Source organism: Hemitrygon akajei, chromosome 23 (assembly GCF_048418815.1).
Source record: "Hemitrygon akajei chromosome 23, sHemAka1.3, whole genome shotgun sequence".
Classification (NCBI taxonomy): Eukaryota; Metazoa; Chordata; class Chondrichthyes; order Myliobatiformes; family Dasyatidae; genus Hemitrygon; species Hemitrygon akajei.
The window spans coordinates 33177266-33321444 of record NC_133146.1 but is presented as its reverse complement, the minus strand read 5'-3'; the positions used below and the strand labels follow the sequence as shown (position 1 = coordinate 33321444).

The window sequence follows — 144179 nt, the reverse complement described above, 5'->3', positions numbered from 1 at the left end:
TTTGGCCAGAAGAAGGCAGTGTTGGGTCATGATGTGTGTCTCCAGCAGCAAGCTCAGTCACCAACCGATGTGTTACAGCATTTCTTTCAGCTCAACCTCATACTTTACTTAAAGGGGAAGTCATCTATATTTTTAAGCTTCCCCTATTAATAAGGGAAGTAACAAGATATATACATAAGCTAACTGAATTTGATTAACTTTTAATTAAGTCAGCTTTTTAAATATTACTATTAATACATTTGGGTTGGATCTCTTTCCCACCTGGCTGCTCGGCTGACAGAAGCAATGAATGCCACCTTTCAGGTGTGCCAATAGACTGAGTGCTAGTAATAGACAACAATTACTTAAAAGCAACAGTATTTCTTCTGCAGGAAGAACTCAGAGGGTCGAGCAGCTTCTTGAGAGGGGAAAAGAATTGTTGGTGTTTCAAGTCACAGCCCAGAGAGGAGGGGCTAGTACCTTGTAAAGACATATAACCATTGATTTTTTTCTGCCCTGTGGACGACGGGTGTTTCGATGTTGAATGTGACCAGGTCTGAATCACAGACATTTGGCGGTCCATGGAAACATAGGAATGTTGTGGGAGAGCTGAACATATTAACTGTGAAGCAGAGTCAAGAGGCCTTGGTGTCCCCATCACTACTGTTTGTGAAGACTATTGTCTCTCTCTGGTCTGGTTTTGTCCTTCCACTCCTCTGTGATTTGTCATGATGCCTCCTGTTATCTCTGTCCCTCTGTCGTCAGATTTCTGAACGGTCCAAGAACACTACCTCACTAACAACACACACAAAATGCTGGTGGAACGCAGCAGGCCAGACAGCATCTATAGTAAGATGTACAGACTGAAAGAAAAGATGGTAAGAGATTTGAAAATGGTTACTATCTTTTCTTTCAATTAGTCCTGACGAAGGGTTTCGGCCCGAAACATCGACTGTACTTCTTCCTATAGATGCTGCCTGACCTGCTGCGTTCCACCAGCATTTTGTGTGTGTTGCTTGAATTTCCAGCATCTGAGGATTTAGATTAGATTGTCATTTAGTAATGCATGCATTAAGAAATGATACAATGTTCCTCCAGTATGATATCACAAAAACACAAGACAGACCAAGACTAACTGACAAAAACCACATAATTATAACATATAGTTACAACAGTGCAAAGCAATGCTGTAATTTGATAAGGGTAGACCATGGACACAGCAAAAGAAAGTCTCAAAGTCCCCGATAGCCCATAATCTCACATAGATGGTAGAAGGAAGAAAAACTCTTCCTGCCATGAACCTCCAGCACCGCAAAGCTTCCCGATGCAGCCTCTGGAAGCATCCGACCGACCACAGCCAACTCAGAGTCTGTCCGAAAAACTTCGAGCCTCCGACCGGCCCTCCGACACCGAGCACCGAGCACCATCTCTGCCGAGCATTTCAACCCCAGCCCCGGCCGCCAAGCAACAGGCAAAGCCAAGGATTCGGGGCCTTCCTCTCCGGAGATTTTTCGATCGCACAGTAGCAGCGGCAGCAAAACAGTCTTGTCAGAAGTTTCACCAGATGTTCCTCCGTGCTTCTCACGTCCGTCCCCATCAAATCAGGATTGTGCACGGCCCTTTCTTACAGATAACAGATACTCATTCCTGGAGTGGCCGTGCGCGCCGCCATTTTCTCTCATAGATTTCCTCGTGTTTGCGTTTTTAAACTACCTCACTAATCCTCTTTTCCACTATTTATTTATTTTCTTTTTTATTGTAACTTTAGTATTTTATGCCTTCCACTGTCCTGCAGCCAAGAAACAAATTCCATATCGGTCAGTGATAATAAACCTGATTCTGTTGTTTTCTCCTACAGGAGCTGGTTGTAGTGTTATGGAGTAACAGCAACAGAATTATGTTGAAAATCCAGTGCAGAAGGGTAACAAGCCGTGGGTTCACCAGTTGCAGCTGGCTAGGAGAGGAGATGCTGAGATGGTGTGATTGAGCCCCTGCAGGGCATGTTGGCATCTGTATTTCAGTCTGGGCCTGGCCCATCTCATTAGTGCTGCCCTCCTGTGTTTGCTCAGTGGAACAACAAGCTGGATCATCTCTTCGGCAGACATGCTCTCGGGGACTTGGAATTTTTTTTGTTCTTTGTGACTATATGTTTTTCTGAAATCATAACCGGTTGTTTTATTTGTACCATATGCTATCTGCAGTGTGCTGTTGGGAATGTGTTTTGCACCTTGGCCCCGGAAGTACGCGGTCTTTAGGCTGTCTATGGTTAACACTGTACAGACTGTCTATGGTTAACACAGTACAGACTGTCTATGGTTAACACAGTACAGACTGTCTATGGTTAACACAGTACACAGACTGTCTATGGTTAACACTGTACAGACTGTCTATGGTTAACACAGTACAGACTGTCTATGGTTAACTCTGTAAACAGACTGTCTATGGTTAACACAGTACATAGACTGTCTATGGTTAACACAGTACATAGACTGTCTATGGTTAACATTGTACACAGACTGTCTATGGTTAACACAGTACATAGACTGTCTATGGTTAACACAGTACATAGACTGTCTATGGTTAACTCTGTAAACAGACTGTCTATGGTTAACACAGTACAGACTGTCTATGGTTAACACAGTACACAGACTGTCTATGGTTAACTCTGTACACAGACTGTCTATGGTTAACACAGTACATAGACTGTCTATGGTTAACACAGTACATAGACTGTCTATGGTTAACTCTGTACACAGACTGTCTATGGTTAACACAGTACATAGACTGTCTATGGTTAACACAGTACATAGACTGTCTATGGTTAACTCTGTACGCAGACGGTCTATGGTTAACTCAGTACACAGACTGTCTATGGTTAACTCTGTACACAGACTGTCTATGGTTAACACAATACAGACTGTCTATGGTTAACTCTGTACACAGACTGTCTATGCTTAACTCTGTACACAGACTGTCTATGGTTAACACAGTACGGACTGTCTATGGTTAACTGTACGCAGACTGTCAATGGTTAACACAGTACAGACTGTCTCTGGTTAACACAGTACAGACTGTCTCTGGATAACACAATACACAGACTGTCTATGGTTAACACAATACACAGACTGTCTCTGGTTAACACAGTACAGACTGTCTCTGGATAACACAATACACAGACTGTCTCTGGATAACACAATACACAGACTGTCTCTGGTTAACACAGTACAGACTGTCTCTGGTTAACACAGTACAGACTGTCTCTGGTTAACACAATACACAGACTGTCTCTGGTTAACACAGTACAGACTGTCTCTGGTTAACACAGTACAGACTGTCTCTGGATAACACAATACACAGACTGTCTCTGGTTAACACAGTACAGACTGTCTCTGGATAACACAGTACAGACTGTCTCTGGATAACACAATACACAGACTGTCTCTGGTTAACACAGTACAGACTGTCTCTGGATAACACAATACACAGACTGTCTCTGGTTAACACAGTACAGACTGTCTCTGGATAACACAATACACAGACTCTCTGGTTACCACAGTACAGACTGTCTCTGGTTAACACAATACACAGACTCTCTGGTTACCACAGTACAGACTGTCTCTGGTTAACACAATACACAGACTCTCTGGTTACCACTACACAGGCTATTTAACATTAACAAGGTGCAAGGTCGCCACCAGGCTGATGGACTTTGCAAGCGGAGTGTCAGTGTCTCCATTGAGTACAAACCTTATGCAGTGTCTTCCATGCCACTCTCGACCTTGCGGTTGTCCAGTTAGACAAGCGAGATTTCTGACACTCGTACGAAGATACTGCAGTCCAAAGCCAGGGCTCGTTGGAGGCTCTGTTAAGGCCAAGCTCTCCATTCTAAGGTGGAGTGTCTTTCCAAGGTACAGCTGCAGTTCTTGCAAGCTGCTTTTTCTTATTTTGTCCCATCTCCCTTTATAGTCTCAGCCTCTGCTTATTAAAGGTGACCATTCCATTAATCTTAAAAATTAAGCGGATCAGGGTGCAGACCCTCACTATTTGCAGGTTACTTTGGGCCTGTTTCTGTCCCTTTAGCTTTTAGCAGGAAGCTCTCTCTAAGGTTCTACTCTGAGATCTGCTGTCTGCTCCCCTGGCGGTTCCCACCCTCCTGCCGGCCGTGTGACACTGTGAGTGAACTGCGTGGGAGCACCCGTACAGAGCACACAGCAGACAGCTGTTACTGATATAAATATGGGTGATTAATTTGCCTTTGTGTGCAATTTGAAGATTTCCTTTCGGAACATTTGTTTTTTGAAATTGAATTTCATTTTTATATTGTGGCCAGGTGGATGTTCAGTCCCAGAGGGAAGTTATCAGATTTTGGACATTTTAAGGATTAGGGCTGTGGTTAGGGTTAATGGCAGCACAATCAGTAATTTATTCAGGGAGAGCCTTGGCAGCACTCTTGGTTTAATTCTCACTTGCTCTTTCTCCTCCTCCTCATAACCCTGCATCTCAGATGTGCGCTTGCTTCCCAAGCACAGTTTGAGGTCATGGAAAGAGCTTACGAGAGCCCTTTTCTTTCCTTCTCTCGGCTCCTGCTGCCACCCCTCAGCTGCCGGCGTCGATGCCGTCCTCCGCAGCGAGCAGCTCACGCGGTATTCAGTGGAGCACCACGCGCCATGGCGTCTACTTCGCTGGGGACCAGAGCATTGTTTCAGGAAGGCAAAGCTCGGTCCGCAGCCTGCATCCAGTGGCGGGTGTTACACAATGGAGCCATTAGCCTGTAATCAGTGGGCCTGCAGGCCGCCCCTGGGTTCGCTCAGGGGACTGAAATGTAGCTGGCATCGTTGCCCTTTGCATCCTGAGGTACCAGGATGCCGGGGAATGGCCTACGTGATGTGCTGCCTCTGGTGTGGCAGAAGCTCGACACCTTTTCTGAGGCCAGTGTATGTCAGAGTAAACACGCGGCACAGTGTATGTGCAGTCCGTGGGATCTGCAGGGAATACGCTAACCCTACCAGTGTACTGTACTCTGTACAGGCTGGTCTCTGGCAAGAGAGAATGAAGTACATAGAACATGGAAATCAACAGCAAATTACAGGCCTGTGGTGAACTAGATATACCTGTCTGACTGCTCCTGTGGCTCCTCCCACAGACCCCTGTATAAAGGCGACTGTGGTCTGCTGCTCTCCCTCATTTTCCCAGGATGTAGTGTTGTTCTTCCAGTCAATAAAAGCCGATATCTCACTTCCTAAGTCTCAGCGTGAGTTATTGATGGTGCATCAAGGCCCTTGAAGCCTATTCTAGATCTAGACTGCCTCGGATTTCCCTAGCGCATTGCCCTCTATTTGTCTAAGCTCCATGTACCTATCTAAGAGGCTCTTAAAAGACCCCATTGTATCCACTTCCTCCACCACCACTGGCAGTGCATTCAACGCACCCACCACTCTCTGTGTGAAAAACTTACCCCTCGGTACCTATTTCCAAGCACCTTAAAACTACACCCCCTTCGTGTTAGCCATTTCAACCCTGGGAAAAAGCCTCTGACTATCCACACGATCAACGTCCCTCATTATCTTAAACACCTCTATCAGGTCACCTCTCATCCTCCGTCGCTCAGGTATGCTAAGATCTCTTTGAAACATAGAAACATAGAAAATAGGTGCAGGAGTAGGCCATTTGGCCCTTCGAGCCTGCACCGCCATACAGTATGTTCATGGCTGATCATCCAACTCAGAACCCTGTACCTGCTTTCTCTCCATACCCCCCCGATCCCTTTAGCCACAAGGGCCATATCTAACTTCCTCTTAAATATAGCCAATGAACCGGCCTCAACTGTTTCCTGTGGCAGAGAATTCCACAGATTCACCACTCTCTGTGTGAAGAAGTTTTCCCTCATCTCGGTCCTAAAAGGCTTCCCCTTTATCCTTAAACTGTGACCCCTCGTTCTGGAATAGAGGCCCAGTGACTTCCTTCATTCCCCAGTAAACAGGAAAGGGACGTGTTGCATCCATCTGCTGCCCTATGGTGTGGCAAGTAGGTTTTTCATTGCACCTCTACATGTACTTTTGCATGTGCCAATAAAGTTGACTCCAAATCTTGGCCTTCATTTGGCCCAGATGCAGAGGTGTTCATAGATCTCTAGGTCATAGACTTATTCAGCACAGAGACAAGCCTCTTGCCCCATCATCTTTACAATCACCACGGGGCTTAATGCAGCATGCTGGGGTGGATTCCCTTTATGGAGAAGGCCCGTGTGTGATTTTTGTTTAACGTGGGGAGGCTGCCGCACGGTGCTTGACAGATCGGGCTCAGGGTCCAGTGGCACGGAGTACAGGACAGCCAGGGACCCTTCACAGCTGCAGCCTACTTCCACCTTCGCCGCAGTTGTGATGCGTCATCATCTTCCGCCAGCTCCGCCGCTGGAGGCTGGGCTGTATGGAATCTCGCCCTGGATGACCCTACCTGGAGCCAAGGTGCAGGCGGCATCGCTCCTTGGGATCACAGAAACTCAAAAGCCTCCCGACATTGACAAGGCGACGATCATGTGGGGAAAAGGTTCTACCACACGTGACAGAGCGATTACCGGCTCCTGACCGCCTGCCCAGGGTTAATGGAATACGATTGCCGCCACAGCAAACTTCCTGAATAAAGGAAGTCACTGGGACTTTATTCAAGGAGACCGTTAATGCACTTCATTCTCTCTTGGCAGAGACCAGCGTGTAGAGAGTATCGTACTCTGCTAGGGGTTTCAGATCGCCCCACAGAAAAACACTGACTGCACATACACTGCGCTGTGTGCAAACCATACTGGCCTCAGAAATGGTTTCTAGCTTCTGCAAAAGCACATCATGCCATTCCCCAGTGTCCTGTCAATGGCCAAGGCCCCGATCTGTCAAAGGGCGATGATTTCAGTCCCCTGAACAAATTCAGGGGTGGCTGCGGGCCCGCGGGTAGCAGGAGTGCTGGCTTCGTTGTGTAACGAACACAGCGCCCCTGCAGTGGGATCCATAGCACACCTGCTGTGGGGAAATGTGACAGAACACCCACAGGTTTGCTGAAACAATGCTCTGCCGATGCCAGTCAGCAAAGGGCAATCACCCAACTATGTTTAGAAAATATCAGTGCTGGAGCCACACGCTGATGGACGTCGTGATCTGACAGCAGTGTGGCACAGCCGCCTTCCTGGCCGCTGGATCTCGTCCGCCGTGGCTGCCTTCCCATGCTCGGGCGGGCATGCCCCTATCTCGTCGGCGTGCGAGGCCACTGGCTGCCCTCAACTGCCCGTCGAAGCCTGCAAACAGTTACTTGGAGCCACAGGTGAGAGCTGGGCACCAGAGGTGAGTGAGCTGCCCCAGAATGGTCACAACAAGCCCCTTCACTAGAGGTGCTACCCCTCCCTGGACAGCCCAGTCACCCCTACCTGCATGGTAATGGTCTTACTATTAGAGCCTTCACTGGGTATAACCTCTGCGGGGCAGTGTTTGAGGTGAAGAGCTGTGGCAATGGGACAGTTCCACTCTTTCAGCCTCTGAAGTCCGGGTCCAGTGGATGGCAAAAGGCTACCCCCAAGAGCTCTTCCTGGGCCCCTCTTCCACCGTCCTGTCTCTTACTTTGTGCTCCTTGCTCATTTTCTCCACCCTGCTGTACAGTACTCTAAAGGGTGCGATGGATCGTACATCTGCGTCAGCAAACAACTGTTTCGTGGAGAAGCCCTCAAGGCGGCAAAGTATCTTCCAGGACCTGTCACAACAGTGCGCATTTAAGTTTATAACTTGAAACAACTCAAGAGAAAATCAGCCACTTGTGGACTCAAGTCGATAAGTAAGTAACTGATGGTTCCTTGAAATACTGTGGGTGGAGAGCCACTCCTGCCGCTGAGGGCACATTAATCTGTGTGCGATGACTACAGTGTGCTAGCTGGAATGCTGAACTTCGGGGTGGTAATATTGGCAGTCAAACACCAGCTGATGTCATAACCTGCTTCCAGTGGGTGTATCCCGTACACTACACCACTGTGGCATCTGCTGCAATTCACCTCACAGTCTAATGTGTACTCTTCGGGAATGCTTCAGTTTTCTTAGTGTTCGGAAGGAGTAAGTAAATTTAGCACACCCAAAACATGAGTATTAATTCATGTGAATTACAAAATATGGAAAAGCAATACATCTGAATCAGTAGGCCTTTATCCTGTTAAAATTGTCATGAGTGATAAGCTATCGCTGGTCTAAAATAATTAGAACTCATTTAAATCGAAATCTCTCACCTTTGCTCTGAAACTGGGTTTCCCTTCTCCTCAGCAAGTGCTGCTTCTGCTGCAGTAATTCTCAGATTCTGGGTGTAGTCTATACTGAACCAGCAAAACAAAAGGCAAAGCAGGCAACCCCACTGTGAGGTCTAACTGGAAGATTGCCTTATGAGCACGGTGCAGAAAGTGCTATATACCTGTAAAATAAAATTCATGTACTGATTATTACCACCCCACGAACCTCCATCTCCAGCACATCATTCTCTGTAATTTCCACCATCTAGATTGGGATCCTAAGCACATTTTTCCCTCTGCCTCTACTATCTGCTTTCTGTAGGGATGTTCTGACTCCTCTGTCCACTTGTCCCTCTCCACTGAGCTCCCTCCTGGTATGTATTACCCTACAAGTGGGACAAATGTCACACCTACCTCCTCAATCACCACAATCAGGGACCCAAGCAGTTCTTCCAGGTGAAACAATGCTTCATCTGTGAAGTTTGTTGGGATCATATGTTGTGTCTGGTGCTCCCAGTGCAGCCTCCTCCAGATCGGTGAGACCTGACGTAGATTGGGGGAACAGCTTTGTCAAGCATCTTCACTCTGTCCACCGCAGAAGATGAGATTTCCCAGTAGCCACCCACTTCAAGCTGACTTCCCTCTTTATTGATACTGCCTGGCCTGCTGAATTCCTCCACCATTTTGTGAGGGTTGCTGCAGATTTTCAGCATCTACAGAATCACTTGTGTTTAGGACCGATTTTGTTGATCATTTTAGCGGTTTATGGATAAAATAAATAAAAGGAAGAAAAATTATTAAGCCTTGTGTATTATGCACATTGGGCCTCCTTATCACCCATTGGTCTTGTTTCAAGGTTATTACAAGTTTACTTTTTTCACCAAACAGGTTCCTTTTAAATCATTTTTAATTTACAATGCCAAACATCAGAAACTCAATAGTTCCATTTAGAATCAGAGAATGTATACATTATACAACCTGAAATTCTTGCTCTTTGCAGACATCCATGAGCACAGGGAATGAATGACAGTGAAACGTTAGAACCCCAAAGCCCCCTCTCTCCCCTTGATGCAGAAACAGCAGCAAAGTATCAACCGTCCCCCACTTCAGCAAAAAGCAAAACAATCATTTGAACTGAAAAAAATAACCATTTCCATTAGAACTTTGTCAATTAAGTGAAGACATTAATGGTTACAGTTTTAATTTGGAATTTGTTATATTTCCCATGCTCTCCTGTGAAGAAAGCAGACTTTTTTGTGTTTGGAGACTCACTAAAATGCCTGCAATCACACCTGGATGACGATGCAATTCCACAGGTTGTACACCAAAGTAAACTTCTGGCATTTAGTTGCTTCTGAAACTGAACAATTTACACGCACCTTTAACTGAAAAATGCCATGTTATACCAATGTATGTTTCAGCAATCAGTTGTTAAGCCATTGCTTTCATTTAATTTCAGTCTACCACTCCCGACTAATAAGGTTTTAAATTCCAACTCAGAGCTCCACAGAACAGGCACAAAGATCAGTATAAATCATGCCTTCTGACCATTAGTTCACGAGAATACATTTTCCATAATAATCCTCTGACACTCTTAATAACAGCTGCTTCATATAAAAAGTATAAGCAGCTGACTAATTGTTGTCTTTTAACACAAGGAGATATAAACCCTGCCTTTCCAGCCTGGTATCAAATACAGTTTAATGTGGATGGCAAAGTGAATAGGCATTCAAACAGAAAACATCTGCAAGAGTGAAAATACATGGAAGAATTTCATCACAAACAAGAGAAAATCTGCAGATGCTGGAAATCCAAGAAACACACACAACATGCTGGAGGAACTCAGCAGGAAAAGGGTACAGTTGATGTTTTGGGCCTAGACCCTTCGCAGGTCTGGAGAAAAGAAGATGAGGGGTAGAGTTAAAAGGTAGGAGGAGAGGAAGGAGGAACACAAGGCGATAGGTGAAAATGGGAGGGAGAGGGGTGAAGTAAAGAGCTGGGAAGTTGATTTGTGAAAGAGATACAGAGCTGGAGAAGGGGAGTCTGATAGCAGAGGACAGAAGGCCATGGAAGAAAGAAAAGGAGGGAGGAGCACCAGAGGGAGATGAGGTAAGGGGATGGGGAATGATGAACGAGGGAGGGCCAGTAGCAGAAGTTTGAGATATTGATGTTCATGGCATCATCTTGGGGGTAGGGAAAGATGGGCTTGGTGGTGGGATCCTGTTGGAGATGGCAGTAGTTCTGGAGAATTATATGCTGGATGCAGAGGCTGGTAGGGTGGAAGGTGAGGATGAGAGGAAACCTATCCTTGGTGGGGTGGCGGGAGGATGGAGTGAGAGCAGATGTGCGTGAAATGGAAGAGATGCGGTTGAGGGCAGCGTTGACGGTGGATGAAGGGAAGCCCCTTTCACTGAAGTAGGAACTTCCACACTGCCACCAGCCTCATAGTTCCTGCACCCTGCCCCTCCCATTCCTACCTCCTACCCGAGGGTGAACCCTTTCAGGATTCTTTTGAAGACCCTGACCTGGAGTTATATGCTGACTTCAGTTCTTTGCGGGAATGGGACCTGATCTCAGGATTTCACAACTGGGTGTTATTCAACATGCCAAGGATGCGGGCTAAAAGCTTAGCTCACCTCCGGAGGCTTGGGATTCCGTGGCTGTGCAATAGACGGATCGAAGGTCGGTGTCCCAGCAGGAAATCAGTGTGTCGTGGGAGTCAGAAGATCTCTGGCTGCGTGACCAGAGACCTGAGATCTTTGGGCACAGAGCTCGGAAAAAGCGATGCAACGGACTTAAAACATCATCAACCAGTGAGTTGTTTGTTATGTCTCCCCTGTTAGTGTGAAACAGAGGCATCTCTTTCTCCCTTATTAGGGAGGGAGAGAGAAGAGCCTGTGGCATGTTGAACACTGGGTGAATGAGTAGTCTTTGGGGTACTGTGTCTGTGGCTTTTGCTGTTGCTTTGCTGCACACTTGAGTGCTCGGTGGTGGGTGCTGATGCATTGCTTTTTCCTAGTGTGGGGAGGGGAGATTGTTACTTGGCCGCTGATTACACGCAGGAGGGAGGGGAGCTGAGGGGGGGGTCTTTTGGGTTCTAACAGTTAACTGTCATTCATTCACTGTTTTCGTGAATGGCTGTGAAGAAAAAGCATTTCAGGATGTACATTGTATACATTTCTCTGACATTAATCAGAATCAGACTTTAATCGCCAAGCACCTAAGCACATACAAGGAATTTACTTCCGGCAGATGTTGTCTCTCTGCTCATGACAATAATAATGATAAATATAAATGAAAATATAGATTATACATACAGGTAGTGCAATCCAAGTAATAGTTAGCCGACAGTTAACCGGCAGTTAACTGTTCAGCAAAGTGACCGCAGTAGGGAAAAAACTTCTCCAGTGCCTATTAGTCTTAGTCTGGAGGGATCTGAAGCACCTACCAGACGGAAGCAGATCAAAGAACCTTTGAAACCCTTGAAGATCTATAATCCCACTTGTCCAGGTAAACCCATTGTTTCAGCTTGTCCCTGCCCCTCTGAACTCATATCTGCATACCTTGACTCTGTTTTATCCCCCCAACCCCAGTTCAGTCCCTCCCACCTATATCCGTGATGCTTCACACACTCTGGATCTTTTCAATGATTTCAAGTTCCCTGGCCCCCATCATCTAACTTTCACTATAGATGTCCAGTCCCCATACCCCTCCATCCCCCACCAGGAAGGCCTCAAGGCTCTCCTTTTCTTTCTGGACCCCAGATCCAACCAGTTCCCCTCCACCACCACTCTCCTCCGCCTAGCGGAACTTGTCCTCACTCTAAATAATTTCTCCATTGGCCCCTCCAACTTCCTTCAAACCATAAGACCATAAGATATAGGAGAAGTAGGCCATTCGGCCCATTGAGTTTAATCATGTGCTGATCCAATTCTTCCAGTCATCCCCACTCTCCTGCCTTCTCCCCATACCCTTTGATGCCCTGGCCAATCAAGAACCTATCTATCTCTGCCTTAAATACACCCAATGACTTGGCCTCCACAGCCGCTTGTGGCAACAAATTCCACAGATTTACCACCCTCTGACTAAAGTAATTTCTCTGCACCTCAGTTCTAAAAGGACTTCTATCCTGAAGTTGTGCCCTCTTGTCCTAGAATCCCCTACCATGGGAAATAACTTTGCCATATCTAATCTGTTCAGGCCTGTTAACATTCGGAATGTTTCTATGAGATCCCCCCTCATTCTCCTGAACTCCAGGAAATACAGCCCAAGAGCTGCCAGATGTTCTTCATATGGTAACCCTTTCATTCCTGGAATCATTCTTGTGAATCTTCTCTGAACCCTCTATAATGTCAGTATATGCTTTCTACAATAAGGAGCCCAAAACTGCACGCAATACTTCGTGCAGTCTCACGAGTGCCTTATAGAGCCTCAACATCACATCCCTGCTCTTATATTCGATACCTCTAGAAATCAATGCCGACATTGCATTCGCCTTCTTCATAACAGACTCAAATTGGAGGTTAACCTTTAGTATATCTTGCACAAGGACTCCCAAGTCACTTTGCATCTCTGCATTTTGAATTCTCTCCCCATCTAAATAATAGCCTGCCCATTTATTTCCTCCACCATACACCTCCCATCATTCTATTTCATTTGCCACTTCTTTGCCCATTCCGCTAAACTCTCTAAGTCTCTCTGCAGGCTCTCTGTTTCCTCAACACTACCCACTCCTCCACCTATCAAACAAAAGATGTAGCCATGGGCACGTGCATGGGTTCCAGCTTTGGCTGCCTGTTTGTCGGTTACATTCCAAGCTTATGGGGGTGGCCGTCCCACACTTTTCCTACGCTACATCGAAGACTGCATTGGTGCTGCTTCCTGCACCCATGTGGAAGTCCTCTTTGCCTCCAACTTCCACCCAGCCCTCGAATTTACCTGGTCCATTTCTGACACCTCTCTCCACCTTCTCGATCTCTGTCTCTATCTCTGGTGACAGCTTATCTACTGATATCTATTACAAATCAACAGACTGTCACAACTACCTGAACTATACCACCTTCCATCCTGTTACTTGTAAAAACGCCGTCCCCTTCTCTCAATTCCTCCGTCTCTGCCACATTTGCCCTCAGACGGGGCTTTTCATTCCAGAACAAAGATATCCTCCTTTTTCAAAGAAAGGGCTTCCCTTCCTCCACCTCAATGCTGCCTTCAACTGCATCTCTTCCATTTCATACATGTTTGCTCTCACCCCATCCTCCCACCACCCTACCAGGGATAGGGTTCCTCCTGCCCTCATTTCCCATTCCCATTCCGATATGTCTATCCATGGCCTTCTCCACTGTCATAATGAGGCCACACTCAGGTTGGAGGAACAACAGCTTATATTCCGTCTGGGTAGCCTCCAATCTGATGGCATGAACACCAATTTCTCGAACTTCTGGTAATGCCCACATCCCCCTTCCTTGCCCTTCACCCCTGCCTAGCGCTCCTCCCTCCTTTCCTTTCTTCCATAGCCTTCTGACCTCTCCCAGTCTCCCCCTTCTGTAGCCTTGTATCTCAGTCACCTATCAACTTCCCAGCTCTTTACTTCACCCCTTCCCCTCCCAGTTTCACCCATCACCTTGTGTCTTCCCTCCCCTCCCCCCACCTTTTAACTCTACCCCTCATCTTTTTCTTCTCCAGTCCTGCTAAAGGCTCTCCGCCCAAAATTCGACTGTACCCTTTCCAAACATGCTATCTGGCCTGCTGAGTTCCTTCAGTGTCTTGTGTGTGTTGCCTGGAAGAATTTCATTTTGGTTCACTCAGCTGTTATCCAGTATATTTTCAAGTTAAACATGTTATTCCTTGAGTGCAGCCATAAAGCATATTTATTACACTTGAATTACCAATTTAACCTGTTTAATTTAACAAGCAGCAGCAGGTAGAGTTTCATTATGGTGTTCTGATGACAAATCATCATCAATATTTTAAATGTTTAAACACAGGAATTGGAAGAAATGCAGTGTAGTTTATGAAACATATTGGTAAACACAAATGGGGGTCAGATTTCAGATTCATTTATCACATGTATATGGAAACCTGCAGTGAAATCTGACATTTGCATCAACAGCCAACACACCTAAGGCTGTGCTGGGGGCAGCCTGTCAGTCTCGCCACACACTCATCACTAGGGACATAAGTGCCACTAGGCGATAGTCAGTGAGAGAGGTCACCATGCTCCTGTTCGAAGCAGATGGGTACCACACACACCGCTGGAGTAAGAGGTTGAAGGTGTCCGTGAACACACCAGCTACTTGGTCAGCACAGCTCTTCAGTACTTGGCTAGGTACTCCACCAAGACCAGGTGTTTCCCTTGCAGTCTTTGTCTGTTTATCATCATTTCTATTGTATTTCTTTTGTATTCCCATTAAAGCCTGCAAGAAAATGAATCTCAACATAGTATATGGTAACATATACATACTTCGATAATAAAGTTGCTTTGAACTTTGAACCTTTAACCTCGCTGAATTAGCTGGGAAAAAATATAGTGTAACATCTAAAAAGACTGACTTAAAAGTATTTGTGTTTTAATTCAAACAATATTATCCTTCTTTCTGTCATTTCTAGCACTCCCCAATGCTTTCTAATATTTATACTGTTTTGCTACTAGATGACATCATCTGCATGTGATACCTTTGCTGTAACAAAGTAATTTACAAAGTTGGTCTAAAACAGAGGTTCTGAACCTTTTTTTCATCCCATGGACCAATACCATTACGCAAAGGTTGGGAACCCTTGTTCTAAAAGCTTCTGAGGGCAATGGTGCAAAAAGTTAGTTGTAGTTGCCTGGTTTAATACAGGCCAATTAACATAGCCTCATTGTCTGATGTTTGGCTAATACAGACAAGAAGTTTCATAGTAACTTCACTTTGCAAACCACATCTCTTAGCAGACAGCTCAAGTGTCCTTTTAGCTTCAGATTACAGCTTGCAATTTGCATTAAGAACTGAAGTCTGGTTCTTGCTTACAACAAGAAGATGAGCAGGGAATATTTGTTGGAAGTTTAACTTTGTCACAGACAACTCTGACCCTGCTGCAGTAGAAAGCTGAGATCAGCAATAAGCCTTCTGGGACCTGGAAAGTGAATATCCATCGCACCATGATACTTTCCTCTCTGACAGTAAATGCAAAAAAAGAGAAACTTTGGGATCTTCAGAGTATTATTCCACTAGTAACTTCAATGTATAATTAGAAGTAGAGAATAAAAGAGCCAAATAAGTTGGATATTGCATCTCAAATCCAAACCAGTTTTTAAATCAACAAACTCTAATTATTCTCTAGGGTGCAAAATTGTCATTAAAGTACATTGACATCCTGATAAACACAGTTCAGGCTGTGTGTTTTGTTGTTGTTGTTTGAATACAGCTGTAATTGTACTGAATTTGTAATGTTAGGATAATTGTTACTGAAATTTCTACTTTTCCAGTTCCCTCCAGTGCTTTCAGTAATCTTATTGTCATTAACAGGATCCAGCTCCAGAGATTTGCCATAAACCTTTTTCCATTTCAATTACCTTCACTTTATCTCCCAGGGCTCATTACTGCTGAATGCTATTATTGCTCTCTCTTGAACAGGATACATCAATTTTATGCTTAAAATATCTCTTCCCTGACTGCTCTGTATTGCCCCAATACCATGCTAGTTATCATCATAGATGACTGAAATTGAGCTCCTCTCTAGATTTTGAGTTTGAAATTTTCTGTTAATTATAATCATCAGTAACTTAATCTTGCTGGATCTATGTACTTTTTAGTTTTGAAGAACGATGAGCAATTTCATTGAAATATATTGGCGTAATAGGGTAGATATTAAGAAGTTTCCACTAATGGGAGAGTCCAAGTTGCAAATTAATGGGGTAGCCATTTAAAATGGCTAACTTTTTCTGTCAGAGGACAGTGAATCCGTGGAATTTGTTATCTCAGAGGGCAAAGAAGATTGAGTCACTAGAGATATGTAAATCAGGTTTGAGGGTCTGGTGGCCTACTCCTGCTTCTAATGTCTTACATTCTTATATCAACATCTGTGTAATACACTCCGATTGGCCAGGTTCACTTCCTAGAGGTGATTCCTGACTTGTTAACCTTGGGCAAATCAGGGTCAGTATTTTGCCCTTATGGTGTGCAACCATTGCCACCCCTCAATTGCAGCTCAGACTCCTTTCTTTCCTCCGAAGGAGCTGGGATGATTGGCTGACACAGAATGTAGCTCTTGGCAAATGCAAGCAGTGGCTGCTTCTTTAGAGATCGTCCCAAGGTGCAAATTAAACAGCTCAAGATTAATGGGCCCAGCACAAACAGAATAGCTTTCACTGCAAACTATTGTATTGAGCTGTATTAGAGAGAGACAGAGTCATGGCAAAGAACAGCACAGAAACAGGCCCTTTGGCCCATCTAGTCCATGCCAAACCATTTAAAATGCCTTTTCCCATCGACCTGCACTGGGACCATAACCCTCCATACCCCTACCATCCATGTATCTATCCAAACTTCTCTTAACCACTAACATTTTTTATTGTAGTCTGATGAGCCCATGTGCAGGACTATGCTCTGATAGCGGAATGGGATCCGAGAGCAGCTTCCTTATTGTTATGATAGTGGAACGGGATCTGAGGAGGTTCCTTATTGCTATAATAGCGGAGTGGGATCCACTGCTCTTCCTGTTTTTCCCGTAACCTCCAACATTCCTGTTTTGATAATCAATAAAATATTAAAGTGTCTTTAGTGAAAACACTGCACACTTACAAACCTTGATAACTGTCCCATATCAGCCAAAGTCAAATCCAGAAGATGTTTTCAACACATTAAACCTAGCCTTACTAATAGGTCTTTGGCTGGAAAATCACATTTAATTAATGACTTAATTATCAGGCACAGTCTTGATTTTATGTTTCTAACAGAGATTTGACTAGACCAAAAAAACAGTGCAATAGCTTTTATCGAATCAGCTCCGCCTAATTTCAGTTTTATAAGTGAGACCAGGATAAAAAAAATGATGGGGAGGAATAGCCGTTCTGTTTAATAATTCTTATCAGCATAAGCAGATATCATATGGAACATTTGCATCTTTTGAATATCTTGCTCTTCAGTTGAAATCCTCCCATTGTGCTTTATTTTTAACCATATGCAGGCCACCAAAATACTGTTCTTGATGACTTTGCCGAGCTACGGTCTATTGTTTGCATTGACCTTGACTGAGTAGTCACTGCTGATGATTTTAATATTCACATTGATAACCCCAAAAACCTGATGGTTGAGGGTTAGTAACTGTTCCTGAACCTAGTGACTGGGTCCTGAGGCTCCTGTACCTTTTCTTGAAGGCAGCAGCGAGAATAGAGTATGGCCTGGGTAGTTTGAGTCCTTGATGGTAGATGCTGCTTTCCTGCTGTCATCACCCCATGGAGATGTGCACAGTGATGGAGAGGGCTTTACCTGTGATGGATTGGGCCATATCCACTATTTTTTGTAGGATTTTCCATTTAAGGGCATTGGTGTTTCCATGCCAAGCTGTGATGCAGCCAGTCAATATACTCTCCACCACACATCCATTGAAGTTTGTCAAAGTTTTAGATGCCATGCTGAATCTCCACAAACTCCTAAGGAAGTAGAGGAAGAAGAAAGAAGTTTACTTAAGGTTTAGGAAGCAAAGATCGGACAGGTCTCTAGGGAGTTATAAGGTGGCCAAGAAGGAGCTTTTAAGAGGTACTTAGGAGATGTAGAAGAGGACATGAGAAAGCTTTGGTCAGTAGGATTATCGAAAAATTCAAGATGATTTACACAAGTGTGAAGAACAGGGGGATGACTAAAGTTAAGGTAGGACCGATCAATGTTAAAAGAGGAAATGTGCTTGGAGTGCGAGGAGTTAGGGGAGGTTCTTAATGAATACTTTGCTCAGTGAGATCAACCTTGACTAATGTGAGAACAGTGTAGAACAGGCTAATATATCGGAACATGTTGATATTAAGAAAGAGGATAGATAAATTCCTGGGGCCAGATGAGATACACCTCAGTTTAATATGTGAAGCAAGAAAGAGATTACTCTGTCCTTGGTGATGATCTTTGTGTTCTCACTGGCTGCAGGAGTAGTAGCAGAAGATTGGAGGGTGGCAAATGTTACTGCTTTGTTCAAGAAAGATGACAGGAGTAAAGGAAATATAGACTAGTGAATCTTATGTCAATGGTGGGCAGACTATTGGAGAAGATTCTTAGGGACAGGATTTATGAGCATTTGGAGAAGTATGGTCTGATTAGGGTTTGACAGCATGGAAAGGTCATGCCTGACAAGTTTGATTGAATTCTTTGAAGATGTGGCAGATCACATTGATGAAGGCAGAATGATAGATGTGGGGTGTATAGATTTTAGTAAGGCATTTGACAAGGTTTCCTTTCGTAGGCTCATTCAAATGGTCAGGAGGCGTGGGATCCAAGAATACCTGGCTTTGTGGATTCGGAATTGGCTTGGCGAAACAAGGCAGAGGTTGGAGGCAGATGGAGTGAATTTTGCCTGAAGGTTGGAGGTCAGTGGTGTTCTGCAGGACCAATCTGGGACCCTCCCTTTTTGTGATTTTTATAAATGACTTCAATGAGGAAGTGGAGGGTGGGTTAATAAGTTTGCAGATGACAGAAAGGGTTATGGTGTTGTGGATAGCCTAGATGGTTGTTACAATGAGACATTGATAGAGCTGGGCTGAGAATTGGCATATGAGGTTAATGTGAAAAGGTGTGAAGTGATACACTTTGGAAGGTCAAACCTGAAGGCAAAGTATTGGGTTAATGGCAGGATCCTAAGCAGTAAGGAGAAACAGAGAGCTCTTGGGGTCCATATCTAAACATCCCTCAAAGTTGCCATGCAAGTTGATAGGGTGGTTAAGAAGCTGCATTGGGTGTTGGCCTTCTTTAGTTGGAGAATTGATTTCATAAACAGAATCAGGTTTAATATCAATTGCACATGTCAAGTGGGGTGGTGTTCATGGGTTCAATGTCCGTTTAGGAATCAGATGGCAGAGGGGAAGAAGCTGTTCCTGAATCACTGAGTGTGTGCCTTCAGGCTTCTGTATCTCCTTCTTGATGGTAACAACAAGAAGAGGGCATGTCCTGAGTGATGGAGGTCCTTATGATGGACAGCGCTTTTCTGATACCCTGCTCTTTGAAGATGTCTTGGATACTACGGGGGCTAGTACCCAAGATGGAGCTGATTAATTTTACAACTTTCTGTACCTTCTTTCGATCCTGTGCAGTAGCTCCCTCCCCCCATACCAGACAAAGCTGCAGACTGTCAGAAAGCCCTCCATGGTACATCTGTAGAAGTTTTCCAGTGTCTTAGGTGGCAAACCAAATCTCCTCAAACTCCCAAGGAAATACAGCTGCTGTCTTGCCTTCTCTATGGCTGCATTGACATGATGGGACCAGGTTAGATCCTCAGAGATCTTGACACCCTGGAAATGAAATGGCTCACTCTCTCCACTTCTGATCACTCTATGAGGATTGGTTTGTGATCCCTTGTCCTACACTTTCTGAAGTCCACAATCAGCTCTTTGGTCTTACTGACACTGAGTGCAAGGTTGTTGCTGCTACACCACTCACTCCTGTACACCCTCTCTTCACCATCTGAGATTCTCACTCCTGTACACCCTCTCTTCACCATCTGAGATTCTCACTCCTGTACACCCTCTTCACCATCTGAGATTCTGCCAACAATGGTTGTATCATCAGCAAATTTATAGTTGGCATGTGATCTATGCCTAGCCACACAGTCATAGGTGTAGAGAGAGTAGAGCAGTGGATTAAGCAACACACCTGAGGTGCACCAGTGCCGACCATCAACAAGGAGGTGTTATTAATACCAATTCACACAGATTATGATCTTCTGGTTAGGAAGTTGAGGATTGAACTGCAGAGGGAGATACAAAGGCCCAGGTTTTGTAGCTTATCAATTTGAACTGTAGGAATGATGGTGTTAAATGCTGAGCCGTAGTCAACGAACAGCATCCTGACATAGGTGTTTGTATTCTCCAGAAGATCTAAGGCTGTGTGAAGAGCCATTGAGCTTGTATCTGCTATAGACTTATTGTGGTGATAGGCAAACTGCAATGGGTCCAGTTCCTTGCTGAGGCAGGAGTTGATTCTAGCTGTGACCAATCTCTCAAAGTATTCCATCACCATAGATGTGAGTGCTATTGGATGATAGTTGTTAATACAGCTCACACTATTCTTCTTGGGCACTGGTATAATTGTTGCCCTCTTGAAGCAGGTGGGAACTTCTGACTGTAGCAATAAGAGGATGAAAATGTTTTTGGTTGCACCTGCCAGTTGGTTGGCACAAGCTTTCAGAACTTTACCAGGCACTTCATTGGAGTTCTGGCACCTTACGAGGGTTAACCCTCCTGAAAGACCGCCTGACGTCGGCCTCCGAGCCAGAAATCAAAAGGTCACCAGGAGCAGCAGGGATCTTCACAGCTGTAGTTATATTCTCCCTTTCAAAGCAGGCATAAAACGTCATACACAAAATGCAAGTACTTCTCTGACAATAGATGTGTAACAGCCTAATGTAACATTGTACGGAAATACAAGATAACGCTGATGCAGACATGTTTTACACATTTAACAAGGTGCTTTATTAATGCAACAGAGTTAGTCAGTTTTTCAATGTTCGTCGTCAGCCGGGTCATACTGTCCATGAACTCCCTGTCGGTTGCCTCCGTACGCTCCAGTATTTGTTTTTTTTTAGTTTTAATTTCTCCCACACGAGAGCCAACAGCTGTCCGTCATTTTAAGTTTTTCTAGTCTGTAACTACACAAACGTGCACTTTTACAGTGAGATTCGACACCAAACACGTTGCTTGTTTTCGGTAGATGTGTCCTGCGCACGCGCAGCAGGAGGAGATTCGCTGAAATCTCCGTTTCAGTGTAGATAGAGATATTTTCAAAAACACATAGTGTGGATGTCTATCATTTTTATGTGAAACCGGCGTTTTCAAAATTATCCGGTCTAGTGTGGACCGTCTAGTCTAGCCTGAGAGAAGGCATTGATTGTTTTGCTGGACTACGGAACAGAAAGCACAATAGATCAGGTAGGTTGGGGCCATTATCTTGCTCTTTGTTTTTAGCAAACAGATAATCCTGAGGAATAGATGTCTCTGGGAATTATTTAACTACGGGATGACATTGGAGATGTTTCACCACAGCTAAAAGCTAATAGATTACTAATGATAATTAGATTAATTGAGTGTCATAATTATATTTACAATCTTTTTGTCCCTTCCTCAATACAGTGGGTTTATATGTAACAACACAGTGAAGTCTATTGCCTTTTTTTGCCTGCTGGGTATGTGTATATCCCACGGAGGTGGCCGATTCAACTTTAGCAACAAAACAATGTCTTTCTCTTTTCATCCAAAAGCACGAAGGCCAACCTACAGCACATCTCGTTCCAGCAGAAATCAGATAATTCAGCCAAGGCCAGTGGTTGAACAAGGCCTGTACATTTTATCTATTTACCGGCTAGACTTGTGATATCATTAGAAGACCTTGATGATTGTTTCAACTGTGCCCCACTGCAGATCAGAGGAGTCGTGACTGCAAATCTGAAATAACAAAACAGAAAAGGCTGGAAGCACTCAGCAGGTCAGGCAGCAGCTATGTAAAGGGAAACAAAGTTTATGTTTCTAGTTCAAGTGGCTATAATGCATTAGGAGTTTGAGCAGATTTGGTATGTCACCAAACACGCGGAGAGCATCCTAACTGTCTGCATCACCGTCTGGTATGTGGGGTGGGGGAGGGGGGGGCTCCAGTTCAGTATAGAAGTAAGCTGCAGAGAGTTGTAAACTTAGACAGCTCCATCATGAGCACTAGCTTCCATAGTATCCAGGACATCTTCAAGGAGTGACGCCTCAAAAAGAGGGCATCTATCATTAAGGATCTCCATCACCCAGGTCATGCCTTATTCTCATTGCTACCATCAAGAAGAAGGTACAGAAGCCTGAAGGCACACCCTCAATGATTCAGGATTAGATTCATCCCCTTTGCCATCTGATTTCTGAATCATAACCACTATCTCTCTCTACCCTTTTATTTCTAATTTTTGCACTACTTATTTAATTTAACTAGTTTATATATATTCTTACTGTAATCCACAGCTTTTTTCTACTATTATGTATTGCCTTGTACTGTTGCTGCAAAGACAAAAAATTCCACGACAGTTAAGTGTCAGAATAAAGAAATTTCTACTCTGGTTTACTGGCATTGTTTTAGTTTAAAGTGCAACTTCTCCTGAACCAGGGCATTCCATTTCTTTGAATCAGTGCATTTGGGTTCCTGTTCCTACCCCTTCTGCTTCTTGCTAGTATATTGTCAAAATCCTTCAAGAGTTCAAAATCTCCCTTTATTCCAGGGAGAGTAATCCCAGTTCATCTATATATCTACAGTATATAAATGAGATCCTACTTCCCTGATAATGAGGTTGTGAATGTCCTGATGTAGGGTTTTGACCCGAAATATCAACAATCGCATTGCCTCCACAGATGCTTCCTGACCGGCTGAGTTCCATCAGCAGCTTGCTTTGTGCTCTGAGCTCCTGTACTCCCTTACTAAATTTAGGTGAGCAGAATATGAAGCTGAGCACTGTCCAATATTTTATAAAGATTCAGTACCACCTGTACTCATTAGTTCTATTTATAAAGCCAAGCACCTTGAACCATTAACAGCCTTCTCAACCAATCCCACAACATCAAATGTATAAATCATGAAGTCTCTTTTTTTCCTTTCAATATAATTTATAACATTTAACTCGTATTCCTCTCCTCATTCTTCCCTATGGAATTAATCACATCAATAGTTGTTGCATTGGATGTTCCCTGTCAATTCAGAAGTCTGTCCATGTCCAATAACGTAATGTAACCCATTCACTGTTAACTATCTTTCTGAATTTGGTAACATCTGAAAACTTCTAAATATATCCTGAATACCCAAAACTTGGTCATAATTAAGCATCAGTAAGGGTAGTGGTCCTAATACCAAATCTTATAGCACTACACTGTATGTTTTCCTTCCTAAACAGGGATTTCAAATTGAACCCACCTCCTCAGCCAGATATCATAGAAATTAAATAGTGCAGATGACTCCTTTGGAGTACTTTATGTTCTTTGGAGCTTGCAGGATTGAATTGAAAACTTTTTGTCTATTAACTGGGAAAATGCAGAACCCCACGGCAAGTGACAGTAGGAGTTCATCACGTACACAAAGTGCTGGAAGAACTCAGCATAAGTGAGCGATGAACAATCAACAGTTTGGACCAAGACCTGTCATCAGGATGTCTGTGAGGACAGCGTAAGAGGCTGATATGCTAGAACATATCAACATTAAGTAACAGGATATGCTGGAACGTTTGAAAAACGTTAGGATAAATAAGTTCCCTGAGTCAGATGGTGTATGCTCCAGGTTATTATAGCAAACAAGGAAAGAGATTGCTGCACCTTTGGCAATGACCTCTGCGTCCTCACTGGCCACAGGAATAGTACCAAATGATTGAAGGATAGTAAATGTTATTCCTTTGTTCAAAAAAATGAGTAGGGATAACCCTGGGAATTATAGACCATTGAGACCTACATCAGTGGTGGGCACATTACTATGCAATATTCCTAGAGGCAGGAATTACAAGATGACTAATTAGAGATAGTCAGCATGGCTTTGTATTGGCGCTAGATGGGGTGGTTAGAGTATCTCACAAACTGCTGACCTCCTGGGATTTTCCCATAGTCTCTAGAGTTTACAGAGAATGGTGAGAAGTAGAGCAGTAGATGTAGTGTATATGGATTTCAGCAAGGCATTTGATAAGGTATCCCATGCAAGGCTTATTGAGAAAGTAAGGAGGCATGGGATGCAAGGGGACATTGCTTTGTGGATCCAGAACTGGCTTGCTCATGGGCAAAGAGTAGTTGTAGATGGGTCATATTCTGCATGGAGGTTGGTGACCAGTGGTGTGCCTCAGGAATCTGTTCTGGGACCCCTACTCTTCATGATTTTTATAAGTGATCTGGATGAAGAAGTGGAGGGATGGATTAGTAAGTTTGCTGATGCCACAAAGGTTGGGTGTGTTGTGGATAGTGTGGAGGGCTGTCAGAGGTTACAGCAGGACATTGATAGGATGCAAAACTGGACTGAGAAGTGGCAGATGGAGTTCAACCCAAATAAGTGCGAAGTGGTTCATTTTGGCAGGTCAAGTATGATGACAGAATATAGTATTAGTGGTAAGATGCTTGGCAGTGTGGAGGATCAGAGGGATCTTGGTGTCCGAGTCCACAGGACACTCAAAGCAGCTGTGCAGGTTGACTCTGTGGTTAAGAAAGCACAGTGGTCCATTGGCCTTCATCAATCATGGGATTGAGTTTAAGAGCCGAGAGGTAATGTTGCAGCTATATATGACCCTGGTCAGACCCCACTTGGAGTACTGTGCTCAGTTCTGGTTGCTTCACTACAGGAAGGATGTGGAAACTATAGAAAGGGTGCAGAGGAGATTTACAAGGATGTTTTCTGGATTGGGGAGCATTCCTTATGAGAATAGGTTGAGTGAATGTTGCCTTTTGTTCTTGGAACAACGAAGAATGAGAGGTGACCTGATAGAGGTGTATATGATGATGCGAGGCATTGATCATGTGGATAGTCAGAGGCTTTTTCCCAGGGCTGAAGTGGCTAGCACGAGAGTGCACAGTTTTCAGGTGCTTGGAAGTAGGTACAGAGGAGATATCGGGGGTAAGTTTTTTTTTTAAACGCAGAGAGTGGTGAGTGCGTGGAATGAGCTGCCAGCAACGGTAGTGGAGGTGGAAACGATAGGGTCTTTTAAGAGACTCCTGGACAGGTACATGAAGCTCAGACAAATAGAGGGCTATGGGTAACTCTAGGTAATTTCTTAGGTAAGGACATGTTTGGCACAGCTTTGTGGGCCGAAGGGCCTGTATTGTGCTGTAGGTTTTCTATGTTTCTGTGTTTTTAAAAAAAAACCATCAAGTGAGCGACAGTTCTGTGAGCAAAAATCCCTGGTTAATGAGAGAGGTCAGAGGAGATTGGCCAGAGTGGTTCAAGCTGACAGAAAGGCAACAGTAACTCAAATAATCACGCGTTACAACAGTGGTGTGCAGAAGAGCATCTCTGAATGCACAAAATGTTGACCCTTGAAGTGGATGGGCTACAGCAACAGAGGACCGCCACAGACACTCAGTGACGACTTTATTAGGTATAGGAGGTAATTAAGTGGCCACTAGCTGTACACTTCAGATGGTATTGCTGTGTATTTTCAGTTTTTGTTCTAAATTTCAAATGGAACTTTCTGTCTTATATAAATGAAAGTGAAGTTGCTTTATCTTTGGGCGTGGCAGTGAGGTTTAATTTAAATAAAAATGCAAAACTGGATAATTGTGTTGAATTATTTGCAAACGATTCCAGAGGAACAGAGGCCGGTGGGTGGTCTTTGCTTCAGTGAAACAAAAGAGTCTGATCTCACATTGGCTCGCTAAACAGATTCCGGGAGTTACAAACGATCTGTACTAAGCAACAAGGCAAGTTGCAGACAACACTGATTATTGAATATTTATTCATATGAACAGCGCAAGATTATATTAATATGAAGCTTTAGCAATATGATATACAGAAATTGCATTGAAGGCAGGTATTGGCTAAGGCACAGTGTAAAAGCCAGCTCATTTCTGAAAATAAATATACATTTCTGGTCATTTGTGAGAAAGGCACTAATGAATTCAGTTGATTAAAGCTTAAGCAGTGTTCTCTAGAAGTTAAGTATACTTTAAAATTTTGCATTTTGTTGTAGCCATTAATCATTATGACATAAAATTGAAAAGTCTGTTGCCGGCAAACACATTCAATTCAGCCTTTCCTTCCTTTCTCATCCTCTTTCTTGATTTCTCATCCAGTTGGTCCCTTCCTTTCTCGTGTCATGCTCTCACTTGTCGAAAAGGAACATTTTCATTGTGGACCTGCACAAATCCAATGTCAAAGTTGCCTACAACCCAGCCACAAGAGACCTCAAAAGAAAATGATTTGCAGCATCGAGCTTTCCTTTCCCGAAGTGGGATGTCGCTCGATAGTTAGTTATCACATCTGAGGAGAGTGAGGAGGAATAACTCCCACACATTTGAGCAGAGTGAGGAGGAATGGTGAGTAGGTTTGGCTACCTGAACTGCAAACCTAGTGTGTCAGGGATTCAACAACCAGCTGGTCCTAATGAAAGTACATAAACTCATGCTTAGAAAGTTTCATTTGGCATGGTGTGACTCTGTTCCAAAAGTGAATGCAAATACAATGTTTTGAGGTAAGCTGGAGGGCAAAAATAACATCCCTGCTTACCTCAGAATCACAAGACAGTGCCTTTGCTGAATGTGACAGTTTTATAAGCAGGAAACTTTACAACTGAGAAGTAAATGCATTAGTCACTTGTGAATTAAAATTAGAACTCTCTGGGACTATGTGACTACTTTTTGTCAGTTTCTCTGCTTAAAGCTGCTGGCATTCAGTTGTTTAAATCAAAGTCCCAGACATGTGTGTGCATAATCGCTATGAGACACTGAAGTCAGGATAATGGCAAAATTGCTTCTGGGCTTCTGCTCCAGCTCAGAACTAACAGAGGATTTGTTACTGTACAGTAGGATACAGATTTAGAAGGACAAAGAAAATATTACTTTGCCTGACTCTAATGTATTAAGTTGTCTATAATTTTATGCAATTTTGGTTAACCATTTGACAAAAAATACTAACTTTCACATTTCCTAGTTATTAGGATAAATGTTAATAGCTTTTGAATGTGTTTGAGTATCAAAAAAAATTACAATATAATCAACATTTGATTGGCTGAAGGCAAAGAGTGGGAATAAAGGGGGCTTCTCTGGTTGGCTGCTGGTGTTCCACAAGGGCGTTGTTTGGCCCACTATTTTTCATGTTACATGTTAATGATCTTGATGATGAAATTAATAGCTTCGGGGCCATGTTTATGGATGATGCAAAGATAGGTGGAAGGGCAGGCAGTGTTGAGGAAGCAGGGTGGCTGCAGAACGATTCAGAACAGATTAGGAATGTGCGAAGTGGCAGATGGGACACAGTATAGGGAAGTGTATGGTCATGCAGGGAGTTGTTCAGGTGCAAAAGGACTTGGGAGTCCTCATGTAGAAGTCCCTGAAGATTAACTTTCAGGATAAGTCAGTAGAAAGGCAAATTCAATGTTAGCATTCATTTTGAGAGGACTAGAATATAAAAGCAAGGATGAAATCCTGAGGTTTTATAAGGCATTGATCAGACCATATTTGGAATATAGTGAGCAGCTTTGGGCTTCGTATCTAAGAAAGGATGTGCTGGCATTAGACAGGGTCTAATGGTCCCAGAAATGAAAGGGTTAACACGGGATGAGTGTTTGCCGGCTCTGGTCCTGTACTTGCCAGAACTTAGAAAAATGAGGGAGGAATCTCATTGAAACCTATTGAATATTCAAAAGCCGGGACAGAGAGAATGTGGTGAGGATGTTTCCTATAGTGGTGAAAGTCTAGGACCAGAGGGCACAGCCTAAGAACTGAAAGACATCCCTTAAGAACAGAGACGAGGAGGAATTTCCTTAGCTAGAGGTCTGGGGAATTCATTACTATAGGCATCTGTGGAGGTGAGGTCATTGGGTATATTTAAAACAGAGCTTGATAGGTTTTTTATTAGTAAGTGTATCAAGATTTACAGGTAGAAGGTAGCAGAGTGGGGTTGAAAGGGAAAATAAATCAGCTATGATTGAAAGGTGCAGCAGATTCAATGGACCGAATGGTTTAATTCTGTTCCTATGTCTTATGGTCTAAAATCCATTAGAACTTCTACAGCTGTCTTTTTCAGGTACCAAACGCTGTCAGGAGAGTTCTGAAGTATGGCCTTGTTTTTTCATCATCTCAGTTCCAAAGTCAATATTTAATGAGAATGAGGCTGGGGTTATTAGGAGACAGTTCTTTACAAGAGCACAGCATGAACACTTCTGTAAAAACTGATGACCAGAACAAATTTTCTTTTCCCCGTAACCAGAACAATGATGTATAATTTGCAGATCATTAAATACTGAGCTGCTGGTAGAAAAGACATCGGTTTAAAATTACTTCAAAACATTGCAGCATCTAATTCAAGTGGCAAAGATGAAATTAGTGGGGAATGCTGTAAGTGATGTCAAGCGAGGGTAAAATAATTTATACCTGCCGTAGGTTCTATACAAAATTACAAAGGACTTTATGACATATCTGACGCTTTAAAACAAGATTTCACTAAACATGTCCCGTCTTGAGGGTAATTAGTTTCTTTGCAAAACCACCAACTGGAAACACTTTGAAAACAGTGTTGCCATCAGCACTTTGAAAAGGAACTTTGTATAAAAAGTCCGAAAATGACGTGTAAAATGAAATAAATGGCTACAGCAAAAGACCAGTTTTTTTTTGTTATTTAAACACATTAAAGGAAAGAATAAATAAGCACTTAAAAATCAGAATAAAAAGAACCTATTTTTCCAGCTAGGTCTTCATTCAGCCACTTGGAAATTGACTGTTAATGTATGTAAATCAAATTGAATAAAAATTTTAAACATTGCATGAATTACGAGACTAGAAAGAACACAGCAAGTAAGGAAACAGCTAGCTGTTGTGTGGCATTATTTTGTGTTTGTTCAAAATAAGATATTAATTGTTCTTTTCTTGAGAGGAGTAGTATTCAGTCAGCACCCTCCAAGCCTTAGGAGCCATGAAGCCGTCGGGCGGATTTTTATTTTCACGGGCAAGTTGTCTCATACGGGTGCCTGAGATGAAATCAAAACTGTGCGATCTAAAATAAAGTAAAATATAATTAAAAATAAAATTACTTGACATTCACAATTCTCATCTGACACAAGAGAATAAACCTGGCAATTCAAATCAGGCACTAATGCACAGCTGGTGAATATGCACTGGTTTTGATTCAATCTTCCATTACAATTTCTTTTGGTGTGGCTGCACAAGTTTAATTCCACCTGAGTAAACGTAAACTGTCAGCCAGATATTTCATTAACTATTTACTATTAAAGATTCAATATTCACAAAATTAAATGATCAAAAGAAGAAGGAAGGAGCCCAATTCTATAAAAACACTTTTAGGATTAGTCCAAACAGGAAACTAAGAGGCCATGTTCCCTCTAAATTGTAAGACCAGTGTGTGAAAAAATCTTGTGCTGTGCAATTTTTTGCCCAGTGACAATATATGTGCACTGAATAATTTCTTCAATAAATAACCCAGTTCTAAAATCTGCAGACCAAATCAATGCAAACTCCATCTTGTCAACACTGCCAGAAAAGAAAATGTGATTGTGTACGATCATGAAATATAGTTATCATGCCAACAAGGCAGAGAGTGACAACTGGTTTAAATTCCTTTCTGCACCAATAGTTCTAAGAGTAAACCTAGCAATTATCAGCCTGTCAGTTTGATGCCAGTGGTGGGTAAATTAATGGAAAGTATTCTTAGAGATGGTATATATAAGTATCTGGATAGACAGGGTCTGATTAGGAACAGTCAACATGGATTTGTGCATGGACGATCATGTTTGACAAATCTTATTGAATTTTTTGAAGAGGTTACGAGGAAAGTTGACGAGGGTAAAGCAGTGGATGTTGTCTATATGGACTTCTGTAAGGCCTTTGACAAGGTTCCACACGGAAGGTTAGTTAGGAAGGTTCAATCCTTAAGTATTAATATTGAAGTAGTAAAATGGATTCAACAGTGGCTGGATGGGAGATGCCAGAGAGTAGTGGCAGATAACTGTTTGTCAGGTTGGAGGCAGGTGACTAGTGGTGTGCCTCAGGGATCTGTACTGGGTCCAATGTTGTTTCTCATATACATTAATGATCTGGATGATAATAATTGGATTAGTAAATATGCAGATAATACTAAGGTAGGGGGCGTTGTGGATAACGAAGTAGGTTTTCAAAGCTTGCAGAGAGATTTAGGCCAGTTAGAAGAGTGGGCTGAAAGATCTCAGATGGAGTTTAATGCTGATAAGTGTGAGCATTTTGGTAGGACTAATCAAAAAAGGACATACATGGTAAATGGTAGGGCACTGAGGAATGCAGTAGAACAGAGTGATCTAGGAATAATGGTGCACAGTTCCCTGAAGGTGGAATCTCATGTGGATAGGGTGGTGAAGAAATGAGTACAAGTAGAATTATAAGGACCTTAGAATTAAGAGGGTGGAATAGGACCCCTCAGGGATAGAGGGGCAACGTATACCTGGATCAGGGGTTATGAGTGAGCTCCAAAATGAATCCCTCTCATTGATATTCGCTAGGGTGGAAAATGTGGAGAGTGGAGAGTTAAGGGAGAGTTGATATTCTGGGGCAAACTTTGCATCTTCATTAGTCACGGTGAAGTTCCCGAAGATTGAAGGATAGTAGATGTTGTCCCATTGTTCAAAATGGGCAGTACAGCTAAGCCTAGACATTACAGGTGAATTGTTTTACATCAGTGGTAAGGAAGTTGTTGGAGAAGATTCTGAGGGACAGGATTTTTGTTCACTTGGAAAGATAGAGACTGATTTGGACGAGTCTGTGTGGTTTTGTGCAGGGGAGATCAAGGATCACAAATCTCATTGAGTTTTATCAGGAGGCAACTCAGAAAACTGATGAAAGCAGTTCTGTAGATATGCACTTCCATGGCATCAAATTCCAGTCAGACATAAACGACCAACACAGTGCAGGAACTGTGCTGTGGACAGCCCACAAGTGTCTCTAGGCTTCTGGCACCAGCAGTATATCATGTCCACAACTCACTAACTCTAACCGTACATCTTTGGAAATTTGGACTGGAGCACCCGGAGATAGCCTCTTGGAGACAGTCTCTTTGGTGCTTGGTGACCACACTAGCCATCGAACACTAGAGTCATAGATTCAAAGATCATTACATCACAGAAACAGGCCTTTCAGACCATCTAGATGATGCTGACCCATTTCTCTGTCCCAGCTACTCGCACCTGGATGTTATCATTTACAATAACCTGACACAATCCCATCTCATCACGTTCCTTTCCGCTCATATTCAGTGCCCTCCCTTACCCCCATCCAGAAATGACCAGCGGCTACTCAGCGACACACCAAGGGTAATCTGCAGTGGCCAAATCGCCCATGTTTGGGGTAAGGAACAGAAGTGACACATTTGGAGGAAAACCCTTACGTGTTGACTCCTCACAGACTGCACCAGAGGCCAGATCAGGTTCCTGGAGCTGTCAGGTAGGAACTCCACCATGTTTCCCCCTCTACCCCCCTCCCCGAACTGAGATGTGGCCAACTCTCTTGCATTCTGTGCTCTTCTGCAATGCAGCAGAGAGGCTGTCTCTGTGAAGAGGTTCACGAGAATGATCCGGGAAATAAAAGAGTTAACATGTTTGATGGTTCTGGACTTGTACTCCCTGGAGTTTAAAAGAATAAGTGGGGGGGGGGGGGGGGGAAGCGCGGATCTCATTGAAACTTGAAATCAAATTTGGGATGCATTGAAAATCGTAAAAGGGTCTTCAGCAGTTGCATGACTATCACTGTTTCATCAAGGGCAGGCAAATGGTAGCTGGCTTAGTTTGTGAATGCTATAACTTGGGGCATCCATACAGTGATATGGCTGAAGAATATATCAGAATATGGATGCCCCAAAAATCTGTCCTCAGGCTTGGTATGGGACGCTAGAGAACTAGTTGGCCATGACCTTACGATTAGAAAGCCAGACTTGTACCTCTATTATGTAGTACTAAAGCAGAAGCACTATGGTTCAGCTTATAGCCAGTTCCGGCCTCTGGGTCTGTCTGCACATTCTCCTTGTGATCGCCTGGCTTGTCTCTCAGGGTTGCGATTTCTTCCCTCTTCTCAAAGACATGCGGGATGGTAGGAGTAATTGGCCATTGCAACTATCTCCTTGTGTGGTATAATTTTGGGTGGGGGGAAGGGTGGTATTTATGAGAAAGAGAGGAAAATATAAAAGGAATTGATGTAGGATTAGTAATAGGGATGTTCAGTGCAGACACAGAGGGATGGATTATGCCTTTAGAAAGCTCTCACAGTTCCTCATCTCAGGTTCACAAAGTAGAGTTGATTGCTTGTACTTGTAGTTCCTCACCTCTCTGGGTCATAGAAGTCCATGCATTTCTTATCTTTATCGTACGCAGCAACTCTGAATGGTATGATCTCCACAGAGGTTAGACCGGGTGCCATGCTCAGTACCTTCCCTCCGTGGGTTGGTTCGTACAGGTCCTTCTTGGTAATGGGGTGGGGCATGCCAGCGGGATCGCGGCCCACGATGTAGAAGTTGGCCCCAGCAATCATTCGGGACCTGCAGTGCCACTGAACCTGCAGACAAAGAGTGGTTAACACATATATTTATTCATATGGAGATACAGTGTGGAATAGGCCCTTCTGGCCTTTGAAAGGCATCGCCCCATCAGTGCCCCGACAACCCTGATTTAACCTTATCCTAATCACGGGGCAATTTACAATGACCAATTACCCTACCTGGCACATCTCTGGACTGTGGGAGGAAAGCGGAGCAGTCGGGGAAAAGCCACACATTCCAAAGGGAGGATGGACAAACTCCTTACAGAGGAAGCACTTTGATAGGTCCTGTGCCGATGCCATAGTAAGTGCATCAACGGTTACAGAGAGAAGGTAGGAGAATTGCGTAGAGAGGGAAAAGTAAATCAGCCATGATGGAATGGTGGAGCAGACTTGATGGGCCAAATGGCCTAACTGTGCTCCTATATCCTACTATCTTGTGTTCTAATTCTCACAATGAGCATTACCTTCACTTCAAGCGTCCCATAAATCTAAATCTTCTCATATCCAATATTTTCTTTGGCTACTTCTCAGCCTAATTTCAGTCTGGTGACTCTTCCCAAGCTACGAAGCCGGAAGTCAAACAATTTTATTTTAGTTAACAATCAGTGACCTTCAGAACGGTCAAGTTCACAGCAGTATGATTTTCAGTCTTGTGTGAGGAGATCATTAATCCCGCAGGTAATGTAAATAACAAACACAAAATACTGGAGGAACTCAGCAGCCAGGCAGCATCTATGAAAAAAGAGTACAGTTGACGTTTTGGGCCAGGACTAACTAAGATAAATATTTAGTTTGGTACTGTCTCTGTTTGTCTACCCATTCACTATTCATTCATGGTGACTGGTAGTTTGTCATCTAGTCCATTATCTAACTGATTGTTTAATTTACAGTTTTCCATATCCGGAGAAGATAGTCTGACTGTGTTTATATAGTGTCTTACATGACCTCAGGATATCCAGTGATAATATCTATGTGACAGCAAGGGTCTACATTTCCAGCTATGGGCTCTCTCCAGATCACCTAGATATCACAAGATATTCTGCTTCTGATTCACAGAAATTTATCTTATATGAAGAGCTAAAATTGAATTAATATGTCAATGTAAAATCATTCATATAAGCACATCATTATGATGTGTTACAATTTACACACATGGAAATATCTCACTCCTCTCTATCACCAACCAAAATCCCAGGACATGACAACTGAATACTTACCCCTTATTCTATTTTTTACAGAGGAATTCTTATTCAGATTTTGTCAATGTTTTTGGTTTCTGACAACACATACTCAGAGATTGTTGGAATTTTGGATATGGCGGAGAACGTGTTTCAAGGGGATACAGTCAAGCTGAAAATGCACAACCACAGTACTGTGCAAAAGTCTCAGGCGTGCTCGCGCATACACACGTGTGTGTGTGTAGCTAGGGTGCTTAAGATTTTCACACAGTACTGTAGTAACTTTATGTATTGCAGTGGACTGCTGCCGCAAAAAAACCCTCAACTTTCATGATAGATGTGAGTGATAATAAACCTGATTCTGATATGGGTCTCTATTGTGGACTGAGAGTGGACAGGGGGCTGGGGGAGAGGAATTATGGTTGGGAAAAGGGGAAGAGAGAGGGGCAAAAGTAGGAAGCACCAGAGAGACATTCTGTAATGATCAATAAACCAATTGTTCACAATCAAATGAGCTTGCCTGGTGTCTCAGGGCTGGATGTGTCTGCACCCTCCATCCTCTGCCACCTCTCCCACACCCCTCCCATGACATTCCACCCTCACCATTCCCAATATCCTTTGCTCCAATCAGAGATTGAAGACCTTTGCACAGTAATGTACATGCCACGTGGAATATTCTGTAGAAAACTGTGAGGTTATCCACTTGACACGTATAATGAAGAAACAGAGGATTTGTTAAACAGTGTTGACATTCAAGGAGACGAAGGAGTGTTTATGCATAAGTCAATGAAGTCCAACATGTAGATGAAAAAGCAATTCAGAGGGCAAATGGTGTAAGACTTCATTATGAGAGGGTTTGATTACAGGAATGAGGAAGCCTTATTGGAATTGTATTGGGTCTTGGGGAGACCACATCTGGAATATAGTGTACACTTTCGATCTTTTTAACTGAGAAGGTATGTACTTGCCATAGAAAGAGTGGAGAAAAGATAAACCAGATGGCTGAAGTGCTGCTGGGTTTTCATGTTAGCACATTAGGATTTTATTGGCAATATGTTCCCCATTCTGTTGCTGCCTCTCCCTAACACTCTATTCCGTATTCTGATAGTGCTTTTCCCTTGTACTACTTCAGTGTATTGACCTGATGAAGTGGTCTGTAAGGGTTGCGTGCACAACAAAGTTTTTCACCGTACATATGAAAACAATAAATCAATATACCAAGGTACCAGTTCATTCTTTAGAGTGTATCAGGTTAAGAGGAAATATTATCACAATTTACAAAATTCTTAAATGGTTCTACAGGCTAGGTGCAGGGATGATGACTCATCAAACTGGAAGAGCAAGAACCGGTGACACAGTTTGAGAATAAGAGAGAAGCTGTTTCGAACTGAAGAGGAATCCATTCAGCTGAACCAGTGGAATTCTCTCCTCCAGACTCCGTTGAAGAATCATATATCCATTGGAACCAGCGATGGATTTTGTTTTGGAAAGCAGGGGATAACACTGAGATTCAAAACCTTGTAGAATGATGGGACAGGATCAAAGGGCTGGATGGCCCACTTATGCTCCTATTCTGATTCCTTATAATCTCTTGATCTAAATTCCACTTCCGACATGCATCAATTGCTGGAGCTGCATTCTTGATGAATGATGAAATTTCTTCATAGTCACTGGAGCATTTAAGATAAATCTGTAAGAGAGGGTTCCTAAGCTTGAGTCCACGGACCCTTTGGTTAATGGTATAAATAAGGCTGGGAACCAATGACCTAAGATGTTTAAGACACAGTTAGCATTGCAAGAGATGTTAGAATGAAATATTGGAATGTAGGTGATTTAGATTAAGGGCTGATTCCCAACTCAATTGTCCCAGTCACTGATCTTCTGTGTACTAAATTAGATGGCTAAAGTAAAATGGATTAACAACCTTTCATTTCCTGATTTGCATTCACTTCAATTTACCTTCAGACTAATTAAAAACCCTCCTAAACACCATCTTTTATATTTATATCACCTCCATAAGCGTCTCTTCCAAAACTCTGTTGGGCAGATCCAGGCCTCCCTAAAATCCCATTTACCCCTGACTGGGGTTTCCCTGGGTGCTCCGGTTTCCATTCCCAATGCAAAGACAAGCAGTCGTGCGTTAAATGGCCATTGTAAATTGCCACTAGGTAGATGGTAGCACCTGGGGAGGAAATGTTGGAAACATGGCGAGAACAAAATGGGATTTATGTAACGGGTAGATGGTACAGACCCAGTGGGGCCTAAACGTCTTATTCCATGTTATATGGCCCTATCTCTGTAAACTCCCTTCATAGAAACAGGCCCATTGCCCAATACTCAATTACACAGTCAATTAATTCCATGGTTTTCCAGAAATTAGAAAGACTATTTGAATATTGATGGATAACCGGATTCATCAATAGAGTTACTCAGGCATTTGTACCATCAGAAAGAATGATACTTTGTCTGTCACTTCATTTTCCACATCAATGTTTAGCGGCTGTGCCAGAGGTTGAAACAAAAACTCACAGTGAGAGCCTTCAGCACTCACAGGCATTTAGTCAAGGAGAGAGTTAACCTTCCTGTAGGTGGGCCTTGAGACTGATTTCACTGTAGCCAACAATCATACACAATTCGTCAGCAGACCAGGTGAATGATCTCAACCCGAACTGTCGACTGTCCACTTCCTTCCACAGATGCTGTCTGACCCACTCAGCATGTTGTGTCTTCCTCCAGTTTCCAGTATCAGCAGTCTCTTGTGATTCCACGTTCTAATTTGGCCTCTGTTGACTCAGTGCCAATGTTTTGCCTGAACCTGCTCCTGTGAGGCACCTCAGGAAGTTTTCATAAGTGAAAGCTGGTATAAAAGTCAGCTATGTTTACGTGCTTTGAGCACACTGAGCGATCCAATCAGCCTGTGCTGTTAGATTGACTGCATTCCTTAGTTACCTGATGAATAACAGGCCATTGCAACAAATAGCATCCTCTGATTGGCTGTGAGTGAAGAATGTAGGGTAGGGATCAGCTTTACAGCCTCAGGCAGCTTCTATAATTGCACGGCTTCATGCAGAGAGTGGTAGGATGGCTCAGCTCTCCACTGGTGCAACAAAGTTCACTAAATTTAGAAAGTCTGAAGCTTCAGAATTTGGCATAGCAGCTAATTTTGCTGTGCTCCCTTCAGACTTTGAGTGGTCCTGGTTACTACCACTCTCTGGGGTCCTGGTTCCTGGACTCTCTTCACTTACTGGGCCCCAATTACCACCATCCCAACTCACTGGGGCCCCCAGTTCACACACTGTCTTTAAATTACTTGTGATCCTGTTTCTTTTGATGCCTTTAAATTTACTGGGTTTGCTAAGAATGTGTTACATGCAAAAAAAAAATGTGAATTCAAATATATGTCAGGCTATTATTAATAATAATAATAATATAAATAATCCATAAAATCTGCTAATCCAGCACCAAAATCCTGTGCGTGCCAGGTTTTAACGTGCTTCCTCCTTTCTTTTAACACCTCACTCACCTCTGTTGGCCCAGCATACATCATTGGTGATGGGAAGATGGCAACAATGGTCGACTGCGGGTCCAACACCCCCTCCTCCAGCACTGCTGCGTGTTGCTTCATGCGCCAGCTCAGCGGGACGTCGTCGTCTTTCGTCCAGCCACCAAGCGGGTGCAGGAGCAGGACGGGGCGCTTGTAGCCCTTTTCCAGAAGTCTGCGTTTGGTGTCCTGCATCAATAGGGCATGGCCGTTGTGAACAGGGTTGCGGAGCTGGAACGCAAAGACAGCATCTGCAGTAAGCAAAAGAAAGGTTCATTAATATTTTGTGAAGGAACCATGACCAGCTCTTAATTTTCTCATGGCTAACTCAACACAGTCACTGTATACGTAGCACTCCAAAATAAATTCTTTCTGTTCAAAGCACAGACACAGAAACTTGCATTTGCTTTGCGCCTTTAAATATTCCCCTGCATTTCATTGAAGGCAAGGATTCCCTTGAATTGAAAATCCTGCAAGAAATAGTGGATGCAGCCCAGTCCATCACAAGTAAAGCCTTCCCCAACACTGAACACATCCACACGGAGTGCTGTTGCAGGAAAACAGCATCCATCATCAAGGACCCCCACCATCCAAGCCACGCTCTCTGCTCGCTGCTGTAATCAGGGAGAAAGGACAACAGCCTCAAGACGCACACCACCAGGTTCAGGAAGTTATTGCCCCTCAGCCATCAGGCTCTCGAACCAGAAGGAATAACTTCACTCACTGAACTGTTCCCACAACCTATGAACTCACTTTGAAGGACTCTTCATCTCATGTTCTCGATCATTATTGCTTGCTTATCTATTTATTTATTTATTTTCTTTTGATTTTACACATTTCACTGTCCTTTGTACATTGGTTGTTTGTCCGCCCTCTTACGTGTGGTCTTTCATTGATCCTATTACTGAGTATGTCCGCAAGAAAATGAATTTCAGGGTGGTATATGGTGATATATATGTACTTTGATAATAAATTTACTCTGAACCTAGAACCCTGATATATTTTCAAAGACGTTTCCACCCAGGAACTTGAAACTGAAGTTTCAACATCTCAACATCTCTGAAGATCTATCCTGGGCCCAACGTTTACGAAGAAGGCACATTAGTGGCTATATTTCATTAGATTTGGTACGTCACCAAAGACTCTAGTAAATTTCTACAAATGTACCTGGCGAGCATTCTAACTGGCTGCATCACTGTCTGGTATTGCACAGGATATTAAAGAGCTACAGAGGATTACAAATTCAGCCAGCTCCATCATGGGCACTGCCTCCCCAGCATCAAGGGCATCTTCAAAGGGTGATGCTTCAAAAAGGACAGGTCCCATCATTAAGGACCCTCATCACCCAGGACATGTTTTCTTCTTATTACTACCATCAGGGAAGATGTAGCCTAGCCTGAAACAAATGCTCAATGTATTAGGACACTCCACCATCAGATTTCCAAGCAGACGATGAACCAACCCATGAACACAACCGCACTAATTTTGCTTTCATCTTGCACCACTTATATAATTAAATTTTAACATTCATTTCTTATTGTAATTAATAGTAGTATTTTATGTATTGCACTGTAACGCTGCTACAAACAAATTTCATGAAATACATTCAGTAGCCACTTTATTAAGGATGTACACCTGCTTGTTAATGCAAATATCTAATCAATTAATCAAATGGCAGCAACTCAATGCATTAAAGCATCTGCACAGGTCAAGAGACTGAGTTGTTCAGACCAAACATCAGAACGGGGAAGAAATGTGATCCAAGTGACTTTAACTGTGGAACAATTGTTGGAGTCAGATGAGGTGGTTAGAGAATCTCATTAACTTCTGATCTCATGGGATTTTCACGTGTAACAGTCCCTAGCATTTACAGAGAATGGTGCATAAAACAAAGAAAAACCACTGGAGACGTCCAACCCCCAATGGCAGTGACCCTATGCCAGGTTAAAGAACAGTGAGCCCAGTGACTGGGAACACTTGCAAATGTCAGAGACAATTGTCAGTTTAAGCATCAGTTGTACAGGAGATGGGCGGGGGGGGGGGGGGGGAGCTGGGGAGGAGCATCCGGGCAACATGGGTATCACCTGCAGCTCGCCATTTGACTCAATGTGCTGCTCAGCACCTTGACCATGTACCCAGTACAAGGCACACTCCAGATCTCCAGTGAAGTCCAGTGCAATCAGCAAAGTAGGGTAAAATTCGCCCCTTAGGCATGTGACTAAAATATCTTCAAAGAGATAGAAGAGCCAATCTGTTTGACTGCAAAGTTACATCAAAAGTTTTGATAGACCCTTTTATCCAATTTCACCATATTTTCTTTTGTCTAATTATATTTCTTCACCATTAATTGTTCCTTTAATCTATGGCACTCTCACACAGGTAAGCTGAAGGCTTGAGGCAGATCTCAATGTTGCAAGGAGCTTTGGAACAGAAAATCAACAAATGACACTGTAGTTGCAATTTTACTAATAGTCTGAGAGCAACTTCTCTGTTAAGTTTGAGTGAAGAACATTCACAACCAAGCGTTATTATGAAAACGAGAGAAGAGAATCCATGTGTCTTCTTTAGCTATACAGAGAAAGCAGATAAAGAACAGTCTACAATTTGGTTACCCAAAGAACAGTAAGCACCTTAAGTACACCAGGCTTAACAGAACAAAGGATTCAAGACATGCTGTCTTGCGCCCTAACAAAACTGTTAGGTTATAGGCAGTTGAATAGAATCAAAATGGAGGTGGCAATTTAGCTCAGGGAATTGTATTTGATCCATGACAGAAAAATCCAGAAGTGATCCTTTGATCTGCTCTTCCCCCACAAATTTACAACTTTTCTCTACAAAGGTCTAGTTATCCTTCCTGTGCCAAAGCATTCATTATACGCTTCAACACTTGCATTCAAAAATTAACGTTTATTCATTTAAACTGATGATTTTTTAAATTATTCACTATTATTCCCCACCGTTGATTTTGCCTGACCTGATGAGTTCTTCTAGCATTTTGAGTGTGTTGCTTTGGATTTCCAGCATCTGCAGAATCTCGTGTTCAATATTTTAAAACTTTTTACCGCAATCTGAACAAATAGTTTTAAATATGGTTACACTGAAATCTATAAGGATTCACAACATAGCTTGAATTTCTTTGATAACTAGAGAAATGACTGGAGTCAGTCTATCTATGAGCTGCGGGTTTTAAACCACTGTGGCTGCCATTAAACTCTGTCAGATGTCTGTTTGCCAAACTTGGGCTAACAATGATTAGATGTCGGCTGAGGGACGATGAGTACGATTGTCATTATTGATGGTGAAAGTCAATTGGTAATTCTCCCTGGAAACTTCCCTCACCTGTACCCGATTACACGGGATATGGAATTAGTATAGCGCAGTATATTGTGGTGGCCAAGTTATCGGGTATATTTAAAGCAGAGGTTGATAGGTGCTTGATTAGTAAGGGCATCAAAAGTTATTGGGGCAGGGGAGGCAGGAGAGTAGGGTTGAGAGGGATAATAAGTCAGCCATGATGGAATGGCAGAGCAGATTCTATGGGCCAAATGGCCTACTTCAGATCCTATATCTTCTAATTGCCAGAAAGCACCAGCAGTTAAAATTGAAGAATGCTTCTATGGGATTGCTGTGCTTCGTGAAGCATTAGGCTTTATTCTTTGCTTCCAGTGTATGTGCACCTTTAGAGCACAACAGTAACATCACACATTTGCTCCATGCAAATCAATAAGTCCTAAACAACACACACAGAATGCTGGGGGAGCTCAGCAGGCCAGGCAGCATCTATGGAAATGAATAAATAGTCGACGTTTCGGGCCAAGACCCTTTGTCAGGACTGGGAAGGAAGGGGGAAGGAGTCAGAATAAGGTGGTGGGGAGAGGGTCTGCATTAGGAAGAGAAATGAGCCATCCAGCCCCTTGAACCAGCCCTGGCTTTTGTATGATCAGTTCTTCTGGCTAACGCTTTGATTCTGTACCTGATTATGTTCAGTTGGCACAGTAGCGTAGTGGCTAGCACAGTGCTTTACAGCATCAACTGTAAGATCAGGGTTCGATTCCAGCCACAATCTGTAAAGAGTTTGTATGTTCTCCCCATGACCATGTGGGTTTCCTCCCACAGTCCAAAGTATGGTTAGTGAGTTGAGGGCGTGCTATGTTGGCACCGGAAGTGTGTCGACACAACACAATCCTTGCCGATTCTATTTGATGCAAAATGACACACTTCACTCTATGTTTCGATGTGATAAATAAAGCTAACTTATCTTTCTATCAAAACTACTTAGTAAATGAATGGCATAGAGGTTTACATTAAGAGAGACAGTTGGAATGGTTAAAAAACATTAAAGAATGGACAAATCTAAAGGAGTCAGTAAAGCAGATTATTGTACCAGCGTTCATATCCTTAAACTTCTGCCTGAGTTCCAGCGGAGTTAGCCGATAATGATCCAAACCATCGTTCCACTGAATTCTTTCCAGTACCTGGAGGTCTCCTCCAACCAGCCAATCTCCACTTTCCATCACCATCTGAAACAGTTGTTTCGAAAGAAACATTTAGGGACTTTGTTTTTCAATATCCCATTCCTACCTGCAGAAGCTTACAGTCTCTGTACTTATGTGTGAAACCAGACTCCGGGTGTGATTGCACCCTAGAATTTTATGCATTTAGAATCAGAGTCAAATTTAATATCACCTGCATATATTCTAAAATTTGTTAACTTTATGGCAGCAGTATGATGAAATACATGATAAATAGATATAGAGAAAAAAACTGAGTTACGTGTCTGTTAAATAGTGAAGTTAAAAGAAGAAATGCAAAAGTACCAGAAATAAAAAAGCAGTGAGTTAGTGTTCATGGGTTGAATGTCCATTCAGAATCAGATGGCAGAGGGGAAGAAGCTGTTCTTGAATCGGTGAGCGTCAGGCTTTAGTACCTCCTTCCCAGCAGTAAGAGTGTAAAGAAGGCATGTCTCCTGTGTGGTGGGGGTCCTTAATGATGGACGCTGCCTCCCTAAGGCTCCTTGAAGATGTCTTGGATACTACGGAAGCTGTTACCCATGATAGAGCTGATTAAGTTTACAAGTTAATGCAATTGAGAACAACATTTCCTGCAAAGGTTATCGAGCCCTCCATTTCAGGTATGTCTCTGATAAGAGACTCAAGGAGGAAGTCAGACCTTTCCAATAATAAGATCTTGTAAAAAAAACGGTCTACTGATTTGTATTGGTGTAGGTAGAACAGGATGAGCAACATTCTTAGAGCGTGAACCAACCCCTTTACTCCCCACACCTCCCTGCCATTGACTTCAAGGTCCTTTGTCTTTTTCCATATCTCCAAAAAATTGTAAGCAATTATTCTAAGAAATGAAAATTATTTTCAACCCCTTATTATTTTTCTTTTGATTTTTTGTAACAATGCCCAGAGACGGACCTTTACTCCTTGGACTTCCGGTAGGGGTAGAACTCCTGAAGTGAAATTCAACCACTTTGAGGAGGTCATACCCAGAAAATTACTGAGAAATCATTCAATGGTAAAAACCACCATTTATAAAGCACCACAAAAATGAGGAAGGCTAAACAAGAAGTTAAGCCAATGTTGAGACAGTGGTAAGGAGGCAAATGCAAAGTTAGCATTCATTTTGAGAGGAATAGAATGTAAAAGCAAGGGTATAATGCTGAGGGTTTTTATGGCATTAGCCATACCACACTTGGCGTATTGTGAGCACCTTATCTAAGAAAGGATGTGCTGGCATCAGAGATGGTCTAGAGGAGGTTCATGAGAACGATCCCGGGAATGAAAACGTTAAACTGTGACAAACAAGAGAAAATCTGCAGATGCTGGAAATCCAAGCAACACACACAAAATGCTGGAGGAACTCAGCAGGTCAGGCAGCATCCACAGAAAAGAATATAGTTGATGTTTGGACCGAGACCCTTCAGCAAAGCACTGAAGGGTCTCGGCCCGAAACGTTGATTGTCACTCTTTCCCATAGATGCTGCCTGGCCTTCTGAGATCCTCCGGTATTTTGTGTGTGTTGTTTAGGTTAACTTATGAGTTATGTTTGATGGCTCTGGGCCTGTACTTGCTGGAGTTTAGAAGAAGGATGGGGACCTGACAGAAAGCTATCGAATATTGAAAGGCCTAGACAGAGTGAACATGGAAAGAATGTTTCCTAGAGCGGGGGAGTCTAGGACCAGAGAGCACAGCCTCAGAATATAAGAATGTTGCTTCAAACAAAAGGTGGTGAATCTTTGGAATTCATTGCCACAGATGGTTGTGGAGGTCAAGTCACTGAGTATATTTAAAGTGGAAATTGATAGGTTCTTGCTTAGTGAGGGTGTCAAAGGTTACGAGGAGAAGGCAGAAGAAAGGAGGATAATGTCATGTTTTGGACAACTTGAATTCAAATATCAGTGGAGTTGGAGATGAGTGCGATTATTATGAATATGAGGTCAATGTAAATCTAGGGGTCATTGCCAATATGTAATTATGTACATTCAGAGAGAATGCTAGGTTCATATCACTCCAGTGTGTACAAAGTGGTCAGTATGAATTTGAGGCAATGTGAAATGAAGGACCAATGTGAACCGAGAGGACTCAGTGTGAAGTTCTGGTTCGCGACTCGCTAACCCTTACCAAATTAATCAGGCAGAGACTGGGTGGAAGCGCTTCTACAATGAAGCAGACAGCTACCAGTGTTACGTACTTTAATGTAGGGATGTTTCTCGCAGGTCGTTCCCCACTGCCGGGCACAACGCTCCTCTTTCCTATGCTGATAAAACTCCGGCTTTTGAAGTATGGCCACTCTGCGGCCCGCATAGACAAGGGCAAAGGCTGAACTGCCATCTAGGCGATCCTTGTCTTCTGTGCTAACGGGCAGGACGATTGGAATAGTCAGGTTGATGATTCCACCTGTAGACAGAAAATCCCATTCATTATTCCACAGGATAAACATCGCTTGTTACAATCAACACAACAGAATACGTTATTCAGATAGGAACATTCTGAATAGAGGTAGTAAATTCCATTCTTCAACTTGGTCATCAATTTTATTACATCATGGCTGGTCAATTGTACACTTACGTTTGCTCCTTGTTCCTAAGGTAAGTCTATCAACTCAACCCTAAAAGCTGAAATTTTTCTGTGGTACTAATTTGCAATTGAAGACACTGACAAACTATAAGAATCTTAATCTTTAGTGAAAGCATCCTGACTGGCTGCATCATATGAACTCTAATGCACAGAGGCTGCAGAGCAAGGTGGACTCAGCCATTTCCATATTGGGTACAGCTCTTCCCACCAGCGAAGACATCTACAAATGGTGCTGTTTCAACATCCATCAAAGACCCCACCATCCAGACCAGGAACTCTTCTATTTGCTGCCATCAGGCAGGAGGTACAGGAGCCTGAAGACCCAGGCCTCAAGGTTCAAAAGTAGCTTCTTTCCAGGGTTCTTGACTGACCTGAAATACCTCCCTGGACTCGCACTAATGCTGTTATGTTTATGTTTATATTCCTGACGAAGGGTCTCGGCCCGAAACGTCGACAGTGCTTCTCCCTATAGATGCTGCCTGGCCTGCTGTGTTCTACCAGCACTTTGTGTGTGTTGTTGTTTGAATTTCCAGCATCTGCAGATTTCCTCGTGTTTATGTTTATTTTGTTGTGTAAGGTCGAGTGGATAGTCATGGGACTTTTTCTCAGGACAGAAATGGCTAATGTGAGAGGGCAAAACTTTAAGGTAATTGAAGGAAATACGTGTGTGTGTGAAAGGGGGGGGAATGTTCATTACATAGAGACACAGAGTGTGGCAGGTGCACAGAACACCCTGCTAGGGTTTGTGGTAGAGGCGGATACATTAGGGGTATTTAAGAAACTCTTAGATAGGCACATAACTGATAGAAAAATAGAGGACTATGTAAGAGAGAAGGGTTAGATTGATCTTAGAGTAGGTTAAACATTTATCACCCAACATCATGGCCTGTGCTATATTGTTCCATGTTAATTTAAGTTTATACCATATATATCTGCCATGTTTGTAATGTACTGTGCTGCTGCAAAAAACTAACTTTCATGGCAATTATACTCTGCCAATGGATATACTCATGACAATAAACTTGAACTTGAATTTACTGAACATGAGCTTGATGTTTCTTTAAAAAAGTTTATTTTACATACACTGTGAAAAAGCGGCTTCTACATGTGCCCAGCAAGGGTTCATTAGGAGACAACCATTCGATTCGCCCACTGCCCTTCCCCTGCAACCCCATGGGGAATAATTTGTCTGTCCACTCTATCAAGATTCTTTTACTATGTTAGTGCATTTATCGGCTCGATGCTTATCTATCTGCTTTCCAGGAAATGAGACCTAAGTTTTGTATCCTGTTCTCACAATCTGACCCTCTCAATAGATCTATGAAGTTTGACCCAAAGGAACAGCTACCTCATCAATCATTCTTCACTCACTGAGAATGGAAGTTACGTTTTTGCTTTCTTTCACACTCGTTTTATTGCAAACTTACAGTTCACTCTCAGTTTTGTATCACACATTTTGACATTGATCTGAGCCATGTGGGAAATAAACCACAAGGTCTTCACAGCCTGGGGCCCAAGGGTCTCCTGCTCAAAGATTGTCAGGAAGCACTACCTGGCAAAACACACTATACGTTAACTTAGTTTTAATGCAAGCAAGCAAGGCACTCGTTGAGAGGGAAGTTGGGTCCTTATTTAAATGTACAAGTCTAGATTTGATTGTATCCGTAATCTGTTCCTTGATTTGAAATATCTATTATTCTGGTTGCATTTTAACACAAGTTTGTTTCCATGTACTTCGGGGTAATGCATTCCAGATGGAGACAACTCATCCCTCTTGCAGATGAGGCATATTAAAAGCACATTTGCACAAGCACTGTTCTATATCCAGTTTATCATTCTTTTCCTTATGTTGGAGTTTCTTCTTCCCCACACAACCTTCTATTGTGTCACAGGATGTCTTTATTACAATGAAGGAATACCGTGCTGGCCCAGATTTTACTGTTACTGACACAGGAAAAATAGCTGCTACTCGCTTTACTGACATTTGCTCACAGAATTTCTCAGGTTTCTCAATGCAGAATTCAGCATGCCATCAAAAACTTTGACAAGTTTCCACAGATGCACAGTGGAGAGGATCCGGACTGGTTGAGATGCAGGAGTGAAAAGATCTACAAAAAGTGGTGGATGCAGCCCAGTCCATCACAGGCAAAGCCCTCCCCACCACTGAGCAGATCTATAAGGAGTGCTGCCACAGGAAAGCAGCTTCCATCATCAAGGGCCCCCAACATTCAGGCCATGCTGCCATCGGGTAGGAGGTAGAGGAGCATTAGGTCCTACACCACCAGCTTCAGGAATAGTTATTACCCTTCAACCATCAGGCTCCTGAGCCGGCATGGATAACTTCACTCACCTCAACTCTGAATTGATTCCACAATCTATGGCTCTACAACTCATGTTCTCAGTAATATTTACTTACTTATTTACTTTTTTATTTGCATAGTTTCTCTTCTGGATGTTTGTCAATCTTTTTGTGTTTAGTGTTTCACTGATTCTATTGCTACCATCAGGGAGGTGATAAATCAGCCTGAAGTACTACACTACCAGGTTCAAGAACAGTTACTTCCCTTCAGTAACTGGTTCAGTAGTCATGAACCAACCAATCACTACCACAGAATAGCAACACTATGATCACTTCGCACTAAAACGGACTTGGCTTTATTTTGTTCTAATTGCTTCTTTCTTAGAAAAGATTTGTGCAAGCTGTGTTGTCTTTGTTTTTCTTGAGATTGCCACTTGTTTGTCTTGACATTTGTCTGTGATGCTGCTGCAAGCTAGTTTCTCATTGCACCTGACCTGCAAATACATGCACTTGTGTACAGGACAATAAACTCCTTTCAATTTTGGCTTCAAAATTAATTTTCGGAAGAAAATGGGGTTGAGGGTTAATTTTGATTCGAGTCTCCAACACTCATTTATTTCCGAAGAAGTGATACTCCAAAATTGTGAAGTTTTACTTTCAGGGGAAGTTTTATTTTTAGCTGCGATCATCATTTCTCATGTTGTTAATAATTCTCTTTCAACTGGATGTACTTTTTGTTCCTTCGCTAATGTATTTTGTGAGAAATAAATGGATAAAAACTCCAGGTTCACATCATCACAGGAGTTTTGGAGCAGTCTATCGGTTTTAGAACACTGCACTCGGGGGAGCATTGAAGCTCTAACATCATCCTCTGGATTTCCACGTTTAACTGCACAAGTGGAAATGAGAGATGTTGTCAAATATATCAAAAACATTGCTAGCTTCACTACCATTAAACATCACAATAGTTGGATCATTTACTTAAGTTCATTCAAAGGTGTCAGAGGTACAGATTAATATCTGTGCAGTGTTCAGACACAATATTTGATGCAACTCTGGAATTTTCTAAAAAGTGTTCATTAGATCTCAATTTCATGAAATCTTTTATAGTGTCTTCTCAATATATTGTTAAATTAAATCTGTCCCATGGCACATTGACTGAAACTAAAATCGCATATAAAGCATTCTTCCTTTCAGACTTCTTAAAGATCAGAGCTTTCCCTGTATCAGTAGAGGGACATCCCTTTAGAGTAGAGCTGAGGAGAATTTCTTTAGCTAGAGGCTGAGAATCTGTGAAGTTCATTGCCACAGATGGCTGTGGAGGACAAGCCTTTGGGTACATTTAAAGCAGATGTTGATGGGTTCTTGATTAGTAAGAGCATCAAAGGTTACAGGGAGAAGGCAGAAGCATTGGGGGTGGTGGTTGGGAGGGACAATAATTCAGCCATGATAGAATGGTGGAGTCGACTCAATAATTCTTCTCCCGTGTCTTATGGTCTTATAACTTCACCAATTTCCAGATGGAATCAATATCTGACATCACATTTAAAGGAATAATTTACTCCATTTCCAGACAGCGTAGAAGTCTGAATTTTTACTCTTTGTTGGCAACATTCTGTAGTTTTCTTTAAATCTTTTGGGCCTTTTAAACAAATTTCATGGACACTTAATGTTGAAATGTTGTGTTTTCTTTCTATTTATTTTATTGGCTTTTCAATGGTAATATGTCCAAACAGAATTAGGAGTCATCAAACTCTGTTGATACTCTGTATATTTTCCTTGTACATTTCCAGACAACCATTGGCTGAATGTGCAATGTAGAACTCTATAGGATTCCCATCTTCATCTTTAAAAGCAAATGTCCATATTCATCTGTTCAACCAAGCTTTGTGTTATTTCTCCTCCTGCCTGGTGTTTGAATTAGTTACTTGCCTCTGTTTGTGAATTGTCTTGGTTGCAATGTTAAATAATACAGACACTCCCTGATATTTGTAAGGCTTCCATTCCTGAGACATGTCTGTAAACCAATTTTTCAGTAAGTCAGAAACAATTTCAATGAGGGTCGATTAACAAGAACACTTTCTTATTATTTTCCCCCTGTGTCTTCATTGCTGTTTCCTGAAGGGTGGAGGAAATGCAGGAGAACAAAGACAACCTGGCACCGTACCGTTCAGGCAGAAATGAGGACCCTGAACTACACCTGGAGCACATTGGAGAAGATGGCCAAGGACAGTCAGAGATGGAGAAGCTTCATTTCCGCCCTAAACACCAGCGTCATAATGGGCAGTAAGTAAGTTCCCCATGTCACAACAATTGTCCTGAATCAGAATGTCCCACGTCCAATGGCTAGTTCAATGGCCTGAAAATCTTAATGGACATTTCATTGTTTAATAAAGTACTTTACAAGTGTTAATAGAAGAGATTGCCTTGTCAGTTTCCAAAGTTAATTTCTTAAGTGGCCTCCCACTGTAACCTGCTAACCTGTGTTCTATGACAATGGTGTGCATTTGATTACAGTGGGGAGGTTTATGTATATAATTTTGTTTTGAAGACTGGATGTCTTTTGAATTACTAGCTGCTATACCTGTTCCATAATTTAGGAAGACATTTGCATTTCAATAACTAACTTTCCTATCCTGAGAAATCCTTATGGAAGAATTTGCATGTCTTGGATTTCTGCTGGATCGGTGAACCTGAAGTTGTAATATAGAGATTTCATATTCTGATTCTTAATGAGCAATTTAAAAAAACTGAGTTCAAAATGCTTCAAAATCTGACCAACTGAGACAATTATTAGATTATCACTGAATGCACTATCACGTTCAATTTTGTCTTTCAAGGAAGGGAGTCAAGTTTCCCAAAAGTGACTAACTTATGATGCCAATCCAATACTATGTCGCCAACCTTCTTTAGCCTCTGTTTCTTGGATAGTCCTCAATTGCAAATTAACACTGAAAAACTCTCACAGCCTTTCCAGCCCTGTCACTGCTGGCCATATTCCAATTGAATAAATCAAAACATGCAGTCTCTTGCTTACTTTTGGAAAATAAAATAAATATGTTTCTTCTTGAATAAAGAATTTATGGTAATGCCTTCACTGTTCCTTGAAAAGTAAAAGAAACCAAGGTTTATTTCTGGTTTAAAAGCTGGCAGAAACTAAGCTGCCCACATAAAGAAACCAGTTCACGGTAGAAAACTGTTGGATTTGTACAACGTCTTTCATAGAACATCCCTAAGTGCTTCACCAATAATATACAACTTTTAAAATATAACTGAACTGGCCAGCCAAATTAGCACATTGCAAAAATCCTATGACCAGCAGAAAGACAGTTCATTCATTATGGTCATGTTGTTTGAGAAATAACTTTTGGTCAAGATACTACAGTATGTAAGGCTATTGACACTCAGTTTGAAAAGCAACGTAAGATCTCTACCACCACCAGAAAAGTCTCTACCAGTAACTGACACGCACAAACAGGAGTTCCTGAAGCTCACACTTCCAGACTGGATGGCTCCCTGTCTGGAATAGTATGGGACTGCTGCCTTCAGGCACTCAGTGGATGAATCTGATAGTCACCCACCACAACCCACCTCCACCAGAATCTAACACCTTATCCTGGATCCATCTGGTATGATGTGCAGAACAGCGACTGGATAAGATCTCAGCAGTGTTTCAAAAGGGGTTTCAGGTTTTCTTTTAAAATGGAATAAAGATTACAGAAGCAGAAAGGTTTTATTCCTTTTGAGCATCGCTCGACTGAAGTGTACCGTAATTGTCTAGAATTTGCAGTAAGTGGAGAGTTGCTCAGACTTTCCTCTGTCTATTGCACAAATACAAATTAACCTCATCTGGTTATCCCACCTGGAATTTGTGATTCAAAGCCAACTTGTTCCTGTTTAATGAGGTCCACAACTATTCACTGTGGGATGGCGTAGAATGTGCCTCATCCTCAAATAATTAAAATGACTGTAAGCTGGCTGAGCTTTGCCTTTCGGTTTGAACGATCAAAGCATTCAAAACCATTTGAAGACTATTAAAACCATTAATATAAAATAATATTTAAAACATTTTAAAATATTGAATGCATTTAAAGACATTCTAATTAAGAAACATTAATTATCTACAACATAACATATTTTAATCCCTAGGAACTGATGCTGTCAAGAAAAAATCTCTACACCAGTTGCAACTCCGGCACAAGATGTTCATGTGTGTTTTGTGTGGGACATTTGCTTTTGTTTGGAAATCCTGGAGTCGTATTTACAAAGGGAATTATCAGCAGTCATCGGGGTAAATGCCTATACTATCCTGCACAATTAGGTTAAATTCCATGTTCTATGTTGGATCTGACATTTCTCTGTAAGAGTCTAGATGGACTATAAAACCATAGAACATTACAGCACAGTACAGGCCCTTCAGCCCTCCATGTTGTGCCGACCCATATAATCCTTAAAAAAAAGTACTAAACGCACACTACCCCATAACCCTCTATTTTTCTTTCATCCATGTGCCTGTCCAAGAGGTTCTTAAATACCCCTAATGTTTTAGCCTCCACCACCATCCCCGGCAAGTCATTCCAGGCACTCACAATCCTCTGTGTAAAAAACTTACCCCTGATGTCTCCCCTAAACTTCCCTCCCTTAATTTTGTACATATGCCCTCTGGTGTTTGCTACTGGTGCCCTGGGAAACAGGTACTGACTATCCACCCTATCTATGCCTCTCATAATCTTGTAGACCTCTATCAAGTCCCCTCTCATTGTTCTACACTCCAAAGAGAAAAGTCCCAGCTCTGCTAACCTTGCTTCATATGACTTAATCTCCAAACCAGGCAACATCCTGGTAAATCTCCTCTGCACCCTCTCCATAGCTTCCACATCCTTCCTATAATGAGGTGACCAGAATTGAACACAATACTCTAAGTGCGGTCTCACCAGAGATTATCTGCCATTAGAGCTCCCAGTTTATGTTCCTGACCTTCCCACCTTTCTTCTGTACCATCCAAGGCAATGTTTTCCTCAATTACATTTTTAATCATCTGCTTTTTTAAAAAAAAACCTCAGTCTGTAAACTGCCCCTTCCACGCTCCAGTTCAAAAATTCCTGCCATACATACTGCTTGTATTGCTGTTGGATATACGGGTATTAAGTACCTTCTGTACCTAATGAAGTAGCCACTGAATGTATATTCATGGTCATCTGCTGCTATAGCCCGTCCAATGTGTTGTGTGTTCACAGATGCTCCTCTGCACACCGCTGTTGTAACAGGTTACTGTCACCTTTCTGTCAACTTGAACCAGTCCGCCCATTGACCTCTGACCTCTCTCATTAACAAGGCATTTTTACTCTCAGAACTAATACTCACTGGATGCTTTATGTTTTCTGCAACATTTTCTGTGAACTGTTGAGCATGAAAATCCCAGGTAATCAGCAGTTTTTGAGATACTCAAACCACCCGGTCTGGCGCCAACAATCATTCCACCGTCAACGTCACATTTCTTCCCCATTCTAATGTTGGGTCTGAACAACAACTGAACGTCTTGATCATGTCTGCATGCTTTCATGCATTGAGTAGCTGCCACATGATTGGATGATTAGATATTTGTATTAACATGCAAGTGTACTTCTGAATGAATAGTGGCCACTGATTGTATATGCCAACATTTTATATTTGCACAGAGTTTTATTTGACTGAGCTATTTGTTATCAATATGGGAATGCCAATGAACTTCTCTACTCAGAGGGTGTGAAGTTTGATTCTAAGAACAGTATTTAAGACTAAATAGCACCGAGCATTTGGAGGGAAAATAGATTAACGCACAGGGTGAAAAAAGAATACCGGTAAATGTTTTCACTGTTAAACGTTTGATGAGGGAGAGTGCAGGTAGTTTGTGTGTAGTATAAGTATCAGCAGAGACTTGCTGGGTACAATGGATTGTTCCTACTGGCTACATTGAATAAAAACTGAGTGAGTTCTACAATGGGAGGTGATCCACTCTTATCACTAATGACCCATGTGGTGAAGATGAGGACAACCTTTCATGGGTACCATTCTAGTTTTCTCAGACCACATTCGTATCTACAGGCTTCCCTGTGTTTTCTCTTAGAAGTCAGATGGAGTCTTGGATCAATGCAGTGGTTGTACAAGTTGTCACTCCCACCAAAATATGAATTTAAATAGACCTTGGTTTCCAAAGCTCCACCACCCACGTGAAACCATCATGGGATGCATAGATGAAGCAAGAAAATTGAAAGCAGTGATTAAAGTTATCCTAAAATTGGATTTGAAAAGCTGAAGCTTGAAGGGGTAGCTGAAAGAGGATCAGTACTTAGGAATTTTTAGACAAGGTAACTCTACAATGGTTCAACTAGTAGAAATGCTCTCTCACAATTCCAGTGACCTGGCTTCGATAAACCTCACCTCAGGTGCTTACTGTGTGATGTCTGCATGTCTTCCTTTGACTGTGCGGGTTTGGCACATCCAATCAGTTTTTCCTCCCCAAAGGGATGCAAGTTGATAGGTTAGATGAGCACCTTAAATTGTCCCTGGCATACAGGTGAATGGCAGACCTTGAGGAGAGCTGATAGAAATGTGCGGAAAATAAAATGGGGTAAGTGTAACTGTAATGGTCTGAACAGATTCAGTGGGCTGAAAGGCCTGTTTCTGTGCTAGATCATTTGATAATCTGGTAAAATGGTGATGCACTCGGACACAGCCGCTTCTACGGAGTCAAGCAAAGGTATTATTGCCTTCATAAATGTATTTGTTACAATCTCAAGACCCAGCTGGATATTTGTAGCCGTGCAGGACAGAGGCATTGGAGCTGGTGCCAGAGGTGGTCTGGTGCAGTGTCCATGCTGGCATTGGAAGACAACCGAGATTGTGTTCGGCTGCAGACTGCTTCAGTATTCGTGGTCTCAGGGATTTGCACTAATTTTTGTTGTTGTTGTGTGACTGCATTTTACTGCTGTTTTACATGTGCTGTATGTGCTTTGTGCTATGCATGACTGTTGGTACTGCGTTTAGCACCTTGGCCCGGAAGTAATGCCAGTTCATTTGGCTGTATTCATGTGTGGTTGAATGGCAATTAAACTTGAACTTAAAACTTAATTTATAGGATAAATGGAGCCCATTCAGCCACTAATATCCTTGACTGTAGCAGCAATTCAGTTTAATGGCTGTAATCTAAACCTATTTCTTTTACTTTCTTTGTATCCTTCTAGAGTTTTATTTTCAAATATGTACTCATCTTTGTATCTAGCTATCTATACCTTTTCTTTATACCTTCTAGCTATCCTCTTCCTCCTCCCCCACCTTTTTATTCTGTTGTTATCCTTCCTTTCCAGTCCTGAAGAAGGGTCACAGTCTGAAACATCGATCATTTATTCATTTCTGTAGATGCTGCCTGACCTGCTGAATTCCTCCAGCATTGTGCATGTTACTCATCTTTGTCTGCATATTCTTACAATTGCAAAGAATAATCTGTGTGCAAACAGTCCTTTCAACATTCTACTTCAGTTTGTTTTTAATCATAGTTCTGTTTGCTCATTAACTACTGTAGTTTGCTCTCAATGGTTCTCACAGTTTTTCTTGACATGGGTACGCTCAGATCCAGAAGCAATTCTTCTGTGACTTGTCTGATGCTAAGATTACTGAGTTCACATACAAAAAAAAAATCTTTTTTTCCCAGCAAAAGTTGTGCGGGAAGAGCAAAGCCTGAATTGGGTTGTGAGGCTCCCTTGTCTTATTTCACACACTGAACTCAGCTAGCCAGCCAGAAGCCATTCTCTCTCGGAGTACAAGCTGCATCCACAGCCCAGTTGGAAGCTGCAGTAGCAGTTTCTACTACTGCCCAGACCACATACCTGGTAACTGCCTCATCCTCATCAGGTGACACTCTGCCACTGGCTCTTGTCCCAGACCTTCCCCAAGGAGTGATTAAACACTTAGCACATGACCTCCACAGAGAAGAAGTCATCACCCTGACACAGTGGTGTCAATAAAACAACCTCTCCCTCAATGTCACAAAAACAAAGGAGCTGGTTGTGGACTACAGGAGGAATGGAGACGGGCAAACCCCTATTGACATCAATGGATCTGGGGTTGAGAGGGTGAACAGCTTTAAGTTCCTTGGCATAAACATCACCGAGGATCTCAGGTGGTCTGTACATACCGGCCGTGTGGTGAAAAAAGCACAACAGCGCCTCTTCCACCTCAGCCGGTTGAAGAAGTTTGGTATGGGTCCCAAAAGCCCAAGGACTTTCTACAGGGGCACAATTCAGAGCACCCTTACTGGCTGCATCACTGCCTGGTATGGGAACTGTACTTCCCTCAATCACAGGACTCTGCAGAGAGTGGTGTGGACAGCCCAGCGCATCTGTAGATGTGAACTTCCCACTATTCAGAACATTTACAGAGACAGGTGTGTAAAAAGGGCCCGAAGGATCATTGGAGACCTGAGTCACCTCAACCACAAACTGTTCCAGCTGCTACCATCCAGGAGACAGTACCGCAGCATAAAAGGCAGAACCAACAGGCTCCAGGACAGCTTCTCCCACCAAGCTATCAGACTGATTAATTCACACTGATACAATTGTATTTCTATGTTATATTGACTGTCCTATTGTACATACTATTTATTATAGATTACTATAAATTGCACATTGCACATTTAGAGAGACACAACATAAAGATTTTTACACCCCATGTATGTGAAGGATGTAAGTAATAAAGTCAATTCAATTCAATTGCTGTTATATTTATATATTCTACAGTTCATTTTGGATTTTATTTCATACTTTTGACTTTAAAGTATCTATTTTTCCACTCACTTTTAGCTATCTTTCCATTCTGTTTGGCGTCAGCCATGCTGTGAGTGGCGCTTGTGCAAGAAGGTTGTAGATCAAGGAACGTGAGCAGCAAAGGAGAAACTTGGGCTTACACTGCAGCAGAGTACAGGCTGTGTTTTCCTCTTCAATTATGCTACTTTGAATAACAGAAAGGTGCCAGTACTTACTCTTCATAAACATCTCTACGTCAGATTAACTGGTCATCTTCTCATTACTATGTACGGGATCATGCTAAGTTCAAATTGTTTGATGCATTTACTAGATGGTGTTGCTAACTATTCTTCAAAAGTACATTAATAGCAGTAATGGGATAACACTGTCCTACTGGCAAAATCTAAAAAAAGTGGTGACATACCAGTGTCTCATTTTCTTTTGTTTTTGATCATTATTCCAGTTATGAAAATGGCAAAAGAAGACCGGGCCAGCTTTAAACAGTATGGAGTGCAAGAATGAGACACTTGAACTTGGCAACAGAATTGCAGTGAACTTGTCCTGGTAGCTGGTATCTAAAGGCATGAGATCAACTACAAGTGGTGATGTAATGCATGTCTCGACTATAAAGAGTGGAGAAACATTACACTCCACAATTGTAATGTTAAAGACTACTGCCATCAGTGATAATGCTCGGGAATTTGTGGTCAGTGATTCTTACCGTCCAGCAGCATCCCAAAGTGCAAAACTTGCAGGTATTCCTTTTCCCTCATGAAGCCTGAGAGGGGAGTTGCCCAACCTTCAGATAAAACTTGCACCCACTGCAGATCCAGCTACAAGAGAACAAATCAAGAGCAAGGTAATGGCTATCTCCAACAAGAGAATCACACCAACAGCTATCAAGGCATTTAATAGCCTTACCTTTGCCGTGTCCCCATGATCAACCTTCTGCAGAACCACCGCTGATCGGAAACATAACTGAACCAGCTACATAAATATCATAGCTATTGGACTAGGTTTGAATCTGGTTGCATTGTGGTAAGACACTTCACACAGATCTGCCATCATCTACAAGATCTAAGTCAGGTGGAATGCAGAGTCATGCAGGGCAGATTTGATGGACTGAATGGCCTACTCCTGCTCTTATGTTTACGCCTTGTGGAATCCTTGCCATCTGCCTGGATAACCAAGGCTCCCACAATACTCAAGAAACTCAATATTATCTAGGACACATAAACTGATTTGATTGGCAGCTCCGATCATACCATAAGCTCACTTCCTCCATTACCCACTACAATGTGTACTATTTACCACAATTACTCACCTAGACTTCAACATCACCTACTAAACCTGCCAGCTCTGTTGGTAACGTGTTCATCCATTACATTAAAGCAATTGTCTATTAGATAAAAGGAATTCTCTCTGTTTGGGTGGGTTGTTTATTACCTAAGAGCAACCCTCACAGAAATTTTATTCGGACTATTATATAGATAAGTGAAAGTGCAGAGAATGGAGGGATATGGGCCATATGTAGGCAGAAGGGATTAGTGTAATTAGGCATTATTAGCTTGTTTCATTTGACACAACATCATGGTCTGAATGGCCTGTTTTTTTCTATGTTCTGTATTAAATCATAGTTTCAGTCTATTTCCTTTCAATTTTTTTTTTACCAAGACTTCAAAGACACTTTTCAAGATTTCCCCCTCAGCAGGACAGTTATAACACTATACTCTGCTTAAATCCAGAGCAAATGTTTTCCATCTATACATCATCTCATTTATACCCACTAGGCTGCAAATTATAATGCATAAGAAAGCTTTTATGCTATTGTGGAGTGTCATAGGAAGTCTTAAGGGTGCCATAAGAAGGGAATGGGAAATCAAGTGCTATCTTGGATCGGGTCCTGTGCAATGAGACAGTTAAAATTGGTGATTTTGGAGTTAAGGGTCCTCTTGGAAAGCGTGATCACAGTATGATTGAGTTTCTCATACAAATAGAGGGTGCAATGGTTCAATCTAAAACCAGTATATTATCACTAAACAAGGGAGACTACAACGGGATGATGGAGGAGTTGGATAGGGTAGACTGGGAACACAGGCTATATGGTGTGATGATTGAGAAACACTTTCAAAGAGATTTTTCACAGTTCTCAATTAAGTATACTCCAGTTAAAAGCAAAGACAGTAAGGGTGGGGAAGCCAGCCATGGATAACTAAAGAAATAAAGGAAGGCATGTATAAAAAGTCACCAAGAGTAGTGGGAAACTGTAAGATTGGGAAAACTTTAAAAAGCAACAAAGAACCACTAGGCGAGCAATGAAGAAAGGGAAGCTAGATTATGAGAAAAAACTAGCACAACATATAAAAATGGATAGTAAAAGTTTTTATAATTATTTAAACTGGAAAAGGGTGGCTAAAGTGAACATAGGTCCCTTGGAGGATGAGAAGGAGGAATTGATATTGGGTAATGAGGAAATGGCAGAGGCTTTGAATGACTATCTTGTGTTGGTCTTCATGGTGGAGGACATGCTTAACATGCCAAAAAGAGATGTTATGGATGCAATGGGAGATGAGGACCTCGATACAATAGCTATCACTAAAGTAGTGCTGAGCAAACTTGTTGGCTTGAAGATAGCTAAGTCTCCTGGTCCTGTGGGAATGCATCCCAGGGAACTGAAAGAAATGGCAAAGGTTATAGTAGAGGCTTCGGTGATAATTTACCAAAATTCTCTGGACTCTGGGGAGGTCCTGACAGATTGGAAGAAGGCGAATGTCATGCCACTGTCCAGAAAAAGATGTAGGCAAAAGGCAGGTATAAATAGGCCAGTTAGTTTAACATCTGTAGCTGGGAAAATGCTTGAAGCTATCATTAAATAATAAATAGCGAGGTATCTGGAAAGAAATGGATCCATCAGGCAGATGCAGCATGGATTCAGCAAAGGCAGGTCCTGTTTGACAAACTTACTGGAGTTCTTTGAGGATTTTTGATTGGAGAAAGGCTAACTTTGAGGAGATGCGCAGGGATTTAGAGAGAGTGGAATGGGTCAAGTTGTTTTATGGGAAGGATGTAATAGAGAAATGGAGGTCATTTAAGGGTGAAATTATGAGGGTACAGAATCTTTATGTTCCTGTTCGGTTGAAAGGAAAGGTTAAAGGTTTGAAAGCGCCATGGTTTTCAAGGGATATTAGAAACTTGGTTCGAAAAAAGAGGGATGTCTACAATAGATATAGGCAGCATGGAGTAAAGGAATTGCTCGAGGAATATAAAGAATGTAAAAGGAAACTTAAGAAAGAGATTAGAAAAGCTAAAAGAAGTTATGAGTTTGGTTTGGCAAATAAGGTGGAAGTAAATCCGAAAGGCTTCTACAGTTATATTAGAAGCAAGAGGATAGTGAGGGATAAAATTGGTCCCTTAGAGAATCAGGGTGGTCAGCTATGTGTGGAGCCGAGGGAGATGGGAGAGATTTTGAACGATTTCTTCTCTTCGGTATTCACTAAGGAGAAGGATATTGAATGGTGTAAGGTGTGGGAAACAAGTAAGGAAGTTATGGAACCTATGACAATTAAAGAGGTGGAAGTACTGGCGCTTTTAAGAAATTTAAAAGTGGATAAATCTCCGGGTCCTGACCGGATATTCCCCAGGACCTTGAGGGAAGTTTGTGTAGAGATAGCAGGAGCTCTGACGGAGATCTTTCAGATGTCATTAGAAACAGGGATTGTGCCGGAGGATTGGCGTATTGCTCATGTGGTTCCATTGTTTAAAAAGGGTTCTAGAAGTAAGCCTGGCAATTATAGACCTGTCAGTTTGACATCAGTGGTGGGTAAATTAATGGAAAGTATTCTTAGAGATAGTATTTATAATTATCTGGATAGACAGGATCTGATTAGGAGTAGCCAGCATGGATTTGTGCGTGGAAGGTCATGTTTGACAAACCTTATTGAATTTTTTGAAGTAGTTACGAGGAATGTTGACGAGGGTAAGGCAGTGGATGTAGTCTATATGGACTTCAGCAAGGCCTTTGACAAAGTTCCACATGGAAGGTTAGTTAAGAAGGTTCAGTCGTTAGGTATTAATGCTGGAGTAATAAAATGGATTCAACAGTGGCTAGATGGGAGATGCCAGAGAGTAGTGGTGGATAATTGTTTATCGGGATGGAGGCCGGTGACTAGCGGGGTGCCTCAGGGATCTGTTTTGGGCCCAATGTTGTTTGTAATATACATAAATGATCTGGATGATGGGGTGGTAAATTGGATTAGTAAGTATGCTGATGATACTAAGGTAGGAGGTGTTGTGGATAATGAGGTGGGTTTTCAAAGCTTGCAGGGAGATTTATGCCGGTTAGAAGAATGGGCTGAACGTTGGCAGATGGAGTTTAATGCTGAGAAGTGTGAGGTTCTACATTTTGGCAGGAATAATCCAAATAGAACATACAGGGTAAATGGTAGTGCATTGAGGAATGCAGTGGAACAGAGAGATCTAGGAATAACAGTGCATAGTTCCCTGAAGGTGGAGTCTCATGTAGATAGGGTGGTGAAGAAGGCTTTTGGAACGCTGGCCTTTATAAATCAGAGCATTGAGTACAGAAGTTGGGATGTAATGTTAAAATTGTACAAGGCATTGGTAAGGCCAAATTTGGAATATTGTGTACAGTTCTGGTCACCGAATTATAGGAAAGATATCAATAAATTAGAGAGAGTGCAGAGACGATTTACTAGGATGTTACCTGGGTTTCAGCACTTAAGTTACAGAGAAAGGTTGAACAAGTTAGGTCTCTATTCATTGGAGCGTAGAAGGTTGAGGGGGGATTTGATCGAGGTATTTAAAATGTTGAGAGGGATAGATAGAGTTGACGTGAATAGGCTGTTTCCATTGAGAGTAGGGGAGATTCAAACGAGAGGACATGATTTGAGAGTTAGGGGGCAAAAGTTTAAGGGAAACACGAGGGGGTATTTCTTTACTCAGAGAGTGATAGCTGTGTGGAATGAGCTTCCTGTAGAAGTAGTAGAGGCCAGTTCAGTTGTGTCATTTAAGGTAAAATTGGATAGGTATATGGATAGGAAAGGAGTGGAGGGTTATGGGCTGAGTGCGGGTAGGTGGGACTAGGTGAGATTAAGAGTTCGGCACGGACTAGGAGGGCCGGAATGGCCTGTTTCCGTGCTGTGATTGTTATATGGTTATATATAATGAGTGCAGTGGATAGAAGGGAACAGATGGGTGTTATTTACTTGGATTTCCAGAAGGCATTTGCTAAGCTGACCCAGAAAAAGGCTTACCTATAAGAGAAGGATGCACAAAGTTGGGGGTGACGTATTAGCATGGATAGAGGATTGGCTAACCAACAGAAAACAGAAAGATGGGACACATGGGTCTTTCTCTGGTTGGCAATCAGTGGTGAGTGGTGAGCCTCAGGGGTCGGTGCTGGGCCCGCAACTGTTCACGATATACATTAACGATCTGGAAGAGGGGGTCCTAAGTGTAGTGTATCTAAGTTTGTTGATGACACTAAATTGAGTGGAAACACAAATTATGCAGAGGATACAGAGAGTCTTCAGAGAGATATAGATAGGTTAGGTGAGTGGGCAAGGGTCTGGCAGATGCAGTACAATGTTGGTAAATGCGAGATCATCCACATTGGAAGGAAAAATGGAAGATCAGATTGTCACTTAACTGGTAAAAAGTTGCAGCAAGCCACTGTGTAGAGGGTCTTGGGAGAGCTTGTGCCTGAATCGCAAATGGTTGGTTTGCAGGTGCAGCAGGCTATTAAGAAGGCAAATGGAATGTTGGCCTTCATTGCTAGAGGGACTGAATTTAAGAGCAGGGAGGTTATGCTGCAACTGTACAGGGTACTGGTGATGCCACACCCTGAGTACTGTGTGTAGTTCTGGCTTCCTTACTTGAGGAAGGATATGCTGGCTTCGGAGATGGAGCAGAGGAGGTTCACCAGGGTGATTCCAGAGATGAGGGGGTTAGACTGTGAGGAAAGATTGAGGTCCCTGGGACCGTACTCACTGGAATTCAGAAGAATTAGAAATCTTATAGAAACATATAAAATTATGAAAGGGACAGATAAGATAGAGGCAGGAAAGTTGTTTCCACTGGTAGGTGAGACTAGAACTTGGGGACATAGCCTCAAGATTCGTGGGAGTAGATTTAGGATGGAGATGAGAAGGAACTGCTTTTCCAAGAGAGTGGTGAATCTGTGGAATTCTCTGCCCAGTGAAGCAGTGGAGGCTACCTCAGTAAATATATTTAAGACCAGGCTGGATAGATTTTTGCATAGTAGGGGAATTAAGGGTTATGGGGAAAAGGTAGGCAGGTGGAGTTGAGTCCATAGTCAGATCAGCCATGATCTTATTGAATGGTGCAGCAGGCTCGACAGGCCAGGGGGCCTATTCCTGCTCCTATTTCTTATGTTCTAATGATGGGGTTGGGGCAGGGGGATGGAAAGGCAGTGGGAGAACCTTGGAATTGACGTGAAGATTACAAGAAGGAGACATTTTGGGCTCAGCAAACCAGATGTGATGGGAGTCAATCCTTGAGTATTGGAGATGTCGATCATGATGTCCCTTAGGTAGGGAGATGATTGCGGGCAGTTGGTAGTTAGTTGTCTAACAGGTAGATCTTTGGTCAGTCATGAAAATGACCAACTCAAGGAGGTATGGTAGGGGTATAAACAGAATTGAAGACCGATGATGTGAAGAAACATGCTTGTAGTACACAAATTCACACTTACAAAAGTGTTAGCACATATCCGTCAAACTTTGTACGCACATTACTGTTGGCCTTGTGACAGCAATCACCAATAGTAGTGATTTCAAGCCTCAGAATGCTTCAATCCGGCACGCTGCCACATGTTTGAAGAGAACCATTCCTGAGAGGAAGCAACCAGCTGAAGGGAGTCCGGATTCATCATTCTTCTGTGCCTCGGCTTATCTAGTTGCTCCGCTACGTGCAATTGGAGCAACACTGGCAAACTTGAAAGTCAAAGTTATTGCCATATGCACAAGTGCATGTATGCGCAGGGGCAATAAAATACCTACTTACAGCAGCATCACAGGCACATAGCATCAAATACACAACATTCACATAAAAGCATAAAGTAAACATCAATTACACAAGAAAGAACACAAATAGAACAAGAAAAATACCAAGTCCATTGCAGGCAAAGTGGTTATAATGTTACTGTATCGAAGTGGCGATTAGGGTTGTGCAGGTTGGTTCAAGAACCAAATGGTTGAAGGGAAGTAGCTGTTCCTGAACCTCGTGGTGAGGGACTTTCGGCTTCTGTACCTCTTGCCAGACGGCAGTTGTGAGAAGATGGCATGACACACATGGTAGGGATCTTTGGTGACAGAAGTTGCCTTCTTGAGGCAGATACTGTATGGTGGGGAGGGATGTGTCAGTGAGCCACACTGAAGTAAAATATTTTTGGAGCAGGATGACAAGTATTACCTGTGTTATCTGCAGTGCGGGCAGAACCTGGGCTGCTTTTTGTGCCATGTCCAGCTTGTTTTCCAAAACAAAGAGTTCCTTCACTTCTTCATTTGCGGCAGGAGGAACAATGCCCTTTAGAGAAACGATAGACATATCTGTCACACAGTCTGTTGGCCCACCTCCCAGGAAGTCAGAATGCTTCTCATTAATGTGCCTTTCAAGGTGGATTTTGTATACGTGTCCGTGGAGAGTGAGACCACTTAATGATTGTAATTAAGATGCTTACTCTTTTATAATAAAATACCATCTCACAGGCCACAATCAACATTATTAGTGTGGTATCTGCTGCTCCAGGACTTCCTTAAAGAGAAAGCTGCGAGACCCACATCAGAGCCACAGAATTTGCTGTCCCTTCACACACCCCACTCCCTTACCGAATACCTGTTTAGTTTATGTGAATCTGCTGTTGTAAGCTTACTTTCTAAAACAATCCCAGCCTTAAACAGCAAAGGCCCAAGTGTTGACAGGGATTTACATGATATAATGCTGTCAAATGAGGGCCCAGAAGAAGTCTGACAAAATACGTGAGAGCTAGCTACTGTATACTATGCATCAGGTTTAGTTTGTTGAACAACCCACCAAACTGTGGTTAGTTCTGAATGTACAATACCTGCACATTCAGAATCTATTAAAAATCAATGAAACAATCAAAAAATTTTAAAAAGAACAATTAAAAACAAAAAGCATTTATCCAAACTCATTAATTCAAAAGATTGTACATTCATGATTATGATTTCTTCTTCTTAATTGAAATGAATGGAATTGCTCTATCTGTCTAACTATTCAGTCAATGAATCTCCCCCACATTGCGGAAAAGGAACAAAGTGACTTGGTGGTCCTTGTGCTGGATTCCCTAAAAGCTAACCTGCGGGTTGATTCATTAGTAAGGAAGGCAAATGCAATGTTAGCATCCATTTTGAGAGAACTAGAATATAAAAGCAAGGGTGTAATGCAGAGGCTTTATAAGGCATTGGTCAGACTGCACCTGGAATATGATGAGAAGTTTTGTGCCCCCTATCTAAGGAAGGATGTGCAGATATCAGAGGAGTTCCAGAGAAGGTTCACAAGAATTATCCTGGGAGTGAAAGGGTTAATGCACGAGGAATGGATGAGGCTTTAGACCTGTACTTGCTGGCATTTAGAAGAATTGGTGTGGGGTGATGAAACCTGTTGAATGTTGGACGGCCTGGACAGGAAGAACATGGAAGGATGTTTCCTACAGTGGGCGTGTTTAGGGCCAAAGTGAACAGCTTCAGAATAGAGTGACGTCCATTTAGAACAGATATGTGGAGGAATTTCTTTAGCCAGCGTGTGGTGAATCTGTGGCCATTGCCACAGACGGATGTGAAGGCCAAGTCATTGGGTATATTTAAAGAGGAGATTGATAGGTTCTTGATTAGTAAGTGTATCAAAGGTTATGGGGAGAGGCAGGAGAATGGGAGTTGAGAGGGAAAATATATCAACCACGATAGAATGATGGAGCAGATTCAATGAGTAGAATGACCTAATTCTGCTCCTGTGTCTTACAGCATCATTGTAGGAGAATTGCACACGTTTCTGCTCTGATGCTAGACTTCATGTTCCCATGGGAACCCTGAACTTGATGGTGCTTAAGCAGAAACATGATGGCAGATTGGCTACTAACTGTTCACCTTTTCCAGCAAGTAACAGCTGGTAACTCAACTGAAACAGCAGCTGGAAGTCCTGGTGGTTGTTTTTGGAAGAACTCACTACGGATTCTTGTGTTCTGTATTCTCATGTGGACACATTTGAACAGTTGGGCTTCTCAGCTTTCTCCTCCATGTTACCCTAGAACTTTGAAGGGTAGCTTCATTCCCTGAACAAGAATTGAAGTGGAAACCTTGACTATTGATAATTAAGACTGCTTACATATTTGTTTATTTTACCATTTCATAGAGGTACAAGACATAGGTTCACAAGCTCACTTCTCATTTGTTCTAAATGAATGAGTGGATGACCAGGGATATGGAAAGGAAGAGCAGATGTTACATATGTATGAGAATATCAATGGTCATAAGCACTGATGTATACAGTCAGTGTGTGAGTGCATGCACATTTGCAAACATGGATAGACAGGGTCAGCTACAAGTTAATCGGGGTGAGTTTTGAATTTCTGTTCCTGGGTGCATAGTCCCAACTACCCAGAACAAAGCCAGGAATTGAGGTGTTTGCCCTATAACTGTCTAATTTAAATCAAAATGAGGCAAAAAGTTCAAAGCTTAGTCATACTCTTGTTCTCTTGTTCTATCCACATTCTCCAAGGGCCTGTTTTGTCACTTTGTATATTCCCTCTCCTTTCCCTCTTGTTATATAGGAAAGTACTTAGAAACATCAGACCAAGAGGTATATTCCCTTTAATGGCTTCCTTCTCCCTTTAATGGTGTCACTTCCAAGCTTATTTTCTCTTATTACTTTCTGTAACCTTTTGACCCTTCCTAAACTTTCACAGTTCCCAAGAACGCCACATATTTTACATTATTCTAAGTCTTTTATTTTAGCTTAATACTGCCAAATATATCATTCACTGACCACAGGGAACTTAAGAGTCTTCAGCCAAAATAAATTCTGTTCCTTGAAGCTTTTTCATATTTATCATTGTTCTTGTTTGTACAGCTCTCGTTGCCCTTTAGGAAACTTTTGCTCACATCATATTGAAGGAACTCTTAAGAAACTCTTCGACAGGCCCATGGATGAAGGTCACGTAATGGTCAGCGCGTTACTATTACAGCTCGGAGTGCTCCAGAGTTCAGAGTTCAACTCTGGTCCTGTTCTGTAAGGAGTCTCTGTATATCCTCCCCATGGAAAGTGTGGGCAGCTGATTTCCTCCCACCTACCCAAATATGCACTGGATGATGATTTTCTAAAATTTATTAAGGATCAGATAACCTTTTATTTTAACACCAATACATCACCTGAAGTGTCATCCCTGATTGTCTGGGATGCCATGAAAGCATATTTGAGGGGCCAAATAATCTCTTATACAGCAAATCTTAATAGAAAGTCCTGTGCAGATCGATTAGACCTCATTAATCAGATTAAAGATTTGGATCAACTGTATGCTCAAACTAAGAATCCTGAACTATACAAGAAGCATGTAGAACTTCAAACTAAATTTAATCTTCTGTCTACTCAACCTGTCGAACGCCAACTTCTTGAAAATAAGAGTCACTTTTATATCCATGGTGACAAATCTGGTAAATTTCTAGCCAATCAGCTGAGGCGTTCCAAAGCCAAACAACATATTACAAAGATCCGGAAGGTGAATGGAGACTTTCCATCGGATCACTTAGAAATCAATGATGCATTTAAAATTTCCAAATATGCACTGGGTAGGTTAATTGTCACTGTGAATTGTCCTGTGATTAAGTTAGGGTTAATTGGGTTTGTTGGATGTGGCTCAAAGTGCTGCAAGGGCCTATTCCACACTATATCATTAAATAAATAAACAGGGAAATGGGAGAAGGGTTAGATTGATCTTAAAATAAATAGAAAGCTTAGTACAACATTGTGGGCCGAAGGGCCTGTATTGTGCTGATTTTTCTATGTTCTAATTGTAAGGCCCTCAGCATATCATGAGGAGATGTTAAGTTGCTGTCCAAGTGAAAGAAGCTTCCCCCTCTCACTCTATTTACATTTCAGATAGAATCATTGTGTATGTCCAGTCTTTGTTTTAGGTTTTTAGACGCTGTTTTCCATCTTATACAAAGGGAAGTGAAGCTGCCTAATCTTTGGGCTAACAGTGCAGTTTAATTTAAATGGACATGAGTAAATGGATGATTGTGTTGAATTATTTGCAAACAGTTCCAGAGGAAGAGTGGGCGATGTTCTATATCTCCTGAATCTTGAAATGGCAAAGCAACTTATCCTTTATTTCTTGTTGAAAGGCGCAAAGGGTACGAAAGGTATTTTTAATTTTAATGTTGGTACATGGAAGGAATTCAAAGAAGTAGCCTTTTAGAAAACAGTTCCCATCCTGTGTCAAACATAATACCCACTACAAAACAGCTCAAGGTTGAAAGTAAATGTATTATCAAAGTACTTACTGTATACGTATGTCACCATATATAACCCTGAGATTCATTTTCTTACAAGAATTTACAGAACAAGGAAATGCAATAGAATCTTATGAAAAAATGATACATAAACAGAGATTGACAAACAACCAGTGTGGAAAAGAAGACAAATTATGCAAACAAAAATTATACTGGCAGATTTAAAAAAATTATTTGGGAGATTAGCTAAATTCTAAAATATCCATAATCCATTCTCAGACAAGTAATCAAGACAAAACAGCTTTTTTCATTGTGACTTTCTTTGCTTTTCAATCAAAGGAAATATATGGAGTTTTCTTTGCTGGGGCACTGGGGAAACAATATCGGAGCTATAAAGTGAAGTTTTATGCATGTACTATAGGCCAGAATGGCCTTGACCAGAGAAGACGGATTCTCATGGACATTAACTTCTGAAGGTAGCTTGGGATTTTAAATACAGTTTCACTAGTCCCATGTGATAATGGGTGTCGATGGAACAGAGAATTCTGTGGCTTCGCTAGTTGGCTAGGAAACCCCCAGTGACGGTCTCCAATTGGTTTGTTTGTAGAAATATTAAGGTGTCACTTTCTTTGCAGGAACCCAGTTATAACTTCCAATGACACAGGGACTTTTCCACTTACCCTCTCTTCTAAGAGCTCCACCAGCTGTTGGATGCATTCATTCACAGATGTGAGGTTTGTTTTCAGCACCAACTCAGAACTTTCAGGCTTCTCATACTCTGAATCGATTCCAGTAAACCCTGAGCAAAGAGGCAACATGAACAGAGCTAAAACCATGATGCAAAAGATTGCTTTTACCAGTACAGGTTTTTACATGTGTTGGATTGGGGAGTAGTATTGTTCTTTTCCTTGTACTTTACTTACTTTACTTTATTGTCACCAAACAATTAATACTAGAGCGTATAATCATCACAGCGATATTTGATTCTGCCCTTCACGCTTCCTGAAGTACAAATCGAAATAAATACAATAAAAATTTAAATTATAAATCATAATTAGAAAATAGAAAATGGAAAGTAAGGTAGTGCAAGTCAGGTCCGGATATTTGGAAGGTATGACCCAGATCCGGGTCAGGATCTGTTCAGCAGTCTTACCACAGTTGGAAAGAAGCTGTTCCCAAATCTGGCCGTACAAATCTCCATGCTCCTGAACCTTCTCCCGGAAGGAAGAGGGACAAAAAGTGTGTTGGCTGGGTGGGTCATGTCCTTGATTATCCTGGCAGCACTGCTCCGACAGCGTGTGGTGTAAAGTGAGTCCAAGGATGGAAGATTGATTTGTGTGATGTGCTGGGCTATATTCATGATCTTCTGCAGCTTCTTCCAGTCTTGGACAGGACAACTACCATACCAGGTTGTGATGCACCCTAGAAGAATGCTTTCTACGGTGCACCTATAAAAATTAGTGAGAGTTTTGGGGGACAGGCCAAATTTCTTCAGCTTTCTCAGGAAGTAAAGGCACTGGTGGGCCTTCTTGGCAGTGGACTCTGCTTGGTTAGACCAAGTCAGGTCATTTGTGATATTCACCCTGAGGAACTTAAAGCTTTTGACCTGTTCCACCTGCGCACCACCGATATAGATGGGGTTGTGCGGTCTGCTACTCCTTCTGAAGTCAACAACCAATTCCTTCGTCTTGCTGATGTTGAGGGATAGGTTATTATCTTCGCACCATGCCACCAGGTTCTTAATTTCCTCTCTGTACTCAGTGTTTAACATTCCTATGCTTGCTTGAATTCCTATATAATCACCCACATACATGTCATTAATTTTCCAGTAACTTCAATACAGTTGGTTCTGTACTTTTCTAGAAATTTTTTAGTTTTCAGAAGCAGGTGTCACTGCATGAATCTGGCTATTATATAGGTTAATTGTTATCACTGGAGTTTCTGTTAACTCTTGTTCGGTATGAGACTACGCTTTAGTCTGTCTTTTTTTTTGTTCTCTCGACACTTCTTCCTGTTCTGCTTTGCTCTAGTCACATTTAATAAAATGATTGTAGGCATCAAGTTTGATGCCTCAGTCTTGACTTCCGAAGAACTTTTGGATCACAAAAGAATCAGGTTCCAATAGATGCCTTAAGGAGAAGTCAAAATTTAAAAAGGTGTTGCACAGTAGATGTCTTCAACTGATTGTGGACTTTAGAAAGGGTAAGATGAGGGAACACACACCAATCCTTATAAAGGGATCAGAAGCGGAAAGAGTGAGCAATTTCAAATTCCCGAGTGACAAGATCTCTGAGGATCCATCCTGGACCCAACATGTCAATGCAGCTACAACAAAGACATGACAGCAGCTATAGTTCATTAGAAGTTTGAGGAGATTTTGTATGCCACCAAAGACAATCAAAAATTTCTATAGATGTACTATGGAGAGCGTTCTGACTGGCTGCTTCATTGTCTGGTACGGGAGTTGGGAGTGGGGTACTGCACAAGATCGAAATAAGTTGTAAACTTAGTCAGCTCTATCATGGGCACTAGCCTCCATAGTATCCAGGACATCTTCAAGGAGCAATGCCTCAAAAATGTGACGTCAATCATTAAGAACACCCATCACCCAGTCAAGCCTTGTTTTCATTTACTACCATCAGGAAGGAGGTACAGAAGCCTGAAGGCATCCACTCAATGATTTGGGAACAGCTTCAGGAACAGCTGGTTGAGGGACCAGGTGAGATCGTCTGCTCTGTGCACTCAGAGAAACTTAGTGCTCCTAACTCTCCATGAAGAAGCCCTGTGTGTGCAGTGCAGACTGAACTATCCTGAAGCCCACAACCATCTCTTTGGTCTTGTCCACGTTGAGACTCAAGTTGTTGTGCTCGCATCATTCTACCAGCCACTTTGCCTCCTCTCTGTATGCCATATCATTGTTGTTATTAATGAGACCCACCACTGTTATGTCATCAGTGCAGTCAGGGGTCATCAACGTTAACAGCAGCGAGCTGAGCACGCAGTCCTGGGGAGTGACAGTGTTCAGTGTGCAAAATGAAGACGGTCTCACCACAGAAAATGAAGCTGCGAGTATTCTCAGTGGAGAAGCACACAAACAGCTGGCCGCCGAGGATTCTAAATTAGTAACTTGCTGCGCCAAACATTCATAATACAAGGGAAAATTTATCTGGTTGTACAAAGTTTGTACTAGGACAAGAACATTTTCTATTAGTGTGAAATATTTATACCTTTTATCTCTCCAGCTCTGGCCCTCTTGTAAAGACCTTTCACATCACGACTTTCACAGATGTCTAAAGGAGCATCAACAAAGATTTCAAAAAACGGAAGGTTGGAGTTCTCATGAATCTTTCTTGCATTTTCACGATCCTGAAATACATTAAATTAATACTATTAGTCTGTGATCTGGCTTTCAGAGGCTACTGATGCATTACTTCCTTGCTTTCTTTCTGCCAAGCTGTCTTAAAATTCTATAATAAAAGAACTATTATGTTCTAGTCAGCACATTGGCATTTATTCAGCTGTCTAATACATAAGGTTTTATTAATCATATTCAGAATCATATCAATGAATAGTCTAAATGACCATTGAACTAAATATGCTATTGTTAATAAATTCAACCATAATCCAATTATTTCTCTTGTAATCAGTGTGTACTTTTGACATCTAATTTTTTATTAATGAACATTAATGTGACACTTGTAAGGGTTTTAATAATGAAGTTATATATTTGTGTTATTATTAAAATAATAATAAACTGTCTGAAATTAAATACATAACTGAAAAATTAACTATCAGATTATTTCTTCCTGTTTAATAACTCCCCATTGAGGGAACCCAGATTTCTCCATGATCTAGAGCAGGGGTTCCCAACTCTTCTTATGCCATGGACCCATACCATTAACCGAGGGGTCGGTGGAGCCCAGGTTGGGAACCCTGATGCAGACAGAAGCCATTTGGCCCTTCAGGTTTATACTGACTCTCAGTGTGCTCTCATTAATCTTATTCCCTCCACTTATTTTTTTCTTTCTTACCTCAATTCTTCCCTGTCTCTCTTTTCACTGGGGGCAATTTATTGTAGTTAATTATCTTTCAAACAAAGGACATCTTTAGAATGTGGGAAGGATCTGGGAGAATTCCACTTAGCCATGCAAACATGGAAACTCTGCACAGAGAAAATCAGAGGTTGGGATCAAACCCAAATGCCTTGATCTTTGAGGTAATAGACCCAGTCATGAAACCCAAAGGTACACATACAATCACACCAATCAAACCTCTTTCATCATCATTTATTAAATGTAAATAAAAAGAGGATGATCCTGGCATTATTTAAGGAAACTTGATCTTTTGTAATATTGAAACTTGCTTCTGCAAAGTTGTGAAAAATGAAGTTAAATGGTATCGCTATTTGGCATTAAAAAACCAGAATTTTTCTTTTTCAATTCACAACATACAATACATTTCCTAACCCATCACTTAAAACTGTGGTCCCTAGTACCACTGTGCTATTTTCTGTCTTGTTCCATTTTCTGGTCACAATGGAGGTATCTTCCGTGATTCTGTGATGGGACACCCAGCTCTGCAGGCAACAGTATCAACATCCCACTTTTCATTGACTCCCCAAAGGTGCATTGGCATATCCATTCCCTCCGGAGAACCTGCCTTACTATCACAGTGATTCCAAGGCTCTTGAGATTGAGTTTTGTTCCATTCTTGAGCTCTGTCTTGAGCTAGCAGACCTGCTATAATATCTTTTTGTTCATTTATCTACACAATGGAGATTAAAGATTAATTTACATAGTGGAACACAGCAGTGACGAGCAGCTTATTATTACCTTCGTAAATGGAGAGATGAAACTAGTGATACAGACAAGACCAGCGTCTGCAAACAGCTTGGCCACCTCAGCGATACGCCGGATATTCTCCTCACGGTCCTCAGAAGTAAAACTAAGGTTTCTGTTTAGTCCTTGCCTAATGTTATCTCCATCCAGAGAGTAACAAGGAATGCCATGGGTAACCAAGTATTCTTCCAGTGCAAACCCAATAGTGGTCTTTCCAGCTCCTGACAGACCTAAAGAAAGAAAAAACTGATGTTGATTCAGTGTAAATGGGCTTCTTAAAATTCCCATGCCTTTCAGGAGATGTCAGCAGTAAATAACGTCACATTAACACATTTGAATTCCAAGGCTTCTTAATTAATAACTTTGCTTTATTATTTGTTCTGCAGAATAACACTATTGGGAAGCAGAGAGAGATTATAATAGAGAATGAAAGAGAATAAACATCAAAAGAGAAAAATGTTTGGTGAGAGGACTATTTGTTGTTGGAAGTTGGCATGATGAAGGATGCCAGAAGGATGGAGTCTTAATGGAAAGTGCCCATCAGAACGAAATGGCAACATTATCTCAAGCTTCATTATTCTTAGACTGGTGCTGCCCAAGGCCGTCTACTCAGTTCACTGCTGACCCTCTATTGTACTGCCAGATCCAGCTCAAACCACATCATCAACTTTGCTGATGATACAACAGTGTCTGGTTGGCTTCATCGGCAACAATGATGAATCGGCAGACAGAGAGGAGGTTCGTCAGATGGTGCGAGACCAACAACCTGAGTCGCAACATGGACAAGACAAAAGACATGATTGCGGACTTCAGGAAGAGTAGGCAGATCACTCTCCATTGCACATCAATGGCTCTGCTCTGGAGAGAGTAACAAGCACAAACTCCTTGGTGTGCACATATTGGATGATCTAACCTGGACCCATAACAGCTTCTCATTAATCAAGAAGGCACAGCAGCATCTACATTTTCTGAGCAGACTGGAGCATGTAAGGCTCCCTACCCCTATTCTAACAACTTTCTACAGGAGCACCTTTGAGAGTGTCCTGTCTGGTTATATCATTGTGTGATACAGAACTGCAAGGCACACACCCTACCGAGGATAGTAAAAACTGCTGAGAAGATCACTGGGGTCTCCCTTGTCCCTATTTGTGACACTTACCAGAAGTGCTGTATACAAAGGTCTTAGCTGTATACTATCGAGGTCTTGACACTAGATCAGCAAGCTGTTTACTTTTGACCTGTGTTGAATTATATTTTATTAGCTTATTTGTGGTAATATTTTGTTTTAAGTGCTGTGTGTGATATACGATGCCTATAAAAGTATTCACTCCCACCCTCCGGAAGTTTTCATGTTTTATTGTTTTACAACATTGAATCACAGTGGATTTAATTTGCCCTTTTTTGACACTGACAAAACCTCTTCTGTGTCAAAGTGAAAACAGATCTCTACAAAGTGATCTAAATTAATTACAAATATAAAACACAAAATAATTGATTGTATAAGTATTCATCCCCTTCAAGACAGTATTTAGTAGATGCACCTATGGGAGCAATTACAACCTTGAGTCTGCGTGAGTGTTTCTATCAGCTTTGCACATCTGGACACTGCAATTTTTCCCCATTCTTCTTTACAAAACTGTTCAAGTTCTGTCAGATTGCGTGGGGATCGTGAGAGAACAGCCCTTTTCATGTCCAGCCACAAATTCTCAATTGGATAGAGGTCTGGACTCTGGCTTGGCCACTCCTGGACATTAACTTTGTTGTTTTTAAGCCATTTCTGTGTAGCTTTGGCTTTACACATGGGGTGTTTGTCTCACTGGAAAACAAATCTTCTCCCAAGTCACAGTTCTCTTACAGACTACACCAAGTTTTCCTCCAGGATTTCCCTGTATTTTGCTGCATTCATTTTGCCCACAACCTTCAGAAGCCTTCCAGAGTCTGCTGCAGTGAAGCATCCCCACAGCATAACACAGCCACCACCATGCTTCACAGTAGGGATGGTGGGTTTTGATGATGTACGAAGTTCAGCTTACACCAAACATAGTGTTTAGTCTGATGGCCAAAAAGCTCAATTTTGGTTTCATCAGACCATAGAACTTTCTTCCAGCTGACTTCGAAGTCTCTCACATGCCTTCTGGCAAATTCTAGCCAAGGTTTCATATGAGTTTTTTTTCAACAGTGGCTTTCTCTTTGCTACTCTCCCAAAAAGCAGGTAAAGCACCCGGGCAACAGATGTTGGTGCAATCTCTCCCATCTCCACCACTAAAGCTTGCAACTTCTCCAAAGTTGTCATAGGTCTCTTGGTGGCTTCCCTCACTAGTCCCCTTCTTGCATGGTCATCCAGTTTTGAGGATAGCCTGCTCTAGGGTGCAGCTGTACGATATTCTTTCCATTTCTTGATGACTGACTTGACTGTATTCCGAGGGATATTTAGTGACTTAGAAATTTTCTTGGAACCATCTCCTGACTTGTGCTTTTCAATAACCTTTCTCATGGAGTTGCTTGGAGTGTTCTTCTGTCTTCACGGTAAAGGTTTTACCAGAATACTGACTTACCATCAAATACACTTCCGGATACAGGTGTATTTTTACTACAATCAATTGAAACACCTAGACAGAAGATGTTTGGTGTAAGCAATGATCTCCATTTAAATAATTATTTGACTTCTAAAACCAATTGGCTGCACCAGTGATGGTTTGATCTGTCCTATTAAAGGGGATAAATACTTCCGCAATCAATTATTTTGTGTTTTAAATCTGTAATTAATTTAGATATCTTTGTATATATCTATTTTCACTTTGACACGAAGGAGTCTTTTTCTGTTGATCAATGTCAAAAAAGCCAAATTAAATCCACTGTGATTCAATGTGGTAAAACAACAAAACATGAAAACTTCCAAGGAACGGTGAATACTTTTTATAGGCACTGTATATGTAGCTAGGGTGCCCAAGACTCTTGCACAGTACTGTATTTGTCAACGTGGAGCAGAGAGCAAGTTTGTAAATCTAGCGGATGCAAAGGATGTTGGAAATGGCATGGGTGCCATGGGAGGGTGTGGGAGAGTTGGCAGAGAAGGTGCGCCAGGGGTATGGTTGGCGTAGGTGGTACACCAGGCAAGGTCATTTAATTCCAAACAATTGATTTATTGATCATTCTAGAGTTTTTCTGGTCCCTGTTTTCCAACCATGATTCACCACCCCCTGGCCTCTTCCCACTCTTAGTCCTCAGTGGAGACCCAAATCAGGATCAGGTTTATCGTCATTCACATTTGTCATAAAATTTGTTTTTCTGCAGCAGCAACACAGTGTAACACATAAAATTACTACAGTACTGTGCAAAAGTCTTAGTCACCATAGCTATATATATGACCCTAAAATCTTTGCATAGTATGTACCTATACCCTTCAGTCTCTGTATCCCAGAACATTCTCCAGGGCTCTACCAGTTACTGTGTAAGTTGTGTCCTGATTGAACTTATCAAAATGCAACACCTTGTATCTGTCCGAGTTAAATTCCATCTGTCATCCCTTGGCCCAATTCCCTAGCTCAGCTGGATCCTGTTGAAAGCTGAGACAACCTTTCTCACTGCCAACCATGCCACTAATTTTCATGTCTTCACAAATTTACTTACATTATCATCAAATTCATTAGCAATTATGACAAATGAGAGAAGACACAATGGTGATCGCTGTGGCACACAGCCCTCCAATCTGAATAACAACGATCCACTATCAATCTGATACTTTTAATCATGCCAGCTTTGCATCCAGTTGACTAGATCACACTCAATACCGTGTAATCTAACCATCTAGACAAGCCAACTGTGCAGGACATTATCCAAGGTCTTGCTGAAGTCCATGGAAACAATGCCTACTTTCCTGCCATTGTCAATTCTCTTTGCACCTTTTCCAGAAACTCAGATAAGTTGTGAGATAATTGAACCATTCACGCTGACTTGGTGATATATGCAAGAATTTCACTTTTTCTCAACAATCACCTACTTCCCATGCACAAACCTATGCTGGCATTCCCTTATAAATCTTGGTCTTTTCGAACGCTGGCAGGTCCTGTCTCTCAGAATCCCCTCCAATGATGTAAAGTTCACTGGTCTGTAGTTCGCTGGTTTGTCCTTGCAACCCTCTTTAAATAATTGCATAACATTGACTATCCTCCAGATTTCTAGTAGTTCACCCGTGGTCAAAGATAATGCAAAATCTCTGCCGTAACGCTGACAGTTTCATCCCTATTTTCCCTCACACTCCTCGGTGCACCTGCTCAGGTCCTGGGGATTTATCCACATTAATATGCCTGAAGACCTCCTAATCCTCCTCTGTTGTAATCTGAATATGGTCCAATACAACGCAATTCAATTTCCCTTAATTCCTTAGTTTCCACAACCTACATTATAAATACAAAGGAGAAAAATCCTGCCCTCTTTGCTGTTTCCAGCATTTTCTGGTTTTATTTCACATTTCCAGTGTCCACAGATTTATTTTGATTCCCAGAAGCAGTACAGCTCTTCCAAGCACAGCTCTACAGAAAGAGGACAGAGTATGGAACTGATTGCCTGGCTAGCCAGATTAGTGGAAGGTTCTTGAATGGGTGTGTGGAAATATGAAGTAGCTGAATCAGTTGGCTTCTAGCCGACCTTTGTGTCTCTGTGCTTTTTAATATTGCCTGCAAGCTTGAGTTTGAAGTGCATGTCCATGGCAAACTGGCAAAAAAGATAAGGTCAATTAAACACCAAAGCAATAGAAGATTATTGAAAAAAAAGTGAAATGCTCATGTATGTCACCAAGTCAGTGTGAATGGTTCATGAGTGAGTGGAAATTCACAACAGCTTCCTTTAGTTTTGAAAAAGGCAAGGATTGGATTTGGTCCATAACAAGCATAACATCGACAGCAGGAAAGGTAATTGCGAAATAAAAGGCTTAAAAGAAATCGCAACTCTCTTGATACTAGCCCTCAAACAGAAACTGCATATTGTAGATAGATAGATAGATAGATAGATAGATAGATACTTTATTCATCCCCATGGGGAAATTCAACTTTTTTCCAATGTCCCATACACTTGTTGTAGCAAAACTAATTACATACAATACTTAACTCAGTAAGAAAAAATGATATGCATCTAAATCACTATCTCAAAAAGCATTAATAATAGCTTTTAAAAAGTTCTTAAGTCCTGGCGGTAGAATTGTAAAGCCTAATGGCATTGGGGAGTATTGACCTCTTCATCCTGTCTGAGGAGCATTGCATCGATAGTAACCTGTCGCTGAAACTGCTTCTCTGTCTCTGGATGGTGCTATGTAGAGGATGTTCAGAGTTTTCCATAATTGACCGTAGCCTACTCAGCGCCCTTCGCTCAGCTACCGATGTTAAACTCTCCAGTACTTTGCCCACGACAGAGCCCGCCTTCCTTACCAGCTTATTAAGACGTGAGGCGTCCCCATATGATAGCTGCCAGACTCAAACTGGTTCCACTGGAAACCTTGATGCAAAGCACTGTAGGTGTGAGCCTTGCAGTTCCTACATAGATGCATGCATGTCTTTCTTGGGTATAAGTAACACTGTGGAAATCAATGCTGGTGATCAGAATGTGCCAGGGAGGAATAAACATAACATAAGAACATAAGAGATAGGAGCAGGAGTAGGCCAATCGGCCCCTCAAGCCTGCTCCACCATTCAACAAGGTCATGGCTGATCCAATCTTAACTCCAGTTTTCACCGAATCCCACAAGGCAACAGTGCCAACCAACAGGGCACCATGCCACCCATTTTATTTTATTATTCATCCCGCCCAAACCCATGTGATCACCCGGGGGGACAAAACCGAGTTGCCAATTGAGGAGAAAAAATCTGGAAAATTCCTCTCCGACCCATCCAGGCTATCGAAAACCGGTCCAGGAGATCACATGGCTGATCTAAACCTAGCCTCATGTCCACTTACCTGCTCGCTCACCGTATCCCCTAATGCCATTTTTATCCAGGAAAATGTCTATCTCCGTTTTGAATTTATTGAGTGTAGTAGCTTCCACAGCTTTCTGGGGCAGTAAATTCCACAGCCCCACAACCCTCTGAGTGAAGAAATTTCTCCGCATCTCAGTCCTGGAACGGCATCCCCTTATTTTAAGATTATGCCCCCTAGTCCTAGTTTCACCCATCATTGGGAACATTCTCCCCGCATCCACCCGATCAAGCCCCTTCACAATCTTATATGTTTCAATAAGATCGCCTCTCATTCTTCGGAACTCCAATGAGTAGAGTCCCAATCTACTCAACCTCTCATCATACATCAACCCACCCATCCCCGGAATTAACCTAGTGAACCTTCTCTGCACTGCCTCGAGAGCCAGTATGTCCTTTCTTAAATATGGACACCAGAACTGCACGCAGTACTCCAGGTGTGGTCTCACCAATACCCGGTACAACTGCAGTAAGACCTCCCTGTTCTTATACTCCATCCCCCTAGCAATAAAAGCCAGCATTCCATTGGCCTTCTTGACCACCTGCTGCACTTGCATACTAACTTTTTGTGTTTCCTGCACCAGGACCCCCAGATCCCTTTGCACAGAAGCACTTTCCAGTTTCTCTCCATTTAGATAATAACTTGCTCTATTATTTTTCCTGCCAAAGTGCAAGACCTCACACTTGTCAGTATTATATTTCATCTGCCAAATGTCTGCCCAATCACTCAGCCTATCTATGTCCCCCTGCAGGGTTTCAATGTCCTCCGCACTCATTACACTCCCTCCCATCTTTGTGTCATCAGCAAACTTCGATACGTTGCACTTAGTCCCTTTCTCCAAATCATTAATATAGATTGTAAAGAGTTGGGGTCCCAACACCGACCCTTGCGGAACACCACTAGTCACCAACTGCCAGTCTGAGAATAAACCATTTATCCCAACTCTCTGTAAGAACACGTTCATCGGACTCAAATGGATTCTGGACTACGCACTTCAGTAGCGATTTTTTTAACTGCATGGAAAGCAAAAGGTGTTTCGTTTAGAGAAGAGGTTACAGGATCATTTTAATCTTAACCCTTCAGAAGCTGTGGAGATCGACAGATCTAATCATGAGCAAGTTGAAGGATGTCTTGGCAAGTGAGATTTTGGCACATTAGACCACATACTGTGGAATTTCTTCCTCTGCTATGTTCAGTGAATGAAAGTAGTCGATGTGAATTCCTCATCTAGTCTAAGGTGCAGCTGGTTGCAAGAACCAGCGTTCAAATGCAGATTATATTGTTCTGTTAACCGCATTAAGAATGGTGTGAACTGCTACTTGCCGTAGGTCTGTCAAATAAAACAGCAAAGAGTTCAACCTATCTCAGCAAGCAAATTTACAGCCCAAGTAATTCTGTTTGTGTGTTCTCTTCACAGAGGGCAAGTTTTGGCAATATAACAAGCCTATGCAGTACTGAAGCCAGGATGAACAATGAGAATTAGGTTTAACTAATGACAGCAGCAGAAAACATTATCAGTTGCAAGTAAATTTATTGCTTAATGGTCAGTACATCTACGTAATCAAAGTGCATTTATTATCAACAATGCATAAATAATACAATCTTGAGATTTGTTTGCTTAATAGGCAGTGGCAAAGCAAGGGACCCAAAACAATGCAATAAAAAACTCTCCAGTGCCCACAGAGAAACAGGAAAAAAACGTCACAATGACTCAGCAGCAGATTACTGAGCTGTGGGCATGCATGTCTACTTATTTTGCTATGGTGTGGTCAGAAAAGAATGGAGAACATGAAATCATATTCACATGGACAGCAACAGATGCAAAATGCTGGCGGAACTCAGCAGGCCAGTCAGCATCTATGGAAAAGAGTAAACAGTCGACGTTTCAGGGTGAGACCCTTCAGCAGGGCATATTCATGTGGCGTCCACTGATTCTGGGCTAGATACTGTGCTTAGAGCATCACAAAGGACAGCAATTAAATCACTGATGCTTGTTCCTGCTAATCAATCAGCAATGACTGGCAAAGATTAGCTCAGAAAATTGAAGCTATACTGGAAAGAAGTGTTCAGCATGGATGATTCAGACTCGCAGTTGGCTACATCGCTGGGAGTGCGTGAATGCATGCTTAAGAATATTTGTTTTTTTTTCTTGTGTTGAGGGGCTTGGGGAGGACACTAAGCTTACTTGTCTTTAATTTAGGTGCTTTTATATTAAATTCTCTTCCTTTGTAGCATATTGTTATTGTATGCTTAATTTTGCACTGTATTAATGCTCCTCATTGGGATTTGGGTTTTTTTAATTTGTAAAATGTTTTGAAAAACTAATTAAAAAAATTTAAAAAAAAAAGAATATTTGTGTGACTTGTACAATATAAATTTCCACAGTAACCCAGGTGCAAATTAGTCTACTGGAAGCCTCACTTCGTCCCAGTGCTTTGAAGAACAAATTGGAAACAAGGTTCAAAGTAAATTTATTATCAAAGTACATGTCACCATTTACAACCCTGAGATTCATTTTCTTGTGGGCATCTTCAATAATCCGTAATGGAATAATAACCATAATAGAATCAGTGAAAGACTGCACCATCTTGGGCATTCAACCAAAGACAACAAACTGAGCAAATAAATAAATAAAGAAATAATAATAATTAATAAGTAATAAATTACAAGAACATGAGATGAAGAGTCCTTGAAAGTGAGTCCATAGTATGTGTGGGGCAAGTGAGGTTGAGGGAAGTTATCTCCTTTGCTTCAAGAGCCTGATAATTTATTAATTGCTGAACCTGGGTGGTGTGAACGCAAAGACTCTTGTCTCATCTTCCTTATGACAGCAGCAAGAAGGGAGCATGCACTGGGTGGTGATGGTCCCTGATGACGGATGCTGCTTTCCTGAGACAAAGCTCCATGTAGATGTGCTCAATGGTGGGGAGGGCTTTACCCGTGATGGATTGGGTTGTATCCACCACTTCATGTAGAACTTGATGTTCAGGGCCATTAGTGTTTTTATACCAGGCTGTGATGCAGCCAGTCAATATACTCTCCACCACGCATCTATAGAAGTTTGTCAAAGTTTTAGATGTCATGCCAAATCTTTGCAAACTCCTAAGGAAGTAGAGGCGCTGCTGTGCTTTCTTCATAATTGCGCTTATGTGCTGGGCCCAGGACTGGTCCTCCGAAAAGATAGCACTGAGGAATTTAAACTTGCTGACCCTCTCCACCTCTGATCCTCCGATGAGGACTGGCTTTAGGACCTCTGATTTCTTCCTCCTGGACTCAATAATCAGCTCCATGATTTTGCTAATATTGAGTAAGAGGTTGTTGTTATGGCACCGCTTAGCCAGATTTTCAGTCTCCCTCTTTTATGCTGATTCATCACCACCTTTGATTCGGCCTGTGATAGTGGGGTTGCCAGCAAACGTGAATAAGGCATTGGAGATGTGCTTAGCCAGTCTAAAGTGAGTAGAGCAGGGGACTAAGTACACAGGTTTGTAGTTAGATTAATTAGAAGAGTTTGAGTGAAGTAAAGGGAGAACAACTTGGCAATGCCAACTATATGAATACAGGCAAGAGTCTGTGTTGATTACTGTAGTGACACTGGCTCTAGCAGTTGATAATAAGCAATATTTATTGTTCACCTCACAGAATCTACCCACAGAGTTGCCAGGAATCAAACCTCTCACCAAATTAGATCTATCGAAAATAAAAATGCATCAAAGAATGTGGATTAAAATGGCAGAATATTTAATAGACAATAAAACATCTTTACTCACATGCAACCCTACATTATCACAAGACTGTAAAATGATAAGATATAGGAGCAGAATTAGGCCATTTGTCCCATCGAGTCTACTCTGCCACTCCATCATGGCTGATCAATCATCCCATTCTCCTGCCTTCTTCCCATAATCTTTGATGCCCTGAATCATCATGATCCTATCAACCTCTGCCTTAAATATACCCAATGAGTTGAGGTCCACAGCCATCCATGGAAATGAAATCCACAGATTCACCACCCTCTGGTGACTGAATTCTTTTCTCATTTCTGTTCTAAATAGGTATCACTCAATTCTGAGGCTGTGCTCTCTGGTCCTAGAATCCCCCACTCTACATCTGCTATCTAAGCCTTTTAACATCTGATAGGTTTCAATGAGATCCCCCCTCTTTCTTCTAAACTCCAGAGAGTACTGTCCAGAGCCATCAAACATGACTCAAATGTGAACCTTTCATTCCTGGGATGTCTTGTTAACCTCCTCCGGACCCTCTCCAATGCTAACACATCTTTTCTTTAGATAAGTGGCCCAAAACTGCTCACAAAATTCCAAGTGTAATCTGACCAATGCTTTATAAACCCTAATAATTGCATCCTTGCTTTTGTATTCTAGTCTTCTCAACCTGCAAGTTAAACTTTAGGGTACCCTGCATGAGAACTTCCAGATCCCTCTACACCTGTAACTTTTGAAGTTTCTCCCCTTTTAGTAAAGAGTTCATCCCTTTGTTCCTTGTGCCAAAGTGCATGGCCATACACTTCCCTACAGATATTCCATCTGCTACTTCCTTCCCCAATCCGTCTAAATCCTTCTGAATACGCTCTGCTTCCTCAACACTGCCCGCCCCTCCATCTGTTTTCATATCATCCACGAACCTGGCCACAAAGTGAACAATTCCTTCATCCAAATCATTGGCCTACAACGTGAAAAGAAGCAGCCGCAACGCTGACCCTGCAGCAAACCGCTTGTCATTGGCAGCCAATCAGAAAAGGCCTCTTTATTCCCACTATAATCTCGGTTCAGTGTGAAGCTGAGTAACCATTGTCGAACAGCAGGCAGAACTGAACAAAACCAGGCAGAACCAGCCTCCGCCTGCGGTCCCAACGCCCTGACCTTTTCAATTTGGCCCAATATTTAAGTCGGTGCACTTCGAGCAGGTGTAGTTATCAGGGAGGCTGGAGGTTTCCCAGATTTACCACATCTCACAAGGAGTGATCCACTACCTCCAGATCCATTCTCAGTGCACTAGTTATGTACTTTCAGAGGGAAAAATTTACTAGAAACTTTCTTACTTAGAACCTCTGGCTGTTCTTGACCAAGCCTGTTCTCACCTAAGCCAGCTGAGCCAAAGCTGGACCATTCTAACAACTGCCCACTCACACAACGGCTGCTCCACTTATAGCTCCTCTCTTTTTATTGGCTCTGCATGATCGCTGCCTGTGGAAAAGAAGCTGAAAGCTCCCAAACTCTTTTTAAACCTTGCACTGCATCGTTAACAAACAAACTGATTTCAGCCTGCCAAAAAGCTGAAAGCTCCTGAACTCCTTTTAAACCTTGCACTGCATCAACAGCAACAACCTCTTGCCCTGCCATTCCTACTTTGACCTGTCCTGCCATGGTCTTCTTCACACTTAGGCTGATGTCGAACACAAACGTGAATAACTGCACCTCATACTTTCCCTGGGCAGTCTACAACCAGATAGTGTGAACACTAAAATTTCAAAATTCAGATAACCTGCTTTCCCTGTCCTCTACCTTCCCCCTAACCACCAACTCCTTCCAGTCCAATTAGCCCTCTTTTTATCTCCAAACTCTCCTCTGGCCCATCATCCAGTTTTGCTTCCACCACCCCCGCCCCTACACCACTTCTGTCCTCCTATTAGTTACACAGGGTCTCCAACCCTCTCCCACTTCTACCCATCAGCCCTCTCTTACCCGATCCAATAATCACCTTCCTTACTTATTGGAGTCCAGCATGTGCATCTGTGGTACCCCTGCTCAGCACCTTCCAGCCTCTGATTTCCAATTCCACTGCATCCCCTCCCTCACCTGCCCCCCCCCCCCCCGCCCATCATCCTCACTCCATTCAGGTCCACCCACGACCTGCCAGCCCCTGCCTTACCCCTCTCCCCTCATGACTGCCCATCTCAGTTCTGTTGCAGGGTCTTGGCCTGAAATGTCTGAGCCAGTGAGTTACACTCTTTTCCATTTTTAGACAAAGTTTGCTATCATGCCAGATTGTGTTAGATCTTACACCAGTTATTGAAGAAAGATAAGCAACGGAAATAGGGGAAAGGCTATAAATGTCACATGACTTATATAAGAACAACTTGGGTAGTCTATGATACAACATACAGCATACTGTACAATTAAACTTGCACTTATTGCCACAGGTACTGGATGGAAAGTTGTAATCACTCAAGGAAAATGGGATTAGTTTTTCTTGACCATCATCCATTCTTAGAAATGATGGTCCTAAATTGGAATTATATGGAAAATTCAAAAGTGGATCCCTCTGTTACCTCAGTATAACTTCACATAAAATCTAAAAGGTTGAAGTAAATGTTTATATCAGTGTGTTTCAAGAATTCCGATGCAGGAGGTGTAAGTATAATCTTGACACTGTTTGTATGGAGTTTGTACGTTCTCCTCGTAACCTCGTGGGTTTTCACTGGGTGCACCAGCTCCTTCCCACATTCCAAAGAGGTCCACAGACTCTGCTTTCCACTGCACCAATTATGGAATTCCCTCGCCCCCGCCCACAACACTACTGCACTCATTATCTCTCCCCCCTTTCCTTCTGTGCCACAGAGCCCGACTCAGTGCCAGAGACCTGGTTACTGTGACTTCCTCCTGGTAAGTCGTTCCCACCAACCCCAACGGAGTCCAAAGCAGTATACTTATTATTGAGGAGAATGGCCACAGGGGTACTCGGCAATGGCTGCCAATTCCCTTTCACTCTCCTGACAGTCACCCACATACCTGCCTCCTGCAACTTAGGGGTGACTACCTCCCTGTATATCCTATCTGTCACCTCCTCCTTCTCCCTTATAAGCAGAAGGTCATCCAGCTGTATCTCTATTTCCTTAATACAGTCTCCAAGGAGCTGCAATTCAAACTACATTTATTATCAAAGTATGTTAATATTATACAACATCGATATTTGCTTACAGGGAGCCACAAAACAAAGAAACCTCAGAAGAACCCTTCAAAAATAAACTCTAACAATGTGCAGAGAGAGGAAGAGAGAGAGAAAAAAAATCAAATTATGCAAGCAACTGAAGTTTTAAAAAAGACTTGAAACCAGGCATCTCTGCTGCTGGAGCAGGCTACAACCTCAGTTCAGTGCGAAGCTGAGTAACCATTACGGAACAGCAAAACGAACGGAACAAAATGAGGCAAAACCAGCGTTCACCTGTGGACCCAACACCCTGACCTTTTCGATCTGGCTCAGTTCTTAAGTCAATGCACTTGGAGCAGATGTAGTTACCCAGTTTCCTCCCACAATCCAAAGATGTACTAGTTAGTAGGTTAATTGGTCATTGTAAATTGACCCTTGATTAACCCACAGTGCTGGCCGGCACAGCTCAAAGGGCAGGAAGGGCATGTTCTGCACAATAATGCAATAAAAATAAATAATTTAAAATAATTTTCCAGTCACAGTTTGCCAAGAAGGCACAAAAAGTATTGTCTAAAATTATACAGAAAAAATTTAAAAGTATGATCGAGTCAGAGAGATGTTTGAATACATAAAACAACAGTGTACAGAGTACTTGAAGCTACATGATAACCATGATGGACTTGTTAACTTGGCTGTGTTTAGTGGCGACTACATTTTATAGCAAATGTAGTGAAAGTACAATGCTCCACAGAGCTTTGCAAGAAGAACTCTGGTATTTTAAGCATGGATATCAGAGACTTGTGTAATGGTGAGTCTATTCCAGAAGTTAATCAGTAACTGCAGAAGCATCAACACAAGATTCTATGGGATTAAGTCAAGAAGGACACCTTCCTCCAGACTAGAAGTAAATGTGTAAATAGTGTGGACAAAAAAATCATTTTCTTTTCAAAAGGAGGAAAGCTGTGTAGAGTTTGGCTAATATGAATTAAGAAACATCCATGAAAACAGAGTAATTAGAGAGCTGAATAAATCAGTTGCACTTGTTCCCTAATATCAGATTCAGATTTATTCCATATACATCAAAGCATACAGTGAAATGTGTCATTTGTGTTCACCAACACACCCAAATGATGTGCTGGGGGCAGCCCGCAAGTGTCACCACACAATTCAGTGCCAACTCTGCATTCCCACAATGCTCAGCAGAACAACATAACAAAACGACAAAGTAACAAACAACAGCAAAGCAAGCCCCTTTCCTCCCTCCCACACAGTCCTCCAGCCCCAGAACAGGACTCTGGTTTTTCAGTGGATTCGTGGACAATGGGCATCCAACTTCCCCACTGGACTTCAGCCTTGTAGACCCAGGACTTCGACTTCCAGAATTTTGTTCGATGTTCAGTATCAACCCCAAGACTAGCATGCGTCTTTCTATACTCTGCATTCTTATGACTTAGAGAAAGGAATTTGTACACAAGTACGTACTACACTAAAGCCATGATTGTGTTAATAGATTTTCAGGGATGCTAGTTTAACACGTTACCTGTTAGCCAGACAGTGCAACCACGGAATCCTCTACGAGTGCCAACGATTTGGCCTCTCTTGTTTCGACTAACGTGATGGGACTGATACACGACATTGGTGGACTTCTGAATGTCCTGTGAAAAGACCAAGTATTATTTCAACACACATACAAAATGCTGGAGGAACACAGCAAGTCAGAGAGCATCTAAGGAAGTGACTAGAAAGTCAATGTTTTGGGCAGAGGGTGCCTCATGCTGATGGTGAACACAGCAGAACAGTGTGTACTGAGCTTAATTTTCCAGTGATACCCAGCAACAAGGGGAAATCACAAGAAGAATTAGAGAAAAGAATGGAGATAAAAGAATGCAAAGGCCAGAAGCAGCAATAAAATACTGAAGGGTCTTGACTCAAAATGCCACCCATCTCTTTGATGGGCTCCTGTCATAGTTTGTTTGATGTTACAAAAAATAACATTTGCCACGCATGAAAGAAAGACGAAGAAGACGGAGGAGGAGGAAGAGAAGGAGAAGTTGGCTAGCTATCCCCTTAAGCCTACCCCATCATTCAATCTGATCTTCCCCAGTCTTCAATTCCTTTTCAGTGCCAGTTCCCCAGAACTCTGGATTCAGTTTAAAAAAACTCTTTTTTTAAATACCCCAAGTGGTCCAGACTCCACAACTAGGATGGACAGTGCCAGAGATGAAGTTCCTGTGCGCCTCAGTTTTAAATGGCTATCCCCTTTATACGCATGTCCCTTCACCCGATTATGATAGCATCAATCCCATCATGCCCATTTGGGATCTTAACTGTTTCAATAAAACCACCCCTCATTCTTCTAAATTGCAAAGAATGAAGAGCTAACAGGTTGCTATGCATGTTGAGTGCTGAATATGCCAGTGATGTCTCTACTTCATTATTTGTGCTTCTCGTTGCTCAGTACTGCTTTACTGGGCAGGAAAGGGAGCAGGTAATCAGCTGGCATTGGTTGATGTAAAATCATTGATGCGGCACTCGTAGGAATACAGGAGCAACAGGCCTAGCTCAGCCAAATATGTTTTTATCCTTTCCTCCTGCCCAACACACACCACTCGTCATTGAGGGATCAGCAGTGGGAAGGGTGGGCGGTTTCAAGTTTCCTGTGTGTCAACATCTCCGTAGATCTATTCCGAGCCCAACATATTGATGTAATTATGAAGAAGGCACACCAGCAGCTATATTTCATTGGCAATTTGAGGATATTTTGTATGTCATCAAATTGTACTGTGCAGAGCATTCTAACTGGTTATATCACTGTCTAGTATGGAGGGACCAATGTACAAGATCAGAAAAAGCAGCAGAGGGTTTTAACCTTAGCCAACTCCATCATGATCCTTCTCCAGCATTGAGGACATCTTCTAAAGGTGATGTCTCAAAACGGTGGCATCTATCACTGAGGACTATCACAACCCAGCACATGCCCTCTTCTTATTGGTACCATCAGGGAGGAGGTACAGGAGTTTGAAGATCTGTACTCAATACTTGAGGAACAGCTTCTTCCCCTCCACCATCATTTCTGAATGTTACTAATTTTTCTCACTTTCTTACCCCACATATAATAATTTATAGTCTACTTCATATGTTGCACTGTACTGCTGCCACAAACGAATATATTTCATGACATATGTCAGTTTAATAAACCCGATTCTGATTGATCTTTGATTTGCAGTCACTCTGTATGTCGTCAATGGTGATCTGAAGTACTCCGTATGTTATAGATGGGGATGGGTGTTGGAGTCACTAATATTAACATAGCAATGGCATTTCCTCAGAATGCGTTGCAGCAAAAGCCATTTCTGCCTGTGGGCAAAGACCAGATTTGGGAACATTGTTTGATGAGATTCAGAAGATATGAATTTTTTTCATTGAAACCAAGAAATAATAGAAGGTATAGTACGACATACACAGCAGGTATCGCTCTTTGTTTTACATGATTCACTTGTAATGCCCTGGTTAAGGTTTCTACTGATATGCTGTGAGGCATTTTTACCTCAGCAGCTTTCTGCAAATGCAATGTGCTCTGTTAGTAAGCTTCATAGATTAGTGTTTTGGCTTCAGTTAAAGATAAGGAGCCATTTTGTCCAATTTAGGAATGTTGGGTTAGCCATTCAGGCTTGTCATGGTAGCATTTTGCCCAGTGGGATGCTATGGATGATTTGAGAGAGCTGGGCGGGATCGGATTTCTGAAGTACAGTAGTCTGGTTTAGGGTTCTTTGGCAGGAGGTGCGGAGAGAAGAGCACAAGGGGAGATGCTGGGAGGGTCCCACCTGAAGGGAAGACCCTCTTGTAAGAAGTGCTTTGTGCAGCCGAATCATTTAGAGGAAGTGCCAATACTCCTGAGTTAGCCTGTTTGTTCGAAATAGTCTTCGAGGAAAGTTTGAACTTTGGCCGGTGTCCTCCACACACAACGTAGGTTTAGCACATGAGTAATCAATGCGATACACCCAACTACTACAGAAACGAGCTCCAACGCTTATGTACACATTTAGACTGGTTTAACTGTAATAGGCCCTTTTCTTTCACTTTTCTTTTTCTGTTAACTGCTTGCTAAGTTGAAGTATTGGTAGACATATTTACTTGGTAAATTTATGCCGGTGTACGATCCCTATTTTTCTTGTGAATGATAACTTTGCATGGGGCAGTGTTTACACAGCACTCACTAAAATCGATGTTCTTTAAACGGAACATCCCAACTTTCTTGTTTGGTTGAACCCAGATCATAATGACCCTAGATGTGAGTTGCTTATGGAAGATGACCTTCTCACCGCTGAGTCACGAGGCTGTAGCAGAGTTAGCTGACGAGCCAAGTTTGTATACGAACCCCAGTGAGAGGGTTACACACTATAAACAAAACAAATGGGCAATTAATGAAACCGTGTTTGAAAAGGATATGCTGGGAAATGAATAATGTAGGATTTTTGTTTTCTTGAACTTACATGCTACAAGTTTAACAAAAAGCAAATGCAGTTCATTAAAACCCTTTCACATTTATTAAACTTTTGCCTTGTCCCTGGCACAAAAGGACTGGATTATTGCCAATCGGTTGAGAAGAGTGAAAGTCACAATGTAAAAAAACCTCCAACCACTTTTATTGTTTCTTATTTAGCCGCATTTGCCATGTGATTCTAGACTGGAAAGCAATTGATGTGCATGCTGGATTAGACAATAGACAATAGACAGTAGACAGTAGATGCAGGAGTTGGCCATTCGGCCCTTCTAGCCAGCACCGCCATTCACTGTGATCATGGCTGATCATACACAATCAGTACCCCGTTCCTGCCCTCTTTCCATATCCCTTGACCCCGCTATCTATAAGAGCTCTATCTAACTCTCTCTTGAATGCATCCAGAGACTTGGCCTCCACTGCCTTATGGGGCAGAGCATTCCACATATCCACCACTCTCTGAGTGAAAAAGTTTTTCCGCATATCTGTTCTAAATGGTCTACCCCTTATTCTTAAACTGTGGCCTCTAGTTCTGGACTCACCCATCAGTGGGAACATGCTTCCTGCCTCCAGTGTGTCCAATCCCTTAATAATCTTATATGTTTCAATCAGATCCCCTCATCCTTCTAAATTCCAGTGTATACAAGCCCAGTCGCTCCAATCTTTCAACATATGACAGTCCTGCCATTCCGGGAATTAACCTTGTGAACCTACGCTGCACTCCCTCAATTGCAAGAATGTCCTTCCTCAAATTTGGAGACCAAAACTGCACACAATACTCCAGGTGTGGTCTCACCAGGGCCCTGTACAGCTGCAGAAGGACCTCTTTACTCCTATACTCAATTCCTCTTGTTATAAAAGCCAGCATGCCATTAGCTTTCTTCACTGCCTGCTGTACCTGCATGCTTGCTTTCATTGACTGATGTAGAAGAACACCTCGATCTCGTTGTACTTCCCCTTTTCCTAACTTGACTCCATTTACATAGTAATCTGCCTTCCTGTTCTTGCCACCGAAGTGGATAACCTCACATTTATCCACATTAATCTGCATCTGCCATACATTTGCCCACTCACCCAACCTGTCCAAGTCACCCTGCATTCTCATAACATCCTCCTGACATTTCACACTGCCACCCAGCTTTGTGTCATCAGCAAATTTGCTAATGTTACTTTTAATCCCTTCATCCAAATCATTAATGTATATTGTAAACAGCTGCGGTCCCAGCACCGAACCTTGCGGTACCCCACTGGTCACAGCCTGCCATTCCAAAAGGGACCCGTTAATCACTACTCTTTGTTTCCTGTCAGCCAGCCAATTTTCAATCCATGTCAGTACTCTGCCCCCAATACCATGTGCCCTAATTTTGCCCACTAATCTCCTATGTGGGACTTTATCAAAAGCTTTCTGGAAGTCCAGGTACACTACATCCACTGGCTCTCACTTGTCCATTTTCATAGTTACATCCTCAAGAGAATCCAGAAGATTAGTCAAGCATGATTTTCCCTTCATAAATCCTTGCTGACTCGGACTGATCCTTCTACTGCTATCCAAATGTGTCGTATTTTCCTCTTTTATAATTGACTCCAGCATCTTTCCCACCACTGACATCAGGCTAACCGTTCTATAATTCCCTGTTTTCTCCCTCCTTCCTTTCTTGAAAAGTGGAACAACATTAGCCACCCTCCAATCAGCAGGAACTGTTCCTGAATCTACAGAACATTGGAAAATGATTACCAATGCGTCCACGATTTCTAGAGCCACCTCTTTAAGTACCCTGGGATGCAGACCATCAGGTCCCAGGGACTTATCAGCCTTCAGACTCAACAGTGTATCCAACACTGTTTCTTGCCTAATATAAATTTCCTTCAGTTCATCTTTTACCCTAGTTCCTTTGGCCACTATTACATCTGGGAGATTGTTTGTGTCTTCCCTAGTGAAGACAGATCCAAAGTACCTGTTCAACTCATCTGCCATTTCCTTGTTCCCCATAAGCTTTGTTATGGCCCACTATGAGGCAGGGGCCAGCTGGTGGCGTAGTGGCATTAGCGCTGGACTTTGGGGCGACAGGTCCCGAGTTCGAATCCAGCCGGCTCCCTTGCACGCTTTCCATCCGTGCTGGGTTGAGCGTCGAGCTAGCAATTTGACCTCGTAAAAGAAAAGGAGATGCAAAAGAAATGCCACATTATGAGCACCCTGATACAGTGCACCAGGAGTTAAGGGCAAAGGAAGCTTCATTTATCAGTCTAATAAACATAAGAGTCTAATAACATAATAAACATAAAGCTCCAGACAGATATAAAACTTCCCACATGAACAAAGGACCCTGCAGGGAAACCGATGCTGAGGAACCATTTTGTCAAGACTTTGTCAAGATATTCAATATTCCTAGTTATTTATGAAACAATCCTTCAGTATCACTGACATAGATTTCCATTGTTTTTTTTTATCTACACTGAATCTTAGCTATTGCAACAGTGGTTTCCAGTGCAACAGGTAAAGCCCTCTTTCCAGCCTGTTGCTTTCTAAAATCAAGCCACAATATTAACATTCAAAACTCAAAGAGAATTTATAATTATAATATCTCACCATATATAACCCTGAGATTTATTTTCTGACAGGCATTCGCACTAACTACAAGAAACACAATAGAATCAATGAAAGACTGCACCCAACAGGATAAACAACCAGTGTGCAAAAGACAACAAACTGTGCAAATACCAAAAGAAATAAATAATAATAATAATAAATAAGCAATAAATAATGAGAACATGAGATGAAGTGTCCTTGAAAGAGTGTTCATAGTTTGTGGGAAATGTGCAGTGACGTTATTCCCACTGGTTCAAGAGCCTGATGGTTGAGGGGTGATAACCGTTCCTGAACCTGGTAGTGCGGGTTCTCAGGCTCCTGGACCTTCTTTCTGATGGCAGCTGTGAGAAGAGAGCATCATCACCTTGGTGGTGTGGATCCATGATGATGGATGCTGCTTTTCTGCGGCAGTTTTTCACGTAGGTGTGCTCAGTGGTGTGGAGGGCTTCACCCGTGATGGACTTAGCTGAACCCACTACTTTTTGTAGGGTTTTCCTTTCAAGGGAATTGGTGTTTTCATACCAGGCCATGATGCAGCCAGTCTATATACTCTCCACCACACATCAATTGAGGTTTGTCAAAGTTTTAGATGATGTGCTGAACCTTTGCCTCCAATGCAGTACTCTACTGTAAATTGGGGTAGTCTGAGACAGGGAAGATGGCTTTGAAAACAAGCACTATCTCTGACTCTATCTCATTCCTCCACATTTCACTGTAGCCTGTTCTCTCTCCTATGTCCATCAGCCATCCCCTTCACCCATCCAGTGGTAATTTACAGCCACCAATTACCCTACCCACCTACAACCTATGAGGGAGGAACCTGGAACTCTCAGAGGAATACTTTCAGGTAACATAAGCCTACACAGTCAGGATCCTCAACTCCCCCAACTCTGGCCTTTTAATAGCCTGAGTTTTCTGATTCATTATTGTGACCATAGACTAGCTACCCACTCTGCCTCTGGAGTTCCATCTTCAAAGCTCAACTCCTCTCCAATTCTCTCTCAAAATCTACTTCTTTAACCCAGATTCTGACTGCCATAATATCTCCTTATGTTTCTGGACAATGCTCCAGCTGAGAGGAGTGCCAAGCCACATGTGAAAATACACAAGAAAAGGTGTTTTTATTTTGTTATTGCCCCTGTAAAAGTAATTTGGGATGTTGACAGAGGGAGAGAGAACAGGGTGAATGTGGAGGTTGGAGAGTGGGATTCAGTAAAAGGAAGAGACAGAGGGGTGTGGAGAGAGGGAGAATGGGGGAAATGAGAAGAGGGATGGGGCTATCAAGGAAGGGGCAGGAGAGTGAAGTGTGAAGGAGAGTGGACGAGGAATGCCTAAAAAAGGAATGGATGAAGGGGAAGGGGATCCATGAGAAGGTGATCCATGAGAGGGAGTTCTGTGGATGAGAACTTGCATTTTTGTCCGATGGGATACGGGGCCTGAGTACAAACAGGCATCTGAGTAGATAGCCATGAATGCGAGTGTATTAAGTCGACATGGCAGAGCTAAATTTCCAGCTTTCTGGCCTCCTTGCTCTTGCGCTGAAGTCTCAGTAGGCTAGGACCATCTGGTATCTGATATCTGGCAAACAGCAGCACAATTCCCACCCTCCTCAAGTTAAAGGAATGCACACACACACAACCAACTTCCACTCTGAAGCATGCCAATGGGCTGTCTAAGAATAATTCTGTGAAAGCTGTTGAATAAATGCAATTTGTTGCTGAAGCAGTGTGGCAGTAGTTACTGCTATGTTATTAGTTTGTGAATGACTATTTTGCTTGCTGCTTTTTTTTTCAGAATCATTCAGCCTGTGGTCCACATACCAAATAATTGAATGCATATCTTGCTACAGCAGTCCACAGCTGTGAACAGCCTTCTGCTGGGAAACAGCACCAAACATGAATGAAACAGCAGAAAACAGAGGTGAGCGAGACGATTCAAATCTTTGAATAAGCACTAGGGACTTGGTGCCTTTATAATTTCTTCAGAAATACAAGAAGGCACAGCTGCATCATTCAACAAACAAGCTTTCGAAGCTGGGAACAAACTAATTATGTTCATTCATGAGTCCTAAGCAACTTAAAAAGGCTTTAACAACAATTCTGTGAATGGAGGTGGTTATTAACATTGTTAAGGAAGTTTAATTTTACACTGCGCTGATGTCTTCTAAAACTCGAAAACGCATTTTGATTTTGGAATGCATCTTGTTAATTTGACTATTGTAGGATTTAGGTCAAACCCAAAAGCTATAAATTGAGCTTTATTAATGACATGAAACTGCAGCCAACCCAGATTATTATACATGGTTAAAATAAATACAGTTGTGTCTGTCCCTGACCCTATTGCTTTTAGGCAACAGGCTGCAATACTACTTCCAAGGAATGTAGTTCAGAAGTTACATTAAACTAGAATGAATCATACTATTTGGACAACATTTTAGCAAAATGTTAACCCCCCAGGGCTGTGGCTGAGCCCGATGCCGTACACTCTGCTCGCACAGGACAGCACGGTCAAACACCCGAGTAATCACATTGTCAAGTTCATCAATGACTCGTCACTGGTGAGTCTCATCACCGACAATGATGAGAAGGCCTACGGGGAGGAGGTGGAAGAGCTCGAGGAGCCCTGCCAGGCAAAAGAAACCTCTTTCTTAATATCAACAAGACAAAGGAAATTGTTATCGAAATCTCGCACCACTCGCCTCTCTTTATGTCGGCGGCACAGCGGTGGAAACTGCTGGGAGCGCACATCTCACACAGCCTTTCATGGTCCCAGAGTACACTCTACACAATCAGGAAAGCTCATTAAAGTGTTTTGTAACGACAAAATATAAAATTAATTGAAATAAAAACAAGGGAGCCTAGGAGGTGCATACCCAGTTGCAATTTTACTTTTAGCAAGGTGCACACGTATGAAAAAGTGGGTGATAACGTATGCCATTCACATACTTTTACTTAGAACCTGTAATGAGTTATGTGTACAACTAAGAATGCTTAATCAAATAATATACATACAAAATTACCCAAATATTACTGAAGTATTAACACTCCTCCCTGCTTAGCTATAATCTCCCTCAATGCAGAATGCATCTCAACGATATACACAGTATACTATCGAAGCAGAAAGCCCTTAACTCCGAGTGGAGTCGTCGGGATGTCGTTGTAACGGCGTTTTTTTAGCAGGCTTTCTTGTTTTTATGAGGCTGAGTTGCTAGCTCGACGCTCAACCCGGCGCGGATGGAAAGCGTGCAAGGGAGCCGGCTGGATTCGAACTCGGGAGCCTTCGCTCTGAAGTTTGGAGCTGATGCCACTACGCCACCAGCCAGCTAGTATACTATATAATACAACTACTATATAGACATCTACAGCATAGTAAATTTGAAATTGTTCCATTCAGGCTGAAAGATTTAATCACTGAGGAGGATTTCTTAATCTGGTGGGATAACATCTTTCATGGCAAGGAATGTTCACACTGCTTGGCAGGTGCGACTTGTGGCTGTAAAACAATTTCAGGCTCTGTGGCCTCCTCCAAGGTGGTTGTAAGGAAGTGATTCTGACAGCCCTGAGTACCTTTCTTCTTGATGTGGTGACACTCCCAACAGTGCATGGGAAGATGCTCAGTCGGTCCTCCAACACTTTAGCTCTCAGCTTAGATAGTGCATTTTGCAACCCCACATAAAACAACCTCTGTCAGGGGGAGTTACATCCTGGCTCTGGTAAAAACGGGGGAACTGGAGTTTCTGCTGCTCAGTCCAGCCATTGAGGGTTGCCATGTGGAAATGAGAATCTGTGGTCTTTACTGGTTTCCATTTGGATCATCCCTACCATAATAGGGTGACTTTCAATTTGCATTAGGGAGAATACATCAAGAGGAGTGTAAATTTAGTGATTTTTCAGGTACTTCCTTTTCCAAGGGTAAACGGGACAATGATTAGTTGTCCTCTTGAACCTTGAAACTGTGTCCTCTAACAAACTGAGCCCATCTCTGCATTCATGCTGCTGCCTTTAGTGGAAGGCTCTTCTGTGAATTGAAAATGGACATTAATAGTTGATGATCAGTAACTATGGTAAACTCTCTCCCATACAACTACTGGTTAAAACATTGTACACCCAAACCAGATTCAAGGCATCTTTATCAATCTGTGCATAATTTTTCTCTGCAGCAGTAAGGGACCGTGATACAAAGACAACCGGGCGTTCACTTCCATCGCTCATAGCATGTCGCATGACTACACTGCTACCATAAGACGAGGAGTCAAGGCAAGTTTCACTGGATGATGTGGATCATAATGTGTGAGTACAGTGTCTGACATCATCACTTCCTTTACCTTTAGGAAAGCCATGTCATATTGCTTTGTCCACTGACATTTCTTCCCGATCTGTAGTAATAAATTCTAGGGATGGAGCAAAGTCGCCTGTTCTAGTAACTGATAAATCCTAAGTAGGACCACAACTGCTGCTTGACTTTTCTTAGCAGACTTGTTTAATTATTGTGCATCACTGGTGTGACCACAGTAAGTGATGCTTGATTTACAGAATTCACCTTTGTTGCATCATGCTCTGCGCCCAAATTGTTTAGTCTTTTTAACACTGGCTTCAGATTCTGGAGATGTTCCTTGTCATCCTCACCAGTAACAATGATGTCATCCAGGTAACTCTGAGTGTCTGGGCAGCCTTGCAGCACCTGGTCCATAGCTTTCTGACAGAGTGCAGGTGCAGATGCTACTCCAAAGCTAAGCCTATTATAGTGATAAATTCCTTTGTGAGTGTTTATGGTGAGAAACACTTTGGACCCTTCTTCCATCTCCATCTGTAGGTAGGCTTCAGCTAAGTCCATTTGCTGAAGTGATTTCCTTCAGAAAGGTTTGCAAACATTTCCTCTATCTTAAGCAGCGGGTATTAATTTTCTTTCGGTACTGGGTTGATGGTGACCTTGAAATCACCACAGATCCTGACAGACTCATTCTTCTTAGCTACTGAAAACACGTGTTGCCCATAAGCTCCACTCAACCTTTGAAAGAACTCCTTCAGCTTTCATGCAGTCTAGCTCACTGACTACTTCATCACGGATGGTATAAGGAACAAGATGGGCTTTGTAAAACTTGAGTGAGGCATTTTAATTTAACAATATTTTACCCTTGATATGTTTAAATTCTCCAATGCCATCCTTGAACACTGCTGTGGCATATCCAGTACATTTCTTAATTCACTTTCAGTTGACTGTATTGCAGGAGATGTGGCATGCAAATGGTGGATGGATTTCCAATCAAATTGTAGTTATTTCAGCCAGTCATGGCCCCACAATGCTGGCCCTCCTGCTTTATCACACACAAGCCCAATGTGACTTGTTGGTTGTTGCATTTCACTGTTATGAATGTCATTTCCACAAGAGTTATCGTTTCTCCAGTATAAGTTCTTCATTTGATATCTGCAGATTTCAGTTCAATATGTTTGAAATGCCATTCAAACTCATTTTGTGAAATGACTGAAACAGCTGAGCCAGTGCCCAATTCCATTTTAATTAGTTTTCTGGTCCTTTCTGGTGTAGGCCATATTGCTACTTGTCTCTTGTTAATTTTCACATTGTAAATCTCAAGGCTACTCATTCCTGTGTCACTCTCATTATTATCAGATTGTTCATAAACAGCATGCAGATTAATGCTCTTTTTGAAACTGCAGAAGAGTTTTATCATTTTCTCTTCCCTGGGCAGTCCCTGTGATGCTGTGGGGGTGGTATGGTAGCATTGTGGTTAGCACAGCACTTTACACTACCAGCAACCTGGATTCAATTCCCTCCACTGCCTGTAAGGAGTATCTTGGGAGAACAATGAGGGGAATGAACATCATAATTAAAACAAAACAAAATGGATTAAAATAGGGTGGAGTGATATGCACATTGGGAAGCAGAAATGAAGGAATTACCAGGGATGTTGATCATTCATCATGACCACATTCGTATTTGTTTCACCATGCCAAACAACTTCTCAGATTACTGGGTGGCTCTGAGTTGGACTAGCAGAATTTATGCAAAGGGTAAGATTAATAGGAGAATGGAGGAATTGAAGGATGGTCAAGTATAAAAGGCAGGAGTGATTCAATAGCAAAACGAGTGATGACTCTACGTGAAAAGATGTGATGATGGGATTAGCCTATTGATGCCCAGATGAAGAGACTCAGCCCAGAATATGACCTGTCCATTTCGTTCCACAGATGCTGGAGTTCCACCAGCAGCTTTATTATTGCTCCAGATTACAGCATTTGCAGTCTCTTGGGTCTCTATCAAAGACATTCTCTTTCGTTCACTGTTCCCCTCTCTCCTTTCTCCATTCCTTGAGCAGGCTTTGGGCATAACTGGGTATATTTAAAATGGAGGCTAATAGGTTCTTGATTGGTAAGGGTGTCAAAGGTAGGACCAGGCAGGTAGGGCAGACAAGGGAGTGATATTGAGAGGGATAATAAATCAGCCAGAATGGAATGGCAGAGCAGATTCGATGTGCCAAATGGTCCTCTGTCTTGTGTCTTATGGTCTTAATTGCTTGTTCTGACTTGAAGTGTTTATGCTGTTTCTCTCTCCACAGACCTTTTTGTTCTTCTGAGTATTTCAAATATTTTCAGTTTAGTATTCTTACATGAAATAAAAGATTGCTGACTAAGTTTCCATACTCCTTTTCGAGCATGTTGCAAGCATAGCTACAGGACTGGCTTTCATTCAATTCACCATCAATTGTTACTTTTGGAAATAAAAAAAATGAGAAAGGAGCAGTAAAAAAGGAATGATGGAGGAATATAAGATTTTGTAGAAATTATTGAGACACCAGAAAAACAAATAGAAGAAAAAATGAACTTCCTCCCCAATAAAAAAAAATGAAGTTGTCATAAAGCTCATTTCATTGCCTCAGAAGTTTACATACAGCCTGTAGACAGGCAGTGCATATAAAAGCACCCAGGGCCATGGATCCGTTTTTTGGGTTGTAATGAGGAAACGTTTCTTCACGCTGTGTATATTCTTTGGAATTCTCTGTCTCAGAGGGCTGCAGATGCTCTTTCAGTAAGCACTGGGACTGATGTGAGATATGGAGATTAAGAGAATCAAGGGCCTTGGCAGGAAAATTAAGCCAATATTAGATCTTACTTATCATTTTGTTGAAAAGCAGAACCATGTTCAGAGGTCCAATTCAAGTTCAATATGAACAAAATGACACACACAAATTGCGAGAAGAACTGAGCAGAGCAGGCAGCGTACGTGGAAAGGAATAAACAGTCAACATTTTGGGCCAAGACTCTTTATTTTGATAAAGAGTCTCAGCCCAAAGCATCAACAGCTTATTCCTCACCATAGTAGCTGCCTGACCTGCTGTGTTCCTCCTGCATCTTGTGTGCATTACTCTGGATTTCCAGCAACTGCAGAACCTCCTGTGTTTATGAACAAGTTGATGTTTTTTTTTCCTTTTTAGTTAGAATTAAGAATAGAATGGAATGTATGAACTTCACTGTTGTTTATAATTGTTTATCTTTATGTTGATAATTCCTCTCTCATTTCACGAGCACTAAACCACTCAGTCGTACAACCAGAGTCTCTTGCAAAACAGACTGCAGGTTTTATTATCTGCTACCAGGAGGAGTTTGAGCCCAGCAATCAGGATAACACTGACAATCTGGGCCTTTCATATAGGGACAGCTTTCTCTGTGGTCAAAGTGTAAAAACAGCAGAACAAAATTGCCAATAAAAGAAATTGAATAATTAACTTCCACTTGTAAAGAGAAGAATCAAAGTGTGGAAGTATACTCCACTTTCCAGCAAGAGAGAAAGCAGAAGGAATTACTTCATTAACAGTGCTTGTTGGCAGAGCAGGCTGCCATAGCTTTTGACACCATGACTTGCCAAGTCAGTGAAACAGTAAGGCAGTGTTCGAAAGACTTCTTTCTAACTGCTCATGGCAGACACTCTCATGCTTCACTGTAAACCAATGCTATGCCGACTGAATACTTCCACTGTTTGCCACGTATGTCCAGCAGATTATGCCATCTCACTTTACTCAAACACTGTGAGGTGTTGTGCAAATCTACTGCCAGAGGTACGAAAGAGTGTCTGTATTCATAGTTTTGGAGTGTTTGCTTCTACCTACCCCATTTCTCCCACCCTCTAAATCCAAACATGCCTGTAGTTGTCGTCACCCCACCAAGCTATGACCTCCCATTTGCACTGGTCTTTTTGAATCTTCCTCTTCTACACTCTTTGACCACAGACTCACATCTCCCCCAATTGTTCTAATCAATTCCAGTCTCACCTTACCATTGAAGCACCTCCCCAAGCAGCTTTCTTCCAGCAGACCCCACAACTCTGATCACTTTTCCAATCTTTCCATCCACCTACTCCATTCACAGCCTATAGCTGGGTGCCAGATGTTTATCGACCCCACAATCAGCCAGACCCTGATGTTAAATATGACAGGAAATCCCTTCTCTTGATTTTCTCAAATCAGCTGTACTTGTCCTAGTTTATACTCCCTGAAATTCTCCATATCTGCTCCATCACTACCTTCAAGCCAATATCAGAGTCCATTACATTAATAAACCAAAAATATTAATAAATCAGAAACCTTTTGTTAGAAAGTTGAGATTTAAGGTAGTTCTCCAAGGAACAAGGGCTCCAGTTTTAAATCTATAAAATGGTAACTATAACAGGATCAATGAAAGATCAATTAGAGCATAGAAGATAACAAACTGTGCAAATGCAAATATAAATAAATAGCAATAAATAAGTAGAACAGGAAATAACATGATTAAGAATCCTTAAAGTGAGATCATTGGTTGTGGGAACATCTCAATAGATGAGTGTAGTTATCCCCTTTTGTTCAAGAGCCTGATGGTTGAGGGTATATAAAGTCTTGTTAGATTATTTATGGTTTTTATTGCATTTCAACCTTGGTTGAATTTTCTTGAGTTTTGTGTTCTCAGCATGTGATCTTACTTGATCAAATGGTCTTGCTTTGTTTTCAGTTTACTAATAGATGCTTTTTAATCATTCAGAAAATACCTTCACTTACGTAATTGTGCCTTTGTTGGCCACTTTTCAGTGCAAATGATTGCTCTGCTACTTTAGAAAATAGAAACCTCTGGTGGTTTGTAACTGGATCACGAAAAGAACATTGTCAGTCATGTACTGTTCTCTGCAAAACTGTGTTTATGCATATATGACAACAATATATGTTGTTACATCCATTAAAGATTCACCTGAAAGATAACATTTTCAACAATGCAGTATTTACTCAGTACTCCCTTGTAGAGATGATAATATTTCATTTCAAGCTTCAAAGTTCGGAGCAATTCATTATCAAAGGACATACGTATATCTCACCATATATAACCCTAAGATTCATTTTCTTGCAGGCATTCATTCACAAGAATAGAGAAATACAACAGAATCGATTAAAAACTACGCACAAAGACTGATCAACAATGTGCAGAAGAAAACAAACTGCTACAAATAATAAAAAAGTAAATAAACAATACTGAGAACAGGAGTTGTAGAGTCCTTGAAAACGAGCCCATATATTGTGGGATCAGTTCAGAGGTGAGGTGAGCGAAATGATCCAAGCTGGTTCAGGATTTATTTGCCAAATGCCAAAAGTTCAAAAATAACGAAAGTTTATAACCCAAGTTTAGTTTGCACTTCAACCATGTTACACCATATTAATGCAGAGGGGCACTGTATGAAGAAATTCATATTAATTTAGAAGAATGTATATAAAGCATACAAAGCAATGTTTGCAGCTTGGCTATATCAATAAGTGGAATATATAATGGTGAATCAGGCCATCCGGCTCAGCCACTCTCTGTTGGTGTTCTAGTAATAGTTGACGTATGAGTTCAGTCCCTAATTTATTGGCACGGACTCTGTCATATCCACTTATGCTGGAAGGAAACTAGGCAGCTTAATCTACAATAATCTACTGCCAGATGTAAATAATAAGAGCAGCACATTAGCACCTTCTTTGAGTTATTAACATTACATTTGAAAATAAGTGGCTTGCTCATTAGGTTTTCATCCTGGTGAAGTGGAACTCATGTTGAATCCAGACCACTGGTGCTGTCTGTGGGAAATTGCACATTCTCCCTATGCTCACGTGGGTCTTCTCTGGGTGCTCCAGGTTCTTCCTAAAGATGCGTGCATTTCTTCATGAATTGGCTGCTGCAAATTTCCCCCAGGGTGAAGGTGAGTGGTATATCTGGGGGGTGCTTGGCTTGTTTCTATGTAGTTAGAGTTTTACCCAGTGATGTGAGGATCACTGCGGCATCTAAAAACAGATCCAGCCTCAGGCATCATTGCAATAGGGAGAAAGTCATTGGGAAGTCCTGACCCACAACGATGGCACTGGTGAAGCACAGCGACAACTTGCTGGCAGCAAAAGCAACTATTAATTACTTTATTAATAACACAGTTTCCTCAAAAACGATCACTGCGATCAATAGCCTGTAACTTCTCCTTTGGACGCCTGTATGACCTGGCACTTTTGCAATGTGATCTTAAGTCTTGAAGGTGCAGGACGATCGCTGTATAGCGAGTATGGGCTGAATCGAGGCGGCGGGGCCTGGGCCTGAGAGTGGGGAGTAAGCGCTTGTTTGCTGGAACAGACTTGGAGGCAATTTGAAGCAGCAGAACTGAGGCATGAAAGAATCCAGGTGGCAGGGCAGCAGCCTGAGAGCAAAGAACAAGCGAGGTTTGACCGGTTTAAGTGGTAGGCCGAATTGGAAAGGTTAGGTATGGTCCATATTGAGGCGGCGTGTCCCAGACCCGAGAACATATCAAAGCAGCAAGGTCTGCGGGCGAGGAATGACCTGAGGTTTGGCTGATTTAAATGCCAGGCAAGATTGAAAAAGTCAAGGTGCTGGGGCCGGAGACGAGGAGCTCACTGCTCCGCAAGGTTTACTCATCTCTGCACTGAACTGAGGCTGTGGCCTGCAGCTGACCGGCTCCTGGACTGGCTGTGACTCGATTCGTGGTTTGGACTCACTTTAATGAATCCTGCTTCTGAATGTCACTTGCTTAAATGCTATTGTTTGCACGATTCATTTTTTTCTGCCCATTGTATGTTTGATGGCCTTTTTTTAAAATGGGTTTCTTGGTTTTGTGGCTGCCTGTAAGGAGATGAACCTCAGGGTTGTATATAGGATATATATTTTGATGATAAATGCAATTTGAACTTTGAATTGGAGTGTTCAAATATATATGACATTAATAAACGTGGCTTTGGATTATTTACAAAACATTTCAGGGAGTATCCTAATTAGTAGACCTTTACTAACATTGTAGCCACATAAAGACTGTGGCTACAAGAGCAGAACAAAGTTATAGAGTCATGGAGCACTGCAGCACAGAAGCAGCCCTTCGGCCCATCTAGTCCATGCTGAGCTGTTATTCTACCTAGTCCCATTGACCCACACCTGGACAATAGCCTCCATCCCCACGTACTCATCCAGACTTCTCTTGGGTGTTGAAAATGAACCCACATCCACCAGTTCATCTGGCGGCTTGTTGATCACTTGCACCACCCTCCGAGTGGTGAAGCGCCCTCTCAGGTTCCCTTAGATATTCCACCTTTCACCCATAACCAATGATTTCTAGTTCTACTAATCCAAGACAATCTGCAGATGCTGGAAATCCAAAGCAACACACACAAAATGCTGGAGGAACTTAGCCGACCAGGGAAAATTCGAGTTATGACAAAGGGTCCCAGCCCAAAACGTCGACTGTTTACTGTTTTCCATCGATGCTGCCTAGCCTGCTGAGTTCCTCCAGCATTTTGTGTGTGTTACCTTTAGTTCTAGCTTCACCTAACCTCAGTGGAAAAAGCCTGCTTGCATTAACCCCGTCTCATCAAATTTCCCCTCATTCTCCTACAATCCAGGGAATAAAGTCCTAATCTATTCAACCTTTTTCTATAACTCAGATCCTCGTCCCATCGACATCCCTGTATATTTTTCCTGTACTCTTTCAATCTTATTGATAACTTTCCTGTGGATAGATGACCAAACCTGCAGACAGTAAATCCCAATAATCATCATGCACTGTAACCTTCTTCCTTTGACACAAAACCAGGTGCATGTCCAGCCTTCAGTAAACAATTTTTTTTAAATAATTAAAGGAATTTCTTCATGACTCCTTCGAACATTGGGAAATTGTAGGAAATTACAAAATACTGAGTTTAGTTCAATAGTAGCATACTCAGTTCTGAATCATAGTTCTAAACTCACACGAACTGCAAATCAAAGGCTAATCCTTCAGTAATGTAATGCATTACCTAATTAATCAGATGTGTTTATTTGTAATTCAGTTCGTTTTCCTAGTTCTCCCAATCAATTTGGTGTAAAGACCGCATTGTACTGATGTACAAATTAATTCTCAACGAACTTCCCCTTTCAGTAAACAGCACCTGAAACAGGAAGTAGCTTATCCTTGAGCTTTTTCCTGTATTTCTGTATCTTCTGAGTTATGCAATATAACTGGAATCAAGTTCTGATGTACTTTTAGAAAGACGGAAGTTTGAAGTTCTTGATGCTTTTGCTAAGTTTTCTTTCAGCTTTGATGCAACACCCTTACACGTAATTTTCTCATTTTCTAAATGTCAACATAGAAACATAGAAAATAGGCGCAGGAGTAGGCCATTCGGCCCTTCGAGCCTGCACTGCCATTCAGTATGATCATGGCTGATCATTCAACTCAGAACCCTGTACCTGCTTTCTCTCCATACCCCCTGATCCCTTTAGCCACAAGGGCCATATCTAACTTCCTCTTAAATATAGCCAATGAACCGGCCTCAACTCTTTCCTGTGGCAGAGAATTCCACAGATTCTCCACTCTCTGTGTGAAGAAGTTTTTCCTCATCTCAGTCCTAAAAGGCTTCCCCTTTATCCTTAAATGAAGTTCCCCAGTAACAGCTTCTGAATGAAAATGTTAGTAACTGTTTAATCCTTGTTGTACTGCCACAGTCTTGTTTTTGCATGCTCTCTCCGCCTATCTATTTCACCTTATATCAGGAAAGGTAATTTGTCATAAGTTGGCCCTGTGTGTTTTGAGATATCTTGTCGTTACATAGGCACTCTACATATGCATAGCTTGTATAACTTATCCCTCCGTGTTCACTTCCCCTGCAGAAAGCAACAAACACATAAAACTTGGAAGAAGATGAGACTCTGAAATGCCTTTCATATTCAACTTTCCAATATCTGTTGTTATGTACAAAGAAAGTACACAATATGCAGTAAAATAAGGAAAAATGTGTTTCCGATTGCAAATAACTTCTAAGTTACACTGAACAATGACATTAATGTTGATGGACGTCCTTCCCTATATATTGCATTATTCCATAACAGTGAAATTTGTGCATATACAGGAGATATATTCAGCACTTTTACGCGTTATTACTTTCCAACTTAAGATTAGTTGGCAGATCCTCTATAAACAACAGTGATAAGTAAAAGATTCATCTCAAATCTCATTGACTCAATCTGTGGCTGCGGTCACAACTATCACTAAAAGCATGCTGCCAGGTAATTGGCGACTTTAATTACATTGGTTTATAGTTTCTTAGTGCTGTATGAATTTCATTCTGGCATCCATTATAGATGCATAGTAACAGTGATTGCATCAAGCAGGCTAAGCAGCCAATCAAGCTGAAGAATTCTTGCTAATATCAAACTGAGAAGTATTAAATTCAACACACACAAAATGCTGGAGGAACTCAACAGGCCAGCAGCATCTATGGAAAAGAGTACAGTCGACATTTCAGGCCAAGACCCTTCATCAGGACTGGAGAAAAAGATGAGGAATCAGAGTTAGAAGATGGGGACGGGGAGGAAGAAACACAAGGTGATAGGTGAAAATGGGAGGGGGGAGGAGTGAAGTAAAGAGCAGGGAAGTTGATTGGTGGAAGAGATACAGGGCTGGAGAAGGGGGGAATCTGATAGGAGAGGAAAAAGATCATGGAGGAAAGAAAAGGGGGAAGTGATAGGCTGGTAAGGAATTAAGGTGAAAGAGGGAAATGGGAATGGAGAATGGTGATGGGGGGGGGGGGGGTGCAGTACCAAAAGTTCTAGAAATTTAAAAATTTCTCATAGAGGCTACCCAGTTGGAATATAAGGTGTTGCTCCTCCAATCTGAGTGTGGCCTCATCTCGACAGTGGAGGAGGCCATGGATTGACATATCGGAATGGGAATAGGAAGTGGAATTAAAATGGGTGGCCACTGGGAGATCTCACTTGTTCTGGCAGATGGAGCACAGATGCTTGTCGAAGCAATCCCCTAATCTATGTCAGGTCTCACTACTATATAGCAGGCTACACTGGGAGTACTGGATACAGTAGATGACCCTAACAGACTCACAGGTGAAGAGAGGTCAAGACTTGACTTGACTTGAGTCTCACTGGAAGGCTTGTTTGGGGCACTGAATGGTAGGAAGGGAGGAAGTGTAGGGGCAGGTGTAGCACTTGTTCTGTTTACAAGGATAAGTGCCAGGAGGGAGATCTGCGAGGACGACCGAATGGTCAAGGGAGTCATGTAGGGAGCAATCCATATGGAAAGCAGAAGGTGGGAGGGAGGGGAAGATGTGCCTGGTGGTTTGATCCCGCTGGAGATGGCAGAAGTCGTGGAGAATTATGTGCTGTATGTGGAGGCTAGTGGGTGGTAAGCGAGGACAAGAGGAGCCCTATCCCTGGTGGCATGGAGGGAGGATAGGTGAGGCAGACGCCGGCAAAATGGAAGAGATGTGTTTGAGGGCAGAGTTGATGGTGGAGGAAGGGAAGCCCCTTTCTTTGAAGAAGGAGGACATCTCCTTAGTTCTGGCATGAGAGTATTTGTGAGGGAGATGGAGGAATTGAGAGAAGGGGATAGCATTTTTAAAAGTAACAGGGTGGGAAGAGGTATAATCCAGGTAGCTGTGTGAATCATTGGGTTTATAATAGACATCAATAAACATCTTTGGTGCTTCTCTCCCTTTTCTTTCCTCCATGGCCTTCTATCCTCTCCAATCAGATTCCCCCCTCTTCAATCCTGTATCTCTTCCACCAATCAACTTCCCAGCTCTTTACTTCACCCCCCCCCCCCTTCCCAGTTTCAACTATCACCTTGTCATTTCTTCCTCCACTCCCCCCACTTTCTTACTCTGACTCCTCATCTTTTTTTTCCCAGTCCTGATGAAGGCTCCTGGCCCAAAACGTCGACTGTTTACTCTTTTCCACAGATGCAACCTGGCCTGCTGAGTTCCTCCAGCATGTTGTGTGTGTTGCTTTGGTTTCCAGCATCTGCAGATTTTCTCTTGTTTAAGTACAATATTAAATTCAAATGTTTTAATTTTATAGAGATTAACGTATACTCTGTGGCCACATTATTAGTGGAAACTATTAGTGGAAATCCAGTGTGGTATTCTGCTGCTATAGCCCACCTAGGTCAAGGTTTGATGCATCGAGCATTGAAAGATGTTCTTTTGCCCACAGTTGTAGTGTGTGGTTATCTGAGTTACTGTTGCCTTCCTGTCAGCTTCAACCAGTCTGGCCATTTCCCTGCGACACAAATTTTTGCCACAAAACTGGCGCTCACTGGACATTTTTTTTTGTTTCTCACACCATTCTAAACTCTAGAAACTGTTGGGTGTGAAAATACCCGGAGATCAGCAGGTTCAAAGATACTCAAACCACACAGTCTGGCACCAACAATCACTCCACAGTCAAAGTTGCTTAGATCACATTTTTTTTCCCATCCTGACGTTTGGTCTTAACAACATCTGACCCTCTTGACCATGTCTGCATGCTTTGGCATTGATTTGCTGCCACATGATTGGCTGATTAGATATTTCCATCAACGAGCAGCTGTACGGGTGTACCTAATAAAGTGGGCATTGAGGGTAAATTTGGGACATGTACATGAGATTGAATGGCAAAATGAAATGAAGAATTTTAACAACCACATAACTTTGAAATAATATGGAAGAATTAAGAGCCTCAAATAAGACCATTTCTCGGAGCCAAGAAAGAATAAAAATTACTTGTTTTAATGGAGTAATTATGGAATATTGCACATTTAAAGCAGATTTTTACCACATGCAACATGTTCACGTTTTTTGCATGAACTTGTCAATTCAACAACTTCAAAAGACTGTTATCTGCAGTGATTTCAGCAGCCCACGTGGTGATGTAGGATATAACTGAATGACTCAGGAAATTTCGATCATTGTTATTTCCATACGAGGTGGGGGCAAACTCCTAAATTGCCATTGGCTCCACATTTTGGGAGGCCAATATTGTCTCCTTTAATTTTGGAGTATTCCATAAGAGAAGATAAAAGTATCTTCTTTGAATCAGAATCAAAATCAGGTTTATTATCACTGACATGCGGCATGTCATGAAATTTGGTGTTTTGTGGCAGCAGTACAAGGTATAAAAATTACTACAAGTTACAAAACAAAATAGAGGAATCGCCAGGTAGTCTTCATAAATCTCTCACATCTTATGATCTCCATGTGCCTGCTTCCATTGACTTTGCAGAAGATTTAGCTTCCTGGCTTGCTAAGCATGCTTGAGGAAATCTAGCATTATCATTGTAGACTAGATAAGGTGGATGTGGAGAGGATGTTTCCTTTGGTGGGGGTACCCAGAACTAGATAACGCAGCGTCAAAGTTAAGGGGTGACCTTTTATAATAGAGGTAAGGAGGAGTTTTTTTGCCAGAGAGTAGTGAATCAGTGGAATGCTCTGCCACAGACTGAGGTGGAGGCCAGGTCTGTAGGCATATTAAAAGCAGAAGTTGATAGTTTCCTGATGGGTCAGGGCATCAAAGGATATGGCGATTAGCCATGATGGAATGGCGGAGCAGAATCGATGGGCTGATTGGCCTAATTCTGCTCCTATATCATAGTCTTATGGTCGAAAACACTGAAAATTAGAAGGAAACCAATGTAAACTACAGTACAATAATCTTATAAATCTCACAATATGGGAAACATCTTTCTGTCTGAATATGAAGAGAGCAGACACACGAGCCCAGTCCTTCCATAAAGGACCTGCTGACCCAGGTCCGAATGCACCGATCCAGCTGCTGACCGTTCATCTCTGTTGGGAGCCTTCGCTGACCCCTCCACATTTGTCTCGATGCTTCAATCTTCCTCACCACTCAAACATGGAGTCATTCAAGGCCCCACACCTCATCTCTGGCCTTTTCCATGAGTCATTTTGTGTTCTTGGACCTTGGTGGCCCCCTGATCTGCGTGTGATGGTCTCTCCCCCCCTCCCCGATAAGGTACTCAATTATTTATCAACATGTATTATTAGATGTGAGAGGATTGCAGGAATTTATCTGATCTGAAGAAAGGACAACAGTACCTCTATTTTCTTAGAGGTGGGCAAAGATTCGGCGTGGCATCAAAGACTTTGGCATACTTCTAGAGGTGTGTGGTGGAGAGTATATTGACTGGTTGCATCATGGCCTGGTATGGAAACACCAAGGCCCTTGTACAGAAAAGTCAACAGAAAGTCATGGATACAGCCCAGAGCATCATGGGTAAAGCCCCCCCCCCCACCATTGAACAAATCTACAAGCAGCATCCATCATCAGGGACCCCCACCATCTAGGTCTAGCTCTCTTCACACTGTTGCCATCAAAAAGAAGGTACAACAGCCTCAGGTCTCACACCACCAGGTTCAGGAATAGTTACTCCCCCTCAACCATCAGGCTCTTGAACCAGTGGGGATAACTTCACTCACGGAACTGTTCCCACAACGTATGGACTCACTTTGAAGGACTCTTCATCTCATGATATTCATTGCTTGCTTGCTTACTTGCTTGTTTGTTTATCTATCTATTTATTTATTTCCTCTTTCTTTGTATTTTCACAGTTTGTTTGTTTTTGTACATTGGTCGTTGTCCATCCTGCTATGCATGTTCTTTCACTGATTCTATTGTGTTTTTTTTTTGTATTTACTGAATTGCCCACAAGAAAATGAATCTCAGGGTTGTATTTGGTAACATTTACAGTATCTACTTTGATGATACATTTCTTTGAAACTTGATTGATTCTGGTAGCTCAAACTACTTTCCTTCCTCAGCAGGTCAGGCAGCATCTGTGGAGAGGAATAAACATTTAACATTTTGATCTGAATCCAAGGGTCTCTCTATAGATGACACCTGACCTGCTGGCTTCCTGCAGCATTCTGCGTGTGTTTTTCTGGATTTACAATATCTATAGAATCTCTTGTGTTTATATTTTTCTTCCTACTTCTACACTGTTCCCCAAACTTCAGCTGGTCTCCAAAGTTTCTTTAATATATGAGGGTAAAGTGTAAGCCACACCATTAGTCTGTAGATTGAGTAGAATTCTGCCACTATTGACTCAAATCTAAGTTTTTCCCCAGTAGCATTTTCATTAAAGTTTTCTATAAGCTTTCTAGGATTATTGCAATGTGTGCAGGTACCAAAGCATTCCTTCATTTCAATGATCTTGAGATAAAGACCAATATTTACAGGTGTTAACATGTTTGGTTTCTACAAGGAGAGAGAGAGATGAACAGGTTTTTCAGCAACTCATTTTGGAAACCTTAAGGTAAGGTTATGCCAGGCTAATCCTTATCCGACAAACACACTGACCGAAAGTTCACCAACCATGACGTTACCCTTATCCACCTGAAGTTCATTTCACCCTGGACTGGGCACATAAAAGAGATTAAGCTCTAGGGAAGTATGTGGAAAATGTGATTGAGGGATTGAACTGAGAGCCACTATTGGCACAACTGTGTCAAATGTCCTGCTTTTATGACAACATGAAATTTAAAGGGAATATTTATTTAAGCCTAAAAGGATGAACCAGTTATATCACAGTTATAATTATAGACAAACAACACAGAAACAGACAAAATCAGCCCACCATGTCCATGCGGGTTATTTTGCTCATCTACCTGCGTTTACCTGTGTTAAGACCATATAATTTTATACCTCAAGTATTTGTCTAAATATTCCTTAAATGTAGACATTGTATTTGATTCCACCATCTTGTCTGTCTGCTCCTTCCAAGAATCAAGCACTCTGATACCCCTCACATCTTTAAAAATCCTTCCAGTCACCTTAAATCTATACTCTTTGACCTTGATACTGTTCTGTATTTCACCATTATGATTGCTTGGGAAATTAAACTTCATATTAAAGTGGGAAAAAATGTCCCCCGAAGCACATCTTGACATGGAAATTTCCTTCAGAAATTTCCAAGTTTCTCTGTGGCAACATTAACCCATAATTGAATCACTGTAACCAAGATAAATTGGAAAGTCCGACATTAAATCAAGCACTGGATCTTGAAAAGCGCCAGAGAAACCAACTACTGTACACCTTGTTAGGATCTGAGATCCGAACGGAACACTGTAAATTGGAAAAATTCCAATACATGCTTTTCTCCAGACAGGAGACGTGTCCGCTTTCACCACACTGACCTAACCTACCGTGACCAGCTGAGCCGCCCTCTAAAAACAATACATATTAGTGTGGTTCTTCTGAAAAAGTACGTCTTCACCCAACTGTCAGGAGGCAGCGGGCATCATCCAATCCGTATTCGGCATTCATGGAAGGAAATGCCAAAAAAAACCCCCAACATCGCCAGGGAATAGGTCTGATTTCATACTGAACTGTGAAAGGTTTGCTTTCATGAATGAGCCACTGTTCATAATGTACAATCAATGTTTGTTACCCTCAGCACAGGCATACAAGTGACACCCTAGACGGCTCAGACAAGAACATACTGTACTCAGGACCTATTGAAAAGCACAGCTTTGTATCAGTAAGTAATAAACACCTACATGATCTTCGTAAGTCATCCCTCTATTCAGATATTGGGTTGTAGCAAAAACTACAACATGCTTTTAAAACCGTTTGCAACGAGAACTAATTCACTGTATTGAATATTTATGTCGTTCGGTTCTACTGGGCTCTTCTTAAATATATATTTACATTTGCGTTATTCAATGGCTACGATATTCGTAAATCCAGATTAATGCAATTCAGCTGTGCGTCGTCCAGTTCTTCTGCGGCATAATGTACGCATTACATACATTGTGGTCGCATATTAACGGTTCTGCTGTGCTCACACTTATCCTTTCAAAGTTGCTGTAGAGCCAGGACTTCTGCTGCCTGGGGAGTGGGGTGGCACCATCCCTGTCACGCCTGGCCATCAATGTACAATGGTGCCGGGCTAAAGGAATCACTCACATCACCTTGAACTGCGTTCGTTCCTCCACACAATTAAAAGTTCTACCTGGATGACAACAGACTCTGCTCTGTAATGTCTGAGCTCCGGCTTGCTCCTCTGCCCCCCCAAACCCGTGGCTTACCATGCTCGGTTTCCAAATCTCTGACATATTCAGATGCGTCCGCGGAATCAGAAGCGCCTTAAACGGGATCCGACTTTCTCTGGCTGCCCTGATGGAATTGGCTGGGCAGGGAGGGGAGCTACGATGGCTTTTTAAGTCACCCAGACACGTAGCAATTCCCTCTCCCTAGCCCCAGAAAAACGATCTGCATATTAATACCCCGCCACGTCATTGCCGGCTAGTGGAAGCACAGGAAACTGTGTGTTCACTTACGCGAAGTGAAGAGAGGCGCCTGCTGTTTAAGGGCAATGGTCATAGCGAAGATGCAGAAAGTTTAGCGCGTATATAAGGCGCCCACCGGGGTCGAAATCAGGCAGGGTTCGGAGCAGTAGTGCAGACTTCCAGGGAGAACCCTTCCCCTTTTGTGCCAGTGTGCGTTTCAATTTCAGGTTTGCCGAGGACTGTCGCGGTTACACCGAGGTTTTGTGTTTGTCGGCGTTGCGGAAGATTTGCCCCATCAACCCCCCTCTCCCACTGATTTAAATGGAGGGGCCCTGTCTTGGTACGGCAAATTCTTCCGCTCATGCTTTGGCGAAATGGACGTGAATCTTAACTTTCTCCCTCTCTCTGAACATTGTTAAATTGAAGTTAGGAAGACTAAAGTTTGCGGAAATCACCGCTTCTTTGAGACCGTACCAATTCCCCCCCCCACCCCCCCTCCCTGTAAGGCAGCTTTTCCATTTCGTGCATGTCCAACCTCAGTGGTAAGTTTCACACCAACAGCTCAGGGACCCACAATGTTCCCATTCACTGCCTGACTGGCTTTCAATTCCTCCTCAGTCTCAGCGCTGGTACAGGAACATGACATGACTGCGGGACCCTTCTTTTGGAAGCTCCCTTGCTGGCTTTGTGCCCTCACTTTTCATAAAAGTGCATAAGATCATAAGAGCAGAATTAGCTCTTCAGCCCAGTGAATCTGTTCCAGCATTCCAGCTTGGCTGATTTGTATTCCACTCAACTCCATTCTCCTGCTTTCTCCCCGTATCTGTTGATGTCATTACCAATCAAGAACATATTGATCTTCACTTAAAATATACTCATTAACATGGCCTTCATAGCCGGCTGTGGCAATGAATTCCACAGGCTCACCACTCTCTGACTAAAGAAATTTCTCCTCACCTCTGTTCTAAAGGAATGTCCTTCTGTTCTGCAGTTGTGCTCTCTGGTCTAGACACTCCCACTATGGGAAACATCCTCTGAATCTTCACTCAATCTAGGCCTTTCAATATTTGAAAGGAGATCCTTCCTCGTTCAACCAAACTCCAGCGAGTACAGGCCCAGAGTCATCAAATGCTCCTCAACAAGTCAACTTATTCAAGACGTTGTCTAAACAGCTAAGACCAACTCACTCCAACTTGCATTCTTGAACATAGACAGTACAACTCAGGAACAGGCCCTTTGGTGATAATGTTGTGTTGAACTAATTAAACTAGTAATTAATCTAATCCACTCTACCTGCACAATGTGCACATTCTCTGCATATTCTGCTAATTGTTACCACAACCACCAGTGCCAATACATTTCAGACACCCCTCACTCCGTGTAAAAGGAACTGTGGATTGAGGTTCTCCTTTGAGCTTACTCCTTCTCACTTTCAATGATGCCCTCTAGTTTTAGACATTTTAAGCCTGGGCAATAGTTGTCTGCTCATTCAATGCCTCTCATAATCTTATAATGTCAGGTTTTCCTTCAGCTTCCACCAGCCCAGTGAAAACATTCCAAGTTTGTCCAGTCTCTTCTATACCACATCCTCTCTAATCCACACAGCATCCTGGGAACCTCTGATGCGTTCTCTACAAAGCATCCACGCCCTTCCTATAATGGGACAACCAGAATTAAATGCAATACTCCAAAGGCGGCCTAAATAGAGTTTAATAAAACTGCAACATAACTTAGTCTCTTGAACTTTATTCCACAGCTAATAAAGACAAGTATATCATTTGCCATCTTTACCACCCTACCAACATGTGCAGCCATTTTCAGTGAGCTATAGAGTTGGACCGACATCCTCCTTGCATAGGTCCATCTGCCTATCACACACCCACCGCACTTCCTGCTTTTCCTGTCCCCTCTCCCTATTGGTCCAATTAGTCCCTCATGCGTTCCTCATCTGATTTCATTTATCACTTTCCTTAGTCCCCAGATTCCAGCACCTGCTGCCTCATGTTCCCACATATCACCTTGCAGCCTCCTTCACCCCCCTCTCCTTCCCCTCACCTGGATCCATCAGTCATCTCCCTTCTCAACTGGTTTCACCTGTCACCTGGCAGCCCCACTCTCAACCCTCCCCCTTGCCTCTTTATTCTGGCTGTCTCCCCTCTGCACTCTCAGCCCTGATGCATCAAAGCTCCCTTCCCCCACAGATGCTGCTCGAACTGCCGCATTCCTCCTTGCTGTTTGGGTTTTAGCAAATCAGCTTAGTTGAGAGAATGGCAGTTAGTAGGCGTATTAAAATATTTTTATATTTTTTATAAAAATATTTAAATTAGAATCCATCAGAAGTTCTTTTGGAATGAAGAGTGAAGTAGTTCTCATGCAATGAAGGATTTGAGAGAGTGAAAAATGTTACCAGAGGTGTCCAAGAAGATAACTGCATAACTTTAATCTCTTCAGTGTAAAATTTTATTACTTGTCAAAACAAAGAAATAAATGAGATGGAAATGCCCTTGGGTGTAATGGAAGGAGATGCTATGGAAAGAAATATTAACCGAATAAAATAGGTTTTGCACGGCTACAGCAAAGAATTGAGAAAAGGGAGCATAGTCTTTCAAAATGTTCTATGCTGCTACTTGGCCCAATATCATTTGGTGAAAGGCTATGCAAGATTTAGAGCAGTGAGTATTTCAGTTAAACAGTGACACATTTGTAGGCAAAGCAGTGAAGGCAAAGAACTGAAAGTTAGATTAAGGTCAGGATAACTCTTTTAAAATGGATACAAGTAGTCTATATTGTATCATGAATACTGTAGCATTAATTGTCCATCAAAGCTCTACCCTTAAAACCCTTAAGGTTCTTGGAATGAAATCAGATAGGTCCATTTTTTTGCTGAACTTTATTCTAAATTAAATTACTATTCCTCAGCCAGCCAACACAATAGAGAATTCATATGGAAGATACTGTAGGTAACTGATAAGCATATAGGAATAAAAGAAACAAGCGAAGAGAAGGTCATTTGCCCATGTAAAATCTGTTCCACTATTCATTGAGATTATGACTCAGTCTCATCTACCTGCACCATCCCCTTATTGTTCGATTCCCTTTATATTTGTCAATGAACACAATGACTGAGTGATGTCATCCAGGGCGGAGATACTCTGCATCTCAGGTCTAAGTGGCCTACCACTTATTCTCAAATGGCTCCCCGTCTCTATTCAAGTTCAAGTTTATTGTCATTCAACCATATGCATATGCACAGATAAAGAAAACAGCATTCCTCAGGCACCCAGCTGCAAAACACATTCTGCTGTTGTTATTGTTATCAGCAGAGTAATAATAACAGATAAAAAATATTCTGTAGATCTACAAGTTGACATATACGACATACAGTTAAATATACAACAGTATTACCGCTGATAGCACTGTCATAAATATTGTCTACTGGGTGGTAGCAAGGTATTCAGAAGTCACAGTACCTGGGGAAAGAAGCTGTACCCAGCCTAACAGTCCTTGTTCTGAAACTAATGTACCTTCTGCCTGACAGTAGGATTGTGGGACGGATGGGAAGGGTCATTGAGAATGCTGAGGGCTCTGTGAATGGGCCACTTCTGATGGTGGTCCTGGGGGGCCCTTTGAGAATTTTCAGTGAATTCTCCCCTCATTCTTTTAAATCTAAATAAAACTGTCCCAGTCCACTTAAGCTCATATGGCAAATCTACCATCCCTGGAACCAGTTGATTGAGTCTTTCTCGCACCCCACCTATGACAAGAACGTTCTTCCTTTGGTGAGGAGATCAATATTGCTGGTGTTCCTAACAAGCAGTCTCCTGAAGAAACTCATGGGTCAAGCAGTGGGTCCTGATCCAAGGGTTTGACCCCAATCATCAGCAATTTCTTTCCTCCCACAGTTATGGCTCAAGCCACTGAGTCCCTCCAGAAGGTTGTCTGTTGTCCAGACTCCAGCATCTGCACTCTCTTGTTGCTCTCTTGCTGGCTGGCTGTCATGTACAGGAGGAACAGGAAGCTGCCAGGGAGATAGGGAAGCCGAATGTGAATCTGATGCATGTATACATATGTCACCATTAACAGAGCTGGGTCAATCATTCCATTTGCTCACACATTTGCATTATATCTGCAGGAGCTGTGTTTCGGGACAGTATCTGAGATCCAACCAATATTACTACTTGATCAATGATCTCTCTTCCATAAGATCTCAAGATCTCTCTTCACATCAACAATGATAAGGGTCCTTCTTTAGCTGTATACTGTTCATTTACATTTGGTCTCCCAAAGTGCAACACTACACACTTGACCGGATTAAACTCCATCAACCATTTCTTTACTGCCTTCTGCGGCTGATCTATATCCTGCTGTACTTTTTGGCAACCCCCCACACTATCCACATACAATGTCACCAATCTTTGTATCATCTACAAACCTATTAACTCACCTATCCACATTTTCATTCATGTCATTTATATATCAGAAGCAGCAGAAGTCCCAGTATGGATATCTGAGGATCAGGACAAACACAAATCTCCACCTAGAATAAGTACTATCAACTACTACCCTCTGCTGTCTATGGCCAAGCCAATTCTGAATCCAAACAGCCAAGTTCACTGCCAATCTCATACATCTTAATCTTGTGGATAAGCCTACAATGTGCTAATTTATCCTTATCCACCAACTTTAAAATTATCTCTACAAAGATTCATGGACCTCCTCTTACTTACTGCTTTAGGCTCCCACTATTTTTACATCTGCTGCTCCAGTCCTCCACTCAACTCCCCACTACTGGCTGGGGAACCATTGAATCTTCGGCTGTTGCTACCCTATTCTCTGGAGCCCAGACTCAAACGTTCTCTCCCAATCTCACCTTATATTGTGTATCTGTGGGCTTCTGTCTCAGTTGAAGTTAAGAAGTGTGTAATGGGCTGTAAGGTTTCACTGCTAATGTAAAGGTTTTTTGTAATGTTCACTGCTGAGGTAACAGTTTCTCTGAAGCAGCAATGTTTGGGTTATAGCTGGAGACAACAGGACTGTGGGTGCATGTTAGCCAATCAGGATTTTGTTGCCTTGTCTTGTGATTCTGAAAGCAGTTGCTTTTGCAGGCTTTTGCGAGAGGGAGGGAGAGAGATGAAGAGAGAAGACACGAATGGAGAGATTTGGTAGACCGCCGGACGGGGTGGACTCGGAGCGAGGGTCTGAAGGGCAGCGACGATCGGAGGAGGTCATTGGGGACCAATTGGCCTATGTGTTAGCTCCAAGTTTGTGCACAGACTGTTTAATAAGATTTGGGCCCTTTTTCTTTTGTTTTGTTTCTGTACTAACCATATAGTCAAAGTAAGAGTTATAAAGCTTAATTGTTTAATCACATATTGTGTACTGTTTGTTATTTCAGGGTACTGATGTAACAGGGGACACATTGCGCAGCATCCACCCAAACAAGATTTCTTAAGTTTGGCCGGGCAGGGGGTTATCACCCCCTTTATTAAGCCGCTAGGTGAAGTGAGTGTTACAAGTGAAAATATTTTGCTGAGTATTTCCAACTCCAGACCTGCATTGCAGACACAGGAGACTGCAGACGCCTGAGTCTGGAGTGAAACCAACTATAGACTAGGTGATTGTTTCCTGTCGGCAGATGCAATCCTGACCTCCTGGTCACACACCAGTTTATCTCTGTCTCCTATTCCCACACTGATCTGCCAGTCCCCAGCCTTCTCCACTGCCAAGCACAAACTCAAAAGGACAGCACCTCATAATACAGTCGGGGTACCACCCAGTGGTATGAATAGAGAATTTCATAGCATTGGTAACCCACACCCCCGTGTTCCCTTCTCTATCCATCTTCTTTCTTCTCCCACCACTTAGTTCCATTAACCCTGCCGTCCAGTCCATCTGTCAAACAGCCAGTCACTACACTCTCTGGTTTTCCTGTCCCCTCTCCCTATTGGTTCCATCAGCCCTCATTCATCATTATCACTTTGTCCCCAGACTCCAGCATCTGCAGCCTCTTGTTTCCACATATCACCTTCCAGCCTTCTTCAATACCTTCCCCCTCTCTTTCCCTTCACCTGGATCCATCAGTCAAACCTCTCCCTTTCTCATTTTGTTTCACCTGTCACCTGGCAGCCCCACTCTCAACCCTCCCCCTTGCCTCTTTATTCTGGCTGTCTCCCCTCTGCACTCTCAGCCCTGATGCATCAAAGCTCTCTTCCCCCACAGATGCTGCTCGAACTGCCGCATTCCTCCTTGCTGTTTGGGTTTTAGCAAATCAGCTTAGTTGAGGGAATGGCAGTGAATAGACATATTAAAAATATTTCTCTCTCTCTCTTAGTTAAATTAGATTCCGTCAGCAGTTCTTTAGGTTTTGCATTCACCATATTTAATGCAATGAAAGATTTTTAAACAACGTAAAAAGTCATAGAATGTGTTCAGGAAAATAGCTAATGACTTTAATCTTCTAAATGCAAATTTTTATTACTTGCCAAAACAAACAAATAATTAATATTCTATCCAAATGAGGATGGTTGTACCCTTGGGTGTAATGAGAGGAGATGCTACAAGAAAGGAATGCTAACTGAATAAGATGTTCAGCACAGCACTGTGGGCTGAAGGGCCTGTATTGTGCTGTAACCTTTCTACATTTCTAAGATTTGGTTTAATGCTGAGTTGTGAGAAAGGATTGAGAAAGGGGAGCATAGCCTTTCAACACGTTCAGAACTGCTACTTGGCTCAATATCATTTGATGAGAGTGTATGCAAGATTTTGAACAGGAAATATTTCAGTTAAATTGTGACATATTTGTAGGCAAAGCCATGAGATTGTATTTACTGAACAACTGAAAGTTAGATTTAGGTCAGGATAACTTTTTAAATGAATGCAAGTAGTATCTGATCAAGATGGAACTGAGCTGTGGTCTCCATTGAGATGATGGTTCAGACTTAGTTGTTTAAGTTCATAGGGATGATATTGGGGACAGGGAAGGGAATTAGGGGTGAGGTTAGAGTTTGGGGAGAGTGAGAGGCCAGATTAGAGTCTAGGGACAGGAATGTGCAGGAGCTAGAGGTCAAGCCTCTGTTCCATGCTCCACACCCCAGGTTTGAAGTCTAGCAACGTAAATGAGTGATGAATAACATTCAGAGTGTAGGCCTCAAGGTCAGGATAACTCTTTATAAACAGATACGAATAGAATGTGTTGTATACTGTAGAATTAATTATCCATCAAAGCTCTACTCTCAAATCCCTTAAGGTTCTTGGAATGAAATCAGATAGGACTATTTTTTTGTGCCAACACAATAGGCACTTTATGTAGAAAATACTGCAGGTATCTATTAAGAATATAAGAACAAAAGAAACAGGAGAAGGTCATTTGGCCATGTAAGCCTGTTCCACTATTCATTTGGATCATGGCTGATCTTGAGCACCATCTTCCAGCAGTGTACACTTATACTCCAATTCCCTTAATATTTGTCAATTATCAAAATGACTGATTAATGTCACCCTGGGGAGAGATATCCTGTGTCTCAGCCCTAAATGACTTCCGTTTAGTCTCAAATGGCTCCCATGGCCTGTGATTCCTCGGGCCTGGGAATTATCCTCCCTGCATCTATCCAGCCAAACCTTTAAGCATTGTGTAAATTTCAATAAGTTCACCTCTCATTCCTTTAAACTGTAAAGAAAATGATTCCAGTCCGCTTAAGCTCATATGGCGAATCAACATCACTGGAAACAGTCCAGCAAGTCTTTGCTGGAATCTCCCTATGATAAATACATTTTCCTTTGGTGAAGAGACCAACATTGTTACCATACTAGAGCATCAAACAATCTCCTGAAGGAACTCACTGTGTTGGGCAGTGAGTCCTGAAATGGGGTTTTGACCCCAGTCATCAGCAATTCCTTTCCTCCCACAGTTACTGCCCTACCCATTGAGTTCCTCCAGAAGATTTGTTCCTCCAATTTCCAGAATCTCAATTCTCTTGTGTCTCTCTTCTGTTCCTTTCCATGCCTCGTTGCAACCTTGCTGTTTCTTTAGTATTTGTTTTTTTTTATATGAGGCCAGGTTGCCAGCTCAATGCTCAACGCAGCACGGATGGAGAGCATGCAAGGATCTGGCGGGATTCGAAGTAGGGCCCACTCACCTTGAAGTCTGATGTGGATGCCACTACACCACCACTTGCCATTGTTTCTCTTGGCCGTCTTCTTCTCTGCCCTCTGCCTCCTGTTGGCTTGTTGTCATCTGCAGGAGGATCAGAACGCTGCCAGGGAGATATGGAAGCTAAATGTGAATCAGGTGCAGGGATATGTCACTGTGAACAGAGGTAGGTTAATCATATATCAGTAGGGGGTGTGTCTCAGGGCAGTATCCAAGATCCAAAGCAATAATCAAAGATTCAAGATTCGAAGTTCATTTATTATCAAAAAATATATAAATAATTCACTTTGAGATTTGCTCCACTCTCACTACCATTCATGGTCCTAAACAGTCCTTCCAGCTGAGGCGACACTTCACCTGTGAGTCTGTTGGGGGTCACATACAATGTCTGGTGCTCCCAGTGTGGCCTCCTGTATATCAGTGAGACCCGATGTAGATTGGAAGATGAACACCTACGCTCTGTCCGCCGGATAAAGCAGGATCTCCCAGTAGCCACCCATTTTAACTCCACTTCCCATTCCCATTCCAGTATGTCTATCCATGGCCTCCTCCCCTGTTGTGATCAGGCCACACACATGTTATTTTCCATCTTGGTAATCTCCTACCTGATGGCATGAACATCGATTTCTCAAACTTCCCCCTCAAATAGCCCAGCCCCTCCCCCTCCCCCTCCCCATTCTCCATCTCCATTTCCCTCTCTCACCTTATCTCCTTGCCTGCCCATCGTCTCTGGTGCTCCTCCCCCCTTTTCGTTCTTCCATGGTTTTCAGTCCTCTCCTATCAGACTCCCCCTTCTCCAGCCCTGTATCTCTTCCACCAATCAACTTCCCAGCTCTTTACTTCATCTCTTGCCCTCCCGGTTTCACCTGTCACCTTGTGTTTCTCTCTCCCCTTCCCCCTCCTTTTAAATCTACCCCTCATCTATTTTTCTCCAGTCCTGCCGAAGGGTCTTGGCCCAAAACATCGACTGTACATTTTTCCAAAGATTCTGCCTGGCCTGCCGAGTTCCTCCAGCATTTTGTGCATGTCACCTCGAGATCTGGCTACTTACAGGCAGCCACAAAACAAGAAAGCCAAAAACCCAATTAAAAATAAAGACCATAACCACTGAGCTGAGAAAAAGGAAAAAAACGCACACACGTCATGCAAACGGTCGGAGCAAATGACACATTAGATTAAGATCTCAGATCTGCTCCCTGTTGTCAGGCAAGCTCAAAGACCGAGTCCTGAGAGAGGTCGCTGAAGAGATAACGGATACGATCGCCATGATCTTTCAAGAATCACTTGATTCTGGCGTGGTCCTGGAGGATTCAAAGATTGCAAATGTCACTCCACTTTTTAAGAAGGGAGGAAGGCAAAAGAAAGGAAATTATAGGCCAGTTAGCCTAACCTCAGTGGTTGGAGTCTTTTATTAAGGATGAGGCTTTGACTTGGAGATGAATGATAAAATAAGTCAAAGTCAGCATGGTTTCTGTAAAAGGAAATCTTGCCTGACAAATCTGTTAGAGTTCTTAGAGGCAGTAACAAGCAGAGCGGACAAGGGAGAGGTAGTAGATGTCATTTACTTGGATTTTCAGAAGATGTTTGATAAGGTGCCGTACATGAAGCTACTTAACAAGATAAAATCCTATAGCATTATAGGAAAGATACTGACGTGGGTAGAGGAATGGCTGACAGGCAGAAGGCGGTGAGTGGGCATAAAAGGGGCCTTCTCTGGTTGGCTGCTGATGACTAGTGGAGTTCCTCAGAGGACAGTACTGGGACCGCTGCTTTTCACATTGTTTGTCAATAATTTAGGTAATGGAATTGATGGCTTTGTGGCAAAGTTTGCATATGATACAAAGATAGGTGGAGGGGTAGGAAGTGCTGAGGAAGCAATGCGATTGCAGCATGACTTTGACAAATTGGAAGAATAGGCAAAAATGTGGCAGATTGAATATAGTGTTGGGAAATGTATGATAATGCATTTTGGTAAAAGGAACAATAATGTGGACTATTATATAAATGGGGAGAAGGTTCAAACATCAGAGAGGCAAAGGGACTTAGAAAACCTTGTGCAAGACTCCCAGAGGGTTAATTTACAGGTTGAGTCTGTGGTAAGGAAGGCAAATGCAATGTTGGCATTTATTTCAAGTGGACTAGAATATTAAAGCAAGGAGATAACGCTGAGTCTTTATAAGACAGTTGTCAGCAACACCTGGGAGTATTGTCAACAGTTTTGGGTCCCATATCTCAGAAAGGATGTGTTGTCATTGGAAAGAGTCCGGAGGAGGTTCCTGAGGATGTTTCTGGGAATGAAGGGTTAACATATGAGGAGCGTTCGGCAGCTTTGGGAATTTAGAAGAATGTGTGGGGATCTCATTGAAACCTACCAAATGTTGAAAGGGCTAGATAGAGTGGATGTGGAGAGGATGTTTCCTATGCTAGGAGTATCCAGAACTAGAGGGCACAGTCTCAAAATTCAGTAGCAACCTTTTAGAACAGAGGTAAGGAGGATTTTTTTTAGCCAGAAAGTAGTAAATCTGTGGAATGCTTTGCCACAGACTGCTGAGGAGGCCAAATCCATGGATATATTAAGGTGGAAGCAGATTGTTTTCTGATTGATCAGGAAATTAAAGGTTATGGTGAGAAGGCAGGTGAGTGAGGTTGAGTGGGATCCAGGATCAGCCATGATGGAATGGCAGAACAGACTCGATGGGCTGAATGGTCTAATTCTTCTCCTATGTCTTATGGTCTTATACCTGAGTAACCGCCGCAACCGTAGGTTTGTAACGAGTTAGCTATCACTCTGAATCTAACATAGCTATACAATGCATGGGGAATAATAATGAGAAGGATATTTCTAATAAATAAGCACGTCTAAGGTAAATATGTTTAGTTAAATACAAAGCATACAGGTTTGAAAGTAAGATTGTTGCTTGTATGAATACTGACACACCCACATAAATTTACTGTTTGACACAAAAGCAATAATTTAACTCACACCAGTATAAATTTAAATTGAAATTGTATTGACAACATATTTTAAGCTATAACAAAGACAATAAAGATGAAGGCCCATTATTCATATCTTAATTAACCTATAGCGTGCATATAATCATTGGAGCTCATTGTTGCGTAATCAATCTGGTTTGCTTCACTTTGTTTACCCACGATGCTGAAAAATTCTTCTTGAAAAAAAAACAATTCAAATGAAACATAAATAAATATCCATGCACCATTCAAAGTCAAAGCATTGAATGTTCTCCAAGGCTGTGTGGTAACTAATTAAAAGTTATCTGTATGTTCTCCATGAGACTATTGTCTGCATGAGGATTTTCTGACAGCAGCATTTGTCCTTCCAAATGGGTTATGTGAGCATTTCACCATGTCCTTTACTCATGCTTGTCATCCGTCTCCATTCTCTCATACCTCTCCAGAAAATGGCTACCTCCGATCCCTCTAGAATGTTCCGGGGCATCCTATTGCCCAAAATGTTAACAACACATCCTATTGGCTAATACAACAAGCCTATCTCCATCAACTGAATTACTTGAGTGTATAATGTAATTAAAGGAACACATTGCAATTGAGAAAATCTGCAGAAAATAAAATACCCAACAGCATAATTGTATTAATGAAATAAAGCATGGTCTTAAACAAGGGTGTTACACCTGCATGCCACAAGATCTTGGCCACATTTAGGCACGATAAGTGGTAATTAACAATAATGTGTTATGGTCCGGTCCTGGACCCGCATTCCGGGTCTTGATCCGGTCCGCAGACTCCGGACTCTGGGTCTTGTAGCCGTCCCTCCTTTCACCCTTAAACCCAAATAGGATCAACTTGGCTTAAGGAGGTGCACCTGATGCCTATCGGCTGGCAGGTGTATATAAGGGCTCTGGGACTGAGTCTAGTTGGGTTGTTGTTCTGAGTTTGCCTGGCTATCCTGTTTTGACCCTGGCCTGGAGTACCCACTGTTAATCATCTAGTTCTGTAAGTCTGTTTTTGTAGTCACCCTGTACTGAGCTCCCTTCTGATCCCTTGCCTCTGTTGGGTAAGCAGGCTGGACTGCTGTTGCCTGGTGGTGGGGGGGGGGGGGGACTCTGACCCTTCCCTACCCCTCTCTTCTGATGGGTTGTGCCCTACAACCTGCCCAGGCCCCTGTGTTCCTACCTGGGAGGTGGCCCTGCCCAGAAGTAATGTGGCCTGCCCTGAAGACTCTGACCCTTTCCTACCCCTTGCTTCTGATGGGTTGTGACCTGCCCAGGCCCCTGTTTTCCTGCCTGGGAGGCCTGGCCCTGCCCAGAAGTAATGTGGCCTGCCCTGAAGACTCTGACCCTTTCCTACCCCTTGCTTCTGATGGGTTGTGACCTGCCCAGGCCCCTGTTTTCCTGCCTGGGAGGCCTGGCCCTGCCCAGAAGTAATGTGGCCTGCCCAGGGGGCTATCCTCCCAGCATTCCTTGTCCCATAGACCCATCCTTTAGCCTAGCAAGGGTCCTGCCTTTGCCATGAACTCTCTGAACCCCAGGATCACTGTTGCATGCCATGGTCTCCCCATCTTGTTCTATCCTTTAGTTGTTCCTGTCCTGCCCCTAGTACTTCAGTGCCTGTGTCCTGCATTTGGGTCCAGTCTCCATGTCCCCCTGTGATATAATGCCCCAAAAGTGATCAACTTCAATGAATGTGAATCTAAACATCTTCCACAGAGATTCAAGAGCATTATGAAAATTGAATCCCTTATTAGCAACAACATTAAGGTCTGCATTGTCCAAGTATTCAGCTGGACCATCTGCATTAATATCCTGTGGTGAGTAACTTGGCTCTTGTTACACAAATCCTCCCTACAATCTACAAGACAACAGTCAGGAGTGCAATGGAATGGGATGGATGAGTGATGCTCCAGCCATGCTTATGGAGCTCTGTCTTCCAGGACAAAGAAGCCTGCTTGGTTGGTGCCATATTAGTCACCCTAAATATTTATTCTCTTCCCCCACTGTGATATGTACCATCTATTCAATATAGTCCATCTACTTCAACAGCTCTTCATGACCAAAGGGTTCATTTAATATCAGAGTATGTATACAGTATATAACTTGAAATTTGTACTCTTCACGGACACCCACGGGCCAAGTAACCCCATGGAATGAATGATAGAAACATTGAAGCCCTGGAGTCCCCTCCTCCCTTTGCACAAGCAGCAACAAATGCATTAAGCCCCACCTCCCCTCCCCAAACAAGCAACTGCAGAAGCCCCAAAGAATCCTTGATCTAGAGTCAATCAAAACTACAGTCCAGAAACCAGCACTTCAGTACCAAGAGTACATCCATGGTGCTGAACACCATCCTGCCTCAGATATGTTGCCATTCCTTAATGGCTACTGGGTCTAAGTTCTGGGACTCCTCTTCCTAACGGCTTGAGGATGTATTTTCACCAGATAAACTGTAATATTTCAAGAAGTATGCTCAATCAGTAGTGAACATGTAGTGAAAACAGGAGGCATCAAGCTACTTTAATGTGCCCTCAAGTCTAAATGGAGAGCATTAAAGGGGCACAGAACAAAGAACGCCACAGTGCTGTATAGGCCTTTTGACTCCATGTTGTAGCGATCTTTTAATTTTCTCTAAGATCAATCCTACCCTTCCCTCCACATAGACCCCATTTTTCTACCATCCATCAGTTTCTTAAATACCACTAATACATCTGTCTTTACCATGACCCCTGGCACACACTTACCATTCTTAGGGCAAAAAAACTGACATGCCCCCTATACTTTTCTCCAATCACCCTGAAATTATGCCCCCTCCTTTTAGCCTTTCCACCCTGGAAATGTCTCTAGCTATCCATTTGAACTATACATCTTTCTGTCTTGTACACCTCTTTGTTAAGGCGTTTCCTTATGTTTTCCAATACTGAAAAGTTCTTGTGGAGATTTTTTATTTTAACCTTAGTTTATAAAATCTGTTACACTTTATATCTCTAACTTTTATTCTTCATTCTATAATTGTTTTTCCTTTGTACTACCTTGATGTACTGATGCAATGAAATGATCAGTATGGATGGCATTTCAGTACACTTGACAATATTAAACCAGTTTAGTTTAGTGCCCAGTTAGTTATGTAATTCTGACTCCAATTATATACTTGATGGCGTTGAATAAGTAACTTCACTGTGTGAATGTTTTTTCCTTTAAAGATAGTGTATTCTGGTTAATTGGGACACATTGAGACCAATACATTTTGGCCAAATTTAGTGGCTGCTCTAGTTAGCTGAAGTTTCATGGAAATAGTTAAAAAGGTATAAAAAGACCAACTACCATTTAACTGAGTATCACATTATGTATTTAAATAAATTATGGAACAAATTAAAACACTACCAGTACTTCTACAGTAATATAAAACTGTATTTGTTCCTAAATAATTATTGACAGAGGAATTCATCTAGTGTACACTGCCATGCTCTTTTGATTGACTGCGTTGACTAAGTCTAAGCTATATTGATTGATCTATTGTATATCTTACTGTACATACTATTTATTGAAACTATAACAAGCTTAAAACATAAATTATAAAACCAAACTTCCAAATGTAATGAAAAGAACTTTGGACTTCGCACGAGGTATTGCAATAACTGCTCCCTGGAGCTCTTTGGCACTAAATTTCTCTTTGTTTACATAAGTTCATTGTTCATGGCCAAAGGTGACTGACTGACTGCGTCAGACATCTGCAAAAAACAAAAACATCACATTTTCAGTAAAATCTCACTAGTAATCAATAATTTTAAAGTAATTGGATTTAGAAAGGTTCAGGGACGTTGACACCCAGAACTGAAAACTGGTCACCCTTTCCACTGCTGATCCCTCGATCAGGACTGGTGTGTACTCCCCCGACTTCCTTTTTCTGAAGTCCACAATCAATTCTTTGGACTTACTGTCATTTAGTGCAACGCTGTTTTTGTGATGCCTCTCAGCCAACTGATTCCTCTACGCCTCCTCGTCACCATCTGTGATTCTGCCTACAATAGTTGTGTCATTCACAAATTCATAGTGGCATTTGACCTGTGCCTAGCCGCACAGTTGTGGGTGTAGAGAGAGTAGAGCAGTAAGCTAAGCATGTATCTTCAAGGTGCTGATTGATCGTCAGTGAGCAGATATGTTATTTCCGATCTGCACTGAATTGAATGGAATTTAATTGACTTTATTTCTTACATCCCTCACATACATGAGGAGTAAAAATCTTTATGTTATGTCTCTATCTAAATGTGTAATGTGTAATTTATAGTAATTTGTAATATATAGTATGTACAACAGGAGAGACAGACTGTAGCTTTCCAATAAGGAAACTGAGGATCCATTTGCAGAGGGAGATACAGAGGCCCAGTTTTTGGACATTGGTTAGTACTGAAGATATGAATGTTGAGCTGTAACCAATAAACAGCAGCCTGACGTAGGTATTACTATTGTCCAGGTAATCCAAGTCTGAATGGAGAGCCAATGAAATTGCATCTGCTGTAGACCCACTCTGGTGATAGGCCCAATGCAATGGCTCAGGTCCTTGCTTAGGCAGGAATTGATTCTAGCCGTGACCAACCTCTCAAACCACTTCATCACAGTAGATATGAGTGCAACTGGGCAACAGTCACTGAGGCAGCTCACTCTGCTCTTCTTGGGCACTGGTACGATTGTCGCACTTTTGAAGCAGGTGTGGCAAGCTGCGACTGCAGCATTGAGAGATTGGGAATGTCCTTGAATACTTCCTCCAGCTGGTTGGCGCAGGTATTCTTCAGCGCTCTACCAGGTTCACCATCACAGCTTGACACCTTGCGAGGGTCCACCCTCTTGAAAGATGTTCTGACATCAGCCTCTGAGTCAGAGATCACAGGGTCACCTGGTGCTGCAGGAATTCACCCAGGTGTAGTTTTATTCTCCCTTTCAAAGCGTACATAGATAGATAGATACTTTATTCATCCCCATGGGGAAATTCAACTTTTTTTTCCAGTGTCCCATACACTTGCTGTAGCAAAACTAATTACATACAATACTTAACTCAGTAAAAAAATATGATATGCATCTAAATCACCGTCTCAAAAGCATTAATAGCTTTTAAAAAGTTCTTAAGTCCTGGAGGTAGAATTGTAAAGCCTAATGGCATTGGGGAGTATTGACCTCTTCATCCTGTCTGAGGAGCATTGCATCGATAGTAACCTGTCACTGAAACTGCTTCTCTGTCTCTGGATGGTGCTATGTAGAGGATGTTCAGAGTTATCCATAATTGACCGTAGCCTACTCAGCGCCCTTCGCTCAGTTACCGATGTTAAACTCTCCAGTACTTTGCCCACGACAGAGCCCGCCTTCCTTACCAGCTTATTAAGACGTGAGGCGTCCCTCTTCTTAATGCTTCCTCCCCAACACGCCACCACAAAGAAGAGGGCGCTCTCCACAACTGACCTATAGAACATCTTCAGCATCTCACTGCAGACATTGAATGACGCCAACCTTCTTAGGAAGTACATTCGACTCTGTGCCTTCCTGCACAAGGCATCTGTGTTGGCAGTCCAGTCAAGCTTCTCGTCTAACTGTACTCCCAGATACTTGTAGGTCTTAACCTGCTCCACACGTTCTCCATTAATGATCACTGGCTCCATATGGGGCCTAGATCTCCTAAAGTCCACCACCATCTCCTTGGTCTTGGTGATATTGAGACGCAGGTAGTTTGAGTTGCACCATATCACAAAGTCTTGTATCAGTTTCCTATACTCCTGACACACCCCACTATGGCCGTGTCATCAGCGAACTTCTGCACATGGCAGGACTCTGAGTTATATTGGAAGTCTGATGTGTACAGGGTGAACAGGACCGGAGAGAGTACGGTTCCCTGCGGCGCCCCTGTGCTGCTGACCACCGTGTCAGACCTACAGTCTCCCAACCGCACATACTGAGGTCTATCTGTCAAGTAGTCCACTATCCAATCCACCATGTGAGAGTCTACTCCCATCTCCGTTAGTTTGTGCCTTAAGATCTTGGGCTGGATGGTGTTAAAGGCACTAGAGAAGTCAAGGAATGTAATCCTCACAGCACAACTGACCCCCTCTAGGTGAGAGAGTGATTTGTGCAGCAAATACGTGATAGCATCCTCCACTCCCACCTTCTCCTTATAAGCAAACTGAAGAGGATCCTGGGCGTGCCTGGTTTGTGGCCTCAGATTCTGTATTATCAGCCGCTCCATGGTCTTCATCACGTGCGACGTCAAGGCAACAGGTCTGAAGTCATTCAGCTCCTTTGGTTGTGGTTTCTTCAGTACCGGGACAATACAGGATGTCTTCCACTGTCTGGGTACTCTTCTCTGCTCCAGGCTCATGTTGAAGATGCGCTGTAGTGGTTCTCCCAGCTCAGTCGCACAGGCCCTCAGTAATCGTGGGGAAACTCCATCCGGTCCAGCCGCCTGTACATAAATGGCTTTGAGCTCATCTGGGAGTGAAGAATCACAATTAAAATCAGGTTTATTATCATCGGCATGTGATGTGAAATCACAGCCTTTCATGAGGATAAGTTTTGCCTTGTAGAACGTAATGGCCTGTAAGCCCTGAAGTGAAGTGAATTGGATAAAGCATTTTGCAGAATAAGGCTCTTTATGAGGATATTGGAGGACCCCTTTGGAGAGAAGATTATGTGGATGTGAGTTGGAGAGGAGTTTATTCAGCAGCAGATGAGGTAGGTAGAGAAAGGATCATGTGGTGCGAGGGAGAGTGCTGGAGAAAGTGATTGGTTGACAAAATGGAAGAGCAATGGTTGATGAAATTGTATTGTGATAAGTGTGACACAATGTCCTGTGGGAGGACTAGTAAGAGTAGGACATGGACAATGAATGGAAGGGCCCTAAGAAGTACGGAAGAGCCGGTTGACCTTGGTCACAAGTCTACAGATCCCAAGAGGCACATGGGTTTAGAGTACAAGAGCACACAGGGTGTGTTACAACTTTATAACAGATGGAGTACCATGTGCTCTGTGGTCACCACATTACAGAAAGGATGTGATTACATTGGAGTTGATGCGGACGAGGTTTGGGATGGAATTTCACTTGTGGGAGGAGACAGGGTAGATGTTGCTGGTTTCAATCAGAGGCAGGTTCAGTATTGTCATTTAAAGTAAAATTGGAGAGGTATGTGGACAGGAAAGGAATGGAGGGTTATGGGCTGAGTGCAGGTAGGTGGGACTAGGTGAGAGTAAGTGTCGGCAAGGACTAGAAGGTTCCGAGATGGCCTGTTTCCGTGCTGTAATTGTTATATGGTTACAGGAGAACTGATGCAGGTTTCAATCCAAAATGTTGGCAGGTCCTTCTCTCCCACAGATTCTGCTTGACCCACTGAGTTCCTCCAGTAGATTGTGTGTTGTTCTTCCATGATTAAGGATGACTTTACCTCCACAAAATGCTGGAGGAACTCAGCAGGTCAGGTGGCATTTATGGAAAAGAGTAAACAGTCAATGTTTCAGGCCGAGACCCTTATTCAAGATTAGAAAGAAAGAGGAGAAGTCAGCATAAGAAGGTGGGAGGGAGGGGAGGAGGAAGTACAAGGTGACAGGTGAAATTGTTAGAGGAGGAGGGGGTGAAGCGAAGAGCTGGGAAATCAATTGGTGAAAGAGATGAAGGGCTGGAGAAGGGGGAATCTGATAGGAGAGGACTGAAGACCATGGAAGAAAGGGAAGGGGAAAGAAAACCAGAGGGAGGTGATGGGCAGGTAAGAATATAAGGTGAGAGCGGGAAACAGGAATAGGGAATGGTGAAGGAGAGGGGAGGGGAGCAATTACCAGAATTTTGAGAAATTGATGTTCATGCTATCAGGTTGGAGGCCACCCAGACGGAATACGAGGTATTGCTTCTTCAGCCTGAGTGTCACCTCATCACTGCAGTACAGGAGGCCGATATGTCAGAGCGGGAATGCAAAGTAAAATTGAAATGGGTGGCCACTGGGAAATCCTGCTTCTTCTGACAAATGGAGCACAGGTGCTCGGTGAAACGGTCTCCCAATCTACCTCAGGTCTCAGCGATGTACAGAAGGTCACACTGGGAGCACTGGAGACAGTAGATGACCCTAACAGACTCGCAGGTAGAGTGTTGCCTCACTTGGAAGGACCGTTTGGGGCTCTGAATAGTCGTGAGGGAGGAGGTGTAGAGGCAAATGTGGCACTTGTTCCACTTGCTAGGATAAATGCCAGGAGGGAGATCAGTGGGAAAGATGAGTGGTTGATAGAGACATGATGTTCAGCGCCTTTACAATTTCCTGCCTCACAATATTTAACAGCTGGGATATACTTCATCCAAACAATTTTTTTTTCCACTTTGAAATATGCTAAACTTCCAATTCTTCCTCTTTTCCTTTGCTTGCCTCATCCAATATTTCACACACATTCTTCATAGCTATAAGCACTAGCCACCCTCTGCAAGGTAGCTGCAAAGTAGCCACTCAGAATCCTACCATAACTCTTGCTGCCACTCATGGGTTACTTTGATCTCAGCAAGTACTTTTTTTCCCTCTGTTTTAATCTCCCATTTTGATATTCTTCAGGGCTTTCTTCAAAACTGAACTTTGGCACTTTGGAAGGACAAACTTTCTTAGAAGTCTGTGTAGATTCAGCATGTCATCTAAAACTTTGCCAGTCTTCTGGAGACACGTAGTGGAGAGTATCCTGAATAATTGCATCACAGCTTGGTATGGAAACACCAATGCCCAGGAATGGAAAATTCCACAAAAAGTGAAGCACCCAGCCCATTCCATCACAGGCAAATGTGAGTACATTTGTGAGTACAAGGAATGATGCCACAGGAAAGCAGCATCCATCATCAAGGACACCCATCATCCAGTCCATGCTCCCTTCTCACTACTATGTAGGAAGTACAGGAGCCTTGGGCACCACGCCACCAGGTGCAGGAACAGTTATTGTCCTACAACCATCAGGCTCCTGAACCAACTTGGATAACGTCACTCAACTCAATCAAACTACCACGAAAGTACCGGACAGACTGGGAATATGACAGGGACGCTGCCGGGGATCTCGATTCTGATCCAGAGGTTAAGGTTCAGATTCAAGCCTTAAACCGCCAGCCTTTCGGTGCTTTGTGAGGAATGGATTTATAAACCAGTCTCTATTTGGTCCCAAAATGTTTTCACTGTGGAGTATTTTAGTTTATTTGTTGATTCTCGTTCAATATCTGTATTTGGAACTGCGTTTGCAGCTGATAGTGTGGGATCATTCTGGTAAGCGAAAGGCCAAAGGGAAAAGAGCTGGGGTAGTGTTGTTAAGGAATGTATCAGAGAATGTTGTGAAATAGATAACGTGGAATCGGTTTGCATTGAAATTGTGAATAGAAGGAAATAGAAAACAGAAGTAGGAATAATTCATGGAATCCCAAAACGTGACCTCCAGTAACATAAAGCACATGCGAGAAAATATTCAGGATATGTTTGAACGGCACTCAAAATATCATTGGGGATTTTAATCTACCTATTGATTAGGGGAACTAAACTGGTACGGATATCTTATAAGAAGATTTGCAGAGTGTGTCATCTGTTACTTAGAATAATATGTTCCAGAACCTGATTGGGAACTGCTTTTTCCCAGGTCTGAAATGGCTAACACGAGAGGGCACAGTTTTAAGGTGTTTGGAGGTAGGTACAGAGGAGATGTCAGGGGTAAGTTTTTTATGCAGAGAGTGGTGAGTGCGTGGAATGGGCTGCCGGTGAGGGCGGTAGAGGCAAATACGATAGGGTCTTTTAAGAGAGTCCTGGATAGGTACATGGAGCTTCGAAAAATAAAGGGCTATGGGTAACTCTAGGTAATTTCTAAAATACGTACATGTTTGGCACAGCACTGTGGGCCCAAGGGCCTGTATTATGCTGTCGGTTTTCTATGTTTTTGTGTTTCCGTGCTGAACTGACTCCACAACTCATGTTCACAGTATTATTTATTTATTTTCTTATTCGTTATTTGCACGATTTGTCTTCATTTGGTCATTGGATGTTTGTCAATCTTTGATATGTATAGTTTTTCTTTCATAAATTCTATTGTATTTCTTTATTTCCTGTAAATGCCTGCAAGAAAATGAATCTCTAGGGTAATATATGGTGACATACTGTATATGTATCCTGATAATAAATTTATTTTAAAATTTGAACTTTGAAGCTCTTAGTCCCTAATGTTATCCTGTACTCCATGGACATTGCCACTGAAGTAACTTTGCATTTTGGCAGTCCCATTCACTTTTTTTTGTGGACACGTCATTAACTTGAACCTCTCAAATCATATTGAATGCCTCCCATACCTCTGAAACTCTAGTTGTCAGCACCTGGAAATTGCTGCTTCAGGGCTCATGCTTCTTAACCTCTTCCCCAGCTCCTTAAAATCTGCCTTCAGGACAACATCTGATTTCATACTTATGTTATTGGTATTAAAATGTTATTTATGCTCTGTCTCTTTCTAAGGTAAGTACATGTTCGGCACATCTTTGTGGGCCGAAAGGCCTGTATTGCGCTGTAGGTTTTCTATGTTTCTATATCCTTGACCCTGCCAGCAAGGAGACTACAGATTATCATTGAATCATATTTAGACCATAAGAAATAGGGGCAGAAGTAGGCCATTTGGCCCATCGAGTCTGCTTTGCCATTTCATCATGGCTGATCCAATTTTCCTCTCAGACCCAATCTCCTGCCTTCTTCCCATATCCCTTCATGTCCTGACCAATCAAGAACCTATCAACCTTTGCCTTAAATATACATAAAGACTTGGCTGCCACAGCTGACTGTGGCAAAGAATTCCACAGATTGTCGATAGAATCCTCCATAAACATTATTTACTTGACCTTGCTCTTCCCTGCAAAGTTATCCATGTTGCTATAATTCTGGTTTTGGCTGCAATCCCCAGAGACATCTTTGTCCTCATCAATATTCAAAAAAACAATATAGATTAGAGCAGTGGTCCCCAACCACCGGGCTGCAAAGCTTGTGGTACCGGGTCACGAGGAAAGGGTATGATTTGGCGGTATGAAACGATATGAGTCAGCTACACTGTGGCACAGTGGTTGGGGAACCACTGGATTAGAGAATGAAATCCACTCAAGGACTTCCTGAACTATTGGCTTGCTTTTTTTGTGTTGGTCTAGTCACCCAGTTGCTCTTTGAGCACATTTACCTGAAATGCACTATCAGCCTCATGAATGGAGTATAGCAGCATCAACCATTGTCCAAAATCCAAATTCCTCCAGCCGATGTCACTCTCTGCATTTATGGTTTTACAGGATGTGGGAATTACCTCGTGTTGTGATGGAAAATAACTGGTTCTTTGAGTCTCAACAGTAGGGGCCTGGACACACACGGTTTTAATAATAAGGAATTTATTTACAAGGGGAAGTTGGGTCGGCTGTACAATACACAGAAAGAGGTGTGGGGACAGGGTACAGTTACACATGCAAAGAACAAGGGAAAAGCACTACGACAGCTATCTCCCTTGACCTTGGTTAGCTGCGGCTCCCTTACCAGAACAAACGATAAACCTTCCCAAATATAAATCAATGCACTTACCTTCAATGAGGTGGTCTGTAAGAGAGCGAGCCAGGGGCAAGTCTCACCTTTTATAGCATGGGGTTAGGCGAGATAATCCAATTAAGGTGACCAATAATTTAGGGGTGCATTGATTAGTTGGGAGGGACCAAATGTTGATTGGCGTGTGGTGTGTCCTCCGACCAGCCAGGTGGCAGTGCATCTGTCACATGGCCGGTATCTCTGGATACACCTTGGCATACTCTTAAAATAGAAGAAGCACAATAAAGGTCTCCATTGATTAGATTCACTCACGTAACATACAAACAAGATTTAAGATACACTTGTTATTAATGTATTTACTGCCTTACTTGTTCCAATTTGTTGACCCTAATGCTTGTTTAATCTAATTGAACACCAGACTCCTGTACATCTTTTAAATTCACTGTTTCTTTATTTTGTGTTCATTTGTAAATAATGAGGCCTATCTCTTCCCCATTCCCTTTAGACTCACAGTGACCCTGTCTCCCATGTTAAGCTCACACAGTGTCTACTTCCCACCCTGTTTTTAACCAGACCTGTATCTGAGCAAAAAGGCCCGTTAAAAGTGACATGTGGCAGTCAAAGGAAACCCAATATTCTGCTTTTTAGTTTGCCTGACAACTTACGTTTTGCAACTCTGGAGGTAAGACTACAGGCCGAGAGGTGACTTGATAGAAATGTACGAGACAATAAGAGGCATAGATAGACTGGACAGCCAAAGACTTTATCCTCAGGTGGAAATGGCCAATATGAGGGGGCATAACTTTAAGGCAATGGAGGAAAGTATGGGGGGGGGGAGGGGTGTCAGAAGTAAGTTTTTTTACACAGTGATGGAAGAGAAGGATACATTATGGACATTTAAGAAATTCTTGGATTGGCACTTAGCAAAATGGCGAGTTATGTAGGAGGAAAGGGTTAGATCGATCTCAAAAGGCTGGCAAAACATCTTGGGTTGAAGAGCTTGTACTGTGCTGTAGTTCCATGTTGAAAATGTATCCATATTTACTCTCCAATGGATAACAGTTTATAGTTATATTGATCATGACAGCTAGAGGCAGTGCCATTCTATTTGCATTTCCTCACTGAAGCCCAGACACAATAGCTCTCTGAACAGCCTGGACAGAGGAGACTTTTTATTCAGAACTTCTCTCCCTCTTTCTTCCTCTTCAAGCAGCTTGCCATTCTCCATGTTCCCACTGCTCATTCCGAGTCATTCTGTGCACCAAAAGTAATACCCACCATTGTCCCAATCACTAGAAGCGGCCAGCTTGTGGAGACGCTGTCGAAACATACATCGATCTTCAGCAGCTGCCACACTGCTTATTGTGGCCTTGAAGTGCCCCAAGGATTTGTAGAACTACAGCAGCAGCCAAAGGAAATACACCAGTAACTAATCTGTCAATGGTTGTTGAGTACTTGAAACATAATAGATAAAGGTATTCTCCTTAATATTGAAGATGCTTTCAGCTGTTGGGGTTTAAGAGATTAGCTGCAGTGCTGAGCTCTGGTTTGACAGAGTGGCAGCAAATCTGGGCAGCACAATGATGTTATGATGCCATACTCTGGATACTTGAAGCAGATACCGGATCTGAATAAGAAAGCGGCTAAATCATGAATGTACACAGACACACTGTACACCAAATTGGAATGAGTCCAACACTAGTAATGAGCAAACAACTAATGCTGCGCAGTTGAATTCTGCTGCCTCTCTGAGTCCCTTGTTCAGTTACGTCGAGCTGATGTTAAGAGAAGTATTAAGTAACTGAATATTTATCAGCAGACTGCATCTATCTCTCTGAAACCATTTAGTATTAGAGCAAATATCCCACTCTCACTGTAGCAACAGAATTAAAAAGTTCTCTATTTCAGCTATAGGTCACTCTGCAGCTAAGAGAACAATCATTTGCTAACATTCCTCCTTGAGGTTGCAGGGGAGTGTGCGTCAATGTCAAGTGCATTGTTATGTGCTGGACCGTGTGCATGCATTGAAAGACTTACTCATAGGTACATAGCATTAGTGACAGCATTCACACAAAAGAAAACATGAAAGATAAATTATGCAAAATTATTCAAGAACAAATTGGAACACACAGAAGAAAAGTCATTGAAGTGGTCACGGTGGTCATAATGCTGCTGTACTGATGTAGTGATTGGAGTTGTGTAGGTTGATTCAGGAACGGAATGGCGGAAGGGAAGTAACTGATCCTGAATCTGGTGCTGTGGGACTTCTGGCTACTGTACCTGGTAGCTGCAAGACGATGGCATAGCCTGGATGCAGTTGATCTCTGATGAAAGATTTTTATTTATTTTTTTAGAGATACAGCACGGTAACACGCCTTTCCAGCTCAACAAGTCCGCAACCCTCAATTGCACCCATGTGACCAATTACCCTACTAACCCGTACGCCTCTGAAAAGTGGGAGGAAACTGGAGCACCTGTGGTCACGAGGAGAACATGCAAATTCCTTATACACTGGCTGGAATTGAACTCGGGTCACTGGCGCTGTATTGGCATCACTACACCACTGTGCCACCCACAATGTTGCCACCTGGAGGCAGCACCTCCTGTGGATACTGCTGATGGCGGAGAGGGGTGTGCCCTTGATGTATTTTGCTGTGCACTGAGCAGTGAGGCCTCTATCAGTCAGAGCTGACCACGGATACTGTGTCCTGGCTGTCTAGATATGCAGGCCTGGGCAGTACGATATGGAGAGTGAGCTGTTGCCCATGTAGCAAGCTCCCCCTCTCCATGCAAATGATGAACCCAAAGGAACACAGGGTGATACAGTTTGTAACCGGCAGTGACTCGGGAGTTGCCAGTCAGCATTGAACTCAATGTAGGTCTGTCTTAGGGACTCCAGCTCCAGATTTTTCCCTCGGGGTTTACTCCCGAAGCCTTCCCCGTGAGTGGGTGTAGCTGCAAGGCAGCGGAAGTTTGAGATCAGAGTTTTCCTTCTCCTGGATGAGCTGTCAACCCACAGCTGATGAGCCCCATCTGCCCAAAGTGACTGGCTTTAAGGTGCCAGTAACTTGCATTTGTCCCTTCTCCTGTCAGTAAAAACGGTTCCACTGGGCCTAGTGGCTAAGCCATCCATGAAGGTCAAGAGTTGGACTTGGTTGTCAGAGGCTATTTGAGGCGCACACCATTGGGAGCATTTAATAGGCTATGGGATCTTGTTCCCACTACCAACATGGCTCTCACACTTCTACTCTTTCAAGTTGCCCTGGTAGAGTTGCAACTGGTCAGGATACTTTCAACAGTACGTCTGTAGAAGTTTGTTCCAGTTTGGTGATATACCAAACCTCCTTAACCGTCTGAGAAAGTAAAGGTGCTCTAGTTACTATATTTGTGCAAGACCTTTCTCCCATCCATGTCGTGAAATTTGCTGTCTTATGGCAGCAGCACAGTGCAATGAATAAACAAATTAATATAAGTTTCAATGAGGAATAGAAAAATTAATAAATACTGCAAGAAGAGAGCAAAAAATTAGTATTCATAGGTTCATTGGCTGATCAGAATTCTGATGGCAAAGAGGAAGAAACCATTTCTAAAATGTTGATTGTGTGCTTTTAGGTTCCTGTGCCTCCTCCCTGATGGTAGTAATAAGAAGAGGGCATGTCCTGGATGGTGATGGTCCTTAATGGTGCTATGATTGGGATGACAGTACACATTTGATCTTCATACACCATGAATGAAACAAACGAGTCCTTTATTCTATCGCTAAGCAACTGTTGTAACAACAATATCATTGCACCTTGTGGAGAAATCAATCGGTTGATAGGCAATAGTTTAATTACATATTCCTATGGTTTTTATTTACATAGATTGCCAGGCAGCCACATTTTGAACTTATGAACTGCAGCTCTTTAAAAGTCTGGTTAGACCACACTTGGAATGTTGTGTTCGGTTCTGGTCACCTCATTATAGGAAGGATGTGGAAGCTTTAGGGGGGGGGGGGGTGCAGAGGAGATTTACCCGGATGCTGTCTAGATTAGAGAGCATGTCTTATGAGGATGGGTTAAGCGAGCTTATGCTTTTCTCTTTAGAGCAAAGGAAGATGAGAGGTGAACTGATAAAAGTGCACAAGATAATAAGAGGGGTAGATTGAGTGGACAGCCAGAGGCTTTTTCCCAGGGCAAAAATGGCTAATATGAGGGGGTTGATTTTAAGGTGCTTAGAGGAATGTCAGAGCTAAGTTTTTGACTCATGGATATTTGAGTTACTTTATCAGACTTGACTTGAGTGAATGCACTACTACTGTTTGAGTTACTGTTGCATACCTGACAACTTGAACAAATCTGACCTCTCCCACTAGCAAGGCATTTTCACCCACAGAACTTACGTTCACGGGATGTTCCTTTTTTTTTGCACCATTCCCTGTAAACTCTAGAGTCTGTTGGCTGATTAGATATTTGCATGAACGAGCAGGCGTACAGGTGTACCTAAGAAACTCGACACTGAGTGTGTTGTTGCTACCTGTCCTCTTATTTTACATCTCCTGTCCTCCCCCACCCAGTGTCAATTCTGTCTGAAACTCCTGGTAATCAGAAATCAGCTGTTCCCTGTCTTCAACTCCAAGGATATACTGTGTATCGGAAAGATAGGTTAGTAGGCAGAGGGGTTGGTGTGGCTCTGTGTATAAGAAATAATATTAAATTATTAGAAAGAGATGACAGAGGATTGGAAGGTGTAGAGTCTCTATGGGTTGAGTTAAGAAATGGCAAGGGTAAAAAGACCCTAATGGCAGCTGTATACAGGCCTCCAAACAGCAGCCAGAATGTGGATTACAAATTACAGCAGGAGATAGAAATGGCGTGTCAAAAAGGCAATGTCATGACAATCATTGGGGATTTTAACATGAAAGTGGATTGGGAAAACCAGGTCAGTACTGGACCTCAAGAGAGAGAATCTGTAGAATGTCTAAGGGATGGCTTTTTAGAACAGCTTGTTGTTGAGCCCACTAGGGGATCAGCTGTGTTGGATTGGGCCGGAGGTGATAAGGGAGATTAAGGTTAAGGAACCCTTGGGGAACAGTGATCACAATATGATTGAGTTCACATTGAAATTCGAGAGGGAAAAATAAAATCCAATGTGTCAGTATTTCAGTGGAATAACGGAAATTACAATGGTATGAGAAGGGAAATTGGCTAATGTTGACTGGAAAGGAACATTTGCAGGGAGGACAGCAGAGCAGCAATGGCTGGAGTTTCTGTGAAAAATGAGGGAAGTACAAGACAGATATATTCCAAATAAGAAGAAATTTTTAAAGGGAAGAAGGACACTACTGTGTCACTACTTCACTACAAGTGAAGTCAGAGCCAAAGTAAAAGCAAAAGAGAGGGCATTACAATGAAGCCAGAGCTAGTGGGAAGGTAGAGGATTGGGAAGCTTTTAAAACCTTGCAGAAGGAAACTAAGAAGGTCATTAGGAAGGAAAAGGTGAATTATGAAAGGAAGCTGGTGACTAATATCAAAGAAGATACTAAATTTTTAAAAGTATATAAAGGGTAAAAGAGAGTCGAGGATAGATATAGGACCAATACAAAATGGGCCTGGTGATATTGTAATGAGAGATGCAGAGATGGCAGAGGAACTGGATGCATATTTGGCAACAGTCTTCACAGTGGAAGATGTCTGCAGTACACCAGAGATTCAAGAGTGTTAGGAAAGTGATGTTTGTGTAGTGAAAATTACGACTGAGAAGGTGCTCAGGAAGCTTAATGGCCCGAGGGTGGATAAATCTCCTGGACCTGATGGAATGCACCCTTGGTTTCTGAAGGAAGTAACTGGAGAGATTGTAGAGGCATTAACAATGATCTTTCAAGAATTGATAGATTCTGGCATTGTACCAAATGACTGGAAAATTGCAAATGTTACTCCGCCATTTAAGGATGGTGGGAGGCAGCAGAAATAAAACTATAGACCTGTTAACCTGACATCTGTGGTTGGGAAGTTGTTGGAATCAATTGTTAGGGATGAGATTACGGAGTACCTGGAAGCACATGACAAGATAGGCCAAAGCCAGCATGGTTTCCTGAAAGGAAATTCCTGCCTGACAAACCTACTGCAATTCTTTGAGGAAATTACAAGCAGGGTAGACAAAGGAGATGCAGTAGATGTAGTGTACTTGGATTTTCAGAAGGCCTTTGACAAGGTGCTGCACATGAGGCTGCTGAGCAAGGTAAGAGCCCATGGAAGTTACTAGCATGTGTGGAGCATTGGCTGATCGGCAGAAAACACAGTGGGAATAAACGGATCCTATTCTGGCTGGTTTCCAGTTACCAGTGGAGCTCCAAAGGGATCAGTGTTGGGACCGCTGCTTTTTATGATGTATGTCAATGATTTGGACTATGGTATTAATGGATTTGTGGCTAAAAGATAGGTGGAGGGAGTGGGTAGTGTTGAGGAAACAGAGAGCCTGCAGAGAGACTTAGATAGTTTAGAGGAATGGGCAAAGAAGTGGCAAATGAAATACAGTGTTGGAAAATGTATATTCATGCACTTTGGAGGAAGAAATAAATGGGCAGACTATTATTTAGAAGGGGAGAGAATTCAAAATGCAGAGATGCAAAGCAACCTGGGAGTACTTGTGCAAGATACCCGAAAGGTTAACCTCCAGGTTGAATCGGTGGTGAAGAAGGCGAGTGCAATATTGGCATTCATTTCTAGAGGTATAAAATATAAGAACAGGGATGTGATGTTAAGGCTCTAACAGGCACTTGTGAGACCACTCTTGGAGCATTGTGTGCAGTTTTGGGCTCCTTATTTTAGAAAGGATATACTGACAGTGGAGAGGGTTCAGAGAAGATTGACAAGAATGATTCCAGGAATGAAAGGGTTACTGCATGAGGAACGTCTGGCAGCTGTTGGGCTGTATTCCCTGGAGTTAAGGAGAAGGAGGGGGGATCTCATAGAAACATTCTAAATTTTAAAAGGCCGGAACAGATTAGATATGGCAAAGTTATTTCCCATGGTAGGGGATTCTAGGACAAGAGAGGCACGGCTTCAGGATTGAAGGACGTCCATTTAGAACTGAGATGCAGAGAATTTACTTTAGTCAGAGGGTGGTGAATCTGTGGAATTTGTTGCCATGAGTGGCTGTGGAGGTCAGGTTATTGGGTGTATTTAAGGCAGAGATAGATAAGTTCTCGATTAGCCAGGGTATCAAAGGGTATGGGGTGAAGGCAGGGAAGTGGGGATGTCTGGAAGAATTGGATCAGCCCATGATCGAATGGTGGAGCAGACTCGATGGGCTGAATGGCCTATTTCTGCTCCTATATCTTATGGTCTTAAGTCATGTTCTGGTAATAGCCTTGATTACCATACACCCTCTTGTCCATCTTCCCATTGCCTTCATTTGCTAGATTCCTTGCATCAAAGTATGCTTTGTAACTCCAAAACATTAAGTTAATCAAAAGAAAAACACAGAGCCAGGATAACTTATGTATGTTAGTTTTGTCTTTACTTCTAGCGAGGAGCACACGTATGACGTGACGGTGTAATGATGTATGCCATTTAAGTACTTTTACATATAACCCATAATGCATTATGTAAACAGCAAAGAATGCTTAATCAAAATATTTACAAGATTACTCAAATGTTAGTGAAATATTAAATTGAGACTTGTGGCTGTGAAACAATCTCAGGTTCTGGGGCTTCCTCCATTGTGATTGTAGGAGTTGACTGTGGGACTGCAGGAAGTCATTTTATCAGCTCTGGACATGTTGGCATCCCAAACAGTTTCATGGCAAGCTTAACTAGATGATATGGATTATAATGTGTAAAGACAGGGTCTGACATCACCATTTCCTTTACCTTTGGAAAGCCACCCCCACACTGTTTTGTCCATTGCCATGTCTTCATATCTGTAATAATGAGTTCATGGGGTGGAGCACAGTAGCCAGGTTTGTCAGGAACCTGTTAATTGATAAATCCTAAAAAGAACTGCTACTGTGACACATCCTTTGACCTTGAGGCTTTCACCACTGCAAGAATTTTCTCTGCACACTTATGTAACCTTTGTATATTAATGGTTTGACCACAGTGAGTGAAGCAATAGGTAAAGAATTCACACTTGTTGCGTTGTGCTCTGAGTCCATAATCTTCTATCTTTTTAACACTATCTTGAGATTTTGGAGATGTTCCCTGCCACCCTCACCAGTAACAATCTCACCCAGGTAACTCTGAGTGCCTGGGGCAGCCTTGCAGCACCTGATCCATAGCTTCTGCCAGAGTGCAGGTGTAGATGCAACTCCAAAAATAAGCCAACAGCAGCGATAAAACCCTTTGTGTTTATGGTGAGAAACACTTTGGACTCTTCTTCCACCTCCATCTGTAGGTAGTCCTCAGCTGTCCACTTTGCAGAAGTGTTTCCCTCCACAAAGGTTTGCAAAGATATCCCCTATCCCGGGCAGAGGGTATTGATCTACTTTCGGTACGGCGTTGATGTTGACCTTAAGATCACCACACATCCTGACAGACCTATTCTTCTTAGCTACGGAGATCACTGGTATTGCACATGGGCTCTACTCAAACTTCAAAATAATTCCTTCAGCCTTCTTGTGATCTAGATCACTGGCTACTTTATCATGGACGGTATAAGGAAACAGACTGCCTTTGTTAAATTCCACAGATTTCGGATTTTAAAAAATATATACACAGAGGATATCTTTATTATTTGTGATGGGAAAATTCACCACCCTGAATTAGAAAGGGCAATGAATTCTTGAGATTGGTCTCATTCTTCTGAAGTACTATAACTAGTATTTGTTTAAACTCAAGCAGCTTGAAAGAGTAAATTGCATTCCTATCTTCATCCCTTTAGATATGAATGAAGTCATTTCTGAAGTTGATCTTCAAGGAATAGTCCAGCTTTTAAAGTGAGGCTGCAATTTTCTTTCTCTTAAAATGTTATATTTCTGATCTTATTCCTTTTCTTAATAGCTCAATCTTCTTTAAAAAAAAAAATCAGCTGCCCAAATTAAGGTTATGTATGGAATGCAACTGGTCCTGCTAAAGTTGCAAGAGCTAGTGCCTTGAAAGCCTCTTACTCACTCACCTGTTTCCATAGTAACTGCAGATATAATTAAAGCTTAAATTATGACCTTATCATTCCACTTCTG

The 144179-nt window shown here is 42.3% G+C and overlaps 1 protein-coding gene and 1 long non-coding RNA gene across 2 annotated transcripts; one reads left to right on the top strand and one right to left on the bottom strand.

Moving 5' to 3' along the window:
* Nucleotides 1–25835: 25835 nt before the first annotated feature.
* Nucleotides 25836–112382, bottom strand: LOC140715316 (bifunctional 3'-phosphoadenosine 5'-phosphosulfate synthase 2-like). The gene is made up of 12 exons (XM_073027353.1): nucleotides 112158–112382; nucleotides 86251–86365; nucleotides 71850–72085; nucleotides 70245–70383; nucleotides 67698–67816; nucleotides 62963–63076; nucleotides 56232–56343; nucleotides 44046–44251; nucleotides 41731–41866; nucleotides 37329–37597; nucleotides 32413–32642; nucleotides 25836–29106 (listed from the first exon to the last, which is right to left on the bottom strand). Exons 1-12 carry the CDS (start codon nucleotides 112182–112184, stop codon nucleotides 28965–28967), a joined length of 1845 nt encoding a protein of 614 aa, XP_072883454.1. The 5' UTR covers nucleotides 112185–112382; the 3' UTR covers nucleotides 25836–28964.
* On the top strand, nucleotides 111294–117715 carry LOC140715318 (uncharacterized). The gene is made up of 3 exons (XR_012096106.1): nucleotides 111294–111437; nucleotides 111524–111607; nucleotides 117464–117715. It is a non-coding gene; the product is annotated as an uncharacterized lncRNA (long non-coding RNA).
* The last annotated feature ends 26464 nt before the right edge of the window (nucleotides 117716–144179 follow it).

Excerpts from the sequence above, each read along its gene's own strand:
- LOC140715316 (XM_073027353.1), bottom strand. The coding sequence starts at position 112,184 with ATGTCAGAGATTTGGAAACCGAGCATG. Across the intron at positions 67,817-70,244 it reads CAGAGCTGGAGAGATAAAAG|GGTTTACTGGAATCGATTCA; the intron begins GTATAAATATTT and ends CTCTTTGCTCAG. Across the intron at positions 63,077-67,697 it reads TGGAGCTCTTAGAAGAGAGG|GGCATTGTTCCTCCTGCCGC; the intron begins GTAAGTGGAAAA and ends GTTTCTCTAAAG.